This window comes from Tachysurus fulvidraco, chromosome 23, assembly GCF_022655615.1.
Source record: "Tachysurus fulvidraco isolate hzauxx_2018 chromosome 23, HZAU_PFXX_2.0, whole genome shotgun sequence".
NCBI lineage: Eukaryota > Metazoa > Chordata > Actinopteri > Siluriformes > Bagridae > Tachysurus > Tachysurus fulvidraco.
The window spans coordinates 11,999,893-12,132,919 of record NC_062540.1 but is presented as its reverse complement, the minus strand read 5'-3'; the positions used below and the strand labels follow the sequence as shown (position 1 = coordinate 12,132,919).

The 133,027-nt window shown below is 38.0% G+C and overlaps 11 protein-coding genes, 4 long non-coding RNA genes, 1 other non-coding gene and 2 pseudogenes across 21 annotated transcripts; 10 read left to right on the top strand and 8 right to left on the bottom strand.

Annotated features, from left to right (window-relative positions):
- The first annotated feature begins 337 nt into the window (after positions 1 to 337).
- si:dkey-93l1.9 (uncharacterized protein LOC562339 homolog) lies at positions 338 to 754 on the top strand. Its single transcript, XM_027170471.2, has 2 exons — positions 338 to 524; positions 621 to 754. Exons 1-2 carry the CDS (start codon positions 338 to 340, stop codon positions 752 to 754), a joined length of 321 nt encoding a protein of 106 aa, XP_027026272.2.
- Positions 755 to 1,273: 519 nt separating this feature from the next.
- Positions 1,274 to 12,000, bottom strand: emd (emerin (Emery-Dreifuss muscular dystrophy)). The gene is made up of 7 exons (XM_027170470.2): positions 11,821 to 12,000; positions 9,415 to 9,504; positions 6,239 to 6,331; positions 6,093 to 6,127; positions 5,981 to 6,006; positions 5,775 to 5,828; positions 1,274 to 4,162 (listed from the first exon to the last, which is right to left on the bottom strand). Exons 2-7 carry the CDS (start codon positions 9,494 to 9,496, stop codon positions 3,916 to 3,918), a joined length of 537 nt encoding a protein of 178 aa, XP_027026271.1. The 5' UTR covers positions 9,497 to 9,504; positions 11,821 to 12,000; the 3' UTR covers positions 1,274 to 3,915.
- On the bottom strand, positions 7,225 to 9,408 carry LOC125140050. Its single transcript, XR_007139273.1, has 2 exons — positions 7,949 to 9,408; positions 7,225 to 7,846 (listed from the first exon to the last, which is right to left on the bottom strand). It is a non-coding gene; the product is annotated as an uncharacterized LOC125140050 (long non-coding RNA).
- A 2,803-nt stretch (positions 12,001 to 14,803) lies between the features above and the next one.
- flna (filamin A, alpha (actin binding protein 280)) lies at positions 14,804 to 42,924 on the bottom strand. 4 transcript variants are annotated; one of them, XM_047807249.1, is made up of 47 exons: positions 42,662 to 42,923; positions 39,510 to 39,982; positions 31,816 to 32,067; positions 31,619 to 31,716; positions 30,781 to 30,928; positions 30,473 to 30,669; positions 30,182 to 30,344; positions 29,858 to 30,058; positions 29,045 to 29,182; positions 28,758 to 28,884; positions 28,505 to 28,641; positions 28,214 to 28,410; positions 28,014 to 28,127; positions 27,784 to 27,927; positions 27,548 to 27,671; positions 27,287 to 27,447; positions 27,110 to 27,200; positions 26,844 to 27,013; positions 26,605 to 26,722; positions 26,238 to 26,500; positions 25,829 to 26,147; positions 25,510 to 25,683; positions 25,236 to 25,398; positions 24,981 to 25,141; positions 24,722 to 24,889; positions 24,518 to 24,641; positions 24,049 to 24,205; positions 23,791 to 23,980; positions 23,361 to 23,384; positions 22,339 to 22,586; positions 21,978 to 22,064; positions 21,142 to 21,241; positions 20,900 to 21,040; positions 20,679 to 20,807; positions 20,412 to 20,585; positions 20,136 to 20,297; positions 19,785 to 19,988; positions 19,545 to 19,697; positions 19,334 to 19,456; positions 18,786 to 19,052; positions 18,281 to 18,418; positions 18,044 to 18,159; positions 17,155 to 17,287; positions 16,660 to 16,836; positions 16,333 to 16,551; positions 15,969 to 16,172; positions 14,804 to 15,819 (listed from the first exon to the last, which is right to left on the bottom strand). In XM_047807249.1, the coding sequence occupies exons 2-47, from the start codon at positions 39,883 to 39,885 to the stop codon at positions 15,635 to 15,637; spliced, it is 7,659 nt and encodes a 2,552-aa protein (XP_047663205.1). In that variant the 5' UTR covers positions 39,886 to 39,982; positions 42,662 to 42,923; the 3' UTR covers positions 14,804 to 15,634. The 4 variants fall into 4 exon arrangements, with proteins under 4 accessions (XP_047663205.1, XP_047663207.1, XP_047663206.1 ...); XM_047807251.1 differs by lacking the exon at positions 21,978 to 22,064 and having other exon boundaries at positions 42,662 to 42,924; XM_047807250.1 differs by lacking the exon at positions 23,361 to 23,384.
- Positions 42,925 to 57,452: 14,528 nt separating this feature from the next.
- rpl10 (ribosomal protein L10) lies at positions 57,453 to 59,903 on the top strand. The gene is made up of 6 exons (XM_027170464.2): positions 57,453 to 57,556; positions 58,311 to 58,369; positions 58,752 to 58,859; positions 58,972 to 59,110; positions 59,360 to 59,522; positions 59,656 to 59,903. The coding sequence occupies exons 1-6, from the start codon at positions 57,534 to 57,536 to the stop codon at positions 59,809 to 59,811; spliced, it is 648 nt and encodes a 215-aa protein (XP_027026265.1). The 5' UTR covers positions 57,453 to 57,533; the 3' UTR covers positions 59,812 to 59,903.
- Positions 59,150 to 59,284, top strand: LOC113658379. Its single transcript, XR_003444379.1, has one exon. It is a non-coding gene; the product is annotated as a small nucleolar RNA SNORA70 (small nucleolar RNA).
- Positions 59,904 to 60,412: 509 nt separating the features above from the next.
- dnase1l1 (deoxyribonuclease I-like 1) lies at positions 60,413 to 66,554 on the bottom strand. Its single transcript, XM_027170463.2, has 9 exons — positions 66,427 to 66,554; positions 63,702 to 63,852; positions 63,390 to 63,478; positions 63,101 to 63,190; positions 62,849 to 62,961; positions 62,312 to 62,424; positions 61,932 to 62,086; positions 61,746 to 61,842; positions 60,413 to 61,413 (listed from the first exon to the last, which is right to left on the bottom strand). Exons 2-9 carry the CDS (start codon positions 63,843 to 63,845, stop codon positions 61,288 to 61,290), a joined length of 927 nt encoding a protein of 308 aa, XP_027026264.2. The 5' UTR covers positions 63,846 to 63,852; positions 66,427 to 66,554; the 3' UTR covers positions 60,413 to 61,287.
- A 204-nt stretch (positions 66,555 to 66,758) lies between these two features.
- Positions 66,759 to 68,199, top strand: LOC113658088 (annotated as a pseudogene).
- Positions 68,200 to 69,711: 1,512 nt separating this feature from the next.
- ognb (osteoglycin, paralog b) lies at positions 69,712 to 74,999 on the top strand. Of its 2 annotated transcripts, XM_027170269.2 has the most exons (7): positions 69,712 to 69,896; positions 70,691 to 70,797; positions 71,254 to 71,335; positions 71,427 to 71,588; positions 71,904 to 72,106; positions 72,203 to 72,295; positions 74,144 to 74,999. In XM_027170269.2, exons 2-7 carry the CDS (start codon positions 70,708 to 70,710, stop codon positions 74,312 to 74,314), a joined length of 801 nt encoding a protein of 266 aa, XP_027026070.1. In that variant the 5' UTR covers positions 69,712 to 69,896; positions 70,691 to 70,707; the 3' UTR covers positions 74,315 to 74,999. The 2 variants fall into 2 exon arrangements, with proteins under 2 accessions (XP_027026070.1, XP_027026069.1); XM_027170268.2 differs by lacking the exon at positions 69,712 to 69,896 and having other exon boundaries at positions 70,566 to 70,797.
- Positions 75,000 to 84,190: 9,191 nt separating this feature from the next.
- On the top strand, positions 84,191 to 85,390 carry LOC113658087. Its single transcript, XR_003444316.2, has 3 exons — positions 84,191 to 84,347; positions 84,436 to 84,572; positions 85,032 to 85,390. It is a non-coding gene; the product is annotated as an uncharacterized LOC113658087 (long non-coding RNA).
- A 5,964-nt stretch (positions 85,391 to 91,354) lies between these two features.
- LOC113658291 lies at positions 91,355 to 95,651 on the top strand (annotated as a pseudogene).
- Positions 95,652 to 98,670: 3,019 nt separating this feature from the next.
- LOC113658326 (protein BTG1-like) lies at positions 98,671 to 100,092 on the top strand. The gene is made up of 3 exons (XM_047807578.1): positions 98,671 to 99,061; positions 99,150 to 99,286; positions 99,727 to 100,092. The coding sequence occupies exons 2-3, from the start codon at positions 99,169 to 99,171 to the stop codon at positions 99,960 to 99,962; spliced, it is 354 nt and encodes a 117-aa protein (XP_047663534.1). The 5' UTR covers positions 98,671 to 99,061; positions 99,150 to 99,168; the 3' UTR covers positions 99,963 to 100,092.
- A 2,070-nt stretch (positions 100,093 to 102,162) lies between these two features.
- Positions 102,163 to 105,927, bottom strand: LOC113658078. The gene is made up of 2 exons (XR_003444315.2): positions 102,879 to 105,927; positions 102,163 to 102,639 (listed from the first exon to the last, which is right to left on the bottom strand). It is a non-coding gene; the product is annotated as an uncharacterized LOC113658078 (long non-coding RNA).
- Positions 105,928 to 106,106: 179 nt separating this feature from the next.
- Positions 106,107 to 107,371, top strand: LOC113658077 (protein BTG1-like). The gene is made up of 3 exons (XM_027170258.2): positions 106,107 to 106,256; positions 106,346 to 106,482; positions 106,919 to 107,371. The coding sequence occupies exons 2-3, from the start codon at positions 106,365 to 106,367 to the stop codon at positions 107,152 to 107,154; spliced, it is 354 nt and encodes a 117-aa protein (XP_027026059.2). The 5' UTR covers positions 106,107 to 106,256; positions 106,346 to 106,364; the 3' UTR covers positions 107,155 to 107,371.
- Positions 107,372 to 114,772: 7,401 nt separating this feature from the next.
- Positions 114,773 to 115,964, top strand: LOC113658126. Its single transcript, XR_003444321.2, has 3 exons — positions 114,773 to 114,903; positions 114,992 to 115,128; positions 115,584 to 115,964. It is a non-coding gene; the product is annotated as an uncharacterized LOC113658126 (long non-coding RNA).
- A 3,061-nt stretch (positions 115,965 to 119,025) lies between these two features.
- On the bottom strand, positions 119,026 to 124,287 carry kctd6b (potassium channel tetramerization domain containing 6b). Its single transcript, XM_027170276.2, has 4 exons — positions 124,130 to 124,287; positions 123,649 to 123,722; positions 119,889 to 122,263; positions 119,026 to 119,353 (listed from the first exon to the last, which is right to left on the bottom strand). The coding sequence occupies exons 2-3, from the start codon at positions 123,673 to 123,675 to the stop codon at positions 121,577 to 121,579; spliced, it is 714 nt and encodes a 237-aa protein (XP_027026077.1). The 5' UTR covers positions 123,676 to 123,722; positions 124,130 to 124,287; the 3' UTR covers positions 119,026 to 119,353; positions 119,889 to 121,576.
- LOC113658262 (small integral membrane protein 4) lies at positions 119,242 to 120,042 on the bottom strand. The gene is made up of 2 exons (XM_027170579.2): positions 119,889 to 120,042; positions 119,242 to 119,353 (listed from the first exon to the last, which is right to left on the bottom strand). Exons 1-2 carry the CDS (start codon positions 120,040 to 120,042, stop codon positions 119,262 to 119,264), a joined length of 246 nt encoding a protein of 81 aa, XP_027026380.1. The 3' UTR covers positions 119,242 to 119,261.
- Positions 124,288 to 124,452: 165 nt separating the features above from the next.
- Positions 124,453 to 130,235, bottom strand: abhd6b (abhydrolase domain containing 6, acylglycerol lipase b). Of its 2 annotated transcripts, XM_047807456.1 has the most exons (10): positions 130,174 to 130,235; positions 128,720 to 128,897; positions 128,100 to 128,229; positions 127,195 to 127,351; positions 127,005 to 127,118; positions 126,536 to 126,668; positions 126,114 to 126,271; positions 125,970 to 126,024; positions 125,759 to 125,859; positions 124,453 to 125,243 (listed from the first exon to the last, which is right to left on the bottom strand). In XM_047807456.1, the coding sequence occupies exons 3-10, from the start codon at positions 128,216 to 128,218 to the stop codon at positions 125,064 to 125,066; spliced, it is 1,017 nt and encodes a 338-aa protein (XP_047663412.1). In that variant the 5' UTR covers positions 128,219 to 128,229; positions 128,720 to 128,897; positions 130,174 to 130,235; the 3' UTR covers positions 124,453 to 125,063. The 2 variants fall into 2 exon arrangements, with proteins under 2 accessions (XP_047663412.1, XP_027026464.1); XM_027170663.2 differs by lacking the exon at positions 130,174 to 130,235 and having other exon boundaries at positions 128,720 to 128,990.
- Between the last annotated feature and the right edge of the window lie 2,792 nt (positions 130,236 to 133,027).

The following is a 133,027-nucleotide window of genomic DNA, read 5'->3' as shown; positions in this document are numbered from 1 at the left end:
AGGTGTGGAGTTGAAGGTTTGGTCTTTTGTTAAAATGAAAATAATTCTTAATGCTACAACATACAAAGCCATACTTGTCAGTTTTTTGCTTGAAATATTTTTTACAGCAGTTTGGGGAAAAACAGGATGAGAAGGTCAAGTGTTCACATACTACTGGCCATATAGTGTATTTATATTATAATGGCTTTGCTTACTAAATACCTATTATTGGAAACACTTTTATTTGTGCCTCTAGAATTTTATTGGAAACCTACAATGTAAAGCCCTAAGCTGTCCTTAATAATACCTTCTATTCTTAAACTAAGGACTAGAGAAAAAGACTCCCTGGTGCCTGGACATGAACCATTATGTCATTAAGAAGAGTACGGCCCAGAGCATGCTTGAAATATCTCTGCTGATGGCTAACTCCTCTCAGCTAAAGTCTGCACTGCAGGAGGGGCCTGAGTACCAATTCCATCTCATTGCACTCATCATTCTGTCCATCACACTTCAGATCACTGTTGGCCTTCTTCTTATCCTCACTGGTAGGTTTAGGATTATTAGGTTAATTGCTTGTAGATCTTTGAAACTCGTTTTCATCCTTATTTAAGCAATCAAGTTTGTATTTATTTACTTCACAGTCAAACATAACCTGAATGATGAAATGAAACAACCTAAATTGAACATGTTAAACAATGTGGCTACAGTTTTGGTCTTCATTACTCTCCTCATCAATGTCCTCATCACTGCATTGGGTTCTGATTCTGCTTGGTGAGGATGCACAATTTTTGTTTGTTAGTATAAAAACAATTTTTTGGACAATGTCAGTTATCTCTTCAGGTAAATTCTATGCATTTATATTAGTAAATGTAGGCTTGTATATTTTTGCAGTGTTTAACACAAAATATTTAAATTTGACATACCATGTAGCTAGTAAACTGCGTGCATCCATTCTTTACTATTGGACTGTATTGGCAGAAATATACTAATATAAATAACTAAAATTTTACCTTTACTCACTTTCAGGAGTTATTCAAAGATGGATGCTGCCAGTCCTCAAATAGACTCTCCTGGGAATAATTAAATAATATTTATACATTATATGCAGCTGACTAGAAGGATGGCAGTCATTTAGACATTAAATGATAATGAATGGATTCTGAAAGAGGATGGTAATGAATAAATTCTTAAGAAGTTTACAAAAACACATTCATTCGTTAACTTCAGCACAAATGTTTAAAAATGCGTTACTTATTTGGGTTTAGGCACAATAGAAGACAAAGACCAAAAAAACAACATTTTGGACAGTATTTTATTATGGCATAATACTTTCTTTGAGATTCAACACAGCTCATTTTTAATACAAGTATGGCTATTAATAAGCTGATGAGCAGCTACAACCATGACCTCTGGGATACATATACAGTAAGTGTGTGTGTGTGTGTGTGTGTATATATATATATATATATATATATATATATATATATATATATATATATATATATATACACACACACACACATACAGTTTTGTTAAAAACATACATAATTAACCCGATAAACCAATTTTCCACAGTAGTGATACTTTTTCATTGCATAATTTTGTTTGTATATGTAGTAGTGTAAGAAATAGCTGACCCAACTGTCACATCCTTGTTTACTTATTCATTAAAAGGGGCATGTTCAAAATAAAAGTGTGGAGTTCCATTTGAGAACTCATTCAGTCTGTGAAAAAGCAGGTTTGAATAATTATACTTTATTACAGAAGAATGGCAAATGTTCCACACATTATATATTTCCTTCTGAATCCCTAAGTACAATTCTAAACATAATTTGAATAAAATGTTGATTGGAGAGGGGAAGACGTATAAAGAAGTGAAAATTATACAATGCTCAGCTAAAATGATCTCAAATGCTTTAAAATGGCAGAAGAAAACTACCATTAGAAGGTTAGTCGGAATGGCAAAGATTCAGCCAATCATTCAAACTTCAGGAAGATCAAAGATGATCTAAACGTAACTGTAAGTACAGTTACAGTAAAATGTTTGACTGAAGCTAATTTAGTACCTCCAGGTACTAAATTCATGCCACAGTACACTATGAAGACATTAAAGCATGGTGACACAAAAATCATGGTATGGAAATGTTTTTCAAACCGTGCTGCTGGGCCTATTTATCGTGTACCATTGGTCATGGATCAGTTTGAATACATCAAAACACGGAAGAGATTATGCTGCCCTATGCCGAAGAGAAATGCCCCTGAAATGGGTGATTCAACAAGACAACAACCCCAAACACACAAGTAAGCGAACAACCTCTTGGTTCAAGATAAAAAGGATTGAGGTAACAGAGTGGCCAGTTCAATGCCCTACCCTTAACCCCATTGAAAACTTGTGCATTAAAAATTTGAACTGCAAGCAAATCCCAAACATTCTAGGTACCCGAATTTGGTTGACTCAATGTAATTTAAAGTGAAGTTAAATCCTGGAAAAAAATCTGTTTGTAACCGTTGAAAAGAAAAACTTTTTAAAACCCATTAATATTCCTTTCTTGCTTCATGCAAAAGAATAACACATACTTGATTAAATTTCGTAATGCTTTTTTTTGGTTGGTTTTTAGAATTAAATCTGTAATATTTTCACTGCTTCAATGCAATGTATCTGAAATACATGCATGAAAATTATTAAATTATTTGCACTTTTATTCACATACAGATATTTATTTGAACACAACTATATATACACTGATGAGCAATTACATTAAGAAGACAACAAGCCTGGAGCAATGAGCACACCTAGCAAATGAACGGTGCAGCTGTTGTAGTTCATAGAAGAGTATATACCACCCAAGGGCCAGCTTTTGGTCAGTAGATTGTTCTGTGTCGGAATGGGAAAAGCTGCTGATTTATCAGAGTTTGATAAAGGTCAAATTTTGATGGTACGGCACCTAGAAATTCCAATCTTGGAAATGGCTTGAATCGTGGGGTGTTCAAGTGCCTTTGACAGAGGGGAACAGAGAATGTCCTGTATAGTTCACAGCAAACACAGGACCACAGTGTGACAAATCACCAGCAGCTACAACATTGGTGACCAAACTAACGTTTGCCAGAGCACAGTTCATCGCAGCCTTCTGTGTATGGGCCTTCTGCGTATGGGCCATGACGACCCAGCCGGGTCCCCATGCTAACTGAGCATCATCGCCAACAACGAATGAAATGGGCCCAAGATCATCAAGAGTGGACCGTGGATGATTGGAAGAAAGTGGCCTGGTCTGATGAATCGAGGTTCCTGGTGCATCACTTCGATGGCCTAGCACGGATATGCCAATTACCAATAAAGGCTATGGCACCTGGATGCACTGGTGGATGGACACAGACCAACAGTGGCAGTGTTATGCAGTGGGCAATGTTTTCTTGAGACACTTTAGACAGCTGTCTGGTATCTAAAAATCGTTGAGGACCACATGTACCCATTCATGGCAACTGTGTTCCCTGCTGGTGATGACCACTACCAACAGGATAATGTGACATGCCACACTGCCAGAATCGCCAAGGAGTCGTTCGAGGAACATGAAGGTGAATTTCTGTTTCGGTTTCCACTACGTCACCACAACCACCCCGTAATGTATGGTACAAGATACCCCAGGAAATCTATTGCCACCTGGTTGAAATAATTTGTGAGTAACTAAGGGGGTCCCACAGGCTATAAGGTCCTAATGTAATGGCTCATCTGCGTATATTTATGCAATGTTAATGTAAATGTAAATGTAATGTAATGTAAAACTAGTTTCATGTCTAATATAAAATCTGCAAATATATAAAGTTTCTTATACAAACAAAGTTGTGCTTATAATGTAAATAAACACTGGAATAGATCACTACAAGGGGGGAAAATAGCATTTTTGGTAGCATCTTCATGCGTATGGAACGATAAACTACTTATGCATCAATCTTTTTAAAAGGGTTTTCATCTGCAGACTCCATGTTTGAGTACACATAGTAAAGAAACACTGCAATGATGATGAAAACCAAAACACGGAGCCACCCTGGCACACCACCAGATTTACTCCCCTCAGATTTGATTGTTCCTGGACTAGGTTCATGCAGGCTTGACTTGCTCGTGTAGGCTGTTGATCTAGCTCGTGGGGTACTCTGGTAGGCTGTTCGAGTGTAGCTGATGATAGGCCTTGTGTTTGATAGATACATTTTTCCATTTGAAGTTTCCATTCATTTTTATTTGAAGTTGGGTTCAAATAAAAAAAGGCATGTGAAAATGGATGGAGAGAGTAATAAAGAGAAGATGAGTGAGTACAGAAAGCAGGACTTGAGGCAGAAATCTTGCTTACATTTAGATGTACAATGTAGATGTACAAAGTTTTGTCAACATTCATAAAAAGGAACATTATGCATACTAATTATTATTGAAATTAAATTATAAGAGAAATGGCTTGTCTTTATTCAAATATATTTTATAATAGTATTTTGTGCCATAAATATTTAGTATTAATATACAGTATTTTCCGCACCATAAGGCGCACCGGATTATAAGGCGCAGTCTCAACTACGGGGTCTATTTCTGTACTTAACCCATACATAAGGCGCACCGTATTATAAGGCGCAAGCTAAAACATACGGTCTACAAAAAAGGTAACAGAAGCAAAACAGTGAGTTTAGTTGAACTTTATTCTACTATTTAACAACACACACATTATTTTTTAATCAATCTTCTCCCACAAATCCATCAAAGTCCTTATCTACTGTGTTTTCTTAACTTGGCGCAGTACATTTTCTTGCTTCCTCCACTTCCGAACCATAGATTCATTGATGTCGAATTCTTTCAGCTGCTCCATTCCCATTTACAACCGTGTAACTGATAGCCTGTAGTTTGTGTTGTGCCTCATAATCATCTGATTTTTATTGGCGGATGGCAAACCAACTTAAGGTGCATTTACCGCCACCTACTGGACTGGAGTGTGGAGCGCATAATGGTCATAGATATCTATACAATAATGGTTAGGAAGAAACAATGTTTTGCAACATACCGGTAGTATACCTACCGGAGACGTGGCGGAGGTAAGCGTATGTACTGTACGTATTACGTAATGTTCTCTGATTGGTTTATTGCTGCCAGCGTACGTAGTGTATGTATTACGTCCCTGTGTCAGCGGGAAATGGTCAATCGAGCGGAGCGCTTACCAAGGTCGCACAACATTTTTACAGATTTTTGGAACTCAGTGCACACATAAGGCGCACCAGATTATTAGGCGCACAGCCGATTTTTGAGAAAATTTAAGGCTCTTAGGTGCGCCTTATAGTCCGGAAAATACTGTACTATTTGTGATTTCTTTAGCATTACTATAATTGTGATTCCTATATTATTTTTTATTTCTATATTTTAACCACATCCTGCTCCACTGAGGTAGAATTGTGAAGTTGCATACATTTAAATTCCCTTTTTTGTGTCTGAAATCTAAAAATGCTAATTATTAAGGGTGTATTTGGAGGCATGAAGTCTTCAAGGATGCATTTTGAGCCGTCTTCCTCTGGCCAATATTTAAAGGCATTATTAAATTATTATAAATAAATAGTGTACTTGCAGAATATTTGTTGTTTTCTGTAACAATTTTTTTTGCCGAATTGGTGACAGATTAAGTGACCATTTTGCTGCATTTGATATTCAAAGTGTTGAAAAATATTACTTATTTCATTTGGGGTTTTTTCATGAAGCATGACAATAAGACTGGAGGGCATATAAACCTGAGTTAAAATGTGCAAATTAGAAATCAAAGAAATCTTACTCATTTGAATTATCCACATCATCAGCTTTATCAGTGGTCCTCGTTCTTCTTGTTCTACAAAACGTATTACTGTGTTATTATCCGTGTAATAGAATGAAAGTTCACCCATAAAATATCACCTAGCTGCATCTGATATTTGCTTAGCTTAACTAGGGTGTTAAACTGTGCACATTAATGTACGTATAAAGAATACACACTGAACTTACACATCTCCAGAGTTTTCATGTTGCAACTGCAACCGACAAGATGATAGAGTTTAGACTTGTGTACAGATCACTAGAAGAGCTATGCAAATGTACCCAAGATACTAAAACTTACCGGTGGGTGATATGTAACATATGTAATTTCCTCCTCTGTGAAAAACAAAATAGGGATCAACCTGGTCAGAGCAAGTTCCCAAAACTGGAATGTGATGATTCACTACATATATACTACATACTATATAATAGTTATTAAGCTGTTACCTTCTTCTCTGTAGTACGTCTTGTCAGAAGTTGGCTTGGGGTTTTTGGTCATGGCCTCTGCCAGCTTCTTCTCATAAAGTTTCCTGGTAGAGTCTAAAAAAAGCACATTGTCAGCATACATATTAGAAAGCACAAGGTGAAACTTCATATTTTTGTGAAATTGTTTAATGAACACCAAATAAGAGTCAGGGAGGGTATCACCTGGATATCATCTTTACAAAGTTGACAATGTTACAATGTGATTTTACTTAGTGTTTGTTAAATCGGAGATCCTAAGTCTCTAATCTGTGACAGAAGAACTGACAGCTGAACTGATGAATGAATTGCCGCATTCCAGCCCTAACATTACTGTACTGTACATGACTGGGCAAGGAACACTCACCATGTGGTCACATGGCAGAAACTGTAGGCTTACTCATATAAACCTGTAGTAAAATAACTACCTATGCTTTAAGTCATTAAATTAAGTTTCCCCCTCCAATTCAGTTTGGCATTTTGCATGGGCTCACAAGGAATTTTTTAAGGCAGTCTGGCACAAGTAAGAAATGACTCAAGATGGACTCATGGGGCTCGTTGCTCCCATCTGAATAATCATAAGCCCCCAGTAAGATGCCATCCACAATTAGTAAAAGCTTCATTCTGTGACTTAAAACTTTTTAGTAAAACTTTTCCTAAATCTGTGACACCAATTCTGGTTGGAAGTGTGACTCTCAGAGTGCCCTGTTTGTCCTGCAGTTTGACTCAGTGCTAAAGCTTTATATAGTGGAGCCCACCTGAAGATGGAACACAGTACTAAAATGTATTCACAGGCCTGATCATCTTTATATTCTACAGGGTGTGGCAGCTTGGGAAGGAACTGCTTGGTGAAAACAATGAGGGGAAAAAAAATCCACTCTGCCTGCTGGTCAGCTTGACTGAGAGGGGTGTGAAAAGATGAAATGCATATTAGGACACTTCCCAGCAGGGAAAATGAAGGTTCACAAATAGAGACCTCACTTGGTAATTTTTTTATTCAGGAAAATGTTCCAATAGCATATATCTGTGGGAGGCAAAAGTATGTGAACCTCTAGGTTTAGTACTTAATTTCAAAGTCAAATTAGAGCCCATCTGATTTCAGTTGATGAGATGACAATCAGGTCTCCATGAGTGTCCTCTCTTATTTAAAGAACAGAGATATATCAAAATGTGATGTTCATGACGTGTATTTGTGGGAGAGGATCATTGCAAAAACAATGGAGATTTCTGAGGCCTTTAGAAAGAGAGTTGTTGTTGCTCATCAGGCTGGAAAAGGATTCAAGATTCTCTCTAAAGAAGAAGGAAATTTAAGTGCATTGGTACATTCCCAGAAGTGGTCAACCAACAAAGATCACTCCAAAAGCAAGACATGTAATAGTCTGTTGAGTCAGAAGGGAATACAGCGTAACTTTTAAGCAACTAAATGCCTCTTTTACTTTCAAATATGTTAATGTTCATGAGTCTGCCCTCAGGTGAACACTGAAAAACCTTGGTGTGCAAGGCAGAGTTGCAAGGAGAAAGCCATTACTCTCCAAAAAGAACATTGCTGCCCATGACGTTTGTTAAAGATCATGTGGACAAGTCAGAGGGATCCTGAAAAAAAATATTTTATAAACTAATTAATTAAATATAAAATAATTAAAAGAGAAGCATTATTTTTGGAGAAAGGAAAATACTGAATCCCAGCATAAGAACCTTATACATTCTCTGAAACATGGTGGTGGTAGTATCATGCTTTGGGCCTGTATTGCTGCATCTGGTCCAGGACAACTTGCCATCATTGATGGAAGAGTGTATTCAGAATTATGTCAGTGATCTCTAAATGAAAATGACAAGACATCTGTCCATGAACTGAAACTCAAGAAAAAAAAGGGTCATACACCAAGATAACTATCACAAGCACCCAAGTCTGTCTACCAAAGAATGATTAAAGAGGAACAAAGTTTTTTTTTTAGAATGGCCAAGTCAATGTCCTGACTTTAATCCAAAAGAAAAATTGTGGAAGGACCTGAAGCAAGCAGTTAATATGAGGACACCCACTAAAATCTGAGTGTTGAAGCTATTCCATTCCTCAGTACAGAAGAAAATTCTTTGAAGCCATTGTACAGGACTGATCAAAAGTTACCGGAAACTTACAGTTATTGCTGCACAAAGGCTTACAAGAGATACATGTGAAAGCAAAGGTTCATATACTTTTGCAAGTCATAGATATGTCATGCTGAATCATTTTTCTCAATAATTAAATAAAGAAGTGTAATAATATTTGCTCATTTGTTTGATCTGATCTGAAATCTGATGGTGTTTTGGCTAATATTTATTCAGAAATATAGGAACTTCTAAAGGGTTCACAAACGTTTGAGAGACACTGTATGTTTTAATGTTGTAGTGTTTTATACATGTCAAACTCAAAGGAAAGTGGCCAGTCGAGACTTTATTAGCTGTGCTTAGGGCTCTGTGACCATGCTAAAGAACAGAGGGAGACCCAACTTTGTGGAGAGCCTCATATATCACTCCTGTATGGGTGTAAGCAAGGAGTTCAGCTAAATGTGCCAGCTCAGTGTTTGAGAGAACGCAATGGGGTGGGAGAATTACAGAGGAAAACTGCACACAGTGAGATAAAAGAATTGGCCTGTGAAAACAGTGGTGGGCAACAAAACAGTAACTAACTTGAATTGAGTTACGACCAGCTTTGGAAAATAGCCTACCTGTAGCTCTGGTCAAAGACATAGGCTGTTACATAGATGTAAATAGAAAAGAGGTGTATGAGGCGTGAAAAAGAAAGGAAATAATGAAAACCATATAAAATTATTTGGTCATATGGTCATAAGATAATAAATAGTCCATCTGCCATGATTACAATTTTTTTTAAAAGTTCTAAAGAAAATGTTTTTTTTTGGCCTAATTTATTTCACAAATGTCCTGTGGTGTGACTCAAGCAGGAAAGGTATACACCCCAAAGTTTGACAAGTTCAGCATAAAAAATAAGCATGTAAATAAGCGAGTAAAAAGGATTTGTGAAAAGATAGCTGGTGTTCTTTAAACAGTGTAAACAAGAAGATACCATTTGAAGATAAAATGCAATAAGCACCTACATTATCTGAATGTAAGCATTTAACCTGAACTAATATTAAACTATTGCTCCTTGAATTGAATTCTCTTACCCACTATGGGTCCATGGTTAATCCCATATTCATCCAGAAGTTTGCAAAGCTCGTCAGAAGACTTCAGGCTTAATGAGGACATGACTGTAACTATAAATCACAAAGATTGGGGGGAAAGTGAGTCACATTTGCAAATGGTCAAGGGGGAAATGCTTATTAATGCCTAATTTATTTTCATGGATTAAAAATTATCCAGCAGTGTAAAGTTCTGATAAAACTAAGTTAGCTGCCAAGTATCAGAATCAGAATCAGGTTTATTGGCCAAGTGTGTTGACACACACAAGGAATTTGGCTCCAGTTGTTTGTGACTCTCAAAAGTACAGACATAAATATCACTATTCTATACAAGAAAAGACAATACAGACTATACAAGACAATACAGATGATGTGATGCAATACAGACAGTATGAGTATTAAATATGAATACAGAACATATGACTGATCAGTTATGTACATAAAGTGGGAGAAGTGCATGGTTGTGCAAATAACAGTATTGTGCAATATTATGCGTTTGTGCAATATGCAGCAGCAATAGTGTGTGTAACATACACGGATGATGTGATGACAGACAGTTCTGATAATGCATCACTAGCAGGAAATGATATGAAGCAGGAAATATAATTATGGTTAGTTGTTAATCGGGGTGATTGCCTGGGGAAAGAAAATGTTCCTGTGTCTGGCAGTTTTGGTAAACAAAAGCTCTTTAGCTCCTTCCAGAAGGGAGGAGCCGAAAGAGGTTGTGTTCAGGGTGTGAAGGGTCAGTAGTGATTTTTCCTGCCCGGTTTCTGGTTCTTGTATGGTACAAGTCCTTGGGAGCGGGCAGGGGACACCAAGTATTTTATCTGCTGTTTTAACCGTGCGTTTCAGTCTGTTCCTGTCCTGTTTTGTTGCTGCTCCAAACCAGATGGTGATAGAGGTGCACAGGACAGATTCAATGACTGCAGTGTAGAACAGCATCAACAGCTCCTGTGGCAGACCATACTTCCTTAATCAACATCCTCTGCTGGGCTTTTTTGATAATGGAGTTTATATTGCACTTCCATTTCAGATCTTGGGAAATGGTAGTGCCCAGAAAGTTAAAGGTCTCCACAAATGGCACAGGGCTGTTGGATATTGTGAGGGGTAATAGTGTTGTGGGGTCTTTCCTAAAGAAACGGAGTGCTGCATGGCAATGAATAGCCTAATAGTCTGTATGATAAGGCTTGTAAAGTTTTTTTTGTGGTCAGATTTGTTCAGTAGTGTTTTCAGTGTTTCAGATGGTTGAACTAACGGAAACAAAAAGCATTCTCTGTCCAGTAATTCATAAGAACCCCCCAGACTGCTCCCCGAGTGCCGCAGCATAAATGGCTGCCCACTGCTCTGGGGGTGTGTTCACGGTGTGTGTGTTCACTGCTGTGTGTGTGCACTTTGGATGGGTTAAACGCAAAGAAAAATTCTGAGTATGGGTCACCATACTTAGCCGTATGTCACTTCACTTCAGAAGACTCAAACATTTATGTTTTTAGGACTCATGGATAAATACTTTTATTAGCTGTAGTTTGATACTTGTTTCACCACCTGAGCTGCACTTTAGCACAAAAGTGAACATTATATTCTCTTGGCAATTCCTTCGTTTTCCTTTTGCCTAAAACACTGGCCAAATAATCAAAAACCAAAATGTAAACATGTGGGATGGATGGATGGATGGATGGATAAATAAATAAATAAATAAACATATAAATAAATAAATACCGAAATCTATATGTCCTTTAAGTCCAAAGTCCATCGTTAAGTTAATGTTAATTGAACTGCTTAGAGACATGTAGTTTATGTACCTGCCTACAGTGCATGGGACAGTAAAATACTAAATTAAAGAAAACTACATAGTAAAGAATATTATTGTCTTGATAAAATGTGTAGGGTGGTTACGACGACATTTGGACATATTGAGTAGCAAGCTAACGTTTAATTTAGAGTAAAACCAAGGAAGGAAATAAAACTAATTACAGCTCAGAACATCTGGAACTCCCTCCTACACATGCGCGTTAAGTACCGTGTTAGCAAACGAGGGACAATATCCACACTGCTTCATACACTATGCAAGTAGAAAAGGAAATGCTGTGTTTTTTTAGCCTGAGATAACTTTCTACTATGTCCTAGACGCCTACATTATTATAATAATAATTATAATAATAATAAAAACAGCTGACTTGTACAGACTGGTAGGAAAATCTCTGTTCGCAGCTGGTTTGCTAGCTAGTAATTGTTAGCTAGCTGGCTACCTGAAGTTGCTCGGCGACATTAAACAAAAGCAAAACTAATGCGTAAAGAAACGTTTTAAAAATCAGAGTACATAATAATTACAGATGTTTCGTGCTTCTTAAATTACAAAAAGTAAACGTATTTACGTTTACACGATGCACTCACCTGGGGCGCGTTTCTGCTGGAAATGCTAACTTGCCTAAATGCTAGCTGGGCGGCTCCCTCGTACGTTACAGGACGAAATGGGAGTGTAAATTTGAGTGAGACTGGAAATGTGAGACTACTCTGAAGTCGACTTTTCAAATGATTCGCTGACTGGCATTTTATTTTTATCGTTGTACTGCTGTTGCTGGAAATTACCGACATTACCGTAAAGATTTGCCTACGAGCTACTTAATTGCTTTTTTTTTTAATTAAACAATCCACACTTACATCAAGATCTCTGTAACATGGGGTTAATAAATCAAGGCTAGATTTAGTTTAATCTAATGGGACGTTTCGTGTACGTACACACACACACACACACACACACACACACACACACACACACACACACACACACACACACACATATTATACGCGTGCTGCTGATGTAATTAGAATATCATAAAAAAGTTGATTTATTTCACTAATTCCATTCAAAAAGTGAAACTTGTATATTATATTCATTCATTACACACAGACTGATATATTTCAAATGTTTATTTCTTTTAATTTTGATGATTATAACTGACAACTAAGGAAAATCCCAAATTCAGTATCTCAGAAAATTAGAATATTACTTAAGACCAATGCAAAGAAAGGATTTTTAGAAATCTGGGCCAACTGAAAATTATGAACATGAAAAGTATGAGCATGTACAGCACTCAATACTTAGTTGGGGCTCATTTTGCCTGAATTACTGCAGCAATGCAGCATGGCATGAAGTCCATCAGTGGCACTGCTCAGGTGTTATGAGAGCTCAGGTTACTCTGATAGTTGCCTTCAGCTCTTCTGCATTGTTGGGTCTGGCATATCACATCTTCCTCTTCACAACATACAATAGATTTTCTATGGGTTTAAGGTCAGGTGAGTTTGCTGGCTATTTAAGAACAGGGATCTCATGGTACTTAAACCAGGTACTGGTAGCTTTGGCACTGTGTGCAGGTGCCACGTCCTGTTAGAAAATGAAATCTTCATCTCTATAAAGTTGGTCAGCAGCAGGAAGCATGAAGTGCACAGACAGCATCAGAAGCATCTCGCCTGGGCTAAAGACAAAAAGGACTGGACTGCTGCTGAGTGGTCCAAAGTTATGTTCTCTGATGAAAGTAAATTTTGCATTTCCTTTGGATCCCAGACATCAGGGTCCCAGAGTCTGGAGGAAGGGAGGAGAGGCACACAATCAATATTGCTTGAGGTCCAGTGTAAAGTTTCCAGTCAGTGATTTGGATTGCCATGTCATATGCTGGTGTTGGTCAACTGTGTTTTCTGAGGTCCAAGGTCAACGCAGCCATATACCAGGAAGTTTTAGAGCACTTCATGCTTCCTGCTGCTGACCAACTTTATGGAGATGCAGATTTCATTTTACAATAGGACTTGGCACACCGTGCCAAAGCTACCAGTACCTGGTTTAAGGACCATGGGATCCCTGTTCTTAATTGGCCAGCAAACTCACCTGACCTTAACCCCATAGAAAATCGATGGGATATTGTGAAGAGGAAGATGCGATATGCCAGACCCAACAATGCAGAAGAGCTGAAGGCCACTATCAGAGCAACCTGGGCTCTCAAAACACCTGAGCAGTGCCACAGACTGATCGACTCCATGCCATACCGCATTGCTGCAGTAATTCAGGTAAAAGTAGCCCCAACTAAGTATTGAGTGCTGTACATGCTCATACTTTTCTGTTGGCCCAGCTTTCTAAAAATCCTCTCTTTGTATTGGTCTTAAGTAATATTCAAATTTTCTGAGATACTGAATTTGGAATTTTCCTTAGTTGTATTATAATCATCAAAATTAAAATAAATAAACATATGAAATATGTCAGTCTGTGTGTAATGAATGAATATAATATACAAGTTTCACTTTTTGATGATATCCTATTTATATGACCAGCACCTGTACTGTGTATATATATATATATATATATATATATATATATATATATATATATATATATATATATACATACACACACACACACACACACATATATATACAGTATATATATACAGTATATATTGAGAGGTTCTCCAGGATTTATATTCGGGTTTATGATTAAAATAACCTGTGCAATATAAGAAAGGCAGACAAATGCATTAAAAAAATTTCTAGCCAAAAAAAGCATTTAGAACTGTTGCATGTTCCTTAAACACTGATTGAGCTGTAGTGGAGAGATAAACATCTTTTATCCTCTTAAGTTATTAAGTTGCAGTTATACTGTTCTGTCGTATTTGCTGCTTAGTAAATTCACTGCTGATTGCTTAATTAGTTTTATGGAATTATGGTAATTAGTATTGTAGTAACAATTTTTACATTGTAACAAAGCATTTTTAAAGAATTCTACACTTGTTAAAATTGCAGGTTTTTGTTACATAAACATACCAATAATTGCAATAATTTGGTTCAGAATAAACCACATATCCAATTTAAATCACAAGTTCAAAAGTAATTATCACCGCTGTCAATGAAATTATTCATTGTAATCTTATTCACTGAAGTGCTTTTTCTCATTAGAACATGCAAGCTCAACCAAATCACCACAAACCTTGTCAAAATGTGCTTTGATCAGATAAGATTAATTACAAAAGTTTTAATTCCATAACTGCGAAACATACCTTTGATGAATCATTAATAGCTAAATGCTAGTTGATTTTTTTTGCAAAAAGTCACTAAATTATTCTTTTAAATAATATGTTCACTCACTGATTACTTATGTGAATTTTGGGATTTTCTCAGGATCATCAGGTATTAGGTTAGAATAAACCAAGATAGCAGTAATATTGTGTTTGCGATTAAATGATACCGTGATTGGAACTTACACACTATACTTTATATATAACCAAATGCAACAGACTCACAACTGCATGGTACAGTAAATCTTCCATATGCATGTATATATAAAAATAAAAATCTAATGGCCTGTTAAAGAATCACCACATACTACAAGTTCAGACTGACATATTTAGGACAAAACTTTATTGATTATCAAAATACTGTAACTTAAAACATTGATTTTTTTTTTTATGCAATACTGGTAATACAAGGACAAAGAAATGAGTCAGAGGAGTGAGAGCAAGTGCAATAGGGAGAAATCTTTTCAAAGAAAAAAACAATTTGAATTTATAAATCAAGAATAATTTCTGGAAATGTCAAGAACATCCTTGTCCCTTTTAATTAGTCTCTGGCCCAATGAATAGGTAATTAATGCACAGATGTCTTACTTTTTCTGACATTACAAGATTCTTACCATTGAAAGGTGATGGTGCTCAGCTCTACAAAGTGCAATGGAAAATAGAAGTCACACACCAAAGGAAGTTGGTAACACCACAAAACTGGCACCAGTTCGGAACCCATTGTGTGAAAGGCACGAGCGGCATTATGAAGTACTACTGTCCCATCACCCAGTTGCAAGCCAAACTGTGCTTTTATAAAGGATGAAACTCTTCATCCTTCCTGTTGCAACTGACAGTTTCACTCTTATCCTAAAACATTCAAGTGCACTGCTGCAGTGACCTCAAGTCCAATCAGTGTAGACCTTGAAGAATATGAGCCACCATAACCTGCACCTACTTAAACAGTACTGTTGAATGCAATGGAGGAAAAAAACCCCAAAAAAACAAAAAACAGTCTGGCTGTGCTGAGTATGAAATCAGACAAATTGAAACAAGTAGTACAAACTAAAGGGGAAAATAATGACAGCAAGAGAACATTCAGTGTTTATGTATCTTTGGTATGCAGGAGTCTTGCAGTGGCTGCTTATAACTTGAGGCATTAACATTTAGACAGTGATGTGGTATGGGCTCCCAGGAACATGCTCATCACCCCATTTCACCACCAGGATGTACTCGCCCTTCTCTTTCAGCTGGTAGGACACGTTATAGAGTCGGTTGCCAAGGTGCTTAACCAGAATCTCTTCACAGGGTACTTTAGGACCGTCCACTCCCACCAGAAGCATGTTTCGTCCTGTCAAATAAGCAAAAAAAAAAAAAAAAAAAAAAGGTAGTACATGTTAAAAGTTTGTTTTATTGAGACAAGCGCATCTTAACCAAAATTCTACTGTATGTGATTCTAAACGTCATACCAAAAAAACAACAACAAAAAAAAAAACATACCTGCTTTGCTACAGTCTACACTGAAGCTATTTTTCTGGTTAATGAAGCCCTTTGTGAGCCCCAGGCCCTTAGCCACCACACGGCTGGCATCAGAGCCGCCCCAGCCTGGTGCTGCCTGCTGGGTGGAGGACACGCTACGGGTAACAGGATCAACCAATACTGAAGAGGTCTCATGCATACTGTGGCTAGTGACCAGACGAGAACCTAAGCAAGAGAACATTCATTGAAACAAGTAAAATTGCAAACAAGCAACACACCATGGAGATAAATCGAACACAATTTAAAAAAAATACAGATAAACATATATTCTACCCATTTTAAGAAAAGCAAAATGTAACAGATTAAGGATGTATACATTTCTCACCTGTAATTTTAGCCTTGAAGGGGCTGCCTACAATGTGGTATGGTCCGCCATATTTAATAGAAATCAGGTAGTTTCCAGGAGCCATTGGTGTGTAAGAGACCTTGTATCCTTCTGGGCATTCCTGACAGTCCATCTTCACCTTTGATGGTCCATCAATGGTCACAGCCAGTGCTCCAGGACCGGCTGAGCTTGTGTTTACAATGAATTCACATGGGGATCCTGCCCAGGAGGTAAAAGAGGAGCATTTAAAAGTCAAGATTTTATGCTTTGTCACAAATGTCATACTAGACCTGCAGGGTTCTTAGAATACAAACAAATTATTCATACCAGTTGTTCCTCCCTCTAAACCAGCTCCATAAGCAGACACCATTCCTGGGTCTCCAGCCTGGCCCGTCTCTCCCACACGGATCTTGAAGGGACTTCCAGGGATGTGAGAGCCATTGAATTTCACATCAATCAGGTACAAACCATTCTCCCTAGGAATGAACCTTACTGCATATTTATCTGCAAGACCAAAGAGAAAAATATACAATTTAAAAAAAAAAAAAAAGAGAGTGAGTGAATGAGGCAACATTCAAATCGGCTGACTGATAATCAGGAGTACTTTAGTCTGAGAAAGGAATTTACCCTTTTTTAAAAAAAAAAAAAAAAAAAAAAAAAAAAAAACCAGTACCTCTCCATGTCTTGCACATATTGCATAGTATGGAGAACTGCATTTAAAAAAAAACAAAAACCACCACACAACCTTGGGCATAGAGCTGTATAAAATAATGGAGAGTCACTCATTCAAGACAGTGGAGCTCTACAGTCCAAGATTTTTACCTTCATCAATCTCAGTGACGCAGCACTCTTCCAACGCCCCCGATGGGCTGTGAACTTTAGCATCTATGACTCCCTTTGCTCCATTGAGACTCACAGCAAAAGAAGCTGGCTGGTTCACCTTCAGACCGGACTCCTGCATTCATATAACACTTCACAAATCAACAGACATCAAATACACACCATAACTCTGTAGGGTTGGTCATAGCCCTTGAATACAACATTGAGTTCCAAGTTAAACATTCTACATCGCTTACCTTCAGGCTAACAGAGTTAAAGAGAGGCTATTTGAGAGCATTACAAATCCCAATAAAGACAATTCTTATTATTGCTAAAATGAGCAGACATTGTATACAGATTGGGAGAAAAGAGCTCTCTTTAACTCTTTAGCCCATGGTTTCCATCCCTGCAGGCCACGTAGGGAGGGAAGAAAATCTGTTGGGAGCCTTTAGGACAAGGTACGAGAAATACAAACAGTCCTGCAGTATCCCACAATCCCCATCAACCCTCAACACAGCAGCAGCAGGACAGGCACACTTGATCTCTACAATCACTAAATTACATTAAAACAAGTGAAACAAAATATCTAACCTATAGTTTAAATCAACATCTGACCAATTAAAGCTACACTGCCCAAAAAAATTCATATTGATAAATAAAAAAGTTAAACCTTAATTCAACTTATTTTCTCTCCTTACCTCTTGCTCACACGGAATGAGTAATCACAAGATAAGCTCATGTGCCTGCTAATAGCAAATCTAATCTTTTAGAACATTTCACCCTTCTCCCCATTATTTGTAATTGTGCTGTGCCTGAGCTTTTGTGCTGCTGTGCTGAGCGTCATCTGAGAATTGTATGGGTGGACAAATGTCTGTCTTCCTCGAAGCCTCACCTGAAGACTGGCAACAGAAAGGCGACGAGCATCATCGGAGGGTGAGGCGACAGGCACCACGAAGGGACTGTCAGGGATGTGCTCATCGTTGAACTTGATAGACACTTCATAGTCTCCTGCAAAGTAAGTCAAAAAACATTAACCAATGTTCATCACTAACAGTCATAATATTGGTTGTCATGAGAAAACCCACTGTGTGGTTTAAACAGATTAAACAGGACTTTGTCACGCTCTCACCAGGCTCCTGGACAATGTAGGAGACACCACTTGATCCATCCTTACGGTCTTCAAAAGCGATCTCTGCTTTGCTGGGTCCTTCCACAGCAATGGATAAACCTCCAGCTCCAGCCTCACGAGTCCATATGCTGAACTCGGCTGAAGGATGCAGAATGAGGAAAATGTTACTCTTTCACCTTTCACAAATATATTTAAATTGCAAGGATGTTGATACTCTATATATAGAGTATAAATAAAGCATTATGGTCTGCTTCATTTTGAAAGCATCAATGTTTCAAATAAAGTCACGTGTCTTCAGATAAAACTCAAACACCAATCGCTTGAGGTAAAAATTGTCAATAAAAAGAACAAAGAGCTAATACATGTTATGATGTTTAATCAAAGGGATTTACATTGCATTCCTGTTTAAGACCTTTCCAGTGCCAAGAAGCTAAAGAGTACATTTTATTCAGCTAAAAATATTCAGAATGTCAGATCTGGCAAGTACCCCTTCAGTTCCACCCACCTGGAACACCAGCCTCTGCTCTCTCCAGTCCAGGGCCTCCTGCACGGACCTTGTGAGCCCCTCCTTCTCCCAGAGGACCTACTGTGAACTGGAATGGTGATCCTGGTACATGCTGCCCCTGGTACTTCACGCTAACAGTGTGAACACCCATTTCAGTTGGAACAAAACGAATGCAGTAAGTATTGTTCTCTCCTTCCATGATCTCCGCCTTATGCACTTTCCCAGATGGGCTGGTCACCTGGGCTGTCATGTCGGCAATGCTGATTTCTGCAAGGGGGACATTAAAAAAATGCATTCAGTAGCTGAACTCCGTGCAGTTTACATTTACAACATTTGGCAGATGCCCTTATTCAGTTATGGCCCATTGGTTAAAGCTCAGGGCTACTAGGAAACAACAAGCCTTCACAGTTCAGCGAGTTCTATAAGAATCATGAATTCTCAATTGTGGCTCAGTTTTAACTCTGATCAATTGTATTTTGCTTTGGTGTCTGACAAAGGAGCAAATGTAAACTGGTAACAAATGTGACATTTGAGAAAGTGGCATTTACCAGGAATCTTCAGGCTCAGGTCGCACTGGCTACCAACATTGGCAACAGATGCAGCTGTCCTCTTGCGAGTGATGCTCTCTTTCATTCTGCCTTCTCCTGTCACCTTCACTGTGAAAGCACTGCCTGTAGAACAAGGGAGAGGTGGGGAAAGGGTGTTAGAATTGCATATTAACTAGTCTCTATTTTGAAAGTACAATAAAATAAGACACACCTGGAACATGCTGGTCAGCAAATTTGATATTAATGATATAGTTTCCTGGCTCAGTGGGACAGTATGTGACCTTGCAAGTTCCGTCTTCTTGATCCTCAGTGTTAATGTCCACCTTACTGGGCCCTTCAATGGATAGGCTAAGGCCTCCATACCCTAGTCAAACAGAAGCACACAAACAATTCATGTCAAGGACTTCAGTCTAACCAAAAATGAAATTCATAACTTTCAAAATATATTTACCTGCATCTCTGGTATCTATGATAAATTCAGCTGGCTCAAATGTGCGAGCCTCACTAAGACCCTGACCAGATACACAAACACGACTGGCATCAGCAATCTCTGACTGTTTGATCATGACAGAAATGGGGCTGTTGGGAATGTGGCGGCCATTTTTCTTAATGTTCACAAGGTGCTCTCCAATCTCTTTAGGCACAAATGAGACACCTAGAAAAGGATGACAAAATAAAAATAAAAAAAAAACCAAGGTGAAACCTTTAGTAAAAGAATTTAATGCCTGCATTTACTTGAAATAAATGTGAGTAATTAATAATGTAACCAGGTGATGACCAAAAGCTTAAATGCCACAATTACCAACATGTCCATTTCGGAGCATCTTGAGCAGACACGGCTCCTCACGACCAGAGGGAGTGGTGAGGGAGGCAGTCAGCTGGCTCAGGTCTAGTTCTCCAATGTCCAATGGGATATCAGCAGCAGAACCCACCTTCAGATGGGACATGCGCATGGAGTCATCTCCTGTGGACAGACACACTCATGAGCATACTGTGTTGATTTCCCAATGAACTGGCCTGTAATCACAAATAAATGGATAACAGTAGATTTCCATGTCTGCTTAGCCAAATTACTGACCTGTGATCTTTGCCACATAGGGACTACCAGGGATGTGTTTGTCATTATATTTGACAATAATGTTGTAGTCTCCAGGTAGTACAGGAAGATAAGACACAGTGCAAGTGCCATCCTGGTTGTCAGTGCAGCTGATGTCAGCTTTTGAGGGTCCCTCAATGGCCAGAGAGAGGCCACCTGATCAAGAACACAATTTCAACAAAAGCTCAGTTCCTGCCAACCCCAAATGGTTCATGAACAATGAGTGTGGAAACAAAAATATTACTGTACCTTCTCCAGCATCCTTGGTGTTAACAGTGAAAACTGCAGGCTTATTGACCATGCCATGAATGAGACCAGGGCCATAAGCAGTCACATGACCACTGTTGACATAATCCACATAGAACTGCAGTGGGCTTCCTATGAAGGAACAAAAAATCAGTTGGAAGTCAGGCCTGGTTGTTTTTCCTGAATGAATTTTCCCCCAAGCTCTCACAGCATACATGTCATACCTGGAATGTGTATTCCATCATATTTGATATCCATCTCATGCAGTCCAGCCTCAGTAGGAGAAAACTTCACAGTTACTGTGCCGTCTTTGTTATCTGCAATGTCTGGTTTGGCCACTTTTCCAGAAGGCATCCTTACTTCACCTGAAGATCATAAAAAGGTATCAACATTTAAACACCATCCCTAAAAATGTATTTTACAAACAGTAACCAAGAAGGAGAATATAACCGTTTAGAAAATATACCCGTTATCTCTCCCTTCTGAATAGTAAACGGAATGACCAAGTCAAAAGGTCTCAGTCCAGCCACATCCAGTCCGTTCATTCCCATAGCTCTGTCAGTTGCCTGGGAGGCAGAGAGAAATTATATAAATCTGAGCACAAGTTATGAATTGATTTAGCTTTATTTTAACCATAAAGTTAAACATTTGAAAATCTTGCTCAATTGGATAACCAGTATCTATAAGAATTACAGTTTAAAGTAAAATCTTAGAGATCCAAATATATATCATTGATTTATTTGAATGATGATTATTTAAAATCTAACACTATTTGCCAAAGAAAAGATTTGACAGTTCAAAGAGTGGGAATTAAATCCCCCAAAAAAGGAAAAGATAATGGTAATGATGACAAAGATGATATAGCCACCAACATGGACACTAAGAGTGAGGACATCATGAGAGGAGAATAGGATCATGTCTGTGATTCACGAGTCTGAACAATAGCAGTGAAAGCCAAGCAGACAGAAAACAAGTGACTCATGGGGGAAAAACACCACAAAAAAAAAAAAAGAACCAATAATCTGAACAAAACCACATTGCAATCAGCATATAGCAGCACCCAACAAATAGCATTAAGGTCTGACACACATCTAGCCATTTTGTTAAATGCAGACTTCCACATTTATTGCTTTCAAAATGGCCAACGCTTTTTGAATGGCAACAAAATAGGAGTTAGATAAAACAGGGTAGGGCCTACACCCACAGGACAAGAATGGAGATGGAGAGGAGAGAGAATGTTGAGGGACAAATGAGGGTGGACATGATGGATAGGGAGGAAAGGGGGTGGGGGAGTGTCAGTACCCATGGCTGGCCCCTGTTGGGCGCGTAGGCGTACTGCGGGACCTGCGTCTGCTGCATAAGTTGGTCAGGGGAGGCACCTTCCAAAGCCTGAGACAGGATGACACAATCAAGAGTGAAATAATCCTAACACTTAGGAATTATATTGATAAAGATCAGGTCTGGGAAGTTGGTTATTAAGTATGAAGTCTCAACCTGTTTTGCAATGTTAAAGAAGTCTCAGACACCAGAATACCACAAACCTTAAACTACCTGAACCCACAAAAGCCATATTAAAACCAGACAAGTATTCTTTACAAAATTAAAGTAGATGTGGAAATTAATACAGGCCAGGCCAATGTAAATTTACAAAATGTCTACATACCATGACCTGGAAGGGGCTGTTGGGAATGTGTTCGCCTCCAAAGCGTACACAGATGACGTACTTTCCAGGTTGAGGCGCTGTATAAAAGATATCAAAGGTTCCATCCTCATTCTCAACCACATCCACATCCACCTCAGCACCATCTGGAGTGCACACCGTACAGGTCACCTTCCCTTTCCCAGCAGCTTTTGCATCCACAGTGATAACCGTCTGTTCCCCAATCTGTATAGTGGGACCAACTCCAGCACCTGGTGGACACGGAAGAAAAAAGTTTTTACCTGACAATTTGTGGTTGCAGCAACAGGTTATTTTTTTTGGTTATCCAACCACGTATAATATTCATTCCACCATGCATTCTGCCTCAGCATGAATCTATGACACCACGGAAACAGAGAGCAAGAGGAGAAGGTTAAAATGTTAATCAGAATAGCTGAATGTTTTGTTGTGGCTTTTGCACAATTACACATCCAGAACACATAACCCTGAGAGTCATTACACTAAATTTGGCAGACCTGTAAATGAAAAAAAGAGCTGTCCTCACTTGTGTCACTGTGATAAAACGTTAAAATCATCCTTTCATGTGTCTGTTACACAAGTTGACCTTCTGGTATGGGACCATTATAAGTTCATTAATACAGATTATTTCTGTCAAAAGGAAAAATTTCTTAAATGTTTATAAGAATTTTAGTACCCTTACTAGCACATTCTACCTTTTCAGCCACAGGAAAGTAAGGCTCAAGTTAGTTATTAGTCTTTCATCTCCAACAGCACATGCTGTCTGTTATGCCATTAAAAAAATAAATAAAAAGTCCCTGACCCAAGACCAGCTATCCTCAAAGTGTGTTAAAATATATAAAAATTATCCTCCAGTGTTAAACATTAGTTTTAAAAAGTAGATGTAGGAGTCAATAACACAATCTAGATGTTTATAAAAACGGTGTATTCCATCAGAAAGCATTACAGCACCATTCTGCATGCAAAGAGTGTCAAGTCTGGAGCAAGACATTTATCAAAGCGCTTACCCAAACCATGACCTCCGATTGAGACTGTGAGCCCGTGAGAAGCAGAGAGTGAAAAAGTGAAATGTAAAAGTCAGAACAAAATACAACAAAATGTGCTCAAAAAAAGAAGAAAAACATTTAAACCAAGTGGTGAATAGAGCGTGCTGGAAATGTGAGCAGCTCTGCACAAAAGGTGACATGTCCAAGTGGATGATAGGCTGGGAGCTTCACACACAAAAAACACTTAAGCACTGAATTAAGACAATCCAAATCTTAAAGGGTTTAAAGAAAAGAAAAAAAAAAAGCTATTGTACTCCAAACATTTTAACATGGTTCACACTTACTGTTTTCTGAAAAATGTGCTTAAATGTACATACATGAATCTGTGCAGAAAACAAAAATCACTAGTAACCCTAAGTGGATTGAGGGTCCATGATGTTGAAGGGCCTACCTGTGACTGTGCACTTGCTGGCATCTCCTGTAGGAATAGCTCGAATGCGATATGGGGAATATGGGATTTCATCTCCACCATATTTAATAAGGATGGTGTAGCGACCAGTCATATCTGGCACATAGGAGACTAAATAAGTACCATCCTGGTTATCACGAATGTTGGCCTTCTTGGGCTTCCCTTCTGGATCCTGAAATAAACAAGGATTAATACAAGAGCTATCCAACCATTTTCTATCCTCACAGTTCTAGCACTTACAGTAATCTGGACAGCCAAAAGTCCCTCTCCTGCATCCTTGGCATCAATTGTAAACTCCACTGGCAGGCTGGCAGGCACTCCAGTAGTGTTAAGACCAGGGCCACTGGCACGCACCTTACTGGCATCATGTGTGGGCAAAACCTTCAACTTATAAGGGCTATAATAGAAGGAAATGTGTATGAGAAAGAGAATAGTGAAATAGCAATACAAACATTTACATAGAATACCTGCTAACAATCCTCAATGCAACAACAACAAAAAAAAAGTTGCAATTTAAGTATAAAAGACTGCTGTTCCAGCTTATACATACATATAACTATGGAATTTCTGCTCTCTACACAACATTGTGAAGGCTAGAGCACACATTGCTGCCCTATTACTGCAAATAAGCATCATACTATAGTATCTGATAAATACTATAGTGTTTGATAAAGTAAGAGTACTGAACCACTATGAAACAGATATGAACCTGCGTGGGATCTCCTCATCAGCATACAGCACATTAATGGAATATGGCCCTTCCTTGGTGGGCACATAGCTTACAGTGTGAGTCTGGTCTCCATTATCCACCACCTCAACTGGCTCCACAACACCTGCATAAGGCACATACAAATATAAGCATATTCCCGATAATAGTGAATCATTTTTAACAGTTGGAAACTCAATCTCTCACCTTTGGGCCCCTGCACTCTGACTTGTAAAGGAGCTACTCCTGCCTTGCTGGCATCTACAGTGAAGACCTGAGGGATATTAGCTCGTACATTGGTTCCAAGACCCTGCCCTTGGCATTTGACCTTAGTGGGATCAACAGTATCATGAACAGGCACAGAGAATGGGCTTCCTATGAGAGCAAACAATAAAAGAAATGGGTTAGTTATTGTCAAATGGAGAAAAAAGGGGGGAAAAAAAAAAAAAAAAAAAAAAACACTAACCAGTGACAGGTTTTCCACCATATGTAATATTAAGGTTGTATGTTCCTGGCTCATATGGGATGTACTCTACAGAGCAGCTGCCATCTTTATTATCAGTGCAGGACATCTTGGCTTCTGATGGTCCCTCCATAGCCAGGCCCAGGCCTCCTGTACCAGCTCCACTAAACAGACAATGAAAGCGGAAGTAAATGCCATACAAAAATAAAAAAAGGGACCAAGTTCTGTAACTGTTGTAGCCTCTAGCTAAATACCAACCGTGTCTCTACTGTGAATTTGTTGGGTTTGTTGGTGATGCCAGCCTGTAGTCCTGGACCATGCACACGCACACGTGCAGGATCACAACCCTCCGTTACAGGTACACGGAATGGACTGTTGGGTACTGGGGCACCATCATAAGAAACCTCTACATTATGTGTACCTGTGCAGAGAAAATTTTTATTGAGCCAACACAAAATTTGAAGTCATTGAATCAAGACCCAAAGATAGATTCAACATGAATTGCTTGATTACTACAAGACCTAAGGCTTACCTTCTTCATAGGGAGTGTACTCTACTTTGTAAGTACCATCCCCAACGTCCCTAATAAGAGCCTCAGTGCAGTTACCAGATGGATTGTTGATGCAGGTTTTAATGTGATTGCCACCAGTTTTTGTTAGGGCACGAGCATCAACAGTGAAATCCGTGGTAGCTTCTCTAAACACCCCTTCAAGATAATTCCAAAAAATCAACATTTTTAAAAGATTAGGATTTTAATGGTTACATATGCTTAAAAATTTACCCAAATTCTTATTCAACAAACTTAAAGATGGTGATGTGAACCCCAAATGCATTTAAATACAGAAAGCTACCTTTTCCTTCAACTCCAGGTCCAAAGACCTTTACACCAGTGGTTTCAACAGCTGGCTCCACATTTAGTCTTGATGGGAAGTTTGGCACATCCTGGCCACCATAGCGGATGGTAAGAGTGTACGCTCCAGGATATAGGGGAATGTAGGTGATGGTATAAGTTCCGTCTCCATTATCCTGGATGTGCACCTCGGCTTCAGTTCCATTATCAGAGATTATCTCAATGGTTAATTCAGCAGGGCCAGCATTGGTGCAGTCTACCACAAACTGGCCGGTCTCTCCAACCTTAGCTCGCTCTAAACCTGGACCAGAACAACGGACCTACAGACAGAAGCAATGAAAAGGGTCAGAAAAAAGATTTAATATAATAGGTGTGGTTAAGCATTTATCTGAAATGCAAAATTGCCCCACCTTAGATGGGTCAGTGGGAGCTACAGCCTCAACAGGGAAAGGGCTTCCTGGGATAGGAGCACCATCGTAAGTGAGCTCCACCTCATAGGGTCCCTTGTCCCTAGGGATGAAGCGAACTTGGCTGGTCTCTGGGCTCAACCCTGGTTCCACCTTACAGGGCACAGATTTACCACCAGGTCCAGTCACCTTTGCAGCAACCTTACCCTGACCACCTGCACCCTTCGATTTGACTGTAATCTCTTGGTCTTTTCCAACTGTCATCTCTGAGGTTAAAAAAAAAGAAGAGAGACAACTCAGAAAAGCACATAGGGATAAGCAACATACTAGAAAAATCACATTCAAAAAGTCAAAAGAACACATGACTTACTGCTGCCAAGGCCTGAAACATTAACCTTGCTAAGATCAAGGGAAGGAGCAACAGGCACAGCAAAGGGAGTTTTGGGAATGGCGTCACCGCCATAAGTCACATTCACACCCAAATTACCCTGTGGAAAAAATAAATTTGATACATACCAATAAAAATGCTTTTGAATATTTGAGTCTCAATAGCACTCAAGAGACTCAAAAGACTGTATAAATGTTCTATCACAACAATTATGTACTTACTTGTTGCACTGGAGTATATTTGACAGTGTGCGTGTTGTCGTGGTTGTTGATGATATCAAAGTCCCTCACTGCCTCACCCTTGTTGGGGCCAGTAAACTGAGCATCCAGCTTGGCTTTACCTGCACCCTTAGTATTCACAGTAAAATGAGTTGGTTTGTTTAGTTCCACGCCTGAGGATGATAAAAGGAAAATTAGGTGCTTATTTAACCCTCTTCATACATTTCTGATGGTTTGGTTCACAATGCTCAATGAGATGTGTTTGTCACCTGAGCGACTAAGACCAGGTCCCTCTGCTTTGACTTTGCTGGCATCATGAGAAGGATCCACTTTAATTCTGACTGGTGACATTGGAATAGGCTAAAAAGATAATAAAAAAAAGTACATCAGAGACAAGGAACACCAACCTATAAGCATGCAGACACCAATACACATGCGTGTATTACCTGGTCTGCAAACAGCACCATGATAGTGTAGCTGCCAGCTCCTGGGGGAGTGTATTTAACTGTGAAGGTATCATTATCATTTCTGATTATGTCAAAGTCGATGTCAGACTCGGCTGGTCCCACAACACCAGGAGCACACTTAATCCCAATGCTTATATCACCTAAAAAGACATGACATCTTTCATCTTCGATATTATGGAGACAAGGAAGATGAATCTGCTGAACCAAAAATCCTAAGTATTAAAATGAATATAATCATACCCTGGCCAGCCTCTGCACAGTCCACAGTGAAATATGTTGGTTCGAAAGCCTTCAGACCAGTCTTGGCAACACCAGGTCCAGACACTTTCACTTTATTAGGATGGCATCCAGCTCCAACATTCATCTACAGTTTTAAAATTAAGATTCCAGCAGCATTAAGCAAACATACAAACAAAAAAAATGTAAAAACCTGTACAATTCTATACATGTGAAATTGTCAGATCTTTTAGACTGACCCTGAATGGGCTTTCTGGTATATTGACCCCACCCCAAGACACCATGACTGTGTGCTTAACGGGCTTGCGCGGGGTGTAGCTGCAGCTGTATGTCCCATTACTATTATCCTTAACCTGCACATCAACTGGGTTTCCATCTCTGTCCTAGGAGAAAAAAAACCCCACAAAAAACTCATTATCCTTCTATTTTGATCTGTGCTTTAACACACAAAAAAGATGTAAATAAATACCTGGGCCTGAATCTTTAGAGGTGCTTGGCCTCCATGTTTGGCATCCACTGTAAACTCTGCTGGCTTTCCAACAGCCAGACCAGTGCTCTGAAGTCCTGGGCCATAGGCCTTCACCTGAAATACAAATGAACAAAATGGTAAGTGCAATGCCCCCATTCCCCAGCAATTATTTTGTCTGAGACATAGAAACTCATCTCTACCTTGTCAGGGTAAAAGTCTCTGTCTGGTGCTGGTTTGATCTCAGCCATAAAGGGGCTGTGCTGGATGTCCTCATTTTTACAGAGTACATGTACTGCATACTCGCCTGGCTCAGTGGGCCAGTAGCGCACATCGCAGGAGCCATCACCCTTATCATCACACTCAATCTTAGCTGGAGATGGGCCCTCCACAGAGAAACCTGTACAGGAAGTCAAGCATTATTTGCCAATTGTTCTGACAACTACAGTGTCCTAAGAATCAGAAATATTAGTGAAAGTGCTAGAGAAACTCACCCAAAGTGCCAACGTCATCTCCAACTGCCTCCACCACGAAGTCTGCTGATTTGCCAACAATGCCACCTTCCAAGCCTGGGCCCCATGCCCGCACCTGCTGTGGCCCAGCCTCACTGCTTACTTTCACCTCAAATGGACTGAAATAGGAAAAACAACAAAAGATGTGGAGAACCAGAAAAAACACAAGATTTAGAACATTTTATTTTGAAATGAAGATTGTTTGCTATGACAAAATATTATCAAATATTCTAACCTGCGAGGAATATGCTGGCCACCCCACGTAATGGTAATGATGTAGTTTCCAGGTGTGGTGGGGTAATACTCAAAGCAATAGACTCCATCTCCAAGATCTTTCTTCTTACAGGGCTCCTCCAGACCCTCTGTAATGCACACATGTAGAAAAATCATAGTGTTTTTTTTTTCTTTCAAATAAATTAATGAATAAATATTAAATAAATAAATAAATAAATAAATAAATAAATAAATAAATAAATAAATAAATAAATAAATAAAAAGCAGTTTTTCCTCAGCACCACTTACTCGGCCCTTTAATGGTGACCTTCAAATCTCCAGTGCCAGCTCCTTTAGTATAGACCTTAAACTCTGTAGTCTCCTTGATCCTCAGGCCTTTGGGCTGCAAACCACGCCCTTTAGCTCTGCACAGACTTGGGTTACATGCTGCAAAGGGACATGAGAAATGATTAAAGCATCACACTTTAAAACATATACGAAGTCAATGCTTTGGTAATGCTTTCGGAAATGGCCAGGAAACTCCAGACATTGTGCAATGAAGATAAGGGACTGGTAGTGGCAGAGCTACATATCTGTAGCAAGCATGGTTAGCTAAAATAGCAGCTTGAGGTATTAGTAAAGGAAATGAGAGTTATCATGAGTGTGATTGACACACTTTAAAAATAACTGCTTAAAGTGTCACTGAGTCATTAGGATGCCCCACAATTTCCAAGTAATGGCTAATATATGGATTTTTTTATATCAAAAAGGCACCATGAGTGAGTTACATGAAAACATGCAGCAGGTCAACAGAAAGCAAAGTACCCAACAGATCCAAGATGACAGGAAAGCACGTCAGTGGTCAAGAGTCGATCCGAAACAAAAATAAATAGAAGAAAGGCCGGCTACAGATCACAGTCCTTCAGAAAGGAGAAAGTATCGTCAGGGAAGAAATAATAGCCCAGGAAATACAACAAGAGAGAAGGAAAAAAAAAAAAAAAAAAAAAAACACACTACAGGACCTTGCACAGTAAAAGACATGGTTGTACTTTTTAGGACTCTTTCCTCTTCTCTACAATCCTCATGCCTGCTAGTTCTACTTTTTCCCTACTGGCTCCTTACCTTCTCCAACATTGACTGTGTATGGGCTCTTGGAGATCTGGCCCCCAGCAAACGTTATGCAAATTGTATGTTGGCCCTCCTGGGTGGGTTTATAGGTGCAGCGGTAGCTGCTGTTGCCCTTATCCTCAATTTGGCACTGTACTGTGTCCTTCTTTCCACTGGGGTCAATAATGACCACCTCAACTTCTCCCATTCCAGCACCTGAAAATGAAAATTTGTAATTATAATCTTATCTTCAAATTCTTTAACAATACAACCCAAAACTGATGATTGCCCAGTAAACACAATTCTGACATAAAACTTGATCTGCATTTTTGTGCTTACCAGCAGTATAGACATCGAAGTAGGTGGTTTTATTGGCAATGTTGCCCACAGCCTCAAGACCTGGACCCTGGGCAGTAACCTTGCTGGAGTCACCCTGAGCCATCCCCACCTCCACTTCAAACGGGCTCTTTAAAATATGCAGTCCTGCAAACAGCACTGTTACCTAAAATGTAAGATAAGGGTTACATGTTAAGACTAACAGGGAGAAATCATCCATATAATGTGTGCGCATGTCTACTAGAGAATGAGCATTATTGATTAACTTCATGATAATCAAATAGGACCAATTACCTTATGTGGACCAGTTACTTTAGGAACATAGACTACTGAGTAAGTGCGATTCTTGTCATTGTTGGGAGTGACTTTAGCCTCTTCACGGTGGCCAGCTGGGTCTTCTACATAAACCAGCACCTCCCCCTGGCCTGCGCTGATGGTCTCCACAGTGAACAGGGCCTTTTTCATCACAACGTTACCAGTGGGCTCAATGCCTGAACAGAGCAAAAAAGTTCTATGCAATGCCTATGGATATCTATTCAATGAATTAACAGATTTGATTGAGCTTTCATAAATATAAAATAACACTTGATAAAAAGTTGTACCTGGGCCATAGGCACGAGCCTTTTTGGGGTTGAGTTTGGGGCGCAATGGGGCACCAGGCTTCAGCTTTGCCTTAGGGAACTGTGACAGGTATGTCATAACCGAGTGTTCATCCACATTGGGATCAACAATTTCCTCTGGAGTGATGACCTGATAGAAACAACAATAAGCAGGTTAATCAAATACAAAAAAAAAAAAAAAAACCAGGAGGACCAAAAAAAAACCCATTTATACAAGTTTGTCATAACAGAAACTGTCACCGTGGAGACAGCCACCTTTCAGACCACATGCCAGTCTGTGGCATTAGATGGCAGGCACAAGTCACGCGACAAGCAGGAAACATACCCAACCACACTTGTAACTGGCAGCATGCAATACACCAGACTTGGTAAAAAAGAAACCCATTACAAAACTTCATTGGACACTTTCATTTCTGTAGTAGCACAAATACCTCTTGCATTTACCAAAGACTATGATTTATTGTAATAATATTTAATGCATGTCCCTAATACCCACTAATGTTGGTCAGACTTTAAGGAACATTTCTCTCAATGAAGTGATTATCATCTTTTATTCCATCATTAACATCTATTATCTTCATAAATGAGATTAAATTAGTGACTCATTTGAAGCATAAAAAGGGTTCATACACCAAGCAACAGCAATTATAGTCAGAATACACTATGGTAGACAACCAACAAGGTAACAAGAAACTTTTAAAAAAGAAGCTTGAAAGCAGAACATTATTATTTGCATTCAAATTGCTTGAATATTTCAAGGACTCATTTTAGTCCAAGTGAAAAGGAAGTTTCAGTCTCAGACAACAGAGAAGTTAGTTACCTGAGGAACACCAAGCCACTCATCAGCCTGCTGCATAGCCTCACGGGCGTTATCCACAGGCTTTGTCTGATCCCAGGAGTCCCAGTCCGGACACAGACCTGAAAAGTTACAGCATTAATTTTATATGTTTGGTGTCAGATAGCCAGACACAGCCAATACAGCTTTTGATTCTTCCCACACCCACTTCAGTGACCTACCTGGAGCACAACTGTCCACTAGTGCTCCCAGAGCTTTGCCTGACTGCCAGTCCCGGCTGAAGTTGGTTATAGGCAGTTCGGGCAGTTTGTTCTGGATCCAGCCCAGGAGCCTCTGCTTTGGCGTTTTCTGCTTGGCATCGTCCGTGTCCTCTTCCTCGTCCCACATGGGCATGGAGATAGAGTAGTGCAGAATGAGGGTCCATATCAACCCAAGGATGAGCTTCAGGTTCCCATCCACAATGGCTTTACTGTCTGTTGGGGGGGAGGAACTTGATTTGTTAGGAAGGATGAGAAAGAAGAAGCGACTGCATACACAAAGTTAAAAAAAAGAAGAAAAAAAAAAAGAAATGTTGTCAAGAAAGAGAAAGTTTAGAAAGTATGTGTTGTATTTTCTTCCCCTTTTCAACAGATAAAACATTTTATATATTGATTGTTGACCATTTTATATGTTTCTAAAGTTTTAAATAGAAATTACTGTCAAATATGCTACACATTTTCCTCACATATCCAAATATACCATGAAGTTAAACTGCATGGATGGTTTCTAAATGATGGCAAAAATCCATGAATTACATGATTGGCATGAAACTAACTGCAGATTGTTTTATGTCAAAATGTTTTTTGTCATCATTGTAGGTCTCTAACCCTTTTAAATGGTGATGGCAGAGAAATGTGACTGTGGCCACCAGCAAGGTCAGCAGATATACCAACAGAAAAGCAAAACATATTAGCCATCTCCACCCAGTTTTAAAATAAATACACAAAGATCTTAACCTATTACAACTATTAGTCATGCTTAGCAATAACACTTCTCTTTTCTTTGAACAAAATAAAATGCACACCCATCTGACCCTCTGAGTGCAAACTGCCACAACTTGCGCCAGCCCTAATGCAACATTACAAGAATAAACTCTGATCTAGCCCAAGCCTCTTGTACAATGCAAGTGGTTACCAGATTTTAACACATCCCATACGTCTGGAGTGTCTCGTTTTAAACTTAACAGTTAAATCTCTATGGAGGAGACCCTTTAGGTACAACTCCACATCAGTACCACCTCCAAAACACAGTTAATGGGGCTTGACTCAATTAATAATCATTATGGATTTCAGATCAGTGGACAACACATTCATCTTGCAGCTAGACACAGGCCCATGCATGTGTGCCACGGTTTAGGGCTCTAAAGATTCACATAGCTGCCTTTGATCCGTAAATGCTGTGTCACTCCAGGCTCAATACTTACCAACTGAGCCAGAAGCACCCTCAACCCATTAGCACATAGGAAAAACAGACAAAACAGTCCTAAATAGAAACCCAAATGTACTGTATATTTTAAGATCTCATAACATTTCAGCCTGCTCATGGCTCACACTACTTATCCAACGATCCTGTTGCCATGTTAAACAATACATTTGCAATGATTTGACTTCTCCAGAGTGTGGTCTACAAACCACACTAACCTCTCCAAAGTTTGTTGGAATTCAGCTTGGGTTCTGGCAAATGAAACTGGACTATTGAAGAATCTCTGATCCATTTGCTTTCAGTGTGAAAAACATAACACTGGGTGCCAAAATATAAGATCCGTAGCTCTATTATTCTAACAGCCTAGAAGTGGTTAAGAGAACAGGGTAATTTCTAACATGTCCAAAAAGGTATGATTGTGCACTTATGAAGCAGAACTTGGGACAGCTTAGTTCCCTCTTAATTGTTAAGAATCAGAAGGTGATCAGGGGAATGGTAGTGAGACAGCATTGTCAAGCTCATATGACTCCTGAGCTGAACAACTCTATATTGAAAGGGTGTGTATGCAGAAAGAAAGAAAGAAAGAAAGAAAGAAAGAGAGAGAGAGAGAGATCCATTTGTGTTAAACAGGTTGACACTTGTTAGTGGCATCAGAGGCACTTGTATTATGAGTTGAGTACAGTGGGTGTGGAGAAGTCACACCCTCTGTACTGAACAGATCGTCCCACAACCAACCACAAGCTGCTATTCAATCATACAACAAACTACATTGTGTTATTTGTCAAATAAATCGATTCCATTTTCAAGCTATTTCACCTACCAGCAAATTTGTGAACAGTGGGAAGAAACCAGGGGACCTGTAGGAAACCCATGCAGAAGCCATTCATAAACTGTGATAAGCAGTAGAGATTTCCATGCACATGGAAACCCTGTACCTCCTCTTAATTGCTTTTCCCTACTAGATTGCTCCTTTTGAAAAATCCTGGGAACAATAATTATGACACAATAAAAGTGTGCACTTGTCACTGACTCAAACACTCATCACCAAAACATCACAGACTAGCAAACATATGAAACACGACAGGAATCTGCAACAAGCTCTCCACTATGCTCAGGCCTTTTTTGGACATGATCAGGGCTAGTCATGAAATTCCCAAACCAGGCATTCTTATTGCAAAGAAAAACAAGTAGGGTAGATGTGAGAACAGATTAAAAAAAGAAGCCTGACAGTAAAAACCCAGAACAATATTTATGAAATGTAGGTGGGGCATAATAAACAAGTTATTTCAGAAAGCAAAGTTATCGGTTTCTTGGATATGAGCACAGATATTCCAAAGCACACATTCCCATGACTCACCGTCACTCTGGGCTCAATAAACTACAGCATCTGACGTCAACACTCCCCTCTGACCCCACACCCAGACCTCTGATGCACAATGCCATGTACCACCGCAGCAGACACTCTCCCAGCCTACTAATCTTGCAGGAATGACTCATCAGCCTAGATATAGTGCAGGGATGTGATCAAACCCATAAAAGTCCCAGTTAAGGTAAATGCTGTCTATACTAACTTTAGAACTTATACTCTGTATCCAAACTTAATGAGGGGGCAGAAAAGGAAACACCATTTCAGCATGGGGATTCCATGTAGGAAATTGCACACATTCCAACACAATCCACTTATCAAGTCTTGACCTGAAATCTGGATAAACAACCACATAGTTTGTAAGCATGCTCTCTGACTCATTAAATCTCTAAGGGTTGCTTATACACCTCAGGACCCAGCCCAGTGATGGATGCAACCTTGTGTGCACCCAGGTTTAATACCATGTTAGCCTGTATTTCAGCTTGTCTGATAGTTAAGACTCAAGGAACAGTTGCATCAACAGCTCAGATTTAAATAAAAAAAAAAAAAAAAAAGCACAACACTAACTGCTGCTACATTACCACATATAGAAAAGCTTTCTGAAATACACAATACATGGTATATACACAATATGTATTCTCAAGAGGATGAACTTTGTGAGCATACTTCCTCTCTTATTTCTGCTGCTTCCAAAGGTCCCTCCCACCTCCTTAGCCTTCCTCCATCCCTCCCTCTCTTTTGGAAATGTTCCTCCTGGTTTTTTAGCCTTAAAAGGGCAGAAGCAAACTTGATGCTGGCAGGCCACCCATTTCCCTGCACAGCGGTTTCTGATTACAATGAGGGAGGGAACAGAGGGAGGAGGGAAGGAATGGCAGGGAGCAAAAAGCCTTGAACAGAGAAAAGTGCTGCGTTCAGACTTTTGTAAAACCCTATATTGACAGAGCTGGATTGTCATTTGGCTCTTCTTGTTCTGTGGCAAATTATTCCATGCCAGACTCCATCCTTTATCCTCACATATCACACACACACAAACTGGAAAGTTTATGTCTTATGAAGCTTCTAATTAGAAAAAATTGTCATGGATTGAAACATACTGCAAGTACAATATGTCCTGAGATTGATACTTTGCATTTGTGCATCAATTAACAGCAGTTGAATTGACTGATACAGCTAAAGGAACTGCTGGGAACCAAAGTAGGAATTTAAATTTTAACTGCACATTTTTTGTGCATAGTAACAGAGGACATGACAACATACCATAAAACCCAAGGGTACCCTAATCATTCCATTGCATCTCAAGTACATATGGATACAATTGACCACATTTCACATACAAGCAATATGCAAGAATGTACTAATTCTTGACAATTACCTTGAGACTTTTGATTCAATAATTTAATGTATTAGGCAACACCTTCATTCAAAAAGATACTTTCATTCCTTCATTCCCCTGTTCTCCCTTACTGACCCTCCATATTCCCCTCCCTCAAACTATACAAAGAGAAGGAAATCTGCAGCCCCAGTCTGGAGGCTTTGCAAAAGCACACCATCCCTAACCACTATCTTAAGTAGTGCCAGAGCAATTTATCTTATCTGCTGAGATGAATCACCAAAATGTGAATCATGGAGGTCCCAGCAGAACAGAGGAAGACTACAATCAAGTGTCCTTTTGTTAGTCTTAAAGCCACCTCGTATCCTGATCCCATGCACACCCATTACCAAAACTGATTGAGGTTTGAAGATCCACATTCTTTGTAAAGTTTTTCAGAAAAACAAGAAGTCATGAGGTTTATGCAGCTGCTATGTGGGTGAATCAGTGTCTCAAAGAAACCTTTAAAAGGGTTTCACCTAAAAATTGCCACTGCTGCTTTTGAGTCACTGTGGAAGACAGTCGTGACAAATACTTTGTGTGCTGGGAGTTAAAATAACTACTTCAAAAAAAACAGTCGAGTTGCAGAATCAATTTTTGAAGGCCAGAGGAAAGTTTTTGGCTATTACGCCACAAGGTTCTTTCCCTGTGCGGTTGGTTCAGGGTGCCATGCACTCAAGCAACCTCATATATGAGAACCTAAAAACACATTAGAACTATAGATCAGTACATTTTACTGCATTAATCCAATTTATTTACACCACCGCAACTGCATCAGCTGTTCTGAATGAGCAGGAAATCCTGCCATTAGCAAGGGGCTGCAAGGAGAGACTGTAGGCTGCACACAAAAGGTATTGGGCATCATACTGTAGGAGAAGATCAGAGAATATAAAACCAATTTGAACAAACATGCACATAATTTTCAGGCCTATAGTGCAGACAAAAAAAAAATTACAAAATTAAAAGACATTGATCAATAGAAAACTACCCAATGTTCAATAAAACAAGAATTCTTCTAAAGTTAAAGAGGCACAACAGAAAATGAGACGCTTCTAAATAGATACACACTTTATAAAACGGTGCAAATTCCCACTTGTTGCCAATTTCCCCCGTCCTTATATTGTGTATAAACAGATCAATTTTTAAAAAACATTTGTCAACTTAAACTACATTTACATCTAAACTCATTAATAGTTTAGCTAATACAGCTGTGACTTCTGTGCAATGACTTCTGTCCACCCAGTTGAGGGGCTCTTTAATATTATTATTTATATACAAGTGCTCACTTCTTTTTAGAGATAAGCATGTCTGACTCAAGTCCTATCCTGACTGTTTTACACAAGGACTCATGCCTGAAGATTGAGCAATACACCATAACAGCACATCAGGCAGAACCGCACCCAAGATGTGTCATCACCACCTTCCTCTACCTGACCTCCAACAATGCTGCATATGCAAGAGCAAGACTCTAAACTCCACTTTATGTACATCTCCAAAATTTCAAATGGTCCATTAGCCATGTTCTCACTGATAAAAGAAAAACCTTAGCATAAAGGAGCCATTGTTCTAGTCCTCAGTATAAACAACATCATAGGCCATCATATCAATTGACACATAACCAAACCTTGTTTCCTCAAATCTTAGATCAATATTAGTGGAATCAATCCAGTATTGCGTCAATTAAAAATAACTGCCTCCAATTGCATTCCTTACTGTGATAAGTACAAGCAGATGGAAAAAAAAATGTTGCACTGCATCACCTGAGGCTTTTAGTACCCATTTTCTTTGTATTCCCTGACTCCCTTGGCTTGCAACACCTCAATAAATATGCTACATTCATCCCTTCAGGGCTTCTTGAGAAACATTGCCATGCAGAAACGCATCCTTTCAGAATCCTTGCTCAACTAGAAGAAGCATATCTAATTGCCAGCAATGTGAACCACAAACATACCATATACTGAACATACGAGTATCCTCCCTCAACGGACACATGTCTACAAAAGATATTGCTGTTAACCAGAAGGTGGTGCATTTCAGTCTTGGCCCTGGGGAAGTTTCATAATTTGTCAACTTAAATGCACCTCATTCAAATTTGTTCATTAGTTGATGAGATGAATTACGTGTGTTTTGAGAAGAAAGAATGCACTAAAATGTGGAGGTCAAAGTTATGATACCCAACACCGATGGTTTATTTTAAAACTGGATGTAATTAAGATTGGAGGCAATCCACTGTCCAATTTTATCACTGCAAATCATAAAAGGCATAAAAAAAAAAAAAAAGAACCCCACACCATACAGACATAAGCTTCAATTTGTCTGTATATTTGAGTCCAGATAAAGCTTTTAGCTTTTATTTTAATGTTTGTTTGTTTTTTAGGTCAGCAAGCTGAAGACATTTTTAACAAAGACAAAGATAAGCTGATACAAATTTCAAACCCAGGACTAAAATGCAAAGTCATATACCACGTCCTGGATAAAAGCAATAGTTTTGTAGACATTTGAGGGATAGGGAGGATACTTGTATGTACAGTATATGGCACATGGTTTGTGGTCTAAATTGCTGGTAATTACATATGCTTCTTCTAATTGGAAAAAGGTCTTTAAAAGAATATGTCCCAGCATGGAAACATTTCGCAGGAAGTCCTGCCAGTATGGTTTGTCAAGCAAAGCATTATAAAAATAGTTCCTTCTAATCATGAAATCTACATTTGGTTTATTTGAGTTCATCATGCTCTGAGCACAAACTATTAAATTTAATTTGGAGATGTGCCCCAGAAATATTGCTATTAATTAAAACAAATATATTCTTCCTTTCTCAAGACATTAGAGAGGACGTACAGACTTGGACAATGATGTTTTGTAAATTATTCTAGACACAAAGCTTCGATGAGGCCATATAGGATTGAATGTTTGTCATTGCAGATCTTCAAGGCTTGACCAGCAACACACACTCACATGGACAAACAATCTGTGTGGACACAGCTTTACATGGATTAAAACCGGCATGTAAGTAAGGATTGCCCTGAGGCTGAATGGATAACTTTGATGCCAACAGAATTTAGATCCACACCCTCCAACACAAGCGTCCACAAAACCTACTTGTTGCGCCTAAATAATTGCCAAGATCCGGATTTTAAATCCAACGTGGACATTCAGCGTTTGGTTGTAAAAAACAAAACAAAAAACAACCAAACTAACCAAAAAATAGCCGGTTAATAATAAAAACAGAACTTTTAGTAACTCACATCACACAAGAATTATTCACAGCTTTACTTGGGATTCTTGTTTTCAAAAAGCGTGAATGAAGAGACCGTGCTTAGATATTTCAGTTTTAATTGCGGTTTGAGGATTAAACGCTATTTCTACACATAATAGGAGACTCCAGTTAGGCCCAACTTTAGCGACAATACCCACTTGCCCGTTATCCTGTGGCCTACACAGTTTGGTGCCTTAAGTATACATTATTAAACGTAAATTGGGGTTTAAAGCGAAATATATACACGAGGACAACATTTTCATTCATGTGTGTGGAACTTACTCGACACAATCAGATTGTTTTAGAGGTAACAAACTTGTAAAACATTGCACCATCAATGTAAAACAGTGTTGAAGCAGGCTGTAGCCAACTTCGGGATTCAACTGGAAAAACTTTTGGAAAGTTAGCAGTCAAAGGCAGAAAGGAAACATACTGTAATATGTGCAACGGGAAAAGCACATACCTATGGACACGAGTTTAATATTCTCCCTGTCGAGAAACTCCAGCGCCACTGACACGTTCTCCAGTTGCATCTGCCTGAAGGTGGGCCGCTGGTTGTACTTGCGGAACATCTTCTTCTGGCTGAGCACCTCGAGCAGCCCGATTAGGCGCAGACCATCGCTAAGGTCCGTCTGCAGGTTTGCGATTCGCTTGTTCACGCACTTCAGATGCTCATTGCACCAGCGAGTGAACGTGTTCTGCTGGATCTTCTTCCATGGCGCGTCCTCGGCCAGATCTTTCTCCGTGGCGGGCATGTCGGCGTCCTTGTCCGGTGCGAGAGAGACGTTGGATGCGGCTGAGGCAGCGCTCGACTGGTGCAGGCGTGGGTGTTGACTCATTCTTATGCTCTCCGCTCGGCCTCGCTACGAGTCTGACTTTTTTTTTTAGGGTGGAGTCTTGTTTAAAGCTCTATGCTCTTGTATTCGGTTCTTGTAACTGCAAGAGACGAGAGATTAAATAAGTTCAAGAAAATGTTTCTACTATCCAACTATATTTAGACATAAGTGGAAACTTTACATTTGTTTTTGTTTTTTATTTTATATGACATTATGTACAAATCGTGATCGACACCCAAGTCTTTGAAGAGATTATGAGATTAAAGAGAATGCTGTGTGGGTGTTGGGTGTGTTAGGGACAGAGCCTTAAACTTAATGTGGCTTAAGGCGAACCGATTCTCAAGCGTATTATGTAATTTATACGGTCAATTGTTTTCACTCGTTTACACGAAAAAAAAGTCGTTCTCATCTCCTCCCCATAAAGGCTTTACCAATTTGATGAAGCAGAAAATTAGCCTAAAATCGACATTTGAGAGTTTATTTCTCAATCAGTCGCACCAAATGGTGTCTCTGAAAACTACACCAATGATATCAACGCACAAAAAAAGATCGAATAAATGATAGATTATGGGTGACTTGGCGTAGTAATGAATGAAACTCAAAGCTTGGGTGTTTCTTTCACATCCCAGTAGCAGTTAGCACTTTGGTTTGCCCAAAGACATCATGCACTTCGCTATCTGATGTGAATCCTTTTGTAGATACATTGTATAGTCGACTCACTAAAAGGAACTACGTCCTTATATAATTTCATTAGGTTGGAGAATGCACTGAAAATTTGGTAAATATGGGCAAAATCGTGGTAGAGGATGTTAAGCGTAAAGAATGTGTCCATTTAGCATTTTTTCAGACCATTCCTATCTAGGAGAATCTGAGGAATGGAATCCGCATAACTACTGATGCCCCTTGACCCTACCAATACCCCCTCCCTAAAACAGACTACTGGACAACTTCATTCTTTTAAATCTATCTTACTCGACACCCCCCTCTCTCCTTTACGCACAGAAATATAGAAATAACGGACTGTTAAATACGCATATTTACACACACACACACACACACACACACACACACACACACACACACACACACACACACACACACACACACAGTATATATCAACACAAAGTACATATATAGATATATCACCATAAGGCAATGTTTTCACCTGAGTCTGATTTTCTGATGTAAATGCTTAAAGTATAACTTAAATATCTACTTCGAAGCAACAAGCAAGACCTACGGATAACTTTATCACACGAATTTCATTTCGTACTTTGGTGCCACCTACAGGATTTAGTATTAGACACAATGGTATCCACTTGTATTTCTTACCATAGGTGAAAATGACATAATTTATCATATTAACGCATACTTTAATTTGTTCACACAAACAAGTGTAATCTATTTCCTAAATAAAAATGTACATTTAAGAAATAACCTCGAAAACCTATCTAACTGATGATAAATCGAAAGAAAAAGTCCCTACGAGAACATTTATCACGTTCACTCGATGTGCAAAATCAACAGGATGCAGATAGAAGATTTGCCATGCCATGCCACAGCCTGCGCGATCTCTGCATGCTCACCACCGTGTGGTTAGCCCATATCTATCAACCGCAGATGCGCAAGTTGCAATCTTCAGAAGACGAATGAAAAACACAGATTGCAGTGCTAGAAAGCTATCTGTGTTTTTTCCGGTTAATTCAAGAGATCTCTTTAGAAACGAAACACTTCATATACATGGTTATCTTAGCAGACGTCTTAAAAGAAATGTTAGAGTTATTATATGGAAGTTCAGAAGATCTACCTACTACACGAGATACTAGAAACCCTAAAAGGTGGTAAAGCATCGATAACACTAAACTGCGTAAAACATGTCCTTTGGCACCACAAGATGGTCACGTCTGATTTTATCTATTGCCAGGCAGTGATTTGGGTCTTTGAGTGCTGCCAGTTTGCTCAGGTGAGTTTTCCCAGTGTACACTGCGCTGTGAGCGGAGGGGGGCGCACGCCACCATCAAAGTTACAAAGTGATATACAGGCGAGAAAGCAGGCCGGCGTTATCCATAGTTTGCCTTATTTGGTGAGGAGGGCTTAATTGGGTTACGACATGTTTAAACCCCTGTAGAGAGCCACAGGGAACGTGTATGTCGACGCATCAGCTAAAGCAAAGGAACTCTGCATGAGGATAGACTGTAAAAGGGATGGGAGCTGAAACAGAACTGTGTAAAGAGGTTCACGGGATTATCTACAGTGGTGATCCAAGGGCTTTGTTCAGACACGCCTTATCTTCATGTGGGCCCCGTATTTGATTATATACGTTTTGACATTCAGCTGTAAATAACAACTATGTATATCTGATCGTACGTCAGATACGCAGCTCGTACATTTCAGTTAATCCTGTCACAAACTCTTTAAAACACAAGGTTGTACTGGAAACAACTGTTTATTTGTCACCGTTTATAATCCATAAAGCAGTAACTAATGATGATGCACGTAAATCTAGTAAGTGCCTATAGAGCGCTGAGCATCAGAGCGCGTACGTTTATATATCCTCTGAATGTTACCGCGTATGTTTGCTAAATGATAGTAAAAAAACAAAACAAAAAAACTCTACTTTTAAAAAGGTTGACATTAAATCATGACTTAATAGCAGTTCAGACATTTGAATATTGTAGCTGTTTCAGGCTACAACATTATAACTTTCACCTATGCATACAGTTTAAGTTGCACAACCTCTTATGACTGTGATAAGAAAAGGGAAAACTTTCTGACTTACATGTTTCGCGTTGTTTTCCGAATGGCCGTATGATGGTACCTTCTGTATGATTTCACGCCGTTACGCGGAGAAAAGTGCACTATCTCAGTTTCCCTCCCTGCCGGACTGAAGTCTCCCTAAGGGGAAAACGCGAGTTTGGTGAACTCCAGAAAGAACGCGAGTGACACCCTCTTGTTCTTTTCTATCTCCCTTTCTCCTCTCCTAACATGAGATCCTTAATTGGTAAAGTATCAAAGAGGTGGAGGAAAAGGAGGAGGGTAAACCTTTTCTATGTAAGCGCTCTCAGAGAGAAAGAACTGACGTTATACGGCGATGCGACCGCGCCTTCGGATTTTAAAGGTATGATGTCACCCTGGTTGCGCGCGCCCCGTATCCGTTCCGTGTGTGTGTGTGTGTGTGTGTGTGTGTGTGTGTGTGTGTGTGTGTGTGTGTGTGTGTGTGTGTGTGTGTGTGTGTCTGCTCCGCGTGAGCGTGCGCGCGCGTTGTACCGTTCACTCTGGGGTCGAAGCAACTTCTTGTTGAGTAAAAGCATTCCCCTAAAGTCTAAGCCCCAATGAAGTCACATACTTCCGTTCAGCACACCGGCACAGGTTAGTGTCCTTTTCGACATACTGAAGTAGTATTGTCTTATTTTAACAGCCGATCAGCATGTCCCATAAACTTTAAATGCTTAATACTGTAACTGACTGTACTCTGTGGCCTATGTTAGGTCTACAGGGTTAGTAGGTTCATTTGACCCAAAACATCCAAATGTCCATATGTCCTTACATACTCCACACAGATCAGATCAAATGTGTGTGTGTGTGTGTGTGTGTGTGTGTGTGTGTGTGTGTGTGTGTGTGTGTGTGTGTGTGTGTGTGTGTGTGTGTGTGCGCGTGCTGGAGGCACTATGGCTTAGTGCTAAGTATGTTTGCCTCACACCTGAAGGTCTTTAATTCCTGCCTCTGCTCTGAGTACATGGAGTTTGCATAGTTTGTGCTTTGGTAGATTCTGGTTTCCTCTCCTGGTGGTAGACTGATTAGCAGCTCTAAATATTCTGAAGTGTGTGAATGGGAGTGTATGTGTGATTGTGCCACTTTTCAGGTTGGTACCCCATCCAGAGTGCCCCCACCTTGTGCCCTGAATCACCTGAGATAGACTTTAGGGTTCCCACAACCCTGACTGGGATGAGCTGTTCAGAAACTGGATAGATGAATGGGCATATGTGCTTGTATCTGAGTGTAAAATAATTCATAATTACACTGTGTATAATTTAAATTTATTATCTTATATCCATTATTCTGAAATTATTCTGCTGGACTAATTAGAATAAAATTATAAATATATTAATGTAACATTATTTTGGGAGATTCACATCCCTTCTCTGAATGCGAGTGCTGCTGCAGGCTAAATAACCTAGAGAAATAAAGAGCAGCGTTCTTTAGTGGTCTTGGCAGAGCAGTCTGAGGGCTAAACCTGCCCTGTATTAACTGTTCGACCTTTTGTTTCTCTGATTATTCGGGGCAAAATGCTTGCCATCAAGTAACTATTTGTGTATTAAAGCAATTGCTGAGATAGAGATGACATCCAAGCTCTTTGTAATTCGAGTGAGAATATTCGACTGCTTTGTGGCCCCAGTCTATACTTTTCCTTGCTGTCATAATTTTCTCTTGATAACATCTTCTACTTGTTAATCTCTATAACCAGTAAAGTAGGCCCTCCAATGTATTTATAATGTTTAATCATTATGATAAGACATATTTAATCCTACACTTATTAACATGATAAACATGTTTATGACTGAAGAATGGATAGGTGTTATTTTCATGGAATAATAAAGATCACAATTCTATCCATTTGCTAGATCACATTCCTATCTTCTTGCAGGATCTGTGAAGATAAAAGGAACATAATAATTATGCCATCTGAAGAACTCAAGCACAAATATAACATTGCTAAGAACTTCTTTAAATATTTACTTTCATATCTGCTTCACAGAACCACCCAGTAGAACCATAATCTTCTTTTCCTTAGAAAACCACAAGATATCACCATGGCAAAGGGTTGACTTCATAAATATGTGCTTATTTGATCCCAAGCTCATACATCAACAGAATTTAAATAGAAGCATGAAGATATGTTGATATTGATAGACACTACAACACAGATATAGAAAGATAAAGACAGATTTATAATTATTGCACTGTGACTAGTTAATGCATGCTGATGTTTACTCAGTTATACTACATAAAAAATAATAAAACTTACTTCCATATAACATTTTGAACATAGGGTTTATGAATGTTACTCAAGCAATAAAAACTGGCTTCTATACAGCTTCAGTCTCTCTATAGAACATTACACATTAATACGCATTAATGATTCATGCATTATATCAAATCTTTAAATGGCTTATTATTATTTTCCTAATGGATTCAGAGCCATTAATAAAAATGGTGTTTTGTATATCAAATAACTATTAATAGTCATAAAATATATTTAAAGAAGTAGAAATAATGTCTTTTGGTAGAACCTTTTGGGTTAAACCTTTCTGAAAATTTGTACATTCATATAAAAAACAAAATGGTCATAGTTTTCATTATCATTCTGTGATAGCCTGGAATATATACAAGCTTATACTTTTAGATAACCTTTTAACAGTGTTTGGGAGATTTATAGTTCAGTTGTTCCAATGTGAACAAACTGTTAATGGTGTGCTGGACAGAGTTGTTATACATAAAGAGGCTTCTTATATAATCACTGCAAACACACCACTTACTAATAAGGAACAGTGCTAAAGTCTTCCTAAGCACTTTAACACTTAGGTTTAAAGTCTTTTTTCCTTTTTTCCTTGCATGGAATTTACAGTTAGTGTGAGGCTTTTTTAAACTCTGAAGTTTTTATTCACTCACAGGGTCAGTTGTGATCTTTCCATATTCTTGATCTGCATTTCTCTGGTTTGCATGTCATTATAACATTTCTGTATGCCTCAGAGTCTGAGCCAGTTTGCACAGATCAAGATGAGACAAGCATGACCAAATTTCCCATTTGTTACAAGAGTCCCAAGAAGGAGGGAAACTTAAAGCAATAAAAGAAGAGAGCAAGTGAGGACAGACCCAACTCCTGCCAACCTGATGCCTGACAAGGTGGCATCCTGCAGTCAGTCCAAACACACGGCTACAACACAGTTGCAGTTTCAGAGAACCCATAAAATTAGAGCAGAGCCAGCTGTTGTAACACAGAAGATGGCAAACAGGTTAGGATCATACACAATGCCCTCCAGTCAAAAAAAGATTTTAGAGGAAGCTTTAAACATGTGCACAATATGCATAAAAGTTTGCCTTTGTTTCGAAAGGGAGGAAAAATCTAGTGGCATACTTTTTAAATATAGCGAGTAATTAAATGTTCGTTTAGAGTGGTGCAAAAAAAAAAAATAGAATGTGTATGATATATTATTGTGCACTGTGTTGTATAAACATACTAAAGTAGCTTTTGTGTTTAGGAATTATTATTCAAATAGGAGAAGCCAGACAGACAGATACACCTTTCCTCACATAACAGATCTTTATCTGTAAGTTTATCACAGTATCTGGGAAAAATCACATCCTCTGTCTGGATGGATCACATTTATTTACTGTAGTAGATATTTCTGCAAATGTTCACATTCTGGCTGTATGAACACAGAAGATAGATAGATAGATAGATAGATAGATAGATAGATAGATAGATAGATAGATAGATAGATAGATAGATAGATAGATAGATAGATAGATAGATAGATAGATAGATAGATAGATAGATAGATAGATAGACTAGTAAAATGTCACACACTTTAAAAACATTCTGCACAACAATTATATATCTCAATTAACATGAACTACACAATTCACATAATTCGACATTCATCATGAAGACATTCAGTATCAGAAACCACATAAAACAAATCCTTTACTTTTATCAATTATTTAACAACAAGGTGGGGCAACCTCACTCATTAGTTACATGAGCAATTTCATTTTAGTGTTAAACTAAAGAAATGAAGGTTGCGCACTAAACATGGGAGGACTTGTCACCAACTTGTCACCATTTCTGACTGTCACAATATAGAGTAATATTACATTATCAAATGTGAAAATAAAAAGCAGAACAATTTTTTATAGACCATGATCATTTATCATTCATGGGAGATGAACTAGATGATTTAGGAGCAAACAGAAAAACACATGAGGTTTTGAATGTGACTCATAGGGATGTTCCTATATTTTTACAGGAAGCCCTGGTGACAGATATAGCACATTTTTCCACAGCAAAATGAATGCTGTATGGCAGAATAGAGAGCGTTAATGGTCATTGTCAGATCACAGATTTCAAACTCAGCTATGAGCCAAGGGTCTCACTTTTGTTAAACAACCATTTTGCAAGTGAACACAGTTACACACAACACAATGAATCAAATCTTCTAAAAATACATGAACTTAAATTGGAATAGAAGTGTGTTTTTGATCCCCCATATAGCTTTGAAATCGTTTATTTTAGACACTTCTACTGTCTGCTTGGTTATTGATGAAGCTTGGGGATGAATACTGAGATCTCACCTTATATCCCAGTTGTTCTGTTATTCTAACTTTTGTTTGCTTTGGGCTTGGCCTTAATACCTGTCAAAGGTAATAAGCTAATCATGATTTGGAATGCTGACAGGGTAGTGAGAGTGTGTCAGGCCTCCCACCCAGACCTAGAAACCATTTATTAATTTTGGCAAGCAGCTAGAGATGACTATGTCATCGTTGGGGTCTCAAACTCGCAATAGTCAAAGGTCAAAACTGTCAGATATTCCTATCCTTGTAAGGACGTTTGATCTTCACTTTCAGGAAATTTAGGCTGACACTGATGCAGATGCAGGTCAGAGCAATGTATAAAAATTCCAAACCTTGGGCAGCATCATTGTCAAAAACAGGTGCATGTCTGGTGATCAACAAACAGTGTTTCAGGCAAAAAGCAAATCATGGCTATGAGTTAACATATAATATTATACAGATAATAAAAAAGTACTGTGAATAAGGTAAATAATGGATGATGTCAATAATATTATACGGTATATTATATAATATTATAATGTTTCAATATTATCCATTTTATATTATACAGTGAACAGTAATCTTGGTAGTGTATTCTGGGTGGGCCATGTGTGTAGACGCTGGTGCATTCTGTGCATTCTGGGAAATGAAGTTTGGAGTACATGGACCCGACACATGCCAAGATGCAACACACACACACACACACACACACACACACACACACACACACACACACACACACACACACACACACACACACACACACACACACACACACACACACACACTCATTAATGTCCTCTTAAACATGTACTCGTAAATGCCTAGAGGAATTTTGTATGTACCAGATATGTACCATCTGTTGTATTGTAAGTGAATATTATTGCATTATGAGTCAGAGTCTGTAATCCTGATGTGTAAGATCAGAACAATCTTGCCCAACTACAGGACACTACAGGAAAGCAGCAGAGCTTTAAGGAAGCTAAGCACAATGCACAGGGATTCGGTGCTGTACATCAACAACTTTTAGAGCAAGTAGAAATGTTTTAAATGTTCTAGTACAAAAAAATAAGCACAGAGAAATGCCTGGGCTACTCAAACGTGAATGGTAACTCCAGATTTCTTCAAATTATGAGAGTATGATGGATCTAAACATGACTCAATGTCACAGACTTTGCCTTGACAACTGTTAATTCCTCTTTGCTAGAATAATACAGAAATTATGTTTCATCTTGTTATCTCGTAATTACTGACAGGAGACTTTGAATTTAATTTCCAACTTAGTTTTATTTAAATTTCAAGGGTAAAATAATCACTTGATAACTTAACACAACAACTACTTTATTTATGTATTGGATGGGCACATATTCAGTAATATTTTGCATGGATGTGATTGTAATCTAGCATGTATTAGCACATGATGTCTTGTATGCAAGCATGTGCAGCAATCAATATACCCATCATATTATTTTCTGAATTCTTAGTAGGATTCACTTGGCGTCTGTTTTTTTGGTTATCAGCTGGCCAGTGAAAGAAACCTATGTGCATTCAACCCTCTCAGAGTTTGACTAATAGCACTTTGATATTTATATCTTTGTATCTTATAGGTTCTATTTTTGAACATTGTACAAAGAAACTTGATGTTTGCTATCAATAAACTTCTGCTACTGTATATAGACCATAGCATTAATGTTAAATAATTTTAATTACAGTACCTGCCTGGCTTATAAGATTTTAATATTGTTACAGCTTACATCAGTTCACGCAAATGCTAGGAAGTTGAGCTACTGTATCTTTCTTTTACATTTACTTTATATGATGAAGGCAATCCTTGTGATACATTAAGATGACTGTGGTTATATTTACAAACACTGGAAAGAATATGTGCACCCGTATACTCCACAAATCTACACTCATTTCAGTGGTGCAGTGGAGGCCTAGCTCTGTCTCACACAATCAAAAACTTTGATGACATGTGACTGAGTGGAAGGTTTCATATGAGGCCACTCAGACAAAGCAGAGTTTTATGAAATGTTGACATGTTCCACACCTGATAAGTCACTGATTGTTTTATTTGCTTTGGTTTGTTAAGTCTATATTTCATGTTTTGTCCTCAAATGCTCATTTGCTCCTTCGCTTCCACATGTTTGTGTGGGTGATGTTTGTGGAAAGGATTTTTGCATTTATTCTGGTTTCTCTGTGGGACTTTTTCAGACATTTGTATAAGAAACATTTCTATTTAAAATAGCAGTATGTAACAAAAAGTTTATTTCAATCTTTTTCTTACTTTCATGTGGACACTTGGTAGAGCTAGTTTCCTTTTTTGTAAATTAGGTGTGATTGTTGTGTTTGTAAGTTAGTAAACAATTACATATATATATATATATAAGGTAACCTTTGTAGTTAATATATGTTTAGTTATTTGACAAGATTATTCAGTCAGTTGCACTGTGCATGAGCGTTTGTGTTCCGGCTGAATCATTGGAAGTAGGTGGTGCAACAGGTGTGGTAGGATAGGGTTGTTCCCATTATTATCGATGTTGTGTACTTGTTTTAGACTGAATGTCTGCTTATAGTCCCTGTGTCCATCCTATCTGGCTTAGCTGATCCATTATACCTTTAAAAGGTAAGCCGACTGTACATCTGAGAATTGAATGAGAGCCAAAAAATCTCTCTGCGGCTACTGGGCAATATTACTCAGCAAACTGCCAGGAAAGCGCTCTCTCTCTCTCTCTCTCTCTCTCTCTCTCTCTCTCTCTCTCTCTCTCTCTCTCTCTCTTCCTCTCCCTCTCTGTCTATCTCTCTCCTCCTCTCTCTCTTTCACTCCTTCTCTCTTTCTCTCTCTCTTCCTCTCCCCCTCTCTCTTTCTCTCCCTCTCTTTCGCTCCTCTCTCTCTCTCTAGTGTCTCTAGCAGTACAGTCAAAGAGAGACCCTAACCTACGTACAAAAAACTCTACAAGCATGAGAGTTCTCTTTGATTAACTTTTTTTCAACATTACAACTGGCACGCTTGCATGGATTCAAAACTGGACACAGACAAATAGACACATAAACACACACTCACTCACACACTTGCCCTTTCCCTTTCTACAAACACAACCATTTATGGTAGCATCTCCAGGAGAAAGAATGAGACTGTGAGAGAGAGAGAGAGAGAGAGAGAGAGAGAGAGAGAGAGAGAGAGAGAGAGAGAGAGAGAGAGAGAGAGAGAAGGGGTGGTCACTGATCTTGATGCAACAACAACAACAACAACAACTCTTCATCCAAATAAATGTATTGTTCATACATAGCTTCAATTGTTACTGAATGTTAACTTGAGCACAAAGTAGGAAAACAGCTTCCTGTAAAACCACCTGTGGCCTTTTTTGTTTTCTGTTGGTGTATGCACAAATATATATTTATAGCAGTCCTGCTGTAAATGATCCATAGGTACTTCTGACATCTGATGTATGATATGATTAATCAGGCAGCAGTGGAATGAGGAGAGAGCTTCAGCAGATTCAACAGAGCAGGGCCACAGGGCTTCATCGTCCTGTGTTGTTGAAGGATCAGACTAACATTAATTTAATGAGAAGATCCTACACACACAGCTGTGTTGTTCAGAGGACACTGTAAAAGCATGAGAATTTTATCTAGTTGCCAACACACGCACACGCACACACACACACACACACACACACACACACACACACACACACACACACACACACACACACACACAGACTCTCTCTCACTCGCTCATTCTAAGGCTAACACAAACAGACCAACACACATTCTTGTTTGTCTTACTGTCATTACAAGGACCTTCCACTGACATGATTATTAATTATAATTAATAATATGTAGTAATTTCGCAATCTCAGTAACCAAAAGGAAATATTTTGACAGTTTTAGTTTTTCATAAAAAACCTGCCATTTCTGCCAAACAAAATAATACTCATGGGGACCATACTGCCTCGACAAGGACAAACCTGTCAAGATATTCTTATCTGTGTTGGGACATTTGGTCCCCAGTAAGATATAAAAATAAACACATCCACACACACACACACACACACACACACACACACACACACACACACACACACACACAAACACACACACACACACACACACACACACACACACACAAACTAATGACCCTCAGCCCTGATGGGGGATTCCAAAATACAGATGAAACAGTTAAAGAGACAAAGAAGATTTGAAGATGTATGCCTAGTTATGAACATAATTCGGCATGAGCCTTTTTTCTTCAGTGGTTTGCTGCAAATAATTGTTGGTTTCAATTGCATTCCTTTAATTGTGTCCCTGAAGTGCTTTGTTTACAGAATACTGTGTGCTCAAGCAATCTGAAAGTGTTCAAAACACTATACTGTAGGCATTTATTTTTTTTTAAAAAAGCCACTAAAATCTGCCTTTTTTTAGGGTCACTGGAGGAATCCTTTGGATGTTTAGTAATAGTGAATATTTTTTATCTTTAAAACTAATTTGACCTTCCCAAGAAAATTTAACTTTAGTTTCACTTTCTAAATGAGAATCAGCATAATGTTCCCCACTTAACATATTTCTATCAGGATCTCATGGTTGTAATGGTTATAGAGTCTGTTTATTGATTCAGTTAAAAACCCATACAGTACATTCAGGTGATCATTAAGTCCTAATAGAATAAATGCTATATTTGGCCTATGCTATATCAGCATTTTTGTTGACTGTTTCGTGTTTAATTTCTTGCAGACAATCTGAAATGCAAGACCATTACAGATGTTAATATAACAGAATTACATTAGTTGCATTATTTAAACCACAAATTACAGTTTAAAATCAGATGCAGGCCTGTTGCCATTATGAGCATTTAGGGATATTGGGCCAAGAGATTCGGTTATGTAGAATAGGGCTATCACATTATAACTTGTTCATCTTATTCAAGGTTTTATCCTACATTTAGCAAAACCCTTTGCACTCCTTATATAACCATATGGTCTAGACAGAGTATTAAAACTGTAATACATGAAGTATTGGGAGAAGAGCAGAAGTAATTAGAGCCACTCTTTGACTGTCATGGCTGGATCAGACTGGAGCCTTGGCCTCACCTCAGAGCCCTTCACATCAATGCCCATTTCTTCCTGTCTCAGACTACAGCTTTACTCTCCCTTGTGCATCTACCATTAGCACCCAACCATAACACCATCTGTATATAAGCTTCTGGCCAGAGAAAGCCAACACAATCACACTGACTTCAGATAAACAAGCAAACAGCAGTTCACAAATGAAGGCAGGCACCATATAACTCAATAAAATAAAATAAGTAAGTAAGTAAGTAAATACATAAATAAATAAATCTGTGTCCAGTTAACAAAACTGCAATGTTACTCTCTCTTCTCTCATGGGGGTGGGGTTGAGAGAGAGAGAGAGAGAGAGAGAGAGAGAGAGAGAGAGAGAGAGAGAGAGAGAGAGAGAGAGAGAGAGAGAGAGAGAGAGAGAGAGAGATGAGAGAGAGAGAGAGGTGAGAGAGAGAGAGAGAGAGAGAGAGAGAGAGAGAGAGAGAGAGAGAGAGAGTTTTTTTCTCCTTATTTGGGAGGAGGAATGTGGAGGGGTTGATAGCACTGCAGCTATGAATGACTGATCTCTTTCTGTAAAAGAACTGTCTCTCGCCCCATTAAACAACCTAAGCACAGGCACACACAGGAATGTGGATAAATATGTATCTGCTTGCCATACATAATCAAAAAACCTCTCTTTGCATGACAAAGTAGAAATAAAAAGATGAAATATTTTGATAAATGATAAAAAAAGCCTGATAATGATATGTTTAGATGTTGTAACTGCATACTATAAATTACTGATAATAACAGACAATGTACAGGTGGATCTCATTGTCCTGCTTTGAAATAGTCCATTCACATCAGTACTGTAAGTGGAACAGGTAGTGGCAACTACCTCCGAATGCATCAGTGAAATCAGATGTTTAAAGAAAACAATGTCACCCTGTTTGACATTGCATCCCAAAACAGCTTATTCATCTGGTCTAACACATGCACACCTCAGCACAGAATGTGATGAGATTCATTTGTGTCCTTCATGAGAGAACTACACCATAGTGACCACTAGACTAATGGTGTCATTATGGCTTCATGGTGACCTCATGAAGTATGCCAGCTAGATAATTAGCATTACACTCCATCAGAACCTCATGACAGCTCCTCTATCACAGACTTACACACATAGTCCAAAAGAATGAAGCATCTAATAAATAAAGAGGGGCTGAATTAAGGTGTGGATTATACTCTGATAGATTAGAAATAGATATTTACTCAAAATTAACATGTTTATTCAAAACCCTAGTACAAACATTTAGTAGTATATTTAGGTACATTTCCCTGTCTGTTTTAAGCTCTGATCAGGGCATTGTTCTGAGACCAAGACGTCCCCCCCCCCCCCCCCCCACACACACACACAGTATGAAGTGCATATCGATGTATGTTCTTGTAAGTGAACCTGAATGGCATCATATGATCTCATGTCTGAGGCAGTCAGCTCTGAAGCACAAACTTGTGCTGACAAGCTGCCCCTACTCATTCTCACATCGTAACACAGAGAGCGCAAGAGAGCAAGGGAAGTAAAACCAAAAGGATGTCATGCTCGAACACTTCCTAGTAATGGTTTGCAGGAATTTTCTTAAGTGTTATGTGTCATCTGCCTATGTCGTATATAGATTTATGTTTACAAAACTGGCACCGATTGCCAGGGCAACAAGAACACATTCATTTCCTGTTATTTGGCTAGATTACTATATACTAGAGGATTTTGTATATTCTCTGTTTCTCTTGGCAAAGGAATAACCACTAGGTGGACTAAAAAAAGAATATTATTATTACCTTTTTAGTTGTTTGTTCTATGTTTTATGTTCTACATAGCAATTGTATCATATTTTTAAGCACCCATTCCAATTGTGTATGATAAGTAATTTCTAAAGTAATAAAGTAATTTCACTGACCAGAGTTCCTGTGTAATCAATGATTTTAGGCATTAAAAGATGTGTTTGTGGAAAAACATCATTCTACCTGTATATCTAATTTATAATAACATACTCTATATAATATCCGGTACCCAAAATATCTTTATTTTACTTCAAGTTTTTATTTTGAGAAGAAGGCTCACTAATACAAATTTATATTTTACTTATATAACTATACACACTGTGAACTATATACAACTAATAATAATCTAGAATTTTTATTCTGTTAATTCTTATTTCTTTTATTATTCGTTAATTCCTTTATCATTAATTATGTTTACCTTCTGCTCTGTGTTTATGTTCTGTAAAGCTGCTTTGAGACAATGTCTATTGTAAAAAGTGCTATACAAATAAACTTGAATTGAATTGAATTGAATTGAATTGAATTGAATTGAATTAAAATATGTTCGTTTTTTAAATTTTTTTTTCCTTATTTGTTACCTTTTAAAATATTTTCCCAGTCTGAATACCATTCATTCATTCATTGGTTCATTCATCCATTTATTCATTATCTGTTTTTATGTTTTAACCTCTTCCTTTCCTCATGATTACCTTTCTATCTTGCCTATTATCATTGGCCTAGGCTTATAAAAAAACATCTGTGTAACCTCTAACTCCACATATTTCTATTTAAAGTTGATTTCAGGGAGTAAATGACCACTTGTACGTACACACACAAAATATCAACGACAGTGCAGCACATATTATATTATGCATGCTAAGTGCTTTTTTGTGTCCTGAAATGTGGACTCCAGAGTGCTAATGCACAGGGTGGAAGTGTGCACTATGCTCTCGAAACCAATGTGTTAATGGGTGTGGTGCAATTTGTAGCTCACAAATGGAACTAAAACTGTGACCAGATTATCACAATAATGTTGCATATGTATTTCATTTGTATATGCAACTGCATTTCAAACATGACCACAGAGGAAATGTTCAAAACATACTTAACAGGGCGTTACCTTTAGCTCACAACTTGTACTGGAGAATATTTCAAAAATAATGGCAAGGGATTGTGCATCGAACATAATTAGGTAACTACTGAATATTGATATTGAATATAAAGAAAGAGTTAAATTTGAATATTTGTACCTTGACAATAAATTGGAATGAAGGCATTCAACAAAATATGATAGACAGCCTTAAGCCTTTCACTAAACTGTATGACACATACTAGGACGCAAATACAGGATTGTGACAGTACATTAAAAAATTCAAGTTTGAGTGGGCTAAGGTATTAAAAACTTTTATGAGAGAGTAAACTGCTGCTATCCTGAACACAGTCCCATCTAAGGCAAGAGTATTTGTTTGCCTCACTTAGGCCAGGAATTCAGCAGCAGGAGGTAAGATGAATAGTTTGTACTGCTTAAAAAGTTTTGGTTATATAGCTCTAGTGAAGTTTGATGAAATATATCGACTTGTGTACAAATCTGAACTTTTTAAAAATTTATAATGTACATGATTTTTTTTATTTTTATGTTCACTGCCATTACAGTATAAATCAAGTTTAGTATCCTTTAAGACCAAGTTTTCTTTGCCCTGTTTTTTATGTTGTGAGCCTGTTTGTAGTTTTTTTTTTTAGTTAGATTTCACAGTCCAATTGACATTAGAGCTGCTGCATCAAAGGTGGCTCAGAGGGGATGTTTGTACAGTCACGTCATATCTGCATTGACCAAGAACAAATGTTATTGATACCAAAAATTCCAATGACCACCCCAACATTTGTTCTTCATTATCCGGAGTTTAGACATGTGAGGTCATTCCTCTTCTAGAAAATTAAAGGGGTGGGGGTGGGGGTGGGGTGATATTTATTTATTTATTATCAGTGTACAGCATTGCTGAAACAATAGAGACATCTTTTGGCAGGATAAGGAAATGACTGGCTTCAGGACAAAATAATTTATTGGCCTTTGTCGACCTCTTGAGTGTGTTCAGGTTTATAAAATTCAATATGGCTCATAGGAGAAAGCATTCTAGTTTAGATTTTAAACCTTACTCATCACACTGGTTTTGGGCATATATTGTCCTATGGTAAAAGTAAATTTACCTCTACAATTATTACAGGTACAGGTTAAGAGAGTTATTACAGGTTAAGAGAGTTACAGTTAAAGCATTTATACATATGATATAAGAATTTAGACCAAAGAACAACTTATAACAATAAAGAAAACATCTCTGCAAGACTCAGCTACCAGTAAACCAAGTCTGGTGTCTGTAAGGAACATCCGAACTTGTTGTAAAAGAATTTTTAATGTGGGAAAAATCTCTTGTTATTCATTTATTAGTATAATGCTCTCATTTGTCTAGCGTCATTTCACATTGTTTCCTGATGTTTTTGTATCTGTACCATGTTTTGAAATTGAGAATTGTGATCATTATTTATTTCCATCATTTATCAACAGTTAGAAATGCAACCTAAAGTGGATCACAGTTGTTTGGTGTATCATTCAGTTAGTGTGATTACACCATGGCATTTAGTGTTAATCAATCTGCAATTGCCTGTGTCCAAACTAAACTAAAGTTATTTTGAAGTTCTCACTTATCACATTGTGTGTGGCTTTTAAAGGAATCAGAAATAAACTGCAAAGTATTTAATAAATATTCTTATTTTGTATTTCTTAATTATATGACAACAACAACAATAACACTAATAATAACATTATTATTAATAATAAAATAACAAAAATAATAACATTATTATTATTAGTATTATTGTTAATTATTATTAATGTTGTTGTTATAATAATAATAATAATAAATATTATTATTATTATTAGTATCATTATTATTAATAATAATGATAATAATAATGTTAATATTAATATTATAACACTTGAAGGTTGGCTTTGGTTCGTTGGGGTTTATTCATCTATAGTTTTGTATAACCATATTTAATAATATTTTTAGAATTGTATTGTCTCATACGATACTGTAATAATGTTCATTGCTTGTTTGGCATTAATCCAAATTTGTAGCCAAGGGTTAAAAAATTCTAACTGTAAATGTGTTTCTTTTTCATTTCAGACTTTATTTGTGCATTTATATTGTATAACAACTTAATGGATATCTGAAGAAAACAAAAAGCTGTTCTGGACGACGACGCCTGTGCGGATGTGACGTTTCCTTTACAATATGACGCAGCGGAAATCCAAGTTACTTCCTTTCCGCCATTAGGTGAGTGCGTGGAAGGCTGGCGTTTAGTCCAGCTCTTTATAAACTAATAGAAATCTTATTATATTATACGTGTTTGTGGCGCTTGTTTTTGTAAAAGTGACCGTTTTTGTGCTTGTTTCAGGTCGCAGCCATGGGGCGCCGTCCAGCCCGTTGGTAAGTTTCTTTTTATTTGGTGTTCTCTGTAAAATGGCAGGACGCGCTAACCATGTGCGGCTCCTGGCCTGGCTTTAGCGGCTAGCTAGCTGGTTAGCAATGTAGCTAGCTGGTTAGCAATGTAGCTAGCTGGTTTCCTTAGTGAGTTCTCTTCAGATCAAATGTTCGTCGGCAGTGAAGTATTTTACTTCACATTTTATGATGGGGATGGTTTGGTTTGGTACCATCTACAAATAGTTAAGGTGCCCCATGTTATCTTTACCAGTCAAAAGCTGGGACTCTATACTTGGATTGGTTATTGATTTGATTTTTTTTTTATGTTTCTTTTTGAGTGGAGGAAACTTTATTAGGGAGGCTTGACAACAAACAAGTATAAACAAAGCCAAGCACGGCCAGCGATGCGTCTACCAACACTAAGACGTTTTATAGCACTAAATACAGCTTAAAATAAACTACAGACAGGGTGGAGATGTGGCTTTGTTCTAGTCTATGTGAATTTGAAATTGAATTGGTTAATCTGCTGGTTAAACGGACAATTCCACAAAAAAACTAGAAAAAATTGCTGTTGTACTATTACAACCTAAGTGGATGTATCTTGAATGAGTTTATGGCTAACCATCTAAATGGATAGCATATAATGTTTGATGGATGCCTGAGTTTTTTGTTTTTTTCCAGATCAAATGTTCGTTGGCATTGAAGTAGTGTACTTCATGTGTATTTCTATAGGCATTTCATGATTGTCTTCTTTCCCCAGCTACAGATACTGCAAGAACAAGCCTTACCCTAAGTCCCGTTTCTGTCGTGGTGTACCTGGTGAGGACGATGCTTTTACTGCACGCACACAATCTGTCTATATCGAGAGTGCTCATATGATCTGATGTAATGTAGGGACACAGCCTGACTTTTTTGCGAACATAATACAATCTCTGTTGGAAAGTGTATTCAGTAGAAAAAAACTATGCCATGGTGTTTGAGATGTAAATAACCCAATTGGGTAAAATTGGTCACCTCTCCATAGTTTTGACCTGTGAAATCAATTGAATCTATTCTGAATTATTGTTTTGCATGGGGGAAATATCCATGTTATTTAATACATTCGCTGCCTATGAAAATAGCAGAAACCTAAATTGATAGACTTTTGTTTGTTTAAAGCTAAATGTATGTAAATATGATGGCTGTTCTCTGCTTAACCCAGATCCCAAGATCAGGATCTTTGATTTGGGCAGGAAGAAGGCTAAGGTGGATGAATTCCCCTTGTGTGGCCACATGGTGTCTGATGAATATGAGCAGCTGTCTTCTGAAGGTAAGTGGAGAAATGGAGACATTGTAAGAATATACATAGTTTGTAGGAGTTTTGTTGCTTTATTAAAATTGACACAGCATTAGTACATTAAGCTATATCTGACTTTGTGTAGCTCTTGAGGCTGCCCGTATCTGTGCCAACAAATACATGGTGAAGACATGCGGTAAAGATGGCTTCCACATCCGCATGCGCCTGCACCCTTTCCATGTCATTCGCATCAACAAAATGTTATCCTGTGCTGGAGCTGATAGGTGAGTTTGGTCTGTCATAAAACTACTACAAATTTACTACTGCAGTTTATTAAGCCGACCAGCTTGGTTGTTTGTACTGCTCTGGTGTGCAAAAGCTGCAGACAGTGAATCTTTGGTTGTGTATGAGCCCAGCTTGTGAAGTGCTGGGTCCTGTAAGGGACCATTGAGACACAACCTCATTAAAAGGTGAAATGTGTGCTTGGATTAATAAATAATTTTTTTTAAACTCCTCTCGTTTCTTCTTGCCAGGCTCCAGACTGGAATGCGTGGTGCCTTTGGAAAGCCACAGGGCACAGTGGCCCGTGTGAACATTGGACAGGTGATCATGTCTGTGCGCACAAAGACCCAGAACAAGGAACATGTCATTGAGGCTTTGAGGAGGGCTAAGTTCAAGTTCCCTGGCCGTCAGAAGGTATGTCCCTCTCATGAGATTGATGCATGTTTTATAAAAGATGGTAGCATTGTTCTCATTACTGCTGGTAAAAACATGTTCAGTTATGGGCTTTAAGATTGGCTTTACAATCTATTCCTTTTTTCTTATTTAGATCCACATCTCCAAAAAGTATGGCTTCACCAAGTTTAATGCTGCTGACTTTGATGACCTGCTGCAGGAGAAGCGTGTGATCCCTGATGGCTGCAGTGTAAAATATGTCCCCAGCCACGGACCCCTGAGCCGCTGGAAGGCACTGCATGCCAACTAAGCACTTCACACTCACCATACTGATGGCTGTGTGTGATTGAACGCTCAGTAATCTGAATTAATAAATAAAATCCAACTGTTTTGGTTGTCTAATGTTGTGGTTTCAGTCTTTTGGTGTTGTATTTTGTATTGAATACAGTTCATTTTATGATGGAGGTTGCTCCATGTTAGCTTTGCCAGTCAAAATCTGAGACTGTATACTTTGATTGGATATAGATTTTTTTTTTAATGTTTCTTTTTGAGTGGAGGAAATTTATTGGGGAAGCTTTTGAACAAACAAATATAAACAAAGCCAAGCACTGCCAGTGATAGCTCTAGCACAACTAAGATGTGTTTATTGCTCTAAATACAGCTAAAATAAACTTCAAACAGCATGGAGAGTTGACCTTGTGGCTTTGTTCTACTTTAACCAATTAAATTTCAAAATTGATATCTGTTTATTGAATAAATTAGACTTTGCATGTCATGCAACAGCTGGCCTTGTGTTAGAACTGCTTGAATGTGTTTATATGCTAATCCAATCCTCTAAATTAAGCATTTTGATTAACTGGTCAGTTAAATCAGCCACGATGACCTCTTAAGATTAATCATCACCACACAAATTAGAGAGAAGAGATGTCTACACCTTTTTATTCAAAATACAGATGATCTAAAACACTGTTCCTCAGACAAAATATGTGCATGCACCAACAGCAGCTAATTATTGTACAATGAGTAGATAAGCACTTGGATGAACTTCACACATTAGATGCTATTGGTACTTTAGTCAGTGTATGTCACTGACAAGCCCTTTTCTAGGATGTTGACTGTAGGGGCCAAATCTGTGTGTAGGTTAGAACAGCAGGACACTCCCAAAAGAATACCACATGAATTGCTATCCTAAGAGAAAAAATTTATTTCCAAAATACTTGGCAAAGCTTTCCTTCGCCTTAACAGCATCTGTAATGTCCGATAAGGATTCCAAAATTAATAAAAAATAAAATCCAGCACAGAATCACTCTCAAGCTGTATGTCAGCACTGAGTTTTACTCCTTGACATGAATAACAAATGGTGACCTCAATCTGACAAAAGGGTTAGATTCATCCAGGTGCGCAATCTACTGACACTGTACAGTTAGGTATCGTCATTGGACGATTTAATCATTTCTTTTGGCAGGGAAACTTGGATGTGTCATATATAAAAATAAAGATCAAATAATTGCCATTAAAGAGGCAATGTACTTCCAACTAGCAAGAAATCGGACTGTCCTATTCAATTCCGTCATGATAAGAAATGAAAAATATTTAATTTAATAGTTCATTATCTTATTTTCTCATTATAATCTCAATTAAAAAAAATTAAAATGTGTTTCACATTATTGCCAAGAAACTCAGTGCATTCTTGTACAGCTTGGGTTTAGATATTTTTGAAAATTGGCAGTATTGCATATCTTCTCTCAATCTGACAAAATAAAAAAGTCCAAAATAAAAAAGGCTGTCATTTTAGTTGGAGTAGAAGGGGAAAGCCAAGAGTTATTTGGAGCAAGATTATGCTTCTTTGCTCACTTCCTGATTTGATCTTCAGCTCCACCTCTATAGGATAGTGGTCACTCACACGTAAAGCCTGTAAGGAAAATGCACTGCTCTGTCATGTGTCTTCAGCACACAAACACTAGATATACAGGTTAATGTACAACTCTAGCATTAATTAAAATGTGTCTCAAAACGTGCGATTTTCAAAAAAAAAAAAAAAAAAAAAAAAAACTTGTCCCAAACCAACTTTCACTTTAAGTATTGAATATGAATATTCAAAAATATTTTTGGAAAAACATCTGCTTGACTGATTATAAATTTAAATTAAATCTAATAAAATACAAATATGCAGGAAGGAACCATATAATTAAGATGTGAATGTTTATGTTGATGTGCAAGATTAAAAAAAAAAAAAACACTTACCTCTTCCTCCTTAATTTGATATGCCCTGGCAAAGTTAAATGGTTGTGCTGAGAATGGTATTATAGACCTGAGAAATGAATCTCCATGTACAACTATCCTGTGTAAACAGAAATCAACACTACATAAGACACCAAATAAACAAGATGGAATAACCCATAAACACTTTAAATATAGAATACGGCTTACCTGTCATATGCACAGTCAGTGGTCCCTCTTACTGTAGTGTCCTGATTGTCATCTATCAGCCAGGTGAATATGTCAGAGTAGAGCCTTATATTCTTTCTGTTTTTCTTGGCCACATATCCACAAGCTGCATTAAAGTCACCAAGGAACATTATGTCCTAAAGAAGAATGGTTTTCACTGTTAAAACCCTTAAGGTCTTGTGCACACCGGGACGCTTATTACGCGTGGTTAGTGCCTACATTTAACATTTAGACTAAACCAAGGGCACCAATGTGAGTGTGCACATATTGAGTGAACATTGCCTCAGGCTTGTTTTTTCTAGTTTGACGCACAATATTAAAAACTGGCCGACCAACGAGACTATTACACCATTATAGCTCACCTCTGTCTTCCACCTCCGTCTTATATCCTCAAAGACATCATAGAGTTCATCAATCTCTTTGGTGGCATTAGAAGGAGAGGTGTGCATTGGAATCAGAACAAACTCGCCAATCACTGGAATACATAACCAATCACAATCCAAATTTTTACAGTAAAAATAGAATAGTAAAGATATAGTAGAATTATCCAGTGTAATCTCACTGAGACCTGAATGCAATCTAGGGCTTAACACAGTGACACTATTAATATCTGTATCTGTTGTTCAGCCATAACCACATCACTTGAGTTTGCAACAAATTTAGTTTGTCCTTTTTCCAAAATTATAAACTAATAACTTAAACTGATCAAGAAGTTACTAAGGAAAAATGAATGAACATGGGTCTTTGTCTTTCAAACATTTTTGTTTCGATCCCAGTCCTGATTTACACATCTAGTGGATAGTGGAAATGTGTTAAACATTTCCACTTAGAACAAATCTGTTGATTATTAAAACTATATTCATAATCAGTTACATTCCTACTATGGATATTTAATGTACCTGTTTTAGGTGCCTGGAAGCGCACAATAAAAGGCTCCCTGGCAAAAGCATCCTCATCTCCTTTCTGTGTGTCTGGATACTGATAAACGTCTATTAGCCTGACTGAGTCGGTCCTGTAGGAGAGAACATGAAATGAAGCCCAAAACATGCTTAGGAACATCTAAATACTGCAGAAGCATACAGCCCATATAGTAATCACTGACAGTATGATTTATTTTAATATATAAGCTCTTTCAAAACTAACTATCCTACCTGAACACAAAAACATATTGCTCTTGATAGGTTGGTGTCCTGCCAAGACGTCCACTGGACACATAGTCATACTGGTGAATGCTTTCATAGCTGAAAAAGAAGTGATATGTTATTGATTACAATTGTAATTTGGTTGTCACAGCTAAAGAAGGTAGAGTGATAATATACAATGTGTATGTAAAAGTGCAATTTGCTCATCTTAAATTATTTTCCAAAGATCTTTTTTGTGTACCATATGCAAAATGCAGATCATTTGTCAAGACTGGAGATGTAATGAAAGTAACATTACTTATTGAGTCTATTAATCAGACGTGGAATGGCTGTTTTCTTCTGATCTCGGACCTCTTGAAGCAAACACACATCATAGCGTGCCACAATCTGACCAAAAATAAGATCAAAATGGAATTAAAATGTATTAAATTGTAGTTAAATGTTTTAACCTGACCACTATAGTCACACTTTACAAAAAACAGATTCTTTACTTGCAATTTGTGTTCATATCAAAAATAAATGATAAGACTAAATTACATAGCTTTATTCAATTTGGTGCTTATTTGTGACATAAAGCATTACACATCACTCTCTGTAAGGCCCATCTTACCTGTGTAACAATGTGCAAAAGTGTTGCATCTGTTGCCTTTGAGCCTCCAAAACTCTGAACGTTAAAGGCACAAATCTTAAACGCATAACAAACCAGTGGTCTATAGAGGTAGACTAAAAAGAGCAGGAACTGAGGAAGAATCATATTGGAACTGCAGAGAGAGAGAGGGAGGGAGAGAGAGAGAGTTTTGTTTAATGCCATATCAGCAGCAGTGGCTATATTCAAAGCTGAAAAGCAGGTTTTCAATTAACAATCCTGCATCAGTGTGGAAAGGCCTGCAAGACATCACAAACTACAAGAGGGACCCCCCCCATTCCCATCACTGGACTGAATGACTACAGGCCTGTCGCTCTGACATCTGTTGTGATGAAGATTTTTGAACAGCTGGTATTGGTCCACCTAAAGACAGAACAGAACGGATGCTGGATCCCTTACTATTTGCCTACCAAGCAAACAGATCAATGGACGACGCAGTCAACATTGGGCTGCACTACATTCTGCAACACCTTGACTGCCCAGGGACATACAGAATGCCCGGATTCTCTTTGTCGGCTATAGTTTTAATATAATAATTCCGGAAATTCTCCCTCTATAGTATAGAGGGAGAATTTCCGGAATTATTATATTAAAAGTCTATACCAATGATTGAGTCTATACCAATGATTGCACTTAAAGTGACACAACTGTTAAACTCCTGAAATGTTCAGACGATACTATGCTCATCTGTCTCATCCAAGATGGCGATGAGCCTGCATACCAGCAGGAGGTAACGTGGCTCGTGCTATGGTGCAGTCAGAACAGCTTAGAGCTAAACACCCTCAAAACTGTGGAAATGATAGTGGACTTTAGGAAAGACCCCTCAACACTACTCCCCTTCACAATATCCAACAGCCCTGTGTCATCTGTGGAGACCTTCAAGTTTCTGGGCACTACCATTTCCCAAGACCTGAAATGAGTGTGAGGATAAACTCCATCATCAAAAAGGCCCAGCAGAGGATGTACTTTCTACATTTCTACATTATTCTTTCCCCAGGCCCCTTATCACCCTGATTAACAACTCACCATAATTATATTTCCAGCTTCATATCTACAAGTAATACCTTATCAGAACTGTCATCACATCATCAAGCTTTGAGAGTGATTGAATGATGGAATTATGACCTTAAGGAGAGGGACATGGAACTGGACTGGGACAATATATAGAATTTTTTTTTTTCTCATTAAAGAATCCTGCGCACCAGCTGATTCATTTCAAGTTTGTTCAGAAGTTTTACATTTCTCCATACAGGCATTTTAAAATGCAGTTTACAGATACCCCATACTGTACAAAATGTAATCTGTATATGGTTGGCACATACTACCTGCGTATTTTCTGGGATTGGCCAGATGCCTCTAAGCTTTGGTCTCACGTGGCAGTATTTTTAGGGATATTTTGGAGTTTCCAGTCTCTAAATCGCTTACCTTATTTTTATTTAATGACAAATCATCATTTGGTATTTGCACTAATTTGGCTTTAAAGAAAGTTGTATTTGCAGGTTTAACAGATGCAAAAAAGATCATAATGCACTCCCGGTTTTCACCTGGGCCCCCTTCAACAAAAGAGTGGTATAATTACCATTATTCTGACAACAAAGATAATGTCATTGTGTCTGTCATATATATTTGTACACTTGTTAAGGCTTTGGCAATTGTATATAGTTTAAAAATTGTGTGTTATATATACTTAATTATATAATATACTAACTAATGACAGGCATGATGATATTCAGTATAACCACATGACTGCAATATTCCATTTATAAACATTCATATAGACAAGAAATTAATATTGTGTAAGTGAAGTTTTGGACACAAAATATGGCCAAATATTTTGTGTATATTTAATTCACTACTGGAAATAGACCCTGAGGAAGCCACACTTTATTGCATCCTTGTGCTATCCTTGACCCTATGTGGCATCCTTCTTCATTTTCATCTTTTATATTTTAAACCAAAAGTTAGATTTCTATGTCCCAGTGTGGTTATAGGAAATATAGGCAATTACTGGACCGGTGTTACACCGAAATCTGTGACCCATCGTATGTTGTGACCATAGAGGGCGCTGTTGCTAAAATGCAGCTTAAAATAGGTCGTCTAGAGAAGTTCGCTACGCAAACAGCGTATATGCAAATCTTTGTTGCGAGAACGCGCCAAGCGCCGTGCACGTTACGATAGGTCACAGATTTCGGTGTAACACCTGAACTAAGTGTCCATTTAGCGGATACATGCTACAGGATATTCAGTGTTAGACTGGCACACATATCTCACTATAGTACAAATTCACTTTGCTCATTCAAAACTATTTTTTTTTAAACTTTGCTAGGTTTTGTCTCTTCTTCTTCTTCCTCCACAAAATCATTCTGCTTTTTAGCACATAGCAGTGCTCGATTTTACAAAAGTGACATGTTAGTAACATGTCTCCCTTCATAAAAAACACGAACAACAAACTTTTGTCTCAGTAATCAATAATATGCAGCTGTTTATTTATGACCATGAATAAAAACAAAAACCGAACTTATCCCAAACTACAGCATGAACACAATGAGCACAAGTAGTTTTACTTCTCTTTTTGTTTTGCCTTTTATGAGCGTTATTTAACTTTTGCTTTTGTACTTGAGACGACATCGGAATGAAGTTTTGAGTCAAAACAAAGATAGATAGCAACATAAAGGGTGTAAAACAATACCTGAAAGCTGAAGGACTTGTGTGAAAGATTGCATTTAACGAGAAGTGCGGTTTTTTAAGCGATAGTGCTGTTAAATAAAAAAGGATCCACCCCTTAAATGCTTCAGACACAGAGGGAGGAGCATTGCTTCTAAAACTAAACACTGTTCCACATCTACTCATTAGAAACACATGCACACAAACCCCAGAGACTCAGTGCAAGCAGTAAATCGTTTATTGTCTAGAGACAATTAGACAGTTTGTTATATTTTTGTATTTAATACATCATAGCAGACAACATGTATCCCTAATACACTATATCTGTAAATATACGCATATATATACACTGACACCAAAATTAAATTGTACAGCATTTAACATCTATTCTGAATTTTCTTCCAGTCTGTAATAAAGAACAGGGGATGTGATCATTCACGCTATAGCAGTCATGTGTAATTTTTGTTTATATCTGTGGGTTTGTCTTTTACTCGGTTTATAGTTCATTAGTGTTAAATGCTGAATTTAAATTTAAATTACATTTAAATGAAAACACTGTGTGACGTCACTTGAATGACTTTGATGACGTTTCAGCGTATTCGGATGGAACCTTTGTGACAGCCAGAGAGTTTAAGTTAGAAAGAGCAGGAAATTTGTCCGCACTTGCTTCAATGTCAGAGCTGACAATTACACTGTAATCACAGATTATTTGGATATAAGTCGCTTCAAATCCTTCTTTGTTTCGTATATAAAATATTTCATAAGGTAACTTTTTCATCCTGAACAGTAAAAGACGTATTTCCCTACTGTGGCTTTAATCCGTCGCCTTTCTAATCCATCGGTCTTTTTACAGGTGTTGCTGTTCGGCAAACATGAGAACAGAAGTCTCTACAGCTGCTAATTTTGTTAGCAGTCTGGTCAGGATGACTGGCCTTCTTACTGAAGATCAACTTAATCACTTAAACTTTTCCCTGCAGAAGACGCTACTTGGTACGAGGAGTTTCAATATTCATTACAGCCTGTTTTTTCCTTCTAGTCATTCACATTTCTACAGATAGTTTAATCAGACATGTATTGACTAGATAAATACATTGAGTTATACTTTTATACTATAAAATTGGTTACTGGGCTTTCTAAAGTTCTACATTGCTCTGAAAGGGAAACAAATTTAAACCAAAACAGAACAAAGCGGGAATTTTGAATCTGCTGTAGGCCTTGCATACAAGTACAACTTCGAATAACTTAAACTAGTTTTTAAAAAATTGATCATTACTACAGCCATAATTCACTTAATCTAATGCCGGATTCTAGACCTGGGTGGTAGTAGAGTGAGTAGTGCTTGTAGGCTGCTTGTGGGTGGTGAAGGCGGTGTGACAGAAAATAGAAAATACTATTGTTGATCCTTTCTTATCTTGCTTTACCTTTTTTCTTTCAGAGTACTACGAGCAACACTGGTTTCCCCAAGACCCTTGCAGAGGGTCAGGCTACAGATGCTTGCGCATCAACCACAAAATGGACCCTTTGATAGGCAAAGCTGCCAGGGCCGTTGGCATTACACAGGAGGAAATTTTTTCCCTGATCCATGTGAGCTAACACTGTGGGTGGACCCGAATGAAGTGTCGTTTCGTATTGGTGAAAATGGATCCAGATGTGTACTTTGAGTCCTTATCACCTGCTATACCTCCCAACACTGTAAAAGTTCAAGAACAATCAATTCTTCAGAGTTCATAAATATGATTAAGTATTTTCCACTTGATTTTTATTTCGATGCTTCCATTGGTTTCGCACAACATATAAAATCCATAACTACTCATAAATGAAAGCGTTGGTGTTTTTTTGTAGCAATTGTTGTCAGATATCTTATTCAGGGGCTGTGACACAAATCTGTACAGTTGCTCAATCATTTTAACATACAAAAGATAGATCACTTTAGACAATGCAAAATTTACAGAATTCATAGTTTACATATATATCACAGCTATTCTAAGAATATCATTCAATATAAAAGATTTTGGATGTTGATACGAACCCCATTTTCAAAAGTGCTTGTAAGAGAAGGGGGCAAGTAACATAAAAGGACACGCGAGTCAAAAGGACAGTTTTAGCTGTTTATTAATTCTGTTGCACTCATGCGTCACAGGAAACTATATGTTACAACAGAAACCATTCACGACCACAAACATTTAACAAACAAACACACAGAACAACCAGGAAGAGAAATGACAAATTAAGCCAAAAAGACACAGAGCTAAAGACAGTGGCAGTAGCAGCTTGGCGACTGGAGTTCTGATGGGAACAGCACAAAATCGGCACCCTCCATTCGCACGTCTACTCCCCTTTTATCTCCACCTGGAGAGTCAATAATGAATGTGCCACAGGTGTACAGGGTCGGAGCTTACCCTCGGAAAAGGTGAAGAGACCAATACAAAGAAACAGCACACCACACTAAAATAATAATAATAATAATAATAATAATAATAATAATAATAATAATAATAATAATACAAAGGCTTAGGCCATAACAATGTCCATTTTTAAAAGGTTAATCTGTTAAAGGTTACAGAGATGTAATAGTAATTAACGAGTGCTGTTGATTTTCTTCTTTTGTGACTCAACATTCTGTAACATCTGTGGGAGAATGACCTATTTTCCCCAGCTGGAGGTTTTGGCAGTTGCACAAGAATTAGAAAAGGAGCTTGAGATGGAGTCAGATCCTCCTCTATGAAACACAACATATGGATTTAAGACCAGTTTATGATAATTCAGTTAGTTCACTGACAGTTATATGCTGATTGGCTGTCAGAGCAAATGACGTTTTGGAAGTTGTATGTATTTTGTTCTTTTTGCAATTAGTATATGTATCATAATAGTGAAATGAAATGTTTCACTGTTGTAATGATTATCATAAATTATGTGTTTTCATAGGTGTTAAAGCATTTCATTTGAAATTCTTTGACATAATCCTAGATTAAGAATTGTTTTTTTTATTTTTTACTATGTAGCTGCTTAACCTACTGTGGGGTGTTGACTGAGAGGTGCATTGAGATGAGACCTGAGTCTGCCAGGCTTCCCTTTAATAACTTTTACATCTGTCCAGGAGATCACAGTTCCCATGATGCAGGTACTGCAAGGGAAAAATACCTGGACCATAAGTTCTTTTCCTCCTTTGCAGTTCTCTGAGTCTGGGACAGCGAGTATCTTTTGTCAGTTGTTACTTTTTCAATTTCCTGGATCCTCCCATGTGGTTATGTAACAGGACTCAGGGGCAGAAAAAGGAAGAACCATTTCAAAGCCCATTTGACTAGATGTTGTTCTTGAATGTATTTTTCTCTTACCATTTAATATTTTACAACTAAATTAATTGTTATCAAAAAACAAACAAACAAACAAAAAAAAACTGTTTAATGTGCTAAGTCTAACAGATACTTGGATTCTGCAGCTTCAAAGGACCAGCACAGGACAGAAGGGGATGGCATCTCAGCTCAGTTTTGAATTGTAGGCTTTCTCCATCAGCATTGTGTTGTGAGAAATTATGTTATTCACTGTTTATTAATAGTATATCATGTTTTCTTTTCATCTTTAAGCACAAGACATTAATTCCTTCTCAGTCTAGTCAGTGACATTTACTGGAAAATCAAGCACTATTGGGTAATGGAACAGAGTTTTTAGTCACATACTGTCTTGCCATTAGTTTATTACTGCCAATGTACAAAATCTGAACAGAAACTATTTTCTAGGCTGCAGTGTTCACATTATTTAGAGTCCTGATTTAACAGATGAATTTATTTTATTTGCTCTCTGTGAAAATGTTTTTCCTTCCCTCTCAAACTTTTCTCTCCGTAATGACAAACAATGGGCTTTCATTTCAGCTGCATTGCTGGATAATCTGTGGCTAAAACCCCCACATTAACAGATAAATCAGTCTCTTGTAGTTTCCTCAGACGATCTAGCATTTGCTTCATGCATACCAAAACCATTATAAGATAATACAAAAGAAAAAAATTAATAACTTGCATATTCTACTATAATGGTGCAACTAAGTTCATACAGACGTTTGAGAAGTACATGTTTGTGGAGACCTTTAACTGACATTTCATCGAACAGCACACAGTGAGTTAAAGGCTGTCTCAGTAGTTCATAGGCAGGGCCTCAACAAAATGACTTTAAAGGCTCTCATTTCAGACACCGTACACTCATTGTCTCTCTCAGTACTACTTCTGAACTGTAGATTATGGACCTAAGGATGTTATTTTTCTCCTTTCTGCTTCCACTATGGATGTTATGTGCAGCAGCACAAAATGATCAAATGGATCTTCAAGAAAATGGTTTTCTGAGAGTGGATTTAGATGAGTGGCAGTCAGAAGATAGCATTTTCATGGAGGTAAAGAAAAAAAAGGTAAGAAGCCTAATAAAGTGATAACTGATCTAACTGATTCTGGGACAGGAATTATTTAACAGTGCATGCTGACTATATGCTAGCATGTTTGTGAAAAATTACTTGCAGATTTTGCTTTAGAAGAAAAATATTTTTTAATGCAGTGTTTTATATCATTTAACCATTTTCCTCAATTCATACTCAAGAAAAAACCTTCTGTGCTTCATAAATAAAAGTGCAGCATACCAGATATCAAATATCTAAGCAATGGTATGCAGGAGACAGCAGCGCAACCCACGTCCATTCTGGGATGAACATTCTGTTTGCACAAGCAATTCAACAAACTGCAACTGAACTGGAAACTGGAAAGGACACATTTTAGAAGCATTAAGGTGCTTAATGAATGATATTTAAACCAATCTTTATTTTTCCTTACTTCTTTCTTTCCTCTTAATTTTTGGTTGGCCCTCATCCAAGGAAAAGATCATTGCAGCCCCAGACTATGAAACAGTTGATAATGCAGGTGATGAAGGTTCAGCAGTAGAGAAAAAAGAAGCAGGTGATTGTTTAATTTATATATAAACACATGCATTAATGTTACTATTTAAGTTAGAAAAGTATTTAAGATAAAGACAATGATTTCCCCATAGATCTTCCCACTTGCTTGCTGTGTGTATGCTTGTCTGGATCTGTGTATTGTGAAGATGTCAGCCCAGATATGAAATCAGTGCCGGCCCTGCCAAAGGAAACCACATACCTTTATGCACGCTTCAATAAAATCTCCAAAATCACCAACAAGGATTTTGCTGTTGGTAAGAAAAATTATACAGAGAGTGGCTAAAGTAAATGCTATGTGTAATATCTGGCCCTGAGTTAGTGTAGTCAGAATAAAGGCAACATCTGAAGCCAGTACACAGCTCTTGGAAAGGAAAGAGTTTTGAGCTATTAAAGCATGCGGCCTAAAGCATTCAGTCTTTAGCCAAATATTTCATTCACTCCTTATGTGTTGCAATTAGTCGCTGCACCACTCTGACAGAACTTTGGAAGACAGCATATTTTAAGATATGATATTTTAAATTACACAATGGATTTTTTTAAAAAATGTTTTCTATGTGTATTTTTTATAGGCACATTGAAAAGGATTGATCTGACCGGCAATCTAATTTCGGAAATAGAGGATGGAGCCTTCTCTAAACTGGACCAACTGGAGGAACTAACACTGGCTGGGAACCAACTAACTAAGTTACCAATGCTGCCTCAGCAACTGATCTCACTCAATGCCAATCACAATAGACTCAAAACAAAAGGCATCAGATCAAGTGTTTTAAAGGTACTGAACACATCATAATGTGTGCCAGTAGTTCACATGAAAAGAACATCTATTTGATGTTATTTAAATTTTTAACATACATATTTTCAATTTCAGAAACTCAAAAAGTTGGCATACCTTTACCTTGGTGACAATGAATTGGAGGCCATTCCACCACTTCCTGAGAGTCTGCATGTTGTGCATCTCCATGTTTGTTTATTATTCATTACTTAAACATACATAATCATGCCTAGTCAGTGCTTGGCAGTAATATAATTGTTATAATAATATTCAATATTTATAATATACATACATACATGTTTTCTTGTCATCAATATAGAGTTGTTTCAAATGATTCTAGTAATTCTAGTGATTCTAGTTGTAAATACCTAATAAGCAATCCCAAGGCAATAGTGGCCAAAAAAAAAAAAAAAAAAAAAAAAACTACATTTTTTTTTAGATTAACAGGGTGTCTAAATGACTACAGGGCATCTAAATGAGCCCAACAAATATCCTTGATCAAATTGACAAAGCACATTGTTATTTTTTTATTCTTTGAAGCATAAAGTACTTGACAAATGATGTACAGTCCCTTGCACAAATATTTACCCTTTTAAACTTTTCCAAAGATTTTCTTGTAATGTCACAACTCTGAAGTGAAATGGGACTATAAGGCATGAATATTCACAAAATTGTCATAATACTGTGGGGAAAATAAACATAGTTGGCAAATTAGTTACAGATATGTATTTATGCCAATATCTGTGAAAGCTCTGAATTAGTTCTAGTGCAAATAAGTACTTCTGTGTGGATTAAAACTCATGGGATCTCAATATATATATATTTGGCCAGATTATATTAATGCTTGATCTGATGGCTTTTGCAACTGTGCAACCTAGTGCAAACAGGGCAGGACAAGACAAAACAAACAAGACAGTGCAGGAAAAAACACAGTGAAGACAAATTGTAACATCATGTGATGAGGATGCTTAATAATTTGCAGGGACTGTGAAATTGGTCTGTGCTGATATAAAGTTGGATTGAGTCAAATACAAGGCAATCCTAGAAGAAATTATGTTCCAGTCTACAAGAAACTCTGAGCCTGGGGCAAAGTTAACCATCCAACAGGACAGCAACCCTAAGCATTCTGCAAAAGCTACACTGTAGTGTAGAGAACCTGAAAGTGTTAGAATAGTCTAGTCAAAGTAAGTACCCTTCAATCCCATTAAGATTTTCTGGCAAGACTTGAAAATTGCTCTTCACAATAGTCTCTATCTAGTCAAAGGCAAACAAATATCATGATCCAGATATGCAAAGACTGAAGACCTTGCAGCTGCATCTGAATCCAGTGCTGGTGCTACCAAGTATTGAGCTTATCAACAATTTCACATTTATGTAATTCCGTATGTTAATGTACTCCATTTCAGTTCCAGATTGTAATAGTATGTAGATAAGTTCAGGGTAGGTGAAAACATATACAGTACGAACACTGTATATTACAGCTGAAACTCTGGCTTGCACTACAACAGGGATATCCAAACTTATCTGTAAAGGGTTGGCATTGGACTGGGTTTTCATTTTAACCACACAGAAGCCACACCTGGGTCTATTGAAGGCTAAGATCAACAGATTACACAGGTGGCATAAGATGTGGCTCCTGCTTGGCTGGAATAAAAAACCGGCATCCACAAAATCCCTTTGCAGATAAGATGGGACACTGCTGCACTACAATTATATAAACATAGGGCCAAAATAATGGTAAGGTGTGCAACAGTGAGTGGCACAGTATCGACAGTAACTCTGAGATGCTACATATTACATCTGCACGAACCAGACAGTTACGATGTCAAGCGGAATAAAAACCAGTAAAAATCCATTTATTAATTAATCAGTGAAACAAATAATTACTTAAAAAAAACTTAAAAAATGGTGCCTAACTTTATGGTTATTCATTAAATTGTATTTTTCTATCATTTCCATGGGTTGAAAAATATCAAGAATCAGACAATCAAGCTTTTGCCGAAAAAGAAAATAATTGTATTTTGTTTCTCCATGCAGAATAACAATATAACCATCCTGACAGATGAAACGTTCTGCAAGGGCAACGACACACACTACATCAGGTACAGCATGCAGGAGGTGCGACTGGATGGGAACCCAATTATACTTGCCCAGCATCCAAACAGCTTCATCTGTCTGAGATCTCTTCCAATCGGCCTCTACAAGTAAGCAGAGGATGTGTCAGTGGAGGGACTGTAGAGAAATCCTCTGTAGTCTGACTGGCACCTGGGGCTAATATCACAACATTCAGTTATTATTCCAAGCTCCCTTAGTATCTGCAAAAGGCTTTCAAAGCTTTGCCTTGTCAAGGGTTTGCTTTGCAATTAGGTAGTAGCAATGTCTTATACCTCAAACTACTGTACTAAGTAGTATAAAAAAAAGTATACCATCTGTGGAATATGTATCAGACAATATTTTAAAAGCATGTGATGCATGAAAAAATAAAACTGTAAAAAAAATAGCACAAGTAAAAAATAACGCATGGAAAGATACAATGCCTGTAAAGACAAAATGTTATTTTCATGAATTTGCTATAATGAATGACAAATCTAATATTGTTAAAATGATTATTACAAGTGAGATGTTCTAATAATCAGATCTTTTAACTGTTAATACATACATGTTGAAAAAAAACCCTTTTGCTCCTTTGGGTTTTCTAGATCTCTTTACCCTCATTTGGGGAAAGAGGCACTGTACATTTTACATAAAGAGTCAATGTTAAATCTATTTAGCAATGGACTTCTCATCTCATTTTTCTCATTGGGTGCTTGCTTAGCTCAAATGAACATATTTAAAGAAGTGAAAAATGTTTATTTTGGTTCTGATTCAGGAAGTACAATCATCCAATCCTCAATTTTTGTTGGTTTTCCCTCTCAGAGTACTTTCTCCTGTAGACATCATCTGAAATGGGCAAAAAGTGAAACATTTTATCAGTTCTGGTTACCAATACGGGGAAAACTAAGATGATTTTTAGAGCAAATGTAGAGCAAATTGGACTGCATATTAAAAAAAATGGAGCATTTTAAACAAATGATAGGAGTTATGTGCTTTTTTAAATTAGCTTACTTACTGCAGCCTGTTGCTCTATACAATTTGTCAGACTCTCTTGGCCCAACGATCAAAAGTATAATTTATAGGTGTACATTTACATAACTTTTGTCATTAACTCATGTTGTGAAACCTCTTTAATGAGGTAAGGGTTGTGGTGCATTTCTAGATCCTATGCTGGGAATGCTAGAAGCAAAGCAGGAATACACCCTGGATAGGACTTCAATTACAGGACACCATGCACACACTCTTATTCTTTGGGAATTTATTTGCAGTTATATAGAGATGTTTTAGAAATTTTAAAAACACTGCATCACCAGGATGGATCACACCCACACCATCACTGCTATGCTGAGAATTATTCACTACCCAAATAATAGCTTCTAAAAAACAAACAAAGAAGCAAAAACACTGGTGCACATAGAAGAGGGTTATAATAACTGATAGACTACAGTCAGTAATTGTATCACAACAAAATGCACATGCATATAAAATCTAACGTTAGAGGTTTGTTAGATGTAACCTTTAATTTTATATGGTCAAGTACCAATAAGGAAACATAGTATATATTATTTTGCAACATGATTGATTAAAAGAAGTCTGCATGTTTGAGGATCCTATAGTGGGATACAGCTTGTGGATTAAACTTCTAACCTTTTTTCAATACATGGAATGACCTTATTTAAGAAAGAAAAAACAAAACCAAAAAAGTTTTCAGAATGTACACAACACTTTGGTTGAAAACTGTTATCATCACAATGAAATATAAGTATCTTAATTAACTTATAGCATTGGCATCAGCAGTTTTTCTACTTTGTAAGCAAGCATGCAGAAAGTTCAGTGGTACAGTACTCCACTGTACTCTCATTGGCTCGCTTGCTCACGTGGTGGACCCGAGTGTTCCAGTGTTCCACTTGTTTGGATACCCCTTCTAGCGGTAATAGTTTTATTGCCAAATTGGACATTGTTGATGCCTGGCATCTAAGACATCCCTTAGAGAAAAATTACACATTCCTATTAAAAATGACACATTTTTCTCTTGTAGACATATTCCAGAATTGACTACACCTTTGTTTCACCTCAGTTAAATTGCTTAATCACATCTGCAGCCATTCTTCCTATTATTATCTCAGATCACACTTCTGTGATGTATACTTCTGAGGCTTGCACGGAATCCTGGCAAATACACACATAAATAGTGCTTCAATACAACGTTACTTCAGAACTCAGAGTTCCTGAAGCAATTGAATGCCAATCTCAAAACTTTCTTGGAAATTACTCTACAATCAACATCATAACCCCAGGTACTTTGGGAAACCAAATGCTTTATTAGCAGGGGAATGTATTTCATTTGCTTCTCATATGAAGGTGTCCAGAAAATACAGAATTGCACAGTTAGAAAATGAAATTCAGCTATTAGAATCAGATCAAAAGTGCCAGTTCTCTGATCAAAAACAGGCATCTCTCCACCTTGAGATTTGAATTGAACAACTTAAAAGCTAAAGCAAAATTTTCAATCCACCATACTGGAGTGACTTACTATAGCCAAAGTGAAAGCACAAGTAGGCTTCTAGCTGCTAAAATAAGGCAAAATTAATAATTTTCCATTATTAATGCAACTGAAGCCTGCAGTATCTATTACTTATGATGCAGAGGAAATTAATGATACCTTCAGACTATTTTTTCCCATATCTATAAAGCTGAATCATTCTTTGACCCGAATGTTCTCAAATCATATCTTTTAAAACTTAATCTACCCTCCATGTCTATTGAAGAAACAGAGTTTCTTGATACGCCTCCCATTATTACAGAACTGAAAGATGCACTGAACTCAATGAAAAGAGGTAAATCTCCTGGACTTGATGGTTTTCCTCCAGAGCTGTTTCTGGAACTATGGGATAGTATTGGACCACTTTTTCTCAATTCAATCTCCTCTTAAGTGTGATAGTTATAGACTGATATCTTTAATCACAGAACTAAAGCTTTTTGTTTGTTTGTTTGTTTTTTATTCCTTTGTTTGTTTTTGTCTTGTGATTGGTTCTCGTTCACTATATGTACTCTGTTTTGTTCACTTCTCCGTTGTGAGTCGTTGTTCAGTGTTTAGTATGTTGTCTGTTTATGTCTCTGTTCCTGTTCCGCTCAGTGCTCTGATCTGTTTTGCCTGCTTGTTCATTGTTTGTTTCCTATTTTTGCGTATTAAAATAGTAACTGCACATGGATCCGCATTCGCCTGTGTCAATCCGTGACAGATCTGACAACATACTAACGACTCACAACCGGGAAGTGAACAAAACAGAGTACATATAGTGAACGAGAACTAATCACAAGACAGAGACAGACAAGGACTAAGACAAAACACCCGGGGAAGAGATTGAATGCAATTAAATGTCCGTGGTAACAAATAGGTGGGCGGGGTCAACAATTAACATCAGCGAATGACAACAGACAGACACAAGGGAAAACAGACAGACTCGTTACACCCATAGTTGTACAAGAAGGACAGCATAAAATTTAAACATACATATTACTGTATTTTTACCAATAACAACCAATAAAAAATAACATATTCACTGGAAAGAGTATTTTCGATGGTCGGTTTGAACAAAACCTGAATACGAAACATCTTGTCTCTGGACGGGACATTGTCCTCAATCATGACCCTAAAAATGGCTGGGCTTGAGCTTAACTTTTTTTAGCAACATTACAAATGATAAAGGAGTACAAAAAGGCAACAAACACTATACAATAAACAACACCAGTCATAATCTCTCTCTCTCTCTCTCTCTCTCTCTCTCTCTCTCTCTCTCTCACACACACACACACACACACACACACACACACACACACACACACACAAATTAATGAATGGAAATTGAACAAATACTGATTTGAGTATGATTGAGCTCCATGGGGCTATTAGCAATCTGCACAATGTTCATCCCAACGGACTTCTTCGCCGGAGATTTCAATCATCTAAATTTCATCAGTATGTGACTTTGCAACAAGAGGGGAAAACACGCTGGATCTTGTTTACGCAAACATTCCCGGTGCGTGTCGTGTGAAGCCCAGCCCCCACTTCAGCTACTCAGACCACATCTCTGTTATGCTAATTCAAGCATACAGACCACTCTTCAGGACTGCTTTGTGTGCACTGACTGGAACATCTGCAGGGAGGATGTAACCAACAGTGACTCTGTAAGACTTGGAGGAGTACACGGCATCAGTGACCAGCTACACTGGCAAGTGCATTGATGACGTGACCGTCTCTAAGACCATCACCACACGCTCCAAACAGAAGCCGTGGGTGACTGCTAAAGTGCGTGCGCTGCTAAAGAATACAGACCTTGCCTTAAGTACAGGGGACAGGGCGACCCTGAGAACAGCAAGGGCCAAACTGTCCCGAGCCATTAGAGAAGCAAAGCGCACAGAAACCCAGACAATCCATGCCCACTTCCAGGGCATACAGGCCATCACGAACTACAAGACAGCTTCACCTGCTTGTAATAGAGATGCCTCCTCCCAGATGAGCTGAATGACTTCTATTCAAGGTTTGTTGTTCCTATGTGCCTCAAGACAACCACCATCATCCCTGTCCCAAAGAAGTCTACAGTGTTTTGCCTCAATGACTGGGGATATAGTCTTGGAGAAAGGAGATGTTGTGCTCAGGAATTAGTGGCACTTGGCAGAAGTTACTGAGTCTTTTGCTGACACAGATGGTCTGGTGAGAAGTGTAAAAATACACATTGGAGACAGAAAACTGGAAAAAAAAAAGGTAAACATGTGAACAAGCCATTAGTAGGTTCTGTTGTTTGAGCTTCTTTACATACTGGATGCTTTGAGTTAAGCAGTTTATAGTGAAATGTTTAGTGAAATTATTTGTGACTAAAGCTGATGATTGTAGTCACTCTTGGTATGGTGGAAGTGTAAATAACCCTCAGTTATTTGATCAGTTCAAGTTTTTTATGCTCTTCTAATATTACTTTTACTCTAGTTTAAATTAGTTATGTGTTTATTTGATTTAGAAAGTGCACAACATCTATGCATCTGAAATGGATCCTTTACTTGCAGCCCTTTACTTGCAGTCCTTTGTGAGGCACATGCTCTCACAATGTGGAAGTGTGATGATGTGAGGTTGTGAAATTGTGGAGTTAAAGGAAGAAAAAATAAACTCAAAGAGCTATACAGGAACATCAGTTGAGGAGTCAATCAATTTAACTAGACTGCTACAATGTGGGTTTCAGGTTTAATTCAGTTTATAGTTGTTTAGTGTTCAATGTTGATTTAAATGAAAACACTGGCTACGTCTTAATAAGTGTCACTTACTTTGAATTACTTTGTTGATGTTTCAGAGAATACCTAATATTAGGAACTTTTGTGACAACCAGGGGGTTCACATTTGGAAGAGCCGGTACATTGCCCACAATCTCAGAGCTGACAATTAGACTATACTCACATCTATTTGGATATAAGTCGCTTCAAATCCTTCTTTGCTTCATAAATAAGATATTTCTTCAGGTAACTCTTTTATCCTGAACAGTAAAAGGCGCATTTCCTGACTGTGGCTCTAATCCATCAGCATCTAATCCATCTGTCTTTTTACAGGTATTGCTGTTCATTTTCTGTATTTGACCTGTTCATCAGTATTAAAGCTGGGCGAAAACATGAGACAGAAGTCTCTACAGCTGCTAATTTTGTTACTAGTAGGGTCAGGATGTCTGGGTTAGGGTTATCGTCACCTCCTGTGATGACCTGTCGTGGTGCCAGTGCTCTTTAGCTTTTGTAACACATCAACAGACTGACTTTACAATCCAACAGCCATTTCCTGTGCTATACTATTTAGATGTTTCCACCCTTTTGCAGTTTGAGAGGTAGGAAGTGGAATGAAATCTCTGGTATAAGCAGTTGGCAAGTTTATAAGAGTTTGAGAGGAAAACCACTGAGTCCACTAAGTCCACTGAGTCTTTCTCTTTGAATAATGGAATCAACATTACCGGCTCTAGACTTTCCGATACTGTATCTCTTCATATATTTCTTTGTACAAAAAGTGTTGCTGCTTTGAGTATCCAATAAAGCATACACCAAAATTTCTTTTTCAGGAGTTATGGTCGAAATCCACACAGGAACTATCATGGATGTGCTCCCACCATCATCTCTGTCTACACCGCAAGAAACGGAAGAAGTTTTTTCTTCAGATTGAATAGCATGAGGGGATGTGTCTGGTGCAGCAAAAGAACGGTCATCATGAAGTGGTGTTGGATGACGTTTCTTGCAAATGCCTCAAATAGCCTTACTCTTGCAGTCTTTCAAATTATGTCCTCTCCTTAGACAGCCAAAGCAGAGGTTGTTATCAAATATTATCTTTAATTGGCTTATTGACAAACATCTGAAATTTGTGGATGGAATGACTTTCTCCACATCACAGACATTGAACTGGGTTTTAGTGTGAGGTTGAGACATTTACTTTTCTAGATTCATTTTATTCCTTTGAGTTGTTTTTAGCAACACAGTTTGACTTCATCACTACACAGAATTTATCCGATGCTTTCACATTTGTGATGAACACATTGGCCTTTTCATGCTCTGCATCTCTGATGTCACAGGGTTGCATGCTACTTCAGCTTTTTGTGCCACAAAACAGCAATCTCTGAGCTTAGGGTATTCCTCTGTTACTCTTAACTGCCTTGTGACATGGCAAATCCTCCGAGGGGTTACTCAATGAGGGAGTTTTTTTTTTTTTTAGCATTCTCTGATTCTCTTCACAGTCATTTAACACCTGAAGCCCTTTGATTTATGGCATAGCATTGTTGCAAGCCGTCAGAAAAATCACAGAATTGTCTCAATTTAACTGACTCCCCAAAACCAATCTTTGGCCAGTTATTCAGTTTTTCTCAAAATGACCACTGAAATCCAAAGGGATGACTATATCTAGAATTCAATGTCTCCCATGCCTGTTCATAGGCCTAATTATCCTTTCTGAAGAAGCTTCCTTTCAATACATATTATGCTTTGCCACTTATATATTTCTGTAGGTAGAACAATCTTTCAATTGAATTTGTGCATCATGCATCAATTAATGCTTTGAAACTTGAACATCACAAGAATTTAAGTGGGTCTCCTGAGAAGACTGATGTTTGGTTACTGGAAGTCTGGTGAGAACCATTGTGTCATGCAAGGCTTGTGCTAATGATGTGTAGCAATTAGTATGGTTTGTACATTGTCAATGTTCAGAAATGTCTGTTCATTTTTATTTCTTTAGGAGGAACAAGAGGACAATTGGTTTTTTTGCACCGGTAGCCTCTTCCATCTTAATTTCAGCCTGTTTTGCTGCGAACTGTGCTGCACACTCTCTCTCTCGATGCTTAGCTGTTCTTACATAGAATTTTAATGGTTAATTTGCACAGTAGTTTTCGATTTTGAACTCCTGAATATTGAATGGGCATACTCTTTATCCAACACCATATGAATTCTGGCATTTTCTGCCTTAGCGTCAAATCAGCTTCAGAGGACCAGTACAGTACAGAAGCAGTTGGCATCTCAGCTCAGTTTCCAATTGCAGGCTTTCAACATCAGCATTGTGTTGTGAGAAATTATGTTACTTACTGTTTATTAATAGTATATCAAGTGTTCTTTTCATCTTTAAGCACAAGATATTAATTCCTTCTCGGTCTATTCAGTGACATTTACTGGAAATTCAAGCACTATTGGGTAATGAAACAGAATCTTTGTCACGTACTGTCTGGCCATTAGTTTTATTAGTTCAAAATTTAGCCTAGGCTTCAGTGTTCACATCATTTATAGATATAATAGTCCGGATATAATAGTAATGTCCTGATGAACTCAAGATCTTTTATTTCCACTAACTGAGTGCTGCTTAGTCACCAGATATTTTTTTGTAACAATTTATTTCCTTTAAAAAACAAACTATATAAAAACTGTAAAAAATAGCACAAGTAAAAATTAGCACATGGAAATACACAATGCCTTTAAAAGACAAAATTTTCATTTCGTGGATTTGTAAAAATGTATTAAAATGTGACAATGTAAAAATGTAAAAATGATTACTACAATGCTCTAATAATCAGATCTTTGAATTGTTAATAAAAAGGTGTTGAAAAAATAAAACTTTGCTCCTTTGGCTTTTCTAGGTCTGTTACCCTCATTTGTGGAAAGATAGGGTTAGGGTTAGGGTTAGGGTTATTTTGAGTCTGAATCGGGAAGTACTATTATAGTGCACTTTCTCTTGCAGACATTATCTGAGGAAAAAAGAAACATTTTATCAGTCCTCGTTACCAATACTGGGGAAAACTAAGATGATTTTAACCCTGTAAAGCATGACATTTGAAATAATTAAGAGAAAATTCTATTTTTTGGAAACCGAAGTTTTTACTGGGTCTTTATACAGAATAAAAAAAGAAGCAATTTTGATATAATTCATAAATTATAAATGTGATTTTTTTTATTGTATCAAGTTTGATTCAAAATATCAGGCATTTATGACAATTTACTGACCACAACAATGTAAATTTAAAAAAAAAAATGAAAATGAAATGAAATACAATGATGACTGAGGTAAATTACCTTATATACCTGCTGTATCATATTTGATAAACATATATTCAACACCATTTTATGATGACATTCATATAATTATTCATTCATTCATTACTCAATAAAGTATATAATCATATTAAAAATTCAGTATTAACATATATGCTATTTTTACCACAACTTTTTCAAAATGAGCAAAGATGTCCCTGCAAAAAACTAGCAAGTAAGTCCATGAAGGCAGCCGTATTGGAAAAGACTGCAGGGCTTGGGTAAGTCCACTAGGGGGCAGAAGACAAGTATAAGATTGTATTCAACAAGTTTTTGAGGAAAGTATTGATAATGCAGGTGTTCCAGAGGGTTAAGACCAAATGTGGAGCAAATTTGCTTGGATATTAAATACATAAAGCTATTAAGCATGAAGGATATTAAATAATGTGCATTTTGTCCCCCAACAAAATCCTTTCTAGGTTCTTTTACTATGGTACATAAGTATATTATACAAGTATATTTTTTAATCAGGTTACTAATTGCTAGAAACAAAGCAGGTCCCAACAAAATTCTTCCTAGGTTGCTGAGGTTTATAGGTTAAGTGCGCAAAAAGTGTACAAAATGCACATTTGTGCTTTGTTAGACATAACCTTTCATTTTATATGGTCAAGTGCTAATAAGGAAAGACAGTAAAAGTTAAGGACAGGAAAAGAATGAAAGAGACGTCTAATTTGACACAAGAATTTAATATATTTTGTAAAAATACCGATATGCATGCATTCAGCATTGTAATGTTGCACATACGGCAAATCATTTGTAGAATTATTATCTAGACTGAATTTATGAATTATTATTTTGCTACATGATTAGTTAAAAGCTACATGATTAGATTAAACTTTTTTTTTTAACCTTTTTTCAATACATGGAAGAGCTTATTTAAGAAATAAAAATAAGATTGAATAAAACACTAAATTTAGTTGATAACTGTTATCAATAGTATTTTCCATTTTCCTCTCATTATTGAGTTTGGTCACATAACAAACAATGAAATTAGTAATTCACTTTTTGCACAGTTTGGAGTGTTGTGGAGTGTTGTCTCGATAGAGACGTCAGTAAGACAGTTTATTGTAGTGTATTTTGTAGTTAATACATCATAGCAGACAACATGCTTCCCTAATACACTTTATTAATATTTAGATCAGAAATGGGGACGTCTGCATAGGCTAATGATATAGGAACAATTGTTTTGTCGTTTGTTAATAATACACTGTCCGAAACTGTAATAAAGAACAGTGGATGTGATCATTCACGCTATAGCAGTCATGTGTGATTTTTGTTTACGTATGTGGGTTTATACACTCGGTTCATAGTTAATTAGTGTTAGATGCGTTCATTTCAATTTAAATGAAAACACTGTGTGACGTCACTTGAATGACTTTGATGACGTTTCAGCGTATTCGGATGGAACCTTTGTGACAGCCAGAGAGTTTAAATTAGAAAGAGCAGGAAATCTGTCCGCACTTGCTTCAATGTCAGAGCTGACAATTACACTGTAATCACAGATTATTTGGATATAAGTCGCTTCAAATCCTTCTTTGTATATTATATATTTCATCAGGTAACTTTTTCATCCCGAACAGTAAAAGACGTATTTCCCTACTGTGGCTTTAATCCGTCGCCTTTCTAATCCATCGGTCTTTTTACAGGTGTTGCTGTTCGGCAAACATGAGAACAGAAGTCTCTACAGCTGCTAATTTTGTTAGCAGTCTGGTCAGGATGACTGGCCTTCTTACTGAAGATCAACTTAATCACTTAAACTTTTCCCTGCAGAAGACGCTACTTGGTACGAGGAGTTTCAATATTCATTACAGCCTGTTTTTTCCTTCTAGTCATTCACATTTCTACAGATAGTTTTATCAGACATATATTGACTAGATAAATACATTGAATTATACTTTTATACTATAAAATTAGTTATAGTTACTGGGCTTTCTAAAATTCTACATTGTGCCTGCTCTGAAAGGGAAACAAATTTAAACCAAAACAGAACAAAGCGGGAATTTTTAATCTGCTGTAGGCCTTGCATATACAAGTACATCTTGGTATAACTAAAACTATAGGTTTTTAAAAATTTGATCAATACTACAGCCATAATTCACTTAGTCTAGTACCTGATTCTAGACCTGGGTGGTAGTAGAGTAAGTAGTGCTTGTAAGCTGCTTGTGGGTGGTGAAGGCAGCATGACAGAAAATAGAAAATAGTATTGAGGATCCTTTCTTATCTTGCTTTACCTTTCTTAAAGAGTACTACGAGCAACACTGGTTTCCCAAAGACCCTTGCAGAGGGTCAGGCTACAGATGCTTGCGCATCAACCACAAAATGGACCCTTTGATAGGCAAAGCTGCCAGGGCCGTTGGCATTACACAGGAGGAAATCTTTTCCCTGCTTCCATGTGAGCTAACACTGTGGGTGGACCCGAATGAAGTGTCATATCGGATTGGTGAAAATGGATCCAGTTGTGTTCTTTATGCGTCCTGATCACCTGCCATATCTTACAACACTGCAAACATTCAAGAAGCCAGCTGTAAGGGAAATCTATGCCCTGAACAATCAATTCTTCAGAGTTCTTCAATATGATGAAGTATTTTCCACGTTATTCTAATGAAAAAAACAACCATTTTTTTGTTAATAATACTGTTTTTAAAACTTCTCATGAATTAAAGCGTTGGTGTTTTCTTTTTTTTGTAGCAATTCCAGTAGTCAAATATCTTATTCAGGAGATGTGACACAAATATGTACAGTTGCTCAATCATTTTAACATTGTTAATAGTGAATTGGGGTTAAGCCTGACTACTTGGTATGTTACAAATTGGGCTACATTACACTCCTTAATATACTTTTGTCAGCTTCACTCTTACTAGTTCCCACTCTGTCACCTTTTTAAAGGTCATTAGTTTATCGCAAGTGAAATTTGATAATGAATGCCCTGGCAGTGTAAGGGGTCATCATTCAACATCAGCACACTGAAATGTAGTAGCTTAGTGGTTAAGGTGTTGGATTACCAATCAGAAGGTTGTAAATTCGTATCCCATATCCAGCAAGCTACCACTTTAACCCTTAATTGAAGTGAAATTTGATAATGAATGCCCTGGCAGTCTAAGGGATCATCATTCGTGTGCCAGTATTTCACATGACAAGATTATCTATTTGATGTTGTTTTAATTTGTAAAATAAGTATTTTTAATTCCAGAAATTTCATACCTTTACTTTTTTTTGACAAAGAATTGGAGGCCATTCCACGACTTCCAGAGTGCCTGCATGTTGTGCAGCTCCATGTCTTTTCATTATTCATTACTTAAACATATATAATCATGCCTAGTCAGCACTTGGCCGTAATATTGTAATAGTTATAATAGTTAATATTTATAATATATGTACATCTGTTTTCTGGTCATGAATATTATTCAGTAGTTTCAAAAAATTCTAGGGTGTAAATACCTAATAAGCAATCCCAAGTTTACAGTGGCAAAAAAATAAATAAAAAAATCTAAATAAGCCTTAGCAATATCCATGTACAAATTGATACAGCGCACTTTTATTTTTTATTCCTTAAAAGATATTATTTTTTATTTAATTTTTTAAAAAATATATTTTTTAAATATAGTATAATAACTTTTGATTGATTGCATTCATTCTGTTTACTTTTAGTACTTAGGAGTGTGAGAATCTGATGATGTTTTGGGTGATATTAAGATGAATTATGAAATGCAATACACTTGCTGTATCATATTTGATACACATATATTCAACATTACGATAACATTCTGTACAAATATCAATTTATTATTAGTTGCTTCAATGTATGTAACCTAGCAATAAATATATGCTATTTTTACCATAACTTTTTCAAATATCTAAGCAATGGTATGCAGGAGACAACAGTGCAACCCATGTCCATGCCACGTCCATGCTGTTGCACAAGCAATTCAACAAACCGGAACTGAACTGGAAATTGGAAAGGACACATTTAACAAGCATTAAAGAACACAGTACATTATATAAACCAATCTTTATTTTTCCTTCTTCTTTCTTTACTCTTAAATGTTTGTTTGGCCCTCATCCAAGGAAAAGGTCATTGCAGCCCCAGACTATGACACAGTGATAATGCAGGTGATGAAGGCCCTGTAATATCTGGCCCTGAATTAGTGTACTCAGAATAATGAATGATACTATCTTAAAGGCAACATCTGAAGCCAGCACACAGCTCTTGCAAATGAAAAAGTTTTGACCTATTAAAGCATGCTTCTTAAAGCATAAAGTCAGATGTTTCATTCACTTCTTATGTTCTGCAATTAGTCACTGCGCCACTCTGACAGAACTTTGTAAAAAAAAAAAAGCATATTTTAATATATGATATTTTACGTTAAACAATAATTTGAGTTCTTTTTCTAACTTTGCTTGGTGTTTCACAATGGGAATCGCTTTGGGCGTGACCAACTACGGAAGCTCTTATCACACCACGTCTGTCTTTGACAGACAGGTCGACCTGCGACCAGTCTCCGCCACAGTCTTTATCAGCCAGGTCGACCCCTGTCTACTTCATTCGCGCTTTCTTCCCGTGGGAGACTGCAGCAAGCTCTCTCAGCGCATCCCGACTTGCCGATCTCGCTTAACTGTTCATTAGACGGGCCGTTATTAGACTCCGTTGCCGAACGTGACATCAGTAGAGGGATTGCGGTGAGTGACAACCCTACATCTGGAATAGCATCCGCGTCATGGCGAGCTATTCTTACCTCCTGCTGCGTGTTTAGTTACAGCGGTAGGGAGCATCTAATTTGCTTCGGTCTACACCTCAAGGCGGACCTGCTGGAGATTTTAATCCAAAGTCTAATAGGCTAATAGGCTGTTCTCATGTGTTGTGACGAGTCTTTGGACTGCGCTATGTCGACGGCAATTACCCCCGCCAAAGGGCATGAGTCGAAGACTAGGGAGGCTGTATCCCGTCCGTGTCCATCATCATGTGGAGCTACCATCTCGGGCAGGGACCCTCATCCTATGTGCATTGTGTGTATGGGCCCGAAGCACGCTCAGACGTCGCTAGCGGACCCGCAGACATGCGCTCACTGTGCGTCATTGCCGGTGAAAATCTTGGAAAGGAAGCTGAAAGTGTCGGTGACTAACCAGCAGGACCCTTGCCTGTCTGAAGCTGCCTCGACAGATATGGCCCATCCGCCATGAGCTAGCAAGAGCTGGACGGACATGATAGAAGCCGAGTCCCCGGACATGCCTCCGCAGTTCGATGGCCTGCTCATGCATGTGGATGATGAACTGGGGGACGAGGACGCAGATGGCGATGCTAACTCTGACCTCCTCGATCTAGGCATGGACGACGAAGAGGAGGAAGACAATTCCCCCTTCCCAGTTCAACAGTCTAGACCGCCTAGCGCGACCGATTCGGCACCCCCTGCTGACAGCAGCCTGCACGAAGTGTGCAAACGGGCCACGAGGAAGCTGGGCCTGGCCTGGCCAGCCGCAAAGCTGCTGAGGGTGCCGTGAGAGACCTCTATGATGGGAAAAGGCTGTCGCCGACCCATTCGGCAGCGAGACAGCTCTTGCCTGCCGTGCCTGCGTGCATGAAAGAGCTGTCTCGATATTGGTCTAGCCCCTTTAAGAGTAAGCTCCCCACCAAGGGACACTCGATGTTGGAGATTCAGGGCATGGAGGAGCTGGGGTTGGCTAGACCCCCAGCAGTGGAGCCTTCGGTGGCATATCACCTCCACCCGAATCGACCATCTGTTTCCTCCTCATCGCAGTTTTCACTACCGAGCAAGACGGACCGTTTGACCGCTGCGACAGAGGATGCACAAGTACGCGGGCAGTCCGTATGTTCGCTGAATGCTGTGACTTTACTGTCGGCATATCAAGCGGAGATTTTGGAGGAGATGGGGCGGCAGTTGGACTCAGGTGTACCGAACCCGGCACTCTGGGACGAAATCTGTGTTGTGAACGACCTGATTTTGCGCTCCTCACGCGGTGCGGTTCAGGGCTGCGGCCACGTCATGGGCCTGGCCGTGTCAGGTGAGAGAGCGCTGTGGTTAAACCTGTCAGGCCTGGGCTACACTCAGAAGGCGGAGGTGATGGATGCCCCTTACGACCCGACTAAGGGCTTATTCGGGCCCGCTCTCGAGAAAATGAGAGAAACCAGCACCCTCAGGAAACAGGAGGATGAGGCTTTTCACCTCTGTTTGCCATGCAAGCAGGCGGCGCGACAACCTTCTCAGCCGACGCGGCAGGGCTTCGCAGCAGCCGCAGCATCGAGAGGGAGGCCGATGACCGTGAGAGCTGTGAGACCTGCTCACAGTGGACAGGTCGGTCAGCGACCGCGTCTGGATGGCTCCGGACCTTGGGGAAAGCATTCTTTTGCGGCCGCGGCGGCTAGGAACCGTCCGCCCCACCCCGAGGAAAGGAAGAAGAAGCGTGCGACCTGAAGCACAGTTTTTCCCCGGTCCTTCTCTCTCCGCCGGCAAAGAGAAGAAGGCGGGAGTTCAGCCCTTCTGTTCTGAGTTTGTTAGGGGCTCATTATGTTCGCTCTCCTCCAGTTCAGCGAAGAGAGGGAGGTCAGAGTCATGTGCAGTGTCACCAAGCACTCACATACACAGGGGAATTGACATTAAAACATGCATTATTGCAGCCAAGCCACGGGCTGAGGGCGATATGCTCCCCAAGTTCAAGACACATGACAATAAATGTTGCACTATTGCAGCCAGGCAAACAGCCGAGGGCGATATGTTTAAAAAATCTCGGAAAATGCAAAGACATGAAAGGCGCTCCCCCAGTCCCACCGCTGGAGGCAGTGCTCACTTCCCCGTCAGTGGGAGCCCGCTCGGCGCATGTGATGACGTCATCACTGCGCGACGATGGCAGGGCGGAAGTGTACGGGGGCCTTCTCTCGCCCCGCGTAGCCAGCTGGTCCGCATGCGTGGTTCACCCGTGGGTTTTAGCAACAGTTTCACGGGGATACAGGCTCCAATTTGCCATGAAACCGCCTTGTTTCAACGGGCTGATCATGTCGGTGGCCGAGGGAGAATCGGCTCGTGTGTTGACGGCCGAAATCGAAACCCTCCTGCACAAGCAGGCAATCAGAGTGGTACACGGGGGGAGAGCCGTCAGGGCTTCTATTCCCGTTATTTCGTAGTTCCAAAGAAGGGCGGCGCAGCCCTCCATCCCATTTTGGATCTACGTGTATTAAACAGGCACCTCAGAAAGTATTCATTCAAGATGCTGACACACAAGGTGCTGTGTCGATCGATTTGTCCGGGCGATTGGTTTGTGACGATAGATCTGGCGGACGCGTATTTTCACATAGATATTTATCCCTCTCACAGGAAATTCCTCAGGTTTGCATACCAGGGCACAGCATACGAATTTCAAACTATACCATTCGGGCTGTTGTTAGCTCCGAGGGTTTTTACCAAATGTGTGGAGGCAGCCCTGTTCCCGTTGAGGGACAAGGGCATAAGGATATTGTCTTACATAGACGATTATCTGATATGCTCGTCGTCAAGGGGGCAAGCCATAAAAGATGCAGAAATTGTCCTGAATCACCTCAGAAACCTGGGTTTCAGGATAAATATGATGAAGAGCCGGCTGGTGCCCTCTCAACATACAGAGTATTTAGGGCTCAACTTGGACTCCCTGTCGTATCACGTCACATTGACGGAGGAGAGAGTAGCGTCTTTCACACAATGTCTCGCTCGTTTTCAGAGGGGACGAGTGGTCCCGTACAAGCTGTGCTTACGAATGCTGGGGCTTATGGCTTCGGTGGTCGCGGTGGTGCGTTTGGGGCTACTCAAAATGAGGGATTTTCAGCGCTGGATCGCGCGCTTGCGTCTGTGCTCTCGCCGGCATCTCAGCCGACCGGTGAGAGTCAATCATGCGTGCGTTGAAGCGCTCAGACACTGGAAAGCCCCTGTGACGCTCAGATCAGGGATTCCCTTGGGGGCGGTGTCATCGAGAGTAACTATGACAACGGACGCGTCCTTAAAGGGTTGGGGAGCAACCCTAATGGGCAGGGCTGTGAACGGCGCGTGGCCGCGACAGCTGATGCACAAACATATAAATTATTTGAAGCTATTGGCGGTGTGGCTGGCACTGAAACATTTTCTGAGTTTCCTCAGTGGTCGGCATGTTTTAGTGAAAACAGACAACACCACAGTGGTTGCTTAAATCAACCGTCAGGGGGGCACACGCTCCCTTCGGCTGCATCGGTTGGCGACAAAGCTGATCATGTGGAGCGACACACAGCTTCTGTCTCTCCGGGCGACTCACGTTCCGGAGATCTTGAACAGAGGGGCAGACGTACTGTCCAGGGGAAATCCCCTTTACGGGGAGTGGAAACTCCATCCTCAGGTGGTGAGCCAGGTGTGGCAGAGGTATGGTCAGGCTGCCGTCGATCTCTTCGCCTCGCAAGAAAACGCTCATTGCCCTCTGTATTTCTCTCTAGTGGACGAAAATGCACTTTTGGGTGTGGATGCTCTGGCCCATCGGTGGCCGGACGTGCTTCTGTATGCATTTCCCCCTCTGAGCTTAATCTCCCCCACTTTAGCCAGAGTGAGGGAGCAGTGAGAATCTGCTGAGACGTGGAATCTGAATGCGGCTGGCTTGCCCTCGTCAGTTATACATACTATACAGAGTGCGAGAGCTTCCTCTACCCGCGCTCTTTATAGCAATAAATGGCGTGTGTTTGAAGAATGGTGTGGGTGGAGAGTGATTATCCCTTTTCAGTGCTCTGTTAGGGATATATTATGCTTCCTCCAGGATCTGCTTGATAAAAGGAAGGCTTTCTCCACCATTAAGGTGTACCTGGTAGCTATTTCAGCCTGCCATGTAGGTTTTGGTAACAAGTCGGCAGGCCAGCACCCTTTAATAAGTCGTTTTATGAAAGGGGCGCGTCGCTTACGGCCGGTGTCTAGGCGGTTGGTTCCTTTGTGGGATTTGACCATCGTCTTAGAAGGCTTGTCTCGACATCCTTTCGAGCCGATAGAGGCAGTGAGTCTTAAGTATCCCTCTCTTAAGATGGCACTGCTCCTGGCTTTGGTGACAGCCAAGCGTGTGAGTGATTTACATGCTTTGTCGGTTAGCCCGTCTTGCTTACAATTCACTCCGGGGCTCACTAAAGTCACTTTTCGTCCTAACCCTGCTTTTGTGCCCAAGGTTTTGGAGTCGACATATAGGTGTCCGTCTACCAAACTGGCGGCTTTTCAGCCTCCACCGTTTTCTTCTCCGGTGGAGCGGAGACTTCATACATTATGCCCGGTGCGGGCTCTTCATGCGTATGTGGACAGGACAGCCGGTTTCAGAACTTGTGAACAGCTGTTTGTGTCCTGGGCTACTCCTCACACAGGAAAGCCGTTATCTCGACAGCGGCTATCCCACTGGATTGTGGAGGCGATATCTGTGGCTTATGGTTGCAGGGGTCTTCAGCCCCCTGAGGGGTTGAGAGCCCACTCCACTAGGGGTATGGCCAAGTCGTGGGCTTTACTCAGAGGGGTTTCCGTTCTGGACATTTGCTCGGCGGCGAGTTTGTGCGATTCTATAGGCTAGACGTTGCGGAATCGTCCTTAGCACATACAGTGCTGGGTGCCGGGACTACTGTACCCGTTTGGAAACAGTAATGTGGGTGCAATCCGGGAGCTGTCTATATCTACCATAGTGAAACACCGAGCGAAGTTAGAAAAAGAACGTTGGGTTACTTAACGTAATCCCCGGTTCTTTGATAACAGAGTGAGGTGTTTCACCAGCACTTCCCTCCTTGCATTTGGACGGGAAGAAATCTCGTTAATGACGTAGACACGGGTCGACCTGGCTGATAAAGACAGGGCGGAGTCTGGTCGCAGGTCGACCTGTCATTCAAAAACAGACATGGTGTCATAAGAGCTTCCATAGTTGGTCACGCCCAAAGCGATTCCCATAGTGAAACACCTCACTCTGTTATCAAAGAACCGGGGATTACGTTAAGTAACCCAACGTTTTTTTAATGTGTTTTCTATGTGTTTTTATTATAGGCACATTTAAAAGATTGTTCGGACCGGCAATCTAATTTCGGAAATAGAGGATTTCTCGAGTTCTGTAAACTGGACCAACTGGAGGAACTAACACTGGCTGGGAACCAGCTAACTAAATTAAAATCGCAATAGACCCAAAATGGCATCAGATCAACAATTTTAAAGGTATTGAATGCATCATAATGTGTGCCAGTATTTCACATGCCAAGATCATCTATTTGATGTTGTTTTAATTTGTAACATAAGTATTTTTAATTCCAGAAACTCAAAAAGATGCCATACCTTTACCTAATTTGTGACAAAGAATTGGAGGCCATTCCACCACTTCCAGAGAGCCTGCATGTTGTGCATCTTCATGTCTTTTCATTATTCATTATTTAAACATACAGTACATAATCATGCCTAGTCAGCACTTGGCAGTAATATAATCTTTGTAATAGTTATACTGTAATATTTAATATTTTTAATATACCTGTTTTCTTGTCATGAATATTATTCGGTAGTTTCAAAAGAATCTATGGTGGTATCTAATAAGCAATTCCAAGGTGACAGTGGGAAAAAAATAAATAAATAAATAAATAAAAAATCTAAATGAGCCTTAAAAATATCCTTGATCAAATTGACACAGCACACTGTTATTTTTTAATGTAAAGTACTTGACAGATGATGTACAGTCCCATGCACAATTATTCACCATTCTTATAATATAATTTAATACTAAATTTTATACTGTTATACTAAGTGGTGCTGTGAAAAGTATTTGTAATACTATTATGGTTATTCACTGAATTGTATTTTTCTATCATGTCCATGGGTTGAAAAAAATACAAAGAATCAGACAACCAAGCTTTTGCCCAAAAAGAAAATAATTGTATTTTGTTTCTCCATGCAGAATAACAACAAAACAATCCTGACAGATGAAACTTTCTACAAGGGCAATGACACACACTACATCAGGTACAACATGCAGGAGGTGCGACTGGATGGGAACCTGATTATACTTGCCCAGCATCCAAACAGCTTCATCTGTCAGATCTCTTCCAAACGCCTTCTACAAGTAAGCAGAGGATGTGTCAGTGGAGGGACTGTAGTGAAATTCTCTGTAGGCTGACTGACTTACACCTGGGGCTAATATCACAACATTCCGTTATTATTCAAAGCTCCCGTATCTGCAAAAGTCCTTGTCAAGGTCTTGCTTTGCAGTTAGGCAGTAGCAATGTCTTTTACCTGGTAGTATAACAAAATAGTATACCATTTGTGGCGTGTGTGTGTGTGTGTGTGTGTGTGTGTGTGTGTGTGTGTGTGTGTGTGTGTGTGTATATATATATATATCTAATATATATATATGTAAATCAGACAATATTTTAAAAGCATGTGGTGTATGAAATTTCAGTGTTCGTATCAATTAGAGTCCTGATATAATAGTAATGTCCTGGTGAACACAAGATCTTTTATTTCCACTAGCCAAGTTTTGCTTCTTCATCAGATATTTTTCTGTGTAACAAATTTTTTTTCTTTAAAAAAATAGCACAAGTAAAAATTAGAAATACACAATGCTTGTAAAGACAAAATGTTCATTTCATGGATTTGTAAAAATGTCTTAAAAATGTGACATTGTAAAAATTATCATTACAACTGAGATGCTCTAATCATTGCTCTAATAATCAGATCTTTGAATTGTTAATAAATACATGTTGAAATAAAAAAATTCTTCTTTGGTTTTTCTATGTCTGTAACCCTGATTTGGGGACAGTTGTACATTTTACATAAACATTCAATGTTAAAATTTAAATCTACTTGGCAAAGGACTTACATCTCATTACATCTCATTTTTCTCTGGTATTCACTTAGCTTAAATGAACATATTTGCAGAAGTGAAAAATGTTTATTTTGGGTCTAATTCGGGAAGTACTATTATCCCATTCTCAATTTTCTGTTAGTCTTCCCTCTCAGAGCACTTTCTCCTGCAGACATCTTCTGAAGAAAAAACAAGAAACATTTTATCAGTCCTGGTTAATAAATACTGGGGAAAACTAAGATGATTTTTTTTTACTGGTTCTTTATACAAAAATACATAAAATTATAAATGTGATTTTTATTGTATCATATCTGATATAAAAAATCAGGCATTTATGACAATTTACTGACCACAACATTGTAAATTTCCTAACAAAAAAAAAAGAAATGAAAATTAAATTAAATACAATGATGACTGAGGTAAATTACCTTATGTAGGGGACACCAGGGACAGCTGTAACACATTTTGCCATTTTAGCAATACATCAAAACCATTTTTATTGGAATTACCAATTTGTTATATTATAAACTTCAATCTGTCAACTGCTGAAACAATGTATTTAAGTGGTTTTATGAAATATGTACAGGTTGCAAAACTGATTTTAATACAGTCTCTCCACTGTTACAACCGCCCCAATGTACAGGGACGGTTGTAATGCATGTCAGGGACGGTTGTAACATGTCTAAAATATACATGATGAATCAATCATATACTCAAAATAGAAAATATTATTTATCAGTCATGTTATTGTGACTATTCATTACATGTTAAGTAATGATTACCTTTTTTTTTCACACAAATGTGAAAAAAAGAGGACGAAACTGTCAAATTATAAAGCAAGAAAATAATTTTTGGGTAGAACACCTCAAAAAAGTTTAAACATGAAAGGTAGGCCTAATCTGAGTCACAGTTGTGGCAAGTGTAAAAATCCCTTCCATCTGTGCAGTCCTTGTGTTCCCAGGCTTTACAGGACCAGCACTGGAGCCAGACCTCCCTTGACCTGGAGAAGTTTTCCAAGCACACAATGCAGAATTCATTTTCATCATCAGATGAGTCCTGAGTTTTCTACTCCTTCGGTTTGGATTTTTTGTTATTGCTGAAATTTATTTTTCTTTTAGCTGCAGACCTGCTTTTCTCAACCCCCAGGGGCAAGTCATGGCCTAATGGTTAGAGAGTCTGACTCGTAATCCTAAGGTTGCTGGTTCGAGTCTCGGGATGGCCACGACTGAGGTGCCCTTGAGCAAGGCACCGAACCCCCCAACTGCTCCCCGTGCGCCGCAGCATAAATGGCTGCCCACTGCTCCGGGTGTGTGTTCACTGCTGTGTGCGTGCACTTTGGATGGGTCAAATGCAGAGAACGAATTCTGAGTATGGGTCACCATACTTAGCCGTATGTCACGTCACTTTTTGTATCTGTAAGGACAGTGTTTTCCCTTCTTTTCCTGCCCTTTGTTGTCTGCTTTCTTGGGCCAGCTTTTGGGTGTGGACGGATGGACACAGGTGAAAAAGTTGTGTCCATAGCAGAGGATGATGGCTCAGGCTCAGGCTTGGACAAAAAACATGGTGTTACAGGGGATGATGCTCTAAGTGGCATGGAGGATGCCACCGTTGCCACATTGGGTGATGGAGTTGTAGAGGAAGATGGAACCTCTGGTGTCACTGCTGGCATTGGGCGGTCTGTGACTAGGGATGGTGCAAAGTCACTGTCAGTGAAAATATTCCTACAGTATTAAAATGCCAAATTCCAGTGCATGCAAACCCTGCCTGAATATTTGCCAGTGATGCAGCACAGGGAAGGGCACTCTTCACAATGCCTGGCAGATCATAAATAGACATTGTGGCTCCTGGATGAGCTTTCATCCAGCCGTCACAGCAGTTGAATACCAGACTCTTCGGTAGCCAATATACAGTACACTGCAATCCAAGGGCTGCATCTTATGGGAACAGTGTGGGGGGAATGAGAGGAGGACGATGCCATGGCTCTTGCAAAAATCAATCCCCTCCACAGAAAGGTGGCAGGTATGGTTGTCCATAATGGGACGTTACAACCGTCCCAGTATCATCAACCATGATTTTATCTCATGTGAGCTAGCTTGACTGCTAGTTTGACACTTATTAGCCACTTATATTTTTAGCTTACAAAATAGTGATTCTAATAATGCTTGTTTGAATTCATAGACATTTGATCCTATAACATCATCCAAAAAAGTACATCAGAAAGAAAAGTGATTTTTTTTTACCTCAAAAAAATCTTTTGTAGATAACTCCGTCAGTTAGATTCAAATGTTTCTCCTTTTATGGCAAAATTGGAGGGAGACTAACTGAGCATGTGCACAGTGAGTGTCATCACACTAGGTTGTTTCTGCTTGGAGGAATTCAAGGTGTTGCAACCGTCCCCTGTTACAACTGTCCCTGGTCTCCGATACCTGCTGTATCATATTTGATACACATATATTCAACACCATTTTATGATGACATTCATATTATTATTATTATTATTATTATTATTATTATTATTATTATTATTAATATTATTATTATTATTCAATAATGTATAAATTCATATTAAAAATTCAGTATTAGCATATATGCTATTTTTACCATACCTTTTTCAAAATGAGCAAAGATGTCCCTGCAAAAAACTAGCAAGTAAGTCCATGAAGGCAGCCGTATTGGAAAAGACTGCAGGGCTTGGGTAAGTCCACTAGGGGGCAGAAGACAAGTCTAAGATTGTCTTCAACAAGTTTTTGAGGAAAGTATTGATAATGCAGGTGTTCCAGAGGTCTCAGAATCTCATGTATCAAATATGATACATATACCATTTGAGGGTTAAAACCAAATGTGGAGCAAATTTGCTTGGATATTAAATACATAAAGCTATTAAGCATGAAGGATGTGCCCTGCGATGGGTTGGCACTCCGTCCAGGGTGTATCCTACCTTGATGCCCGATGACTCCTGAGATAGGCACAGGCTCCCCGTGACCCGAGGTAGTTCGGATAAAGCGGTAGAAAATGAGTGAGTGAGAGCATGAAGGGTATTAAATAATGCGCTTATTGTTCCCCACAAAAAAATCCTTTCTAGGTTCTTTTACTATGAAGATGCTGAGGTTCATAATTTAAGTGTGCAATTAGGTACATAAGTATATTATATAGGTATATTTTTTAATCAGGTTACTAATTGCAGCCTGTTGCTCTGTACAATTTGCCAGACTCTTTTGGTCCAACAATCAAAAGTACAATTTTGAGATGTACATTTACACTTTTGTCATTAACTCATCTTGAGAAACCAATTTATTCAGGTAAGGGTTGTGCTGCATCTCTATATCCTATGCTGGGATGCACCACAACCAATTTATTCAGGTAAGGGTTGTGGTGCATCTCTACATCCTATGCTGGGAATGCTGGAAACAAAACAGGTCCCAACAAAATTCTTCCAAGGTTGCTGAGGTTTATAGGTTAAGTGCGCAAAAAGTGTACAAAATGCACATTTGTGCTTTGTTAGACATAACCTTTCATTTTATATGGTCAAGTGCTAATAAGAAAAGACAGCAAAAGTTAAGGACAGGAAAAGAATGAAAGAGACGTCTAATTTGACACAGGAATTTAATATATTTTGTAAAAATACCGATATGCATGCATTCAGCATTGTGATGTTGCACATACGGCAAATCATTTGTAGAATTATTATCTAGACTGAATTTATGAATTATTATTTTGCTACATGATTAGTTAAAAGCTGACTGCATATTTGAGGAATAAAACACTAAATTTAGTTGATAACTGTTATCAATAGCATTTTCCCTTTTCCTCTCGTTATTGAGTTTGGTCACATAACAAACAATGAAATAGATGTATAGTAATTCACTTTTTGCACAGTTTGGAGTGTTGTAAGTCTTCTTGGAAGCAGTAAATCATTTATTTGTCTCGATAGAGACGTCAAATAATACATCATAGCAGACAACATGCTTGCCTAATACACTATATTAATACTTAGATCAGAAATGGGGACGTCTACATGGGCTAATGATATAGGAACAATTGTTTTGTCGTTTGTTAATAATACACTGTCCGAAACGAAAATTAAATTGTACAGCATTTAACATCTATTCTGAATTTTCTTCCAGTCTGTAATAAAGAACAGGGGATGTGATCATTCACGCTATAGCAGTCATGTGTAATTTTTGTTTACGTATGTGGTTTTGTACTTTTACTCGGTTCATAGTTAATTAGTGTTAGATGCGTTCATTTCAATTTAAATGAAAACACTGTGTGACGTCACTTGAATGACTTTGATGACGTTTCAGCGTATTCGGATGGAACCTTTGTGACAGCCAGAGAGTTTAAATTAGAAAGAGCAGGAAATTTGTCAGCACTTGCTTCAATGTCAGAGCTGACAATTACACTGTAATCACAGATTATTTGGATATAAGCCTCTTTAAATCCTTCTTTGTATATTATATATTTCATCAGGTAACTTTTTCATCCCGAACAGTAAAAGACGTATTTCCCTACTGTGGCTTTAATCCGTCGCCTTTCTAATCCATCGGTCTTTTTACAGGTGTTGCTGTTCGGCAAACATGAGAACAGAAGTCTCTACAGCTGCTAATTTTGTTAGCAGTCTGGTCAGAATGACTGGCCTTCTTACTGAAGATCAACTTAATCACTTAAACTTTTCCCTGCAGAAGACGCTACTTGGTACGAGGAGTTTCAATATTCATTACAGCCTGTATTTTCCTTCTAGTCATTCACATTTCTACAGATAGTTTAATCAGACATGTATTGACTAGATAATTACATTGAGTTATACTTTTATACTATAAAATTAGTTATGGTTACTGGGCTTTCTAAAATTCTACATTGTGCCTGCTCTGAAAGGGAAACAAATTTAAACCAAAACAGAACAAAGCGGGAATTTTGAATCTGCTGTAGGTCTTGCATATACAAGTACATCTTGGTATAACTAAAACTATAGTTTTTTTAAAACTTGATCAATACTACAGCCATAATTCACTTAGTCTAGTACCTGATTCTAGACCTGGGTGGTAGTAGAGTGAGTAGTGCTTGTAGGCTGCTTGTGGGTGGTGAAAATAGTATTGAGGATCCTTTCTTATCTTGCTTTACCTTTTTTCTTTCAGATTACTACGAGCAACACTGGTTCCCCCAAGACCCTTGCAGAGGGTCAGGCTACAGATGCTTGCGCATCAACCACAAAATGGACCCTTTGATAGGCAAAGCTGCCTGGGCCGTTGGCATTACACAGGAGGAAATCTTTTCCCTGCTTCCATGTGAGCTAACACTCTGGGTGGACCCGAATGAAGTGTCGTATCGCATTGGTGAAAATGGATCCAGTTGTGTTCTTTATGCGTCCTGATCACCTGCCATATCTTACAACACTGCAAACATTCAAGAAGTCAGCTGTAAGGGAAATCCATGCCCTGAACAATCAATTCTTCTGAGTTCTTCAATATGATGAGGAATTTTCCACGTTATTTTAATGTGAATGCTACCATTTTTTGCTAACAATACTGTATATAAAACTACTCATGAATTAAAAGTGTTTGTGTTTTTTTGTAGCAATTCCAGTAGTCAAATATCGTATTCAGGGGATGTGACACAAATATGTACAGTTGCTCAATCATTTTAACATTGTTAATAGTGAACTGGGGTTAAGCTTGGCTAGTTGGTATGTTACAAATTGGGCTACATTACATTGCTTAATATACTTTTGTCAGCTTCACTCTTACCAGTTCCCACAATGTCACCTTTTTAAAGGTCATTCCAGTACTTTATCTCAAGTGAAATTTGATAATGAATGCCCTGGCAGTGTAAGGGGTCATCATTCAACATCAGCACACTGGAATATAGTAGCTTAGTGGTTAAAGTGTTGGATTGCTAACTGGAAGGTTGAAAATTCCAGGTTGTAAATCCCAGGTCCAGCAAGCTACCACTTTAACCCTTAATTTCTCATTTGTATAAAATGTAAGTTGCTCTGGAAAAGAACGTCTGTTAAAAGGCTGTATGTACTCATATTAGGAACCTACAGCTCATATTTAGGCATCAATAGCATGCTGATACAAGTCAAACAGTATAAAAAAAATAATGGTGTGACATCATGAATGTTTCACATCGTTGTTATACCTTCCGATGTATCACATATCACAGAAACTAGATCACTTTAAACAATGCAAAACTTACAGTGTACAATTTAAATACATATACATTTTTACAAAGTGACTTTAAAGGATCTTGGTGAAGAAAGATCTAAACACTTATGGTCTCGCTCAATACTACTTCTGAATTGTAGAAAATGGACCTATGGATGTTATTATTCTCCTTTCTGCTTCTACCATGGATGTTATGTGTAGCAGCACAAAATGATCAAATGGATCTTCAAGAGAATGGTTTTCTGAAAGTGGATTTAGAGGAGTTGCAGTAAGAAGATAGCATTTTCTTGGAGGTAAAGAAAAAAAGGTAAAAAGCCCAATATACTCTAACTAAATCTGGGTCAGGAACTTTTCAACAGTGCATGCTGACTATGTGCTAGCATGTTTGTGAAAATTTACTTGCAGATTTTACCTTTAGAAAAAAATTTTTTTAATGAAGTATTTTATATCATTGAACCATTTCCTCAATTTATACACAAGAAAATTCTGAAATAAAAGTGCAACATACCAGATTTCAAATATCTAAGCAATGGTATGCAGGAGACAACAGTGCAACCCATGTCCATGCTGGGACAAACATTTCGTTGCACAAAATTCAACAAACTGGAACTGAACTGGAAACTGAAAAGGGCACATTTAACAAACATTAAAGAGCATAGCGTGGCACTGTGGCTTAGTGGTTAGCACATTCGCCTCACACCTCCAGTGTTGGGGGTTCGATTCCCGCCTCCGCCTTGTGTGTGTGGAGTTTGCATGTTCTCCCCGTGCCTCGGGGGTTTCATCCGGGTACTCCGGTTTCCTCCCACAGTCCAAAGACATGCATGGTAGGTTGATTGGCATCTCTGGAAAATTGTCCGTAGTGTGTGTGTGCCCTGCAATGGGTTGGCACTCCGTCCAGGGTGTATCCTACCTCGATGCCTGAGATAGGCACAGGCTCCCCGTGACCCGAGAAGTTACGATAAGCGGTAGAGAATGAATGAATGAAGAGCATAGTTTTTTATATATAAACCAATCTTTATTTTTCCTTCTTCTTAACTTCTTTCTTTACTCTTAAATTTTTGGTTGGCCTCATCCAAGGAAAAAGTCATTGCAGCCCCAGACTATGAAACAGTGGATAATGCAGGTGATGAAGGCCCTGTAATATCTGGCACTGAATTCATTATTCATTACTTAAACATACATAATCATGCCTAATCAGCACTTGGCAGTAATAAAATCTTTGTAATAGTTAGAATATTTAATATTTATAATATATCTGTTTTCTTGTCATGAATATTATTTACTAGTTTCAAAAGAATCTATGGTGTAAATACCTAATAAGCAATCCCAAGGTGTAATATTAATATAAATATATAAAAATATATATATATATAAATAAATAAAAATGAGCCTTAAAAATATCCTTGATCAAATTGACACAGCACACTGTTATTTTTTATTCCTTGAAGCATAAAGTACTTCACAGATGATGTACAGTCCCTTGCACAATTATTCACCATTCTTATAATATAATTTAATACTAAATTTTATACTGCAATTTATAACCCGAAAAAAATGTTAAGACTACATAGTAGTGGTGCTGTGAAAAGTATTTGCTACACTATTATGGTTATTCACTGAATTGTATTTTTCCATCATGTCCAAGGGTTGAAAAAATTCAAAGAATCAGACAACCAAGCTTTTGCCCAAAAAAAGAAAATAATTGTATTTTGTTTTTCCAAGCAGAATAACAACATAACCATCCTGACGGATGAAATGTTCTACAAGGGCAATGACACACACTACATCATGTACAACATGCAGGAGGTGCGGATGAATGGGAACCTGATTATACTTGCCCAGCATCCAAACAGCTTCATCTGTCAGATCTCTTCCAAACAGCTTCTACAAGTAAACAGAAGATGTGTCAGTGGAGGGACTGGAGTGAAATCCTCTGTAGTCTGACTTGCACCTGGGGTTAATATCAGCACATTCCGTTATTATTCAAAGCTCCCTTAGAATCTGCAAAAGGCTTTCAAAGCTTGGCCTTGTCAAGGTCTTGCTTTGCAGTTAGGCAGTAGCAATGTCTTTCACCTCAAACTACTGTAAGTAGCATAACAAAATAGTATAACAAAATAGTATACCATATATATAAATATGAAGGGAGCACAGATGCTCCAGTCCAGTGAGCACAGATGTGTTTACCACATTTTCATGTCCCATTGTTCGAAGCAATATGCACCTTCTTGTCCTAGTCATCTTCAGCTTCCGTATAAGCCCTTCAGTACCAAAAGTGGCTCTACTCCCTGGATCCAAGAAAGCATATGTTGTTACTGTAAAGTCTCCAAACTTAGACCTGACCTGAACTGGCACAGTGGACAATGAACAATCTTGTTCTCTGGCTCCAGTATGAGCATAGGTCTACAAAGTAACAAGAGCATTACTCAATTGTTTCTCCTCAAAGGGTTTACTCTTAGCTGAGATGTGCAATATAATAAGATGCTTCTGACTACACACACCACAAATATGCCGACTTGTACAATCTTTGCTAAGATGTCCAAATTTAAACAGGCAAAGCAAATTCCATGATTCTTCAAAAATTAAATCCTTTGTCTGTGAGTCATTTTCTGAATTAGAGGGCTTTTTCAAAAACATGATTTTCTTTGCATGCATAGCAGCAAGATGAAGAACTATGCTGTGATGGATGTACTTTAGGCTGAAAATCTTAGCCACTGTAGCTGAACTTCACCCTCTACCACTGTAAGGTACAGATTTGACTTTATAGGACATGTTTGGTTGTGTATCTTTAATATCTCCAAAGAGAGGATCCGTGAGAATCTTTATCTGATGTTCAATAAAATCCACCATGTCTGTAAACTTGACCCTACAGCCATTCTGTTCTTGTAACTTGCAGACTATGACTCCATTTTTCCCTGAGTCGGTAAGGCAGTTTCATCATGATGTTCTTAAGGTTCGATGAAACATTAATCTCATCCATATACTGCAAGTTTACCATCACATTGCAATACCCTCTCAGAAACAAAGCATATGCTTGCAGCCCTTTAATGTCATCAAGTTTTATTGTAGTCCAATCCAAAGCCTTTTCCATGTAGGCTGCAGTGATTTTTAACTCATGACAAAAATGTTCCTTCAACAAATTTTTGGCTTTGCTGAACCCTTGTTGTGCCGGCATATGCTGGCAGCTTCTGACCAACTCTCTCGGTTGTCCTCTAGTGTACTGTTCTAAATAGTACAAACAATCCTGTGCATCTGTGGTCTTTCTTTCAATTCCATGCTCAAAGGCTTGAATAAAGGCAGCAAATTGTAATGGATCTCCATCGAAAATTGGAATTACTCGAGGAGGTAAAGCAGATGCCACATCCCCCCAATGAACAAGCTGAGCTGTTATATTTGCTTGCTGCTGCATAATGTTATACAAAATATCTTGTCCAGTTTGAGAATAAGATTGTGAAGAATGAATCTGTGATTGAGAATTAGAGACTGGATTACTTTGAACAGCAGTTGTACCATCCTGTGTGCCTGCAACTTGTTGTATAGTTAAACATTGCATTGCAGTTTGAGTAGAATTCCCAGGCAGCTCTACTTGCAAATTGTGATTCAATGAGTGTGATTTTTTACATTTTAAATCATTGGACGATGCCTTTTTTTCCAATTCCAACATCACTGGTTCTTAAAACTTTGCATCACTGGCTGCTATTTTTGCATTCATTAGGAGTTGTTTCTTTTGTCTTTTTAGTCTTTCACTTTGAAATGTGAAGCTTTTCTTCCTCCACCAAGACATGTCTCTTCTCCATAGCAGCACTATGTTGTAATAATGCAGCCTTTTCTGCCACAGCCTTTATTCGTGCAGAAGAAGTTGTACTTGAAGTAGTAGTTGAACCTTTCGATGCTTTGCTGTGATGGGATTGTTTTGTGGATACATTTGAAATACTATCATCAGGTCCTATTTCACTGCTTGTTGTAGATGAGGTGTCACAGATTTTATCCACATTCAATGATTTTCCAGTATCAGACACCCATTCACTGATATCTTTGGAAAAATGCAGATTTTCAGCCATTTTGGCATTAAACCATTCCTTCTGCTTGTCAGACTCATTCGGAGACATAGGCATTTCAACAATTGAATTGTGTTCAGCCTCTTTACAATATTTATCAAACCTCTTCATTTGCTTTTCCACATCTGGTATAGTTTCACTTGCGATTTTGAGAGAAATTAGATCATTCACCTTTTGTTTGGTTTTATTTATTTGACTTAACTTCTGTTTTCTAGTTGTCTGCAAACTTTCAAAGAGCAGAGCAACCCACTTTGCAGTCATTTTTCTCACTCTGTTTTGTGACTCTTTTTCATCAACAGCAGTAACGTCATCATTTGCAACCTCTTCAGTAACAATCTTTCCACCATCAATACCAGTAGCCATTTCAGAGTCTGATTTCTCCTTTTTATCCATGAGCAACAACACCACCAGAAGGAATCAGCAGCACAGAATGTCTCTGTTTGGTTCAAACTTCAAATTTCATTGCATGAAGCCTTTAAACATATTAAGCAGCACCCACCAGCCTTCCTTAATTGTCATCCGTCCTGTTTCCACGTTGAGAACTTGAACAAAGCGAGCGCCGCTCAGTGATCCAACGGGAACTAGTTTTTACTTTTGTTCCAGCAGCTCCTATAGCTGCTGATGGCTTGGATAAAACGCGCACGCTTTACGCACACCAAAAGACCTTCGTAGTAGATTTTAACTTATCTACTTTATTGAACATAATGCAAGCATATATGTACAATCCTTGAAGAAAGAAAGTTGATATCCAGTGTGTTGCTCTTATAGTTTCTGTGTGGTAAAAAAAAAAAAAAAACTGTCCCCTTCAACCAAGTCAACTTCCGCTACCTGTAAGAAACACCTGTTTTTAACCCCTCTGTGCACACACTGCCCCCACCTGGTGACAGCCCAAAATGCATTTACAACATTGGCTCCTACAAATACATCATAGCAGACAACATGCTTGCCTAATACACTATATTAATACTTAGATCAGAAATGGGGACGTCTACATGGGCTAATGATATAGGAACAATTGTTTTGTCGTTTGTTAATAATACACTGTCCGAAACGAAAATTAAATTGTACAGCATTTAACATCTATTCTGAATTTTCTTCCATTCTGTAATAAAGAACAGGGGATGTGATCATTCACGCTATAGCAGTCATGTGTGATTTTTGTTTATGTATGTGGGTTTGTACTTTTACTCGGTTCATAGTTAATTAGTGTTAGACGTTGAATTAAAATTTAAATGAAAACACTGTGTGACGTCACTTGAATGACTGATGACGTTTCAGCGTATTCGGATGGAACCTTTGTGACAGCCAGAGAGTTTAAATTAGAAAGAGGAAATTTGTCCGCACTTGCTTCAATGTCAGAGCTGACAATTACACTGTAATCACAGATTATTTTGATAGAAATCGCTTCAAATCCTTCTTTGTTTCGTATATAATTTATTTCATCAGGTAACTCTTTCATCCTGAACAGTAAAAGACGTATTTAAAGAACTGTGTCTCCAATCCGTCGCCTTTCTAATCCATCGGTCTTTTTACAGGTGTTGCTGTTCGGCAAACATGAGAACAGAAGTCTCTACAGCTGCTAATTTTGTTAGCAGTCTGGTCAGGATGACTGGCCTTCTTACTGAAGATCAACTTAATCACTTAAACTTTTCCCTGCAGAAGACGCTACTTGGTACGAGGAGTTTCAATATTCATTACAGCCTGTATTTTCCTTCTAGTCATTCACATTTCTACAGATAGTTTTATCAGACATGTATTGACTAGAAAAATACACTGAGTTATACTTTTATACTATAAAATTAGTTATGGTTACTGCTCTAAAGTTCTACATTGTGCCTGCTCTGAATGTGAAACAAATTTAAACCAAAACAGAACAAAGCGGGAATTTTGAATCTGCTGTAGGCCTTGCATATACAAGTACATCTTGGTATAACTAAAACTATAGTTTTTTTAAAACTTGATCAATACTACAGCCATAATTCACTTAGTCTAGTACCCGATTCTAGACCTGCGTGGTAGTAGAGTGAGTAGTGCTTGTAGGCTGCTTGTGGGTGGTGAAAATAGTATTGAGGATCCTTTCTTATCTTGCTTTACCTTTTTTCTTTCAGATTACTACGAGCAACACTGGTTCCCCCAAGACCCTTGCAGAGGGTCAGGCTACAGATGCTTGCGCATCAACCACAAAATGGACCCTTTGATAGGCAAAGCTGCCTGGGCCGTTGGCATTACACAGGAGGAAATCTTTTCCCTGCTTCCATGTGAGCTAACACTCTGGGTGGACCCGAATGAAGTGTCGTATCGCATTGGTGAAAATGGATCCAGTTGTGTTCTTTATGCGTCCTGATCATCTGCCATATCTCACAACACTGCAAACATTCAAGAAGTCAGCTGTAAGGGAAATCCATGCCCTGAACAATCAATTCTTCAGAGTTCTTCAATATGATGAGGCATTTTCCTCGTTATTCTAATGTGAATGCAAACTTTTTTTTGTTAATAATACTGTATATAAAACTACTCGTTTGAAAATACTTTATGTATTAAAGCGTTTTTTTTTTTTTTTTTTTAGCAATTCCAGTAGTCAAATATCTTATTCAGGGGATGTGACACAAATATGCACAGTTGCTCAATCATTTTAACATTGTTAATAGTGAATTCGGGTTAAGCTTGACTAGTTGGTATGTTACAAATTGGGCTACATTACACTCCTTAATATACTTTTGTCAGCTTCACTCTTACCAGTTCCCACTCTGTCACCTTTTTAAAGGTCATTTCAGTAGTTATTCTCAAGTGAAATTTGATAATGAATGCCCTGGCAGTGTAAGGGGTCATCATTCAACATCAGCACACTGAAATGTACTGTAGTAGCTTAGTGGTTAAAGTATTGGATTACCAATCAGAAGGTTGTAAATTCGTATCCCATATCCAGCAAGCTGCCACTTTAACCCTTAATTGAAGTGAAATTTGATAATGAATGCCCTGGCAGTCTAAGGGATCATCATTCGTGTGCCAGTATTTCACATGGCAAGATTATCTATTTGATGTTGTTTTAATTTGTAAAATAAGTATTTTTAATTCCAGAAACTCAAAAATATTGTATACCTTTACCTTTTTGACAATGAAATGGAGACCATTCCACCACTTCCAGAGTGCCTGCATGTTGTGCAGCTCCATGTCTTTTTATTATTCATTACTTAAACATATATAATCATGCCTGGTCAGCACTTGGCAGTACTATAATCTTTGTAATAGTTATAATGGTTAATATTTATAATCTATGTACATCTGTTTTCTGGTCATGAATATTATTCAGTAGTTTCAAAATATTCTAGGGTGTAAATACCTAATAAGCAATCCCAAGTTTACAATGGCAAAAAAATAAATAAAAAATCTAAATGAGCCTTAGCAATATCTATGAACAAATTGATACAGCACACTGTTATTTTTTATTCCTTAATAAGATATTTTTTATTTTATTTTTTTATATAATATTTTTTAAATAAAGTATAATAACATTTGATTGATTGCATTTAATCTGTTTACTTTTAGGACTTAGGAGTGTGAGAATCTGATGAAGGTTTGGGTGATATTTATGCAAAAATATAGAATTTTCTAAAGAGTTCACAAACTTTCAAGCTGTAAATGATTCAATTCTATTAGACTGGAATCAGTTGAAAATTATATTAAGATGACTTTTTCATTTTTAATTATTTCAATAAATAATAAAATCTTATATAAACTTGGCAGAGTGGCAGGATTAATGTAGGTTTAATTGTGAAATGCAATACACCTGCTGTATCATATTTGACACATATATTCAACATTATTTTACAATAACATTCTGTACAAATATCAATTTATTATTAGATTCTTCAATATTTATTACCTATCAATAAATATATGCTATTTTTACCATAACTTTTTCAAATATCTAAGCAATGGTATGCAGGAGACAACAGTGCAACCCATGTCCATGTTGGGACAAACATTCTGTTGCACAAGCAATTCAACAAACCGGAACTGAACTGGAAACTGGAAAGGACACATTTAAAAAGCATTAAGAGCATAGTACATTATATATAAACCAATCTTTATTTTTCCTTCTTCTTAACTTCTTTCTTTACTCTTAAATGTTTGTTTGGCCTTCATCCAAGGAAAAGGTCATTGCAGCCCCAGACTATGACACAGTGGATAATGCAGGTGATGAAGGCCCTGTAATAACTGGCCCTGAATTAGTGTACTCAGAATAATGAATGATATTTTCTTAAAGGCAACATCTGAAGCCAGCACACAGCTCTTGCAAATGAAAAAGTTTTGACCTATTAAAGCATGCTTCCTAAATTTAAAAAGCATTAAGAGCATAGTACATTATATATAAACCAATCTTTATTTTTCCTTCTTCTTAACTTCTTTCTTTACTCTTAAATGTTTGTTTGGCCTTCATCCAAGGAAAAGGTCATTGCAGCCCCAGACTATGACACAGTGGATAATGCAGGTGATGAAGGCCCTGTAATAACTGGCCCTGAATTAGTGTACTCAGAATAATGAATGATATTTTCTTAAAGGCAACATCTGAAGCCAGCACACAGCTCTTGCAAATGAAAAAGTTTTGACCTATTAAAGCATGCTTCCTAAAGCATAAAGTCAGATGTTTCATTCACTTCTTATGTGCTGCAATTAGTCACTGCGCCACTCTGACAGAACATATTTTAAGATATGATATTTTACGTTACACAATAATTTGAGTTTTTTTTAATGTGTTTTCTATGTGTTTTTATTATAGGCACATTTAAAAGATTGTTCTGACCGGCAATCTAATTTCGGAAATAGAGGATGGAGAGTTCTGTAAACTGGACCAACTGGAGGAACTAACACTGGCTGGGAACCAACTAGCTAAATTAAAATCGCAATAGACCCAAAATGGCATCAGATCAACAATTTTAAAGGTATTGAATGCATCATAATGTGTGCCAGTATTTCACATGCCAAGATCATCTAATTGATGTTGTTTTAATTTGTAACATAAGTATTTTTAATTCCAGAAACTCAAAAAGATGCCATACCTTTACCTAATTTGTGACAAAGAATTGGAGGCCATTCCACCACTTCCAGAGAGCCTGCATGTTGTGCATCTTCATGTCTTTTCATTACTCATTATTTAAACATACATAATCATGCCTAGTCAGCACTTGGCAGTAATCTAATCTTTGTAATAGTTATAATATTTAATATTTTAATATATCTGTTTTCTTGTCATGAATATTATTCAGTAGTTTCAAAAGAATCTATGGTGGTATCTAATAAGCAATCCCAAGGTGACAGTGGCAAAATAAATAAATAAATAAATAATCTAAATGAGCCTTAAAAATATCCTTGATCAAATTGACACAGCACACTGTTATTTTTTAGTGTAAAGTACTTGCCAGATGATGTACAGTCCCATGCACAATTATTCACCATTCTAATAATATAATTTTATAATAAATTTTATACTGTTATACTAAGTGGTGCTGTGAAAAGTATTTGCTATACTATTATGGTTATTCACTGAATTGTATTTTTCTATCATGTCCATGGGTTGAAAAAAAACAAAGAATCAGACAACCAAGCTTTTGCCCAAAAAGAAAATAATTGTATTTTATTTCTCCAAGCAGAATAACAACATAACCATCCTGACGGATGAAACGTTCTACAAGGGCAATGACACACACTACATCAGGTACAACATGCAGGAGGTGCGACCGGATGGGAACCCGATTATACTTGCCCAGCATCCAAACACCTTCATCTGTCTGAGATCTCTTCCAAACGCCTTCTACAAGTAAGCAGAGGATGTGTCAGTGGAGGGACTGGAGTGAAATCCTCTGTAGGCTGACTGACTTGCACCTGGGGCTAATATCACCACATTCCGTTATTATTCAAAGCTCCCGTATCTGCAAAAGGCTTTCAAAGCTTGGCCTTGTCAAGGTCTTGCTTTGCAGTTAGTAACAAAATAGTATACCATTTGTGGCGTGTTTGTGTGTGTCTGTGTATATATATATATAAATCAGACAATATTTTAAAAGCATGTGGTGTATGAAATTTCAGTGTTCGTATCATTTAGAGTCCTGATATAATAGTAATGTCCTGATGAACTCAAGATCTTTTATTTCCACTACCCAAGTCTTGCTTCTAAATCAGATATTTTTCTGTGTAACAATTTTTTTCTTTAAAAAACAAACTTTAATAAAACTGTAAAAAAAAAAAAAAATAGCACAAGTAAAAATTAGAAATACACAATGCCTGTAAAGACAAAATGTTCATTTCATGGATTTGTAAAAATGTCTTTAAAATGTGACATTGTAAAAATTATTATTACAGCAGAGATGCTCTAATAATTGCTCTAGTAATCAGATCTTTGAATTGTTAATAAATACATGTTGAAATAAAGAATTTTCTTCTTTGTTTTTTCTCGGTCTGTAACCCTGATTTGGGGACAGTTGTACATTTTATATAAACATTCAGTGTTAAAATTTAAATCTACTTGGCAAAGGACTTACATCTCATTACATCTCATTTTTCTCTGGTATTCACTTAGCTTGAATGAACATATTTGCAGAAGTGACGGTTGACGGTTGTCTACATGTCTAAAATATACATGATGAATCAATCATATACTCAAAATAGAAAATATTATTTATCAGTCATGTTATTGTGACTATTCATTTCATGTTAAGTAATGATTACCTTTTTTCACACAAATGTGAAAAAAAAGAGGATGAAACTGTCAAATTATAATGCAAGAAAATAATTTTTTTGTAGAACACCTCAAAAAAGTTTATTCCTTCCGTCTGTGCAGTCCTTGTGTGCCCAGGCTTTACAGGACCAGCACTGGAGCCAGACCTCCCTTGACCTGGAGAAGTTTTCCAAGCACACAATGCAGAATTCATTTTCATCATCAGATGAGTCCTGAGTTTTCTACTCCTTCGGTTTGGATTTTATGTTGTTGCTGAAATTAATTTATCTTTTAGCTGCAGACCTGCTTTTCTCGACCGCCAGTTGCCCAGGGGCAAGTCATGGCCTAATGGTTAGAGAGTCTGACTCATAATCCTAAGGTTGTAGGTTCGAGTCTCAGGCCGGCCACGACTGAGGTGCTCTTGAGCAAGGCACCGAACCCCCTAACTGCTCCCTGGGCGCTGCAGCATAAATGGCTGCCCACTGCTCTGGGTGTGTGTTCACTTTGGATGGGTCAAATGCAGAGAATGAATTCTGAGTATGGGTCACCATACAGTACTTAGCTGTATGTCACGTCACTTTTTTTTTCATGAGAGTATCTGTAGGGACAGTGTTTTCCCTTCTTTTCCTGCCATTTGTTGTCTGCTTTCTTGGGCCAGCTTTTTGGTGTGGACGGATGGACACAGGTGAAAAAGTTGTGTCCATAGCTGAAGATGATGTGTCCAGGCTCAGGCTTGGACAAAACACATGGTGTTACAGGGGATGATGCTCTAAGTGGCATGGAGGATGCCACCGTTGCCACATTGGGTGATGGAGTTGTAGAGGAAGATGGAACCTCTGGTGTCACTGCTGGCATCTGTGACTAGGGATGGTGCAAAGACACTGTCAGTGAAAATATTCCTACAGTATTAAAAGGCCAAATTCCAGTGCATGCAAACCCTGCCTGAATATTTGCCTTTGATGCAGCATGGGGAAGGGCACTCTTCACAATGCCTGGCAGATCATAAATAGACATTGTGGCTCCTGGATGAGCTTTCATCCAGCCGTCACAGCAGTTGGGGTCAACACCAGACTCTTCAGAAGCCCATATACAGTACAGTACACTGTGATCCAAGGGCCGCAGATTATGGGAACAGTGTTGGTGGAATGAGAGGAGGACGATGCCATGGCACTTGCAAAAATCAATCCCCTCCACAGAAAGGTGGCAGGTATAGTTGTCCATAACGGGACGTTACAATCGTCCCAGTATCACCAACCATGATTTTATCTCATGTGAGCTAGCTTGATTAGCCATTTATATTTTTAGCTTACAAAATAGTGATTCTAATAATACTTGTTTGAATTCATAGACATTTGAATCTATAACAGCATCCAAAAAAGTACATCAGAAAAAAAGTAATTTTGTTTTTACCTCAAAAAAATCTTTTGTAGATAACTCCGTCAGTTAGATTCAAATGTGGCTCCTTTTATGGCAAAAATGGAGGGAAACTAACTGAGCATGTGCACAGTGAGTGTCATCACACTAAGTTGTTTCTGTTTGGAGGAATTCAGGGTGTTACAACCGTCCCCTGTTACAACTGTCCCTGGTCTCCGATACCTGCTGCATCATATTTGATACACATATATTCAACACCATTTTATGAGCACATTCATATAATTATTATTATTATTTATCATTCAATAAAGAATAAACTCATATTAAAAATTCAGTATTTACATATATGCTATTTTTACCATAACTTTTTCAAAATCAGCAAAGATGTCCCCGCAAAAAAACTAGCAAGTAAGTCCATGAAGGCAGCCGTATTGTAAAAGATTGCAGGGCTTGGGTAAGTCCACTAGGGGGCAGAAGACAAGTCTCAGATTGTATTCAACAAGTTTTTGAGGAAAGTATTGATAATGCAGGTGTTCCAGGGGTCTCAGAATCTCATGTATCAAATGTGATACATTTACCATTTTAGGGTTTAGACCAAATGTGGAGCAAATTTGCTTGGATATTAAATACATAAAGCTATTAAGCATGAAGGATATTAAATAATGTGCTTTTTGTCTCCCAACAAAATCCTTTCTAGGTTCTTTTACTATGAAGATTAGGTGTGCAATTAGGTACATAAGTATATTATATAGGTATATTTTTTAATCAGGTTACTAATTGCAGCTTGTTGCTCTGTACAATTTGTCAGACTCTTTTGGTCCAACAATCAAAAGTACAATTTTGAGATGTACATTTAGAACACTTTTGTCATTAACTCATCTTGATAAACCAATTTATTCAGGTAAGGGTTGTGATGCATCTCTACATCCTATGCTGGGAATGCTGGAAACAAAGCAGGTCCCAACAAAATTCTTCCTAGGTTGCTGAGGTTTATAGGCTAAGTGCACAAAAAGTGTACAAAATGCACATTTGTGCTTTGTTAGACATAACCTTTCATTTTATATGGTCAAGTGCTAATAAGGAAAGACAGCAAAAGTTAAGGACAGGAAAAGAATGAAAAAGACGTCTAATTCGACACAAGAATTTGATATATTTTGTAAAAATACCAATCTGCATGCATTCAGCATTGTGATGTTGCACATACGGCAAATCATTTGTAGAATTATTATCTAGACTGAATTTATGAATTATTATTTTGCTACATGATTAGTTAAAAGCTGACTGCATATTTGAGGAATAAAACACTAAATTTAGTTGATAACTGTTATCAATACCATTTTCCCTTTTCCTCTCATTATTGAGTTTGGTCACGTAACAAACAATGAAATAGATGTATAGTAATTCACTTTTTGCACAGTTTGGAGTGTTGTAAGTCTTCTTGGAAGCAGTAAATCATTTATTTGTCTCGGTAGAGACGTCAAATAATACATCATAGCAGACAACGTGCTTCCCTAATACACTATATTAATATTTAGATCTGAAATGGGGACGTCTGCATAGGCTAATGATATAGGAACAATTGTTTTGTCGTTTGTTAATAATACACTGTCCGAAACGGAAATTAAATTGTACAGCATTTAACATCTATTCTGAATTTTCTTCCAGTCTGTAATAAAGAACAGGGGATGTGATCATTCACGCTATAGCAGTCATGTGTGATTTTTGTTTACGTATGTGGGTTTATACACTCGGTTCATAGTTAATTAGTGTTAGATGCGTTCATTTCAATTTAAATGAAAACACTGTGTGACGTCACTTGAATGACTTTGATGACGTTTCAGCGTATTCGGATGGAACCTTTGTGACAGCCAGAGATTTTAAGTTAGAAAGAGCAGGAAATTTGTCCGCACTTGCTTCAATGTCAGAGCTGACAATTACACTGTAATCACAGATTATTTGGATATAAGCCTCTTTAAATCCTTCTTTGTATATTATATATTTCATCAGGTAACTTTTTCATCCCGAACAGTAAAAGACGTATTTCCCTACTGTGTCTCCAATCCGTCGCCTTTCTAATCCATCGGTCTTTTTACAGGTGTTGCTGTTCGGCAAACATGAGAACAGAAGTCTCTACAGCTGCTAATTTTGTTAGCAGTCTGGTCAGAATGACTGGCCTTCTTACTGAAGATCAACTTAATCACTTAAACTTTTCCCTGCAGAAGACGCTACTTGGTACGAGGAGTTTCAATATTCATTACAGCCTGTATTTTCCTTCTAGTCATTCACATTTCTACAGATAGTTTTATCAGACATGTATTGACTAGATAAATACACTGAGTTATACTTTCATACTATAAAATTAGTTGTTACTGCTCTAAAGTTCTACATTGTGCCTGCTATGAAAGGGAAACAAATTTAAACCAAAACAGAACAAAGCGGGAATTTTGAATCTGCTGTAGGTCTTGCATATACAAATACATCTTGGTATAACTAAAACTATAGATTTTTTAAAACTTGATCAATACTACAGCCATAATTCACTTAGTCTAGTACCCGATTCTAGACCTGGGTGGTAGTAGAGTGAGTAGTGCTTGTAGGCTGCTTGTGGGTGTTGAAGGCGGCGAGACAGGAAATAGAAAATAGTATTGAGGATCCTTTCTTATCTTGCTTTACCTTTTTTCTTTCAGAGTACTACGAGCAACACTGGTTCCCCCAAGACCCTTGCAGAGGGTCAGGCTACAGATGCTTGCGCATCAACCACAAAATGGAACCTTTGATAGGCAAAGCTGCCTGGGCCGTTGGCATTACACAGGAGGAAATCTTTTCCCTGCTTCCATGTGAGCTAACACTGTGGGTGGACCCGAATGAAGTGTCGTATCGCATTGGTGAAAATGGATCCAGTTGTGTTCTTTATGCGTCCTGATCACCTGCCATACAGTATCTTACAACACTGCAAGCATTCAAGAAGTCATCTGTAAGGGAAATCTTTTCCCTGAACAATCAATTCTTCAGAGTTCTTGAATATGATGAAGAATTTTCCATGTTATTTTCATATGGATGCTACCTTTTTTTTTTTTACATGTATAAAACTACTCATGAATTAAAGTGTTGGTGTTTGTTTGTAGCAATTCCAGTAGTCAAATATCTTATTCAGGGGATGTGACACAAATATGTACAGTTGCTCAATCATTTTAACATTGTTAATAGTGATTTCGGGTTAAGCTTGATGGTATGTTACAAATTGGGCTACATTCCATTTCTTAATATACTTTTGTGAACTTCACTCTTACCAGTTCACAGAGTGTCTTTTTAAAGGTCATTCCAGTAATTTATCTCAAGTGAAATTTGATAATGAATGCCCTGGCAATCTAAGGGATCATCATTCGTGTGCCAGTATTTCACATGGCAAGATTACCTTTGTGACAAAGAATTGGAGGCCATTCCACCACTTCCAGAGAGCCTGCATGTTGTGCAGCTCCATGTCTTTTCATTATTCATTACATATACATATATAATCATGCCCAGAGCTTGGCAGTAATATAATCTTTGTAACAGTTACAATAGTTAATATGTATAATATATGTACATCTGTTTTCTGGTCATGAATATTATTCAGTAGTTTCAAAACTACTGGTGTAAATTCTAGGGTGTAAATACCTAATAAGCAATCCCAAGTTAATAAAAAAAACTTAAAATAATAAAAAAAAAATCTAAATGAGCCTTAGAAATATCCTTGGTCAAATTGACACAGCATTTTTTATTCCTTGAATTGTAAAGTACTTATTACTTATAGTTTTAATTTATAACCTGAAAAAAAATGTTAAGACCACATAGTAGTGGTGCTGTGAAAAGCATTTGCTACTCTATTAAAGATGGAATATACCATAATAAATTTGCTCATGATACCGGATGAAACTGAAATTAGATTACACATGGGATGCAAGTTATTTATATTATTAATTAATCAGTGAAACAGAAACAAAAACTTAAAAAATAGTGTCAGACTTTATGGTTATTCACTGAAATGTATTTTTCTAACATGTCCATGGGTTGATAAAATATAAAGAATCAGACAACCAAGCTTTTGTCCAAAACCAAAATAATTGTATTTTGTTTCTTCATGCAGAATAAGAGCATGACCATCCTGACGGATGAAACGTTTTGGAAGGGCAACAACACACACTACATGTATCATTCTAACACCTCAAACTCCTGTACTAAGTAGTATAACAAAATAGTAGACCAGCCGTTGTAGAATATATATATATATATATATACTGTATCTGACAATATTTTAATATGTCATGTTTTAATAGCATGTGGTGCATGTAATTCTTTTTTTCCCCAGGTTTCCGTGTTCACATCATTTAGAGTCCTGACATAATAGTAATGTTCCGATGAACTCAAGATCTTTTATTTCCACTACCCGAGCTCTGCTACTTCACCAGATATTTTTGTAACAAATATTTTTCTTGAAAAAACAAACTGTAAAAAAAAAAACTGTAAAAAATAGTGCATAGAAATACACAATGCCTGTCTGTAAAGACAAAATGTTTATTTCATGAATTTGTAAAAATGTGATATTGTAAAAATGATGATTACAATTGAGATGCTCTAATAATCGGATCTTTGAATTGTTAATAAATACGCGTTGAAAAAAAACTTTGCTCCTTAGGCTTTTCTAGGTCTGTTATCCTCATTTGGGGAAATATGTAAATTTTACATAAAGAGTCCATAAATATCTATACATAGATGTCCCATTGGGTTCCTAAAAATGCGTGAAAACCGCCACCATCTTTGTACAGTGCTCTTGTACTTCAAATGAATGGACGATGCCGGACTTCTCTGCTGCGTTTGGATGTTCAAACGAAAGAAATATAAAAACCAGGCAGCAAGGGATTACTTTTCACAGGTGAGAATGTGTTTTACGATATTGAATGTTACAACATTATATTTCTGGTTACGTTGGTTTGTTTCAGTCCTTGGTTAGCGGCCGCAGCTAATCCATGCTAGTTACCCATTTTTGACAGTTAGGAAAACTGACAATGTTTGTAGATTCCGAAGCTCTTAATAAGGACATTAAAAATTGACCCATGCTTTTTTGGTTAAAGGTGAAGTCCCAACTTTATGTACGTTTTGTAAGATTCCCTTATCTGTCAAACATGTTTTATTAGATTGTCCTGGACTTAACACAAGCAGAATGCTCTTTTATCAAGTTACTTCACTTAAGGACATATTTAATGACATCATGCGTGAAAAGGGTTTGGATCTGCATGCACCTTGGGACTGAGAGTAACGCAAATTCAATTCTCTGTATATACTGTACATGTGGAAGATTGATAAAGAAAACTTGAACTTGAACTAAGACTTATGTTAATTAAAAAATGCATAATATGAGTTGCTGTTTATATTTGTTTTTCTATTGTATTTATATGATATTTGTGTTTTTGTAATTGAATTTTTGCCATGAAAATAGCTTTTGATTGCTGACATGGCATTAAATAAAATAATCAGAATCTGAATCTGTTTGTAGATTCCCAAGTGATAAACAGAGACAGCAGTCATGGACAAGGATACTAAACACTTTTTTTAATGGTTAACTGAGCTGACAGTCCTGGAAGGATGTCACCAGTTAGGTTGGCAGTTCAGCCTCAAAGTCAAACTTTGTTTTTTGTTTTATGTGACTTTAGTACATACTTATTTAATGTTGCAAAAGTATTGTGGGAAAAGAATAAATAAAAGATTGAAGTCTTTAGCACCTCAACTATCTAACTTTCACATTATGTTCCTCTCAAATTTGTGATTTGCTTCAACCTGCAAATTGCTTTGTGTATCATATTTAATAAACCAATACAATTTAAATGTTTAAATAAACATTAATGTATAATCACACCATTGTAGCAGTGTTGCATGCAGTAGGCTATAAGGTAAGTAGTGATTGTTCATTTGAAGTTTACTCAAGTGGAAGAATGTACTGTAAGTAATAAACTTACACCTACTAGCACTATGCATTATATTTTGAAAAAGTAGATTATCTTAATATCAAAACCTTAAATTTTCTCTGGACTTAATGATAAATACATGTCTGACCTTTGGAAAGAACCAAAAACAACTAGAAAATCGCATTCATGACGATTTATGGTGATTTTATTTCTTTGCCTACATTGACGCTGATGAATTAAGAGGAGGGGGTCCACTGTACCAAGATGGCGGCTCTATTGACGCATTCGTTCCAATGTACTGCCTTATACAAGGCGACATATCTATGATAAAGAGTCAATGTCCCTGGCAAAGGACTTATTGCATCTCATTTTTCTCTGGTATCACTTAGCTTGAATGAACATATTTGCAGTAGTGAAAAATGTTTATTTTGGTTCTGATTCAGGAAGTACGATTATCCCATCCTCAATTTTCTGTTGGTATTCCCTCTCAGAGCGCTTTCTCCTGTAGACATCATCTGAAGAAAAAACAAGAAACATTTTATCAGTCCTGGTTACCAATACTGGGGAAAACTAAGATGATTTTACATACATCCCAACTTGCAAAAAGTATTTTCCGGGAGGTATTCCGAAAACAACAACAAGCGCTTACATACGCTTAATAACGCACACACGCACAAGGTCTCTCGCTCCCCCCCTCTCTCTCTGCCGTGCGCGCGCGCTACAAAGTTTGGAGCGCAGTCTCTGTCGCGCATGCGCGCTCTTGCTCGATCGCTCTAGATTCCGGGAGATTTTAACTAATTTGCGGGCATTAGGGAGCCGCTATCAATATGACTTCCGGGACACTTGGGATGTCTGATTTTAAGACCAAATGTTGAGCAAATTGGACTGGATATTAAAGACATGAAGCTTTTTTAAACAACTGATCAGAGTAATGTGCTTTTTGTCCCCCAATATAATCCTTGCTCGGTTCTTTTACCATGGAGATGCCGAGGTTCATAGGTTAGGTGCGCACACAGACAGGATTTAATACACTGTAAAACAAGAACTTACAAAATGTCTCTCGTCCTATTCGTACGTTTATCATGACCCACTCCATGACACCGCCGATGCAGAAGAAGATGGGCAAAAATCGGTAAACTCCGAAGCGTCGTTTCCCTGGAACAATACTTAGAATATACTGAATGTTTCTGCTCTTTCTAAACATGTCGCCTGCTCCTGGTATCGGCGAAAAAAAAACAGTTGAAAATGCCTCAAAAAGCGTAGCGCTCTTTATTAATGTATCTTTATTATATATTTATTTACGCTGTGACATTTTCTCGTCCTTCCCTTCTCTCTTTACCTTCACGCATGTTAATGTAAGCTGACATGACAGGGCAACATGGCGGTGTTGACGTCACGTCACTGCTCGTGGTCATAGGTTATTAAAAAGGATTGTACCAAGTTTAGGTTGCACAGAGGGGAGAATCACGCTTTTCGTCAGCATACAGCTCTTGCATTGAATTTTAACCCCTCCGAGTATGAACAAGCAGTGGCCACATTATTACGTACACCTGCCTTGGGCATTTTTTTAATGAGGTTACTGACTGCAGCCTGTTGCTCTGTACAATTTGTCACACTCTCTTGGCTCAACAATCAAAAGCACAACTTTTAGGTGTACATTTATATCATTTTTGTTATTAACACATGTTGAGAAACCACTTTATTCCGCTAAGGGTTGTGGTGCTTCTCTAGATCCTACGCTGCGAATGCTGGAAGCAAAGCAGGAATACACTCTGGATATGACTTCAATCTGACTTCAATCAATTACAGTATATGGGACACACTCTTATTTCTACATCGGGAATTTATTTGTAGGGATGTGGTAACCTAGTGTTTAAAGCATTAGACTACTAATCAGAAGGTCATGAGTTTGAATCCCAGGTCCAAAAAGCTGGTACTGCTGGGCCCCTGAGCAGGGCCCTTAAACTTCAACTGCTCAGTATAAATTGGATAAGGGTGTCTGCTAAATGACAGTGTATTTGCAGTGAGATAGATTTTTAAAAATCTTAACACTGCATCACCAGGATGTATTCACTACCCAAATAATAGCTGCTAAAAGACAAAGAATCAAAAACACTGGTGCACATGGTAGAGGGTTATGATAACTGATAGGCTACAGTCAATAATTGTATCACAAAAATATGCACATGCATATAAATTTCAAGGTTAGGTCTAACAAACCTCTAACATTTGAGGTTTGTTAAACATAACATTTAATGTTATATGGTCAAGTGCCATTAAGAAAAGATGGTAAGAGTTAAAGGACAGGAAAAAAAATGAAAGAAGTCTAATTTGACAACAATTTAATATATTACGTACATGTTATAACATGCATGCATTCAGGATTGTGATGTCGCACATAGTGCAAATCCTTTGTAGAATTTTTATCTAGACTGAATATATGAATAATTATTTTGCTACATGATTCATTAAAAGCAATCTGAGGATCCTATAGTGGGCTACAGCATGTGGATTAAACTTGTTCTAACCTTTCCTTCAATACATGGAATGATCTTATTTAAGAAAGAAAAAAAACTTTGCAGAATGAATAAAACACTAAATTTGGTTGATCATTTATCAATAGTATTTTCCCCTTTTCTGTAATTATTGAGTTTGGTCACGCAACAAACAATGAAATAGATGTATCATAATTAACTTATAGCATTGGCAACAGCAGTTTTGAACAGTTTGGTGTGTCGTCAGTCTTCTACTTTGTAAGCAAGCCTGCAGAAAGTCCAGTGGTGCTCCACTGTGTTCTCATTGGCACGTTCACTCATGTGGTGAACCCGAGTGTTTCGGATTGTGAAGCCCTGTTTGGTGATATAGTCCATGAGGTGAACCCTGAGAGATACCTCCTGATGGTAGTCACAAGGTCCGAAGGTGAAGGACACTTGACAGTCTCTTGTGTCCATCATGTGTTTGTTCCACTTTGTGAAGTTATTGGAGATTCCCTCCAGCAGTGCATGTACTTTAGTGGTGATGGTCAGCTGGGTAATAATAACAGCTACTGGGTTTGAGTACTTAGAGAGTTTGCGGGTACTGGACAGCTCTACCACCTGTTCAAAGGTATCTAGAGGGTACAGTGGCTTTGGGTCACTGAGGCATTGGATTAAGGGCTCGATCTGATAAAAATCAGCTTCTTTACGCAGGAGATCCATCTCCATGAAGTCACATGGCAGAGTCAGTTCTGATGTGCGCAGAAAGTTCAGTATGTAGCGGAACAGAGTGCCATCCCTGTCAATGAAGTAGTTTCCTTGAGCATCTCGTGTGGTGGGTAAGTCCCCACGGAACATGGCACCCAGCATTGAGTCAGGGTACCGCTGGAGTGTGGAAATTGAAGTGGTGTAGAGGTGACCTCCCACATTTAAGGTGACTGGGTGAGTCATCTAAGGAAATTAAAAAAAAGGATGGCAGGAATAGTAAAGTCAAGTATTCTCTAGAGTGATTTGTCAAATTATACACTTTATTGGGAACAGATGTTCCCAATAAAGAGCACAACATACACACACATCATCTGTATGGACTGCACAGACCCTCACAAAACACACACACTGTTTTGCACACTTTTCTGCTGTTTTTGCACATATTGGACAATATCTCAGTCATCTGCTGTTTTTTGCACAACTCCATATATAATCCAAAGGACCTGCTGCTAAGAACCTGCTGCTGTTCATTCTTTTACTGCACAAAATACTGTTTGAACATTCAGTATTTACACCGGTCGGTCGGCGCTGTTTCTGTTACTGTTTATTGTCTTTTGTGTATTGCATTTTTTGTACTTTTTGTATTGTCTTGTAACTTAATGTCTGCACTGTTTTTTGTCCTGCACTGTCTTTTGTCCTGCACTGTCTTGCTTGTCTTGTCCTGCACTGTTTGCACCAGGTTGCACAGTTGCACTTTATGTGGCTAAGACTACTTACATGTCCTTAGCCCTGTCTTTGTTTTATGTAGCACCTTGATCCTGGAGAAACGTTGTCTCATTTCACTGTGTACTGCAACAGCTATATATGGTTGAAATGACAATAAAAAGCTTCTTGACTCTTGACTTGACTCTTGATGTAGATGCCACTTTTACAGATGCCTGTACATTCATGCAGTTATATAATCAGCCTATCACATATCAGCAGTAACTGTTAAACACTCAATGTTTTTTTTGCACTATTGTGTGTAAAATCTATGAACGGCTGTGTGTGACCATCACAGGAGATCAGCAGTATATGAAATAAGCAAAATTGCATGATCAGTTTCAGAAAGATCACAATTTTTCCTCATTCGGATTTGTATATTAATTTTTGCACATTTATTAAAATCCTTCTTTGTAGTTACAGTTATTTGCTCTTTTTATAAAGCACATTTACGTTTACATGCACTACGGAAACATAATTTATGACCATTTTCTCTCTGTTATGTTATTTTATGACCTACTTATCACCCCCATATGACCAAAACTGTACTCACATTATCACTATAGTTTCACACTGACCAGATATTATATTATTTGGGTGGTGGTCCATTCTCAGTACAGCTGTGGCACTGACATTCTATCCACATAATAGTGTGTGTGTGTGTGTGTGTGTGTGTGTGTAACTAGTATAAGTGTATTAAAAGCAACACACATATTCACTAATACACTCGTATTGCCGCCACCCCAATGCACAAATCACTGTTGTACTGTGAATGATTTACCACTCAGAGAATGTAATGGTTAAAGTGGGTACTAAGGTGGTCCCTCTTAAATGATGGATAAAGGAGGTCTACAGTTTGAACTCACCCTGTGCCCCCAGTCTCCATTATCCATTTGATAAGACTTTGTAGACAGGCCAGGCTTACAGAGAAAGTACAGATCTGCAAGATATTACACAATCTCAAACTATATAAGCTGTCTTTAATAGAGACAGGAAGATTGTAAGATAAAAAAACGATTAAAATTGAGAACGTTAGCATAGAGCTTATAACGTTATGTAGCTAATAGCATGAGATGATTTGATAAGCAGACATATCAAGTAGGTTCATATTTAGTTCATTTGAATGAGCCTTAGAACTATCACAAATGTTTAACGTGTACAAAAGTCTGCTATCACACATAACTAGCTGTGTGATATCCGTGGCCCGTTAAAGCTAATACTAGTAGCATTATTTACCATTGAAAGAGTCTAACCTTCTGCACAGTAACCTAGTTACAAAATGGTGTAAACGAATGAAAGAAAACATATTATCATCGTAATATAGCGCTGAAACAAACACAGCTTTACCTGTGAGCACTGCTGCCTATTCGGGTTTAAATGAAGTCAAACGAGACGTTTGTACGGCAGGAGAAAGATAGCATGCTGGTCAAAGCCTGCTGTGACTCTACAGCACTGAGCAGCGCCTAGTCACGTGACAGAGAGCAGTTTTTTTCACATTACTTGAACATCCGGGTAACTATAATAACAGTGCGTGTGTGTAAACAATCCCAGAGGATCCCTTTTCCGAGGAACATTATTTCTAAATTATTAAAGGTCAGAATTGTTCCCAATATAATATGTTGGTGATGGAGTTGTGAATTAGTCCCCAAATTCATCACACAATAAATAAACATAAACAAACAGGGCCATTATATGTCAAACACCACAAGCAGGGACCTGATCAGTGCACAAAAAGACTTCTAAAGATATATTTAGGATTGTGGCACAGTTTTATTTTATATACACAATCAACTACTGAAACATCAAGCATATGCATATTTATTTAATCAGAGTTTTGTTTATTCCTGAACATTTCATCCACATTAACAGCATCTTTCAGGGTTTGTTTTTATAAAATGTAAAGAGATGTATATTTATATACTTATTTTTTAAGCTCCTAAACTTCGAATTAAGCCTATTTAATTAAAAATAAATGTCTTTAGTTAAATGAAAATGTACATTTTTAAGTGCAAAACTTAACAATAAGAACTCTAGTCATCTTTGACAATGGCTGAACCTGATCATCACTGTAACATTTAAAAACTCTTCACAGACCGCAGGGTCACTAAGCCCCATTTTTAAGACTTTCTCAATAACATACAGCATTGAAATATATTTCTTATTGCATTCAAAATGAAAATATGATCTACCTGCTATATTCTTACTGTTTAGTCTGAGACACCACACTTTTACATAGGCAAAAACAAAACTATTGGCTAAATGATTTGTCAAAAAGTATGTCTTAGAAATTCTTCTTGATAGTTTTATTTGGCAAGCTCTGCTCTGAGATGAAGTCTAAGATCAGTTTGGCAGTGCGTCGGGGCCGCTCCATTACTACAGAATGGCCGCAATTCTCCAGCAGGTCCACACGACAACCTGGCAGAGCCTCAGCCAGCAAACATGTCCCAGACACATGTACTACCTGTAGAGAATTTCAATAAGGTGTGTTGCTGTGTGTATGGATTTCATGACAATTCATGACATCTTGAGCTATATAAGTAGATGCTTCATTATATTTTCAAAGAGGGTGACAACACATAAATTGACAACTCAGCCAAAGGGTTAGAGTTAGGCTAACCCTAACCCAAAGGTCTTTTTTATTCATGTGCTTTAAACATGTGTCCAACTATTATAGAAAGAATTTACATACGTGTATTCACTGGCAATAGCTTAAAAGCAAAATCATGAACTTTCATTTTAACAAATTCAAGTATTTCTTTGCAAAATGTACAAAATGACTCAGCATAATGTATTACAAAACAAATAAAAAAAAACTGCTGCATTTTTTTTGGGACACGTTATTTTAGTTTATTACTTCATGCATGCATTATGCATTATTAGGGTGTGACATATGAGTAATATGTCACACCCTTAACATAAATGTAGAATTTCTGATATAACATTATCATTTTAAGTGCGCTGCATGTGCACACCTACCTGATCCTGCTTTCCCCAGATGACTTGAACAGGGGTGGTTATCAGGTGCATGTGTTCATGCAGGGCATATTTATTCTTCTCCTTCATAATCTCCTTAAAAACTATTAAAATGGTTTTAAAAAATAGTTAGAGGGGCATTATGTAACTATTTAAACATGCAAATTGAAATACCATCAGAATAAAAAAGACAGAAGAGTGGCTTCACACTGACCTTCATGATAAAATTCATTGTGTGGAAGTCGTACATCCACCAGTCCTTGAAGAATCTAAATATGAAACAAATAGTAGCATATTAGGCAACATAATATCAAGTCAAACACTTCAAGTTCAACCTAAAAATCCAGGAAATTTTTACCTGTTGGGGGACTTTAAAGCGTACATGGGAGCAGAGCTTCAGCATGTCCCCCATTTCTTGTGGTGTATATGGGATGAGAGAGACCCCAAGCATGGCCTCACTAAACTCCAACTCATGCATGTGCTTATCAGATTTAGTCTTGGAAGGGTACTTTACACCTGGAGGGGTGAAATGATGAAGAATTATAGGTTAATTATCCACTATATAATATAATTTAATAACCATATAGTAACAAAAAAAAGAAGAGTAAACATATTTACATTTTAAGCAAAGGCAGTAAGTACAGTAGTTCTCAAAAGTGTCATATTAATAAATTAATTCATTTTACATGCCAATTTATAATAACTATAAAGTATTTATCCGATATTGCCCAAGCCTTATATGAATTATTGTTCATTATCCATCATCAGAAATAAACTGACCAGTTGGACAGATGAGTGTCATGCTGCAGAGGTCAGCGGGGTAGCAGGCTGCATACACTCCAGCTACATTTCCTCCCATTGAGGTGCCCACCAAGTGAAAGGGTTTCCAGTTCAGATGAATAGTTTCTACAAACTTAGAGACAACAGCAAACTGTGTAATTCTATGTTGTTTATAGTTAATATTCTGGACACTGAAGCATTCATTTAAGTGTTGTCCACACAATACTATTTTTCCCAAAAATAGCTGGTTATAGCATATATTTAATAAAATTCTAACACATATGTATATTGTCCCAACACAAAATTTTAAATCTCTTTAAACTGATATTGATTCAATACAATTCAATCCCCTATCATTTTCTAATATTGCTCCTAAATGACAATGACAAACATTTCTTAACCTTGTCTTAATGTTGTAATGAATATTAATTTAAGTTTCTAGGACACATTTTAATAACAACATGCCTACCTGGCGTATTCTCCTAACCTGTCCATGGATGGAGTAGTCTTCTGCACTGGTACGTGTAGTCCCCTCATGCCCTGGCATGTCCACACACAGAAGGTGCAGATGCTTTGGAAGGTACTGTACACATTATGGACCAAAGACATATTAGCTTGGTTCTTTGTTATCAGTAAACAAGCAAGCCTGCATTACACACCTTAATCAAAGGGAGCCATGTATCTTTGTGAGCAGAGAAATCATGCAGCATGAGGATAGAGGGTCTAACGCTAGGCCTCCCTCTGGAAGAGTAACAGAACCGATAGCCTCCACAATTAGCATGGTACACCTGCAGGCCCAGGTTGCACCTCCAGTACCTAGCAAGCAACAATAAATACATAAATAAACAATGAGCTTAATTCAAATGACAGTTTATTCCAGACTAAATTTTCAAAGTATGTTACATCGACAAGCAAACCATTAGAAACGGTAATAAAAAAGAATGAGTTCAAAATTAAAATGCAAAAAGTTTTTAAATACAAAACAATTTATCAAAACTATCTAACATCTAAGATTAAAAGCATTGTAAGGCACTAAGTTTACAAAGACAGAAGTTATTATAGATGAAGTTTCTTTAGTTGTCCTAGGGAAATCCCTAATGTAAAGCCCTACAACAGAGCTCCAACTCTAAATTATCTCTAATATTATCTCCAACTCTAATAAATAATCCAATGAACCCTTAAATATCCCTTTTACTCTATAGGAAAAAAGCTCTCAATTAATTGCAGGACTCTTAATTACTAGAATATTTGGTTCTTTGAATGGTTATGTTTTCTAGATTTGAAAAGGGGGTTTTACTTGAAAACTTTGCTAAATTGGAAAATCAAGTTCTACACAGAGCGTATATCAGATTTCCCCTAAATAATTAAATCAAAGAATCCATAAGGGTGCCAAATTTAGCCTGTTATAATGTTAAAAGTATTGTGCTATGACTGTAGCATGCAAAATCAATACAATACAAATAAATGAAAAAATGTATTTAAAATAAAAGAAAATATTAATGTTACTGATCAATATACTAGTAAAAAAAGAAAAAGAAGCTTACAGTGAAACTGGTTAATTTACCAGAAATAAACTTTGATAAGTGATGAAGGCCACAGCATAAAGGATGCCATGAAAAGTAAAAGTGGAACAGCGAGCGTCCCCACAGCAATGGCAAATAAGGTCACTACATCCAGATCCATAGCAGCTGAAGCTGAACCATTTATAAAACAAAGCAGATGTGGTAAAACAGACTCGAAACTCAGTAATGAAAGTATTAGTATCCTACAGTAAATACTACCATATGTCTTTTATTTTGATATACTGCAAACACTAACATTCAGATTAACATATGGTGGATAGATGAAGGGCAGGGGTATGCAAGTTGCTTGCATCTCTCAGACTAATCGATATAGCCCAGTTTTTGGAAAATGCCATTACAAGTTATTAATCCTGTTTAATTGTATATGTCTATGGTAGTGAACAGCAACAAAATAATTTAAAAATGATTACAACTAACAGTCACAGTAAAGAATAATCTAGTAAGCAAAATGGCTAACATGATAAATCATTAAAGCACAGGTGAATAATTACTCAAAATGATTCACTCAAAAACACTTTCAAACAAACAAACCCCCTTCCCCCATATGGACATTTTATTCCATTGAATAACTGCAGAGAAAATAAATGATAAACTTACTTACTGTATTATTCCCTGTATGACTGGATTCGGTACAGTTTATGAGCAGGACCCCACTTGGATAAAGCTGAACTTTCCATTAAAATCCCATCATGTCATTTTTTCCTTGTTGAGCTACATGGTTTCATATGTTTTAGATGCTTTGACATCCAACAATGAACTGAGCTCACAGAGTTGTGTTGCTGTGTTGTGTCACAGAAATAATTTAATTGATTAGATCAGATTAGTTCAGATGGAAAAATGCTCAGGATTCAAATGGTCATATTGTATTTTTTCTCCAGTGTTTGATACGTGTTAGGCATTTAGACATATACTAACACTGAAATATTATAAACAAGACATTATATACATTATATAAATACTGGTAACACATTTTACTTTACTTAGGCTCTTGATATCAAGTCAGGCCACTGAGCTGGGCTCTTTAATCAAGTTATCATGTTTTCCTCTATATCATGTGGATGGTCAGGTGCATATGTTTCAGTTTTCTGTGTAAGACATGAAACTTGGATGCTGGGGCAACATTATGCACTGGGTAATATTTTGCCTGGAAACCTTTTATGCAATTGTTATTTTGATATGTACCACCTACTGTACCTAAACACTGTTTCAGATATGTACACATATGTACATGCCAAACTGCAAATACTATTTATTTAGGAACATGAAAAAGAGATCAAGATGTTGATTTGGCCTCAAACATCCCCAGATCTCAGTCGTATTGAGCATCTGTGGGATGTGCTGAACAAACAAGTTAGATTTAGGGCTCTCAAGTTTTGAAGACAGGCAAGAGTGACATCTTCAAACCCCCACCCAAACACAACAATGGGAGTGTTGTTTTGCTTGGAAAGGATCGTTGAACACAATTTAACCAAATAAAAATAGATTTGTTCAATTTCCATTAATTAATGTGTGTGTGTGTGTGTGTGTGTGTGTGTGTGTGTGTGTGTGTGTGTGTGTGTGTGTGTGTGTGTGTGTGTGAGAGAGAGAGAGAGAGAGAGAGAGAGAGAGAGAGAGAGAGAGAGAGAGAGAGAGAGAGAGAGAGAGAGAGAGATTGTGACTGGTGTTGTTTATTGTAAGTGTTTGTTGCCTTTTTGGACTCCTTTATCATTTGTAATGTTGGCTCCCATTTAAAACAGTTCGGCTCAAGCCCAGCCATTTTTAGGGTCATGATTGATGACAATGTCCCGTCCAGAGACAAGCTGTTGAGTCTTTGTTCAAACCGACCATCGAAAATACCCTCTGGGCATCAGCATTAGAATGTGGAAGCACTAAAACCAAGCCTGCTTGATCTGAGCAGGTGTTGTAAGTGAACAGGCTGTAAAACGTTGGCTAAGTTACAGACACTCATGATGCTGCTTATCTGGGAAGTATTCTCTAACAGCAGTCAAAATGTCATTGTTCGTGTCGAACAAGTTGTGAATTTGTTGTAACATTAAACAAGAGATCATGACTTACTCTGTGTTGCTTGCAGTGATGCTCGCAGCTCCAGTGATGCTCGCAGCTCCAGTGATGCTCGCAGCTCCAGTGATGCTCGCAGCTCCAGTGATGCTCGCAGCTCCAGTGATGCTCGCAGCTCCAGTGATGCTCGCAGCTCCACTGCTTTTCTCTGTGGGTGAACGAGGATGATGCTGAACAATTCCAGGATATGCTTTTTTTTTCATTGGTTGTTGCGTTAAATCTTACCCATATACAATAGTGCTATTTTCTGATTGGCTATTGTGTAGCCTCTGTTTTTTTTGATTGGCTGATACATGTAAGTGGCAGGCTCGACTAAGCACTCCAGGGGAGACGCGCTTGATTCCTGCCCGGTTCCATAGAGACAGAAAGATACATTTTGGGCTGTGGCATATTAAATATATGATAAATTGTTTTTCTGCGTGACAAAAGACCGAATTGAGTGAAAGCTCTGTAGACTCGTGGAGACTTGCTAAAGTCTGTGTGCCAGATACCACAGCACATCTAATGTCTTGGTGCGCTAATGCCTCAGTAGGACAGCACTATTTCGGAGGTACAAGGAGAACATATACATTAAACAGGTGGTTTTAATGTTATGGATGATTGGTGTAAATGAAAAAAACCCTATAATTTTACAGACATTAGTATAATGAGCATTTGAATTTAACTCAAATGTGTGCGTTTATGTGAAAAGTTTAAGAGCTTCTCCTATTGCTTTTATTGTAAAGATAATTCGACAATTCGAAAAGCACGATGCAACACGTTTGTTAGTAAATATTGCCACCTACTGGTGTGATTGTGCCACTACAGAAGCCTTTGTAGTGGCCCGAGAACAAACTGAAATACTTAAAATGACTGGAATAGCACATTTGTAGGTAATCGAGTATTATGATGAATGCAGTAAGCCTGCTTGGCATAATCTGAAATACCACCTGATCCCCTGATGAATCCCCTAGTGGTAGCTCAGATAAAATAGGATATTGAGCTACTGCTCAAAGAGTTGAATTCAAATCCAAGCACTGCCAAGCTGATGGGTTTCTTGAGTAAAGTTCAATTCAATTCAACTCAATTCAATTCAAGTTTATTTACAATGGACATTGTCTCAAAGCAGCTTTACAGAACATAAACATAGAACAGAAGGTAAACATAAGGAAAAATTAATATAGTAAAAAATTCAAGATATATATATAGTTCACAGTGTGTATGTATGTATGTATGTATGTATGTATGTATGTATGTATGTATGTATGTATGTATGCATGCATGTATGTATGTATGTATGTATGTATGTATGTATGTATGTATGTATGTATGTATGTATGTATGTATGTATGTATGTATGTATATGCATTTGTCCCCAATGAGCAAGTCTGAGGTGACTCAGGCAGCAGTGGCAAGGAAAAACTTCCTTAAAATGGTAAGGAAGAAACCTTGAGAGGAACCAGACTCAAAGGGGAACCCATCCTCATATGGGTGACACTAGAGGGTGTGATTACAAATATACAGTCAAACAAATGTTGAATTGGTGTAAAGATTACATGGAGTTCAGATCTCCTCTTGGTATCATAGAATCCAACTGGAGCTGGTAGATCTGTAGATGTCTCAGGGTTCTCATAAAGTCAGCTTCACCTCAGTGGAAGTCCAAAATCTTCATCGCACGGAAGACGATCGGACTTGGTACAATGTCTGGATGCCTTGGGATGGGTAGAAAGAGAAAAGCAGTGTAGAGGGATTAACTGTTCATAAAAATTTGCAAGTCAAATGTAATGGTGCATAATTTTATGGGATGTATAATGTGTGTGTGTACGCCTGACTAAAGAGATGAGTTTTTAATCTGCTTTTGAACTGGGAAAGTGTGTCTGAGCCCCGAACACTATCAGGAAGACTATTCCAAAGTTTGGGAGCTAAATAAGAAAACGCTCCACCACCTTTAGTAGACTTAGATATTCTGGGATCTACCAGAAGTCCTGAGTTTTGTGATCTCAGAGCACATGAAGGATTGTAACGTGTTAGAAGACTAGTTAGATACATGGGAGCTAAACCATTAAGAGCCTTGTACGTAAGTAGCAGCAGTTTGTAATCAATTCTAAACTTAACAGGTAGCCAGTGTAGAGATGATAAAATTGGGGTTATATGGTCATAATTTCTTGTCCTAGTGAGAACTCTAGCAGCTGCATTTTGGACTAATTGAAGCCTATTTATTAAAGATGCAGGCCTCAGAAGCTTAGTTTAATAAATTAAATAAATATAAGTGACTCTGGATAACGGTGTCTGCCAAATACTGCAAATGAAACATTATATAATACACTATTGGCAAACTCAATTTTTTTTTAAACTTTTAAATATTTTACATTGAACATTTCACAGCAACTTCTAAGGAAGATTTATTACACACACACACACACACACACACACACACACACACACACACACACACACACACACACACACATATGTATATAAACACCTCTGGTATTTTTCACTGTGTTCTCTAACTCTTAATTATGAATTAGTGCTTTTATTTAATTGAATTTAAATCTATATTTCACTGTAATATTCTACTCACTCTTTGATACAGATTGAAGAGTTGGACCTAATGTGTTTAGAGAAGTAATGTGTAAAAGAATAGTCAAATATTCATATACCGTTAAATATACTCATTGTCTCCAGTCTATAAGTAGGAAAAATAATACAAAGATATGTGAACATTTTGAACAAATAAACTAATGCACTGCATCAATAAACCATAAATGTATAGGGCCTATAGTGCTGGAAACTTCCCAAACTAATCTGTGCATAGAATACGTTTTACTACATAGTGAATGAAAGGAGCTTGTCCAGAAAACATGCATTT

Bases quoted from the DNA above. Each gene is read 5' to 3' on its own strand.
- si:dkey-93l1.9 (XM_027170471.2), top strand. From the start codon at position 338: ATGAACCATTATGTCATTAAGAAGAGTACGGCCCAGAGCATGCTTGAA. The intron at 525-620 runs GTAGGTTTAGGA...TTTACTTCACAG, and splicing joins CCTTCTTCTTATCCTCACTG to TCAAACATAACCTGAATGAT.
- emd (XM_027170470.2), bottom strand. From the start codon at position 9,496: ATGTCCTCATTAAGCCTGAAGTCTTCTGACGAGCTTTGCAAACTTCTG. The intron at 6,332-9,414 runs GTAAGAGAATTC...TGCTTTTTTTAG, and splicing joins TAACCATGGACCCATAGTGG to ACTCTACCAGGAAACTTTAT. The intron at 5,829-5,980 runs GTAAGTTCAGTG...TACGTTTTGTAG, and splicing joins CATGAAAACTCTGGAGATGT to AACAAGAAGAACGAGGACCA.
- flna (XM_047807249.1), bottom strand. From the start codon at position 39,885: ATGAGTCAACACCCACGCCTGCACCAGTCGAGCGCTGCCTCAGCCGCA. The intron at 29,183-29,857 runs GTAAGGAGCCAG...GTCCCTTTGCAG, and splicing joins CACAGTCAATGTTGGAGAAG to CATGTAACCCAAGTCTGTGC. The intron at 28,642-28,757 runs GTTAGAATATTT...TTCCTATTTCAG, and splicing joins GGCCAGCATATTCCTCGCAG to TCCATTTGAGGTGAAAGTAA.
- rpl10 (XM_027170464.2), top strand. From the start codon at position 57,534: ATGGGGCGCCGTCCAGCCCGTTG. The intron at 57,557-58,310 runs GTAAGTTTCTTT...TTCTTTCCCCAG, and splicing joins GGGCGCCGTCCAGCCCGTTG to CTACAGATACTGCAAGAACA. The intron at 58,370-58,751 runs GTGAGGACGATG...TGCTTAACCCAG, and splicing joins TTTCTGTCGTGGTGTACCTG to ATCCCAAGATCAGGATCTTT.
- dnase1l1 (XM_027170463.2), bottom strand. From the start codon at position 63,845: ATGATTCTTCCTCAGTTCCTGCTCTTTTTAGTCTACCTCTATAGACCA. The intron at 62,425-62,848 runs GTACATTAAATA...TATGTATTCCAG, and splicing joins CTTCCAGGCACCTAAAACAG to TGATTGGCGAGTTTGTTCTG. The intron at 61,414-61,745 runs GTAAGTGTTTTT...TTTTCCTTACAG, and splicing joins ATCAAATTAAGGAGGAAGAG to GCTTTACGTGTGAGTGACCA.
- ognb (XM_027170268.2), top strand. From the start codon at position 70,633: ATGGACCTAAGGATGTTATTTTTCTCCTTTCTGCTTCCACTATGGATG. The intron at 70,798-71,253 runs GTAAGAAGCCTA...CCCTCATCCAAG, and splicing joins TGGAGGTAAAGAAAAAAAAG to GAAAAGATCATTGCAGCCCC. The intron at 72,296-74,143 runs GTTTGTTTATTA...TTCTCCATGCAG, and splicing joins TGCATGTTGTGCATCTCCAT to AATAACAATATAACCATCCT.
- LOC113658326 (XM_047807578.1), top strand. From the start codon at position 99,169: ATGAGAACAGAAGTCTCTACAGCTGCTAATTTTGTTAGCAGTCTGGTC. The intron at 99,287-99,726 runs GTACGAGGAGTT...TTTTTCTTTCAG, and splicing joins CCTGCAGAAGACGCTACTTG to ATTACTACGAGCAACACTGG.
- LOC113658077 (XM_027170258.2), top strand. From the start codon at position 106,365: ATGAGAACAGAAGTCTCTACAGCTGCTAATTTTGTTAGCAGTCTGGTC. The intron at 106,483-106,918 runs GTACGAGGAGTT...TTTTTCTTTCAG, and splicing joins CCTGCAGAAGACGCTACTTG to ATTACTACGAGCAACACTGG.
- LOC113658262 (XM_027170579.2), bottom strand. From the start codon at position 120,042: ATGTTTAGAAAGAGCAGAAACATTCAGTATATTCTAAGTATTGTTCCA. The intron at 119,354-119,888 runs GTAAGTTCTTGT...TTTTTTCTTCAG, and splicing joins AATAGGACGAGAGACATTTT to ATGATGTCTACAGGAGAAAG.
- kctd6b (XM_027170276.2), bottom strand. From the start codon at position 123,675: ATGGATAATGGAGACTGGGGGCACAGG. The intron at 122,264-123,648 runs GTGAGTTCAAAC...TAATTTCCTTAG, and splicing joins ATGGAGACTGGGGGCACAGG to ATGACTCACCCAGTCACCTT.
- abhd6b (XM_047807456.1), bottom strand. From the start codon at position 128,218: ATGGATCTGGATGTAGTGACCTTATTTGCCATTGCTGTGGGGACGCTC. The intron at 127,352-128,099 runs GTAAATTAACCA...GTTGCTTGCTAG, and splicing joins CTTATCAAAGTTTATTTCTG to GTACTGGAGGTGCAACCTGG. The intron at 126,025-126,113 runs GTAAAAATTTCC...TTTCATATTTAG, and splicing joins GCTTTAAAGTCCCCCAACAG to ATTCTTCAAGGACTGGTGGA.